The 144179-nt window shown below is 39.5% G+C and overlaps 3 protein-coding genes across 12 annotated transcripts; all 3 read right to left on the minus strand.

Annotated features, from left to right (window-relative positions):
• Positions 1-4547: 4547 nt before the first annotated feature.
• On the minus strand, positions 4548-33846 carry SLC17A6 (solute carrier family 17 member 6). Its single transcript, XM_038138888.1, has 12 exons — positions 33328-33846; positions 30101-30353; positions 29081-29199; positions 15805-15919; positions 14125-14212; positions 13938-14024; positions 12885-13027; positions 10712-10861; positions 9346-9478; positions 8579-8689; positions 7011-7138; positions 4548-6671 (listed from the first exon to the last, which is right to left on the minus strand). The coding sequence occupies exons 1-12, from the start codon at positions 33411-33413 to the stop codon at positions 6339-6341; spliced, it is 1746 nt and encodes a 581-aa protein (XP_037994816.1). The 5' UTR covers positions 33414-33846; the 3' UTR covers positions 4548-6338.
• Positions 33847-50462: 16616 nt separating this feature from the next.
• ANO5 (anoctamin 5) lies at positions 50463-109847 on the minus strand. 10 transcript variants are annotated; one of them, XM_038137756.1, is made up of 23 exons: positions 109624-109841; positions 99764-99808; positions 97435-97499; positions 90929-90976; positions 85345-85389; positions 84184-84297; positions 77953-78021; positions 76642-76926; positions 76172-76285; positions 74181-74296; positions 72690-72824; positions 71365-71470; positions 71216-71276; positions 68783-68934; positions 66014-66088; positions 65146-65368; positions 62503-62672; positions 61828-61925; positions 59084-59214; positions 57282-57487; positions 56226-56407; positions 55065-55170; positions 50463-54232 (listed from the first exon to the last, which is right to left on the minus strand). In XM_038137756.1, exons 1-23 carry the CDS (start codon positions 109751-109753, stop codon positions 54011-54013), a joined length of 2898 nt encoding a protein of 965 aa, XP_037993684.1. In that variant the 5' UTR covers positions 109754-109841; the 3' UTR covers positions 50463-54010. The 10 variants fall into 10 exon arrangements, with proteins under 10 accessions (XP_037993684.1, XP_037993685.1, XP_037993689.1 ...); XM_038137757.1 differs by having other exon boundaries at positions 53897-54232; positions 85345-85386; positions 109624-109847; XM_038137761.1 differs by lacking the exon at positions 90929-90976 and having other exon boundaries at positions 53897-54232; positions 109624-109840.
• Positions 109848-129277: 19430 nt separating this feature from the next.
• On the minus strand, positions 129278-130471 carry LOC119701341 (uncharacterized protein DKFZp434B061-like). Its single transcript, XM_038137901.1, has one exon. The coding sequence runs from the start codon at positions 130469-130471 to the stop codon at positions 129278-129280; it is 1194 nt and encodes a 397-aa protein (XP_037993829.1).
• Between the last annotated feature and the right edge of the window lie 13708 nt (positions 130472-144179).

Genomic DNA, 144179 nt, shown 5'->3' on the forward strand with positions numbered 1-144179 from the left:
CTTCACAACACATTGCCTCCATAGGGAGGAGAATGGATATTTCGATAGAGGAATAGCACTCGATTCTCCAAAGTGTCATAGTCTGTGCATTGAAATATCAGTCAGGGAATTGATCTTAAATGAGGGCCAGTGGTTGAATACTAAATAGTGCTGCTATTTCAACCCAACTAAAATTATTTGAGCTTGTATGCTTTCTGTTAAGTAGTTTTTGTGTCCTCTCAAATTAAATTAATACACAAGAACAAATAAGCCACTGATGGCCCAAAGGATTCTATTCTAAATAAAACGTGGAGTATTTATATTTAGTAATATAAACAGTAAATTACTGTTGCATAAGGCTGGCATTGTATGAGCAAGTTTCTAGGCTAAAAAAATATTCTAAGGCAAGAAAATGAATTAACTAGAAAGTGCTTTATAGAAAACGACCTTTTCTTTTTACTCATATGAAATACATACACGCACAAAAATGTCCTTTAAAATAATTTGCCTAAAAATTAAATTCTGATTTCTTAGATTTTCATTTCTGTCTTTTTCAAAACTGAATGTCTTCACTATAGAAAAATGAGAGAGAAGTGTCTTTAATTGGGCAAGTATGATTGAGACATATGGAAAAAAAAATCAAATGTAAGTTTTCTCAAACACATATTTGGAAAGGGCGTTTGATGTATATAATTTTTGAATGTATTTCATTTTCAGGTTATTTAAAATGAGCCCAAAAATTTTGGGGTTTTGTCTGAGATTTTATTATTATTATTATTATTATTATTATTATTATTATTATTATATTAAAAAGCATATGTCAACAGTGTTTTCATGTTCATGCAGTGGACAATACTGTCTCACAAAGCTCAGCCAATCCACTTCTTTGTAGTCCCATCACACTTGCAGTCAAGAAAAAGCCATTAAAAGCCATCACCTTCAGGATTCCTGGAGCAGAGGCAGACGGTCAGTGTTCACCTCGCAGTGCTGCCTTGTGGTTTTCTGGGTGAGACTTGTATGTGCCATGCAGCATCTTTCCTACATCCATACATCATGTCCATGTATATACACACACATTATATATATATTACACATCACAAGCATCACGGTTAATTGGGTGTTTCCTCTATGCAGGGTAAACTGTGCTTTATTGACTCTATGATCAGACATAATTCCACAGAAAAACACAACTGAGAAGAAAGCTGACCTTACCTGTATTTGATTCAATTTTAATTCCACAAAGCAAAGTTTACAAAAAGGATAAAAACATTGGAATTTTCTAGATTAAAAATAAAAAGAGTTTTGTTGGTTTTTCTGATGTTTACCTTGAAGAAAATTATCATGTTCTCCTCACAAACTCTTTTAGTGCAGGCCCATTGGTGGCATCTAGCCAGTATTGGCACATTCAATGGATTATACAATGCGAACTCTAATTAAATGGCAATCTTCCAATCTTAACAATGCAATACTTTATCTTTTATAAGCTTTCTCATAATTCATTTTCTGCTTCCAAGCATCGTTTTTGAAGAGGATGCAAGTGCAAAATGCTCAGGGCAGTCAAGGCCTGTAAGTGCCCCTGTGGCCCTGGCAGAGAAGCATGTTAGACATGAGGCTGGGTGCCACAGAATGTGGCAATCAGCTTCTGAGCCAACTTCTGACCCCACCTTAGTCTCAGGAGAGAATGACCAGATATTTAGGATTTATTTGTACTCAAGTTTTTTCTCCTCACTGTCCCTTCCATTTCAAACTGTTCTATGAGTCTCTGTGAAAAAGTGAGGAATTTTGTCAGCTCTTCTGTAAGCTTTTCCTCAAGTTTCCTACAATGCTTTATTTCCTGTAATTTCTAACTTATCCATGTGTTTCATGTCTGACTTTAACTCTGTTTCATACTTATTCTTTATCTACTTACTTATAGATAAGAGCCTGTCACAGGTTAAACCATTGCTAAAAATGTGATTTTGTATTGTTTTCTAACCTCTCACCTGTGGTGTTTGAAAGAAACTGTTTCACCTGAAACAAGAATTGCAAGGACTATGTGTTTCTAATGTGAAAATTTTACCAAGGAGACATTTGCCAGCAATCATTTTGAACATTAATTCCCAAACATGGCAGGTATTTTCTAAGCACTTGACCTCAGGATAACCAAGCACACAGGCTTCTGTAGTGGCTCATAAGTAAACAGAAAATTCATTTCATTCTTAGCTGTGCTTGGGGTTGCAGCTGAGTTAAGAGACATCAAGCAAAGCTAGAATAGCAACATAAGACACTAACTGGATAGAGAGGATATCCATAGATAACTAATTAAAATATCTGATTGTAGCTCTAGGTCCTTCGATTATTTACTCTTAAATCTCCCAGCTCAATGAAAATTATTAATGCAAAAGACACAGACAAATTTCAAATAAGTACAAAAGCAGCTGCTGTTAAGTAGTTAATCTAGACGTATACTAGCCTTTAAACTGCTTCACAGCTTATCATGAAAGGAACAAAGCATTTCATCTTTCAGAGGCAGCAACTGAGACTGTGATGTTATCTTTCTTATGGTACAGCTTTGAGCTGTGACATTTATTCTGACTTTCACCCTCATTCCTATTCCTAGCTTCATGCTGAAAGAGAATTTAATTTGTATTTGCAGATATTCTTTTATAAATTTTATTCAACCTTTACCTTGAGGCTTTCTTTTTCCCCTTAGACAAGTTTTTTTAAAATTTGATCAATTGAATTTCACGATCACTTTTGAAAGTAAAGAACACTTTATGATAGCTTTATCTCTGCAACAAAGAGTATGTGTTAACAGAAAGGATCCCACTGAGGGAGAGTCAAATATTTTAAGACTTGTCAATTTGACTGATACTGTCTATATGGAATCATTTGAGGACATGAAGATGAACATCTGAGGTGTTATTCTGGCTCATCTAAATGCCAAGTTTCCTAACAATTTAAATGGAGCCTGGATTACGCCCCTTTTTTTTACTTACCTCGTTGGAAAGATAACCAAGCAATAAATAAAAATGTGAGGGACAATTCCTTTTTATTTTCCCTCGACATAGGAAGTGACTGGGGAGTACCAGATGGGGAACAGAACAGAAATTGGTGACAAGACAAAACCATGAAGTGACTATGAACATGGTCTGATTGACAAACAGAAGCGATTCGAGCTTCTGAGACTTCCAAAAAGGGAGCACCACACCATGCATGTGCAACAGGCCTGCAGAGCAAGTCTTTGAACCTCTGCAGAAAACAAACCTCTGAGCAGAAAGAGCACAGCTCAGAGGAGGCTGAAGAGATATAGTTCATCAATGCTACTTTATAAAAAATGAAGTAGCAAGAGAAAAACATAAACCTATTTACCGAGAAGAAATGTAGTTTAGATGAAGGGTCCTGTCCCCTCAACTCTCCTTTTTCCTAAAGCAGAGAGAGCTGTTGATGCTTGTCCTTGAAGAACCCAATTATTTTCTTTATTTCCCCCTTCTTCCTTCTCTGTCATGTTCCTGATAATTGCTTCCTGTATTTTCACATGAATAGAAGTCTGTGAAGAAGTAAAAACCTTAAGACCTATCATGCTCCTTCTTCTTCCCAAAAGAATGGATTCTTCTGCTCTGCCATTGAAAGAGGAAGTGAAGAAGACAAAGGAGAAGCAGAGAGCTAAAAAAAGAATGTGGAGATTCCTTGAGTAATGTAGCATTCATAGGCAATTGTTAGGTCCTTATTGAGTTGTAGCTGGCTGAACAGTGCAGTGTCTAAAGCCCGGATTAAAGTCTCTCCTGTGTTCTACATAATTCAAGGGTCTCAAGCTAAGGAAAAAACCCACCTATATTTAATGAAAGGAAATTATTTAAATAATTCCAAGATAGACAACCTGTAAGATTCTGAAAATTAAGAAGAATTGATTTTTACTTAGTTTGTATTTTCTGAGCTGTGCATTTACCACAATAAATACAACAGTGATTTTGAAGCCCCTACTTATCCTGATTTTCAGTCTTTCAGGTGAAAAGCACTGGGCTTGTTACTGCTGTGGTTAGTGGTCTGAAGCCTTTTCCTCAGTTTGATGTTTCTGCATTATTCTACTTGGTGAAAGAAAATTATTGAAAAGTAAAAATTTTATTAGAAAACCACTTATTGTTTAATATAGGATTTCTTAAAGTTACGGATTGCTATGGGATTTTATCTAGAAAATGGATGGAAAGTAGTATGTTTCAGTTAAGGAGCCTTGTTGGATAATCAGGAGAAGGAAAAATTCCACAAACAATGTGTGCCTCTTAATTTTCTTTCATCTTTCCGAGGTTCACTGCATCTCTCACACTGATCCTCCTGCTTCTTTTTCTTCCACACCTATGCCAGCCATCCTTCTGAGAGGACAAACAATATTTGAGAGAGACAGGTGCCTCTCCCACCACAGGCGTGCACACGGTTGGAGGCAAGAACAGACAATGTCAAAGGTTGGGTGTGGAGCAGAGCTCCCAGCTGAGATACTCTCTCCATGTCAGTAGCAGAATTTTTTCTGCAGTGACTATAATTCTAGTAATCTATATTAAAACACATCTAAAAATTACAAGAAACTCTAGTGGTCCTTTTTATATAAAAGGATAAATAGAGCATTTTATTAACACTTTTTGCAGCAACAAAAGTGACACAGTCCACATCTTTTTCATTAAACACAGCAAAAGCTATGGTCACGTTTTACATCACTTTGAGGCACAAAGCAAAATACTTCTTTTTCTTAAGGTCAAGGTATGATTTGCATTAAAAAAAAAGGAGAAAAAACAATCCTCAAGTTGTATATTGCGGTAGCAGGGTTTCCAATCACTAGCACAATACAATGAACAGACCAAGAATCCAGAATGGATTATTACATACAATAATATTCATTTGATTGAATTAAGAAATGGATCATTGTTGTCATTTTAGAGTATTAAGAAGTGGTCTGGTGTTGCTAACTTCAGTTGGTTCAGTTTGGTTCAATCCCAACAACCCCAAGTATATACAACAAGCTAAATGTAGGTTAATATATCATCTAGAAGATTATGCACTTCATAATGCATTGCACTTATTGCTTGGTACACTAATGTTGCAGTCACTGTTGAGTTATGCTAAAAGGACAAGCGTGACGCTTGTTGGCTTCTTTCAACCCAACACTAGTTATTTACCACTTTGGTTTATTGTGAGATTTTATGTTAGTCATATTCAGTGTCCATTATTATTAGGTTTGATTGAAAGACAAATACATCTTTTATTTCAGGGATTTCTAAAATAACAGCATTTTCTATAATTACAGTATCTTCAATAAACATATCTATGTATACAACTGTGGCACAATGTGTAAAAATATGAAAGCTATTAAGGGAAGAATAAGGGTTAAATTATTCTCTGTTTCTTCTATTGGTTTCAAAATATCCTGCAAAACAAATGCATCCTTTTTATAGGGCTATTTGCTCATAGTAAACTTCTCTTTGGAATTTTGTAAAAGACTATATTCTTTTCTATGTTATATTGGGTTTTTTTTTTCTCTTTCTAAAGACATCAGTACAAATTCAGAATATAATGCAAAGAATAGAATAATAAAGCTTGTTTTTTGATAAAGGGATTTGCCAGGCTGCCTGAAAAGTCAGACTCAATATTTTATATTGTTTTTATATTAGTTGGTAAATGCAGGGAAGAACATGACGATGTCTATAATTTCATGAGATTCTGTAAAGGATAGAAATAAGGATTTGTGCCCAAACATTCAGTATAAAACTCCTAAATAATTCCTTTATTTATCACAGAGTAGCCTGCAGCATGTAATCACGATAAACATACAATATGCCCTATTCGTTCTTTAGGCTTGATACAATTACCATTGAGGGAACTGGATCAATCCTCGTACACGCCCAGGACTCAACCTTTCTTCTTTAAGAAAGTTCTTGTCCTAGACTAAACACACAACTCCTACATTGCACTGAGTAAATGTGTGTCTTTAACACAACCTCAATACAGTGTAACAAATATATAAGTGCATTTTTAATGGTCAAGTAATTTTGGCTTTCTAAAAAGAGCATTAGATGTGCCAACTTGGTTGCTTAGTTGTGCTTTAATCTGTAATTATGAGTTTTAGCTCTTGTATACTGTAAAGTATCTACTTGCCTCTATAGTTTTGACCAATAAACCCTTAAAACTCTAATGTTTATAGAACAAATATAACCTAATGAAAGTGATAACATCACAACTCATACAGATTGCACTTTGATGTATTTTTTTACAGTAAGACCTTCCTGTTTGATATGTGTTTACATGTTTATACCACATTTTATTTCTGTGTGCAAACAATCACAATGAATTTAATCACAAACACTACAAAATATACCAAATATTTAGGTTTGTTATGAATAATCTCTTTCCTTGTAGTTGTATGAGTCTTGTACTTCCTCTTGTACAAATTCCTCTTTTTTCTCCCAGCCATTAGGCCAGCCACCATTGACCTGGGTTGTAGCACCGTAAGACTTGGTGGTACCATAATTTACATAATTCTGAGTAATGTCCCCTGTCTCCTCAGCAAGTTCATCTTCATGAATAAAGCCACATTTCTCTTCGCTTGTCTGTTCAGGGTCTGCCCAGGGCTGTTTCTCTCCCGAAGCAAATATGCCATAGAAGATCACACCTCCATAATGCACTAAAGCAGCAATGAGGAAGACATACTGCCATTCTTCACGTGTCTGTAAAGAAGAAATTTGCTAAATCAGAGGAGCACATAGATTTACCTAATTCTTCTGCGCTGCAAGATTTAAATTAGGGATTGAGGTTGTGATAGCACAGCTAAAACATTCAAGTGTCTACTTCAGCAATATTTATATCCATCTTTCTTTGAAAGATTTATCAGCCCACAAAAGCATCAACCTAATGGGCATATAGTGAAGCATGCCTCAGATTTGCATGCCTGGATGCAAGTCCCAGACTCCAGTATGGATATCCTGGCAAGTTGCATTATAGAGAGGTCTTTCTCTTGAAACCAGTTGTACCAAACTGGAAGATTTGAAAATAGTATTTCCATTTACCTTGTTCTTTGTCATTGCTCCAACAATTATAGGGCAAACCATTCCAGACAAGGTCCCGACTCCATTAGAAATCCCCATTAAAATGCTAGCATACCTTGGGGCAATGTCTAAATGGTTGACATTGAATCCTGCAATAGAAAGGTCAGTGAGCGTTCACACCAAGAGCAGAGCAGTACTTCAGTTGAGAAAAGTGACATGACATTTTTACTATAACATATTTGGGCTGCTTAATTGCATTTCTTTATCCCTAAAAGACTTACAATGCTTAAATATTCCTAGTGAGACTCTGGGTTTTCATTTTCTTTTAATAAAATATTTTAAAGGGATACCAGGTTAATTTTCTCCAAAACTGCAGTTTAAGAAAATGCCAAAAGCTCTGAGCAGTGTCTGTGTGGAGTAGAGAACCCAGAAGATACTTAGGCAGGGAAAGAATTTGTATTTCACAGTTCTTTCCATGACCATTTCATGCTGTAAATAACACGTCTTTTCTTCTTCCAGTGTGTAACATGTTCTCTTCCTATTGCCCATTTTTCTTTTTGTCACATAGACCAGCAGAAGGGAATTATTTTCTATTCTTCAGTGTTAAATTGGAGAAAAATAACAGTATCTATAACTGAATTACTAATTAATATTGAAAGATATTTACTCATTCTTTTGCATTTTCAGCAGCACAATTCTGTTGAAAATGTATGCAGTGACTATTTAAATAATCCAAAGAGACAGAACAAATTGTTCCCAAAATTGTACTTAATCAAGTGAAAACAGAAACCAAACCTTTAGATACAGATAATATAATGGAGAGGGCAGGCAGTATGATATGGTCAACCTGGGGAAAGTGCAATGCACTTCCCAAATTGTACAAAACAAGAATGATACCTTGCAGAATGCACGAGATTAAGGACAGATTTGATTAGAAGAGATTTTAGGTGTTTGGCACAAAATGAAAGAGAGCCTGTTTGAGACATAAGGAACCAGCATGGGAGAGGATACTAAAATCACAGTGGGAAAACAAGGGGAGGCCAGGTGACTTATGTTTGGGAAGGGGAAAGGCAAAGGGCTGATGAATCAGCAGGAAAGGGGAATAGCTGAACTTTAATTCAGAAAAGAAATTCTAGTAGTTAGGCCCCAAAATAATATAATACTAACAAGCCCCAAATTAATAAAATAATACAATATTAACAAAAAAGTAACCAGTATACAGAGGAAAAAAAATTAAAACTTCTATTTAAACAAAGATGTGTAAATTTAGGCATCATTATGTAATACCAGTCCATTTGTCTTCTATGTTTGATTTCAAAAAAAATCTGTAATGTACATTAGCATCTTAATAAGAAGAGAGTCTCATTTGCTGCAATGAACATGGAAAAGATTGAATTATTTGAACAGAAATAATGTAATATAAAATCTGTTATACCAAATCTACTTTCCTCTATAACGATCATAAATAATGTCCCTTGGGAATTCCAAAGTGAGTGGGCTTTTTAATTATTACCCATGAATAAAAGCAAAGATACATGTTTTGTCTCCTAAGATAAAGTAGTTTAGTGTTAATAGTAATATAATCTTACCAGATATGGCAAATCCACTAAAGCCTACAGCAAGCACTAAGAATGAAATAGCCACTCCTTTGCTGTGTGAATACCCCACGACGAGAAGAAGAGTTGCTTCCATACCAAAACCTGGTGAAATAATAAATAAAACCAGACATTGAATTACATTTCCTCTCAAATACTGCAGGCCTTAGGATGCTGTGATATTTCATGGGAACACAAATAAAACACTGCCTCAGAGTGGGATACAATCAGGTACTTCTTTCATCTCTAAAAAACACATGTTCTTCCTTTCTCAAATAATATTTATTTTACTCTTTATATGCTAATTTATTGCCACTTTCTGTCGTTTGTAAGATGGGGTTAGGTCATTCCAGTCAACTGTCATGGGTAACCTGTTTGTGAATTTTCCAGCCCTTACCACAGCTAATGTGGCTTTAACACTCAGAAGTCAAGGAGGTAATCTCAGGTTGTTTGAAGGTGTTTAGATGAGGAACTAAGACTGAGTAAGTAACTAAGAGGAGGCAAATTCCCCTTCAAAACCTCATCTATTTCTTTAATAGTCTAAATGGTTTTCCAAATACCAGGTAATTATACAGACAAGGCCAATGAGAGCACCTGTGTTTTCTTTTGTTTAGTAACTATATCTGCATTGCATAGAAAATGCAGAAAGTATTGCCTCCTAAGAACATACAACCATGCAGTTTGTTTCTTTATTCTATACAGAACACAATATGAACATCAAATCTCTTCAAGAAACTTTTAAATAAAATAGAAAGACTTACCTCCACAGTTCATTATCTTTCTCACATTAGTCGTTGAAACAATCTGCCTGCTTCTTAAAAAGTCAGCAATTTGTCCCCCAATAGGAACAATAATTGTCATCACTAAATGTGGCACAGCAGATAAGATACCCACCTAAAATTAAAATTAGAATTAGCAAAGTATAAACCATAAGAAAATTTCAATTCTTCATTTTCTGAAGCATTCAGTAGCTAATTAATTATTTATTTTCAATGTCACACTCTGTATTAAAACTTAAAGTCTCGGGTTATGAAATGAACAAAACTAGTGATCTGAACTTTTTATTCTGTTGTATTTATTTTATTTTGTTTTATGAAGTACAGTGAGAATTTTTAAGAACTTCTGATGCCGTGACACTTGTTGTTTATAGATTGTTTTCATAGTTTATATGGAAGCTAAATCTTTTTTCTCCTCACTTGTAGTCCCCCATCAGAATTTTCAGAAAATTCACGCTCAAACGTGTAAAACTGAATTGCTGCATTTCTTTAGTGTTTAGTGCAGCTTTGTAGGAAGCTTCACATGCCCAGACAGATTCTCTGGGTATCATCATCACGTGCACAATAGCCATTTGTCTTTGATTTCTGACCAAGCTGCAAAGTGTATGCGGGCAAAAGATATGTCTGAAAAGCTTTGTATGTAGTGAAAGATAAAATACTAAATATCCATTGGTGGGATTCAAAGTGCTCTGCAGACGTGGCAAAATAAGAGGTAGTTCTTTTGTGGTGACTGCTCCAATAGATTATATGTGTGTGTGTTCATATTTACCTGACAGGTCTGATTCAAACTCCATATGAATCACATGGAACCTCGGATCACCCCCATAGCTCACACTTTGCCACTGTCTTTTCTGCTTTCTAAATGAGAAAGGGGGAGCAGTTCTCACCACATTAAAGGTGCTATAGAAATGTGACAAATTATACTATCCTTCCTAGAACTAGATGGCCTTTTTAAAAGGCACCTGCAAAAATGCATTTGTCCGTGTTTTCTTTAAGCTTTGGTGGGATTTTGCAAGCCCTGGGCATCAGGGACAGAGTGTAATGGGTCTGCTGACACCTTTCTAATACCAAGTATGATCTGTTTTGAGCACTTAACTTGCAATGTAGCCCCAAGTAAATCGTCACTAAATCTCACCCTGCTTCCACCTTTCCCTATCCCATCCTTTGTCATAGTTGTTACTTCACTTATTCATGCTGGTCGAGGAAACAGGAACTGGGATGAGTAAGATTTAAGATGTAAATCCATGATAAAGATGTGTAATACTTTTCTTTCCTATTCTTAATAAATACTACAAATACAGCTCTGATATTTACTTAGTTAAGATAAAAGCTTCACATTCTCTTTACATACCTTGCTTATTTCAAATCCAAACACTTCCTCAAAGTAAGCAGGCTGACTAATTAGCAGCAAGTAAAAAGTCCAGCTTCTACAGAAGTTTGCAACTATTATTGCATAGACTGGCATAGATGTAAAAAATTTTCTCCATGGTGTTTTGTATTTCTGAAACACAGAGAGCGGATCCAGTTACCGTGTTGATCATTATCGACTCTCCATCTTCCCTTTCCTTACCCTTTTCTTTAGCTGTGGTCCAGCAAGCACACATATGCACAGCATATAAATGTTACTACAAAATGCACAAACGGAGAAACTCAGCAATACTTAATTGTATCCCAACACTCAACGTACCAGTGCTTTTATCTCGGTCATATAAATATGTACATGGACATAAGACCAAAACAGCAATGTCTTTAAATAGAAATGTCTGTAAAAGACAATGTTGCTGTATGTAAGGAAACAGATTTGACACTGACTACATGACTTCTTTCAGATTTTCTGTGGACAGATATTTTAGCTTTTAAATCTTAACTGCAGTATTCTACCTTTCTTTTTTTTTTTTTTCATCAAGTCTCAGCTGAAACCGCTTAGTCAATATATTTTTTGTTTGTATTATTGTATTTTTAAAATAAATTGCAGAAAGAAAAAAAAAAAAAAAAAAAAGAAAGACAGATGGACAACCCTGCTGAGTCCCAGCACCTGTCCACAAGCCCAGGCTTCCACCCATCTGTGTTGATCCAAACACAGGACCCATGCCCAGATAAGTGCTTGAAAATTACTTCAGCAAGAATTCAGTCTGAATTCAGTCTACTATTGATTTGAATACTGGCTTTTCTTCAAAAAAAAAACCCAAAACCAAACAGCCTATAGATAGATATGTGCAACACCTTTTATGCCTATTAAATTACACTTAAGTCAGAGGTAAGGATTAAGTTACTTAATGAAGAGCCAGCCAGAAAATCTAACTTGATGGAATGGGAAGAATTTCAGCTTAAATATTTTAGAAGCAACTAAACTATTGATACAAGATAATCACTTTGAAAAAAATGTTTAAATAAAAAGCCACCTTAAAAAATAGAAATTGTACAGTCCAAATTGGAATTGTATGGACATCCTTCAAAGAAACACATTTCACACCAGATTTTCAAAACCATGAGCCCTACTGAATGCTGTTGAATATCAACTGAGACAGGCCCTTAATAGCACCTAAAAATTTAAGCTATCAAAAAATGGCTCTGTAATATTTCCCGTTCCTTTTTTAACAGTAAACCAAGTTTTTACTAAGTCAAAAATTGTTAATTCCTGATTTCAATCAAGAACCAGTGTTCTGACCAAATAGGAAATATAATGAGGGTCTCCTGGGGAATGGATGGTGTAAAAATTTAAGCAGATGAAGTGATGCTTAAACAATTTTTTTTAATTTTCCTGAGTGAGTGAGCAAACAAGGCAATAGTTTCTTTAAAACTTTTCAGCAGTCCCAGTAATAAAATGATTATTAGTTAGCACAATTGATATGTTAAGTGTCTGGAAAATTCAGAGTTATACATGGATTTTAGGTCATACATGATTCTTGAGAACTAAACCACTACAGAACTGAGATTATTAAAGGCTTGATAACATGTCTCCAGCAAAATGACTGCAATAATGGGAAATGTTCTTATGGATCTCAAAGCATGCTCTATTGCAACTTGCAGTTTTTCTGGCTGACAAAACATAAACTAATAAGAATGGGCGTTTTCTGATGTTCTGGGGACCTCAAGAGACACTGAGTAGTGCTTTTCCTGCAGTTTGCTTTTAGGAGGAGGAAATCATTCCAGAAATTACTATATAGGAAGGAAACTGACTTTTTCAGCTCAAGATATAAGAAAATTCTAAATAAAGTTGCAGTTTCAAATGTAGCTGTATCTCTTCTTTATAATTTGAAGTAGACAAAGAGGCATAAATTCCACGAGTCATCGCTGGAAGAACTGCGTTCCCTTAGTGCAGAAGCAGTATCCACCCAGAAATCCACCAGCAGATTTAAGATCTTCCCATCCCCCAGGAACACGTTTGTTCAAATTGTTTAAAATACACTTTTCAATATTAAGGGGAGTGTTTGATTTTTTTTGTTGTTGTCTTTATTTGGTTGCTGGGATGTTTATTTTTCTCACTATCTCATTGGAAACCAGTGTGTGGGTAATATTCTTACTTCCATTGCACCTAGGAGGTTGGCACTCTCTCCAATGCTTTCTTCTATGTATCTCCTTTCTTCATCTGTGATTGTAGGATGCTTTGCAGGACTCTCATATGAAACCAAAAGCCAAAACATGTACCAGACTATACCAAAGCTCCCTTTGGAATAGAAAGAAAGACTTTAAAAGAAATGCACAATAAAGCAGCAAACAAGGAAGAAAAATCTGTGAAGTATTACAACAAATTTAAATGACAATTGTTGTCAGTGCTTCTTTACTGAGTTGTCTCAGTAGGGATAACTCTACAACAGAGAGTTTGGTCCTGTGAATAATGCTTGTGCAAAATACATGCAGAGCTATAGCACAGTGAAGTAGTCTTTGTTTACAGAATTATTTCACTGTGAGTGAATATCCACTGATCTTAACATCAATTTGTACAAGGAAACAGCTTCCATTTTATTTCATCAAACTGTAAATGAAGGCCCATTCAGCTTGAAGATGCTGATGTTTGATTACAGCACTAAACTTTTTACCTGCAGAATAGAAGACTCTGGCAACTTTTTCGACATAGCAATGCACTTCCTGAGTAGTTTATTAAATCTCTATAATGCTTCCACTTAATTCACATAAATGCAGAATGAATTCTGTCGGGACATTCTTTTCTGTCATTGTAGGTTAACATAACTGGTGTGAATAAAGTTATGTAGGTCTTCAGATAAAAATCAGGACAACTTATTCAGGGCAGGTACTCTAAATTTGCAGTTTTATCAGTGTGAGAGATGTTAATGTGAGCAGAGATACTATAGATCTGCCCAGAAGTTTGCACTGCTTGTGCTAAAAGTAATGGAGGTTTCAACGTGAGCTAGCTTTTCTTATTTTATTATCTTGCTTTCTTACATACTCTTCTCTTTAAATTCTGTTCTCTCATTGTTCTTTTTTCTAGACTGTATTTTTAGATTAGAAGTCCCACTTCTCTGGGGTTTTTGTCCTCTTAACAGTAGCTTTTCCATTTTTAGGAAGGGTAGAGGGAGGTCATACAATACTGGAGTGAGGTGAGCAGAAATGCATACCATACACATAGAACACAGAAGACCACCCAGTATATTGCACTAGAATCCCAGCTAAAGGCATTGCAATGACAGCTCCTGCATAGGAACCTACAAAACAAGACATGTGGATGAACAGGGAGAAAAAAATCAGTTTCAAAACACTCATGCATTACGAATAGAAGGAAGACAAAAATACAGAGTTACTTACCACAAAAGGAAGTGGTTGCTAACCTACTTCTTTCTAATGGGGGGGCCCACTTGCTCCAAATACCGTGGCAGGCAGGGTAGGTGACCCCCTGGGGAATGGGTGTGCCACAAGTTAGCTAAAGCTGGTCAGTCACTCAGTTCATTGTCTTTGCATGAGTTTTTATTTTTAATTGCTATAAACAAGAGGTTGAGAATGCTTTGCACCTTTATAGCAAAATCTGAGCACAGCCACAGAAAAAGTCAATATCTATTCAAGTTGAAATGGGTTTTGTATATCACTCCAAATCATTAAAAAGATTGTATGAAACAAATATAAAACATGTTTCCTTTTGCTCCCCCTCCCCCTTCCAGGAAAGAATTCCAAATAATTAAAGAGTGTTAGCGCACAAGAATCAGAGTCAAAGGAAGGATGACAACACAGATTCACTGAAGTCTTTCTAATGCAGGACTTATCCAACCCTTATTTTTTTTACCTAACATTTAAAGCAAAATTTAGGAAATACTGATTAAAGTGACACTGCTCTAAACCTAGAAAATAAGATCTATAACCATTTAGAAATATACTCATAAGAAAAGTTTTTCCCTCTGTCTTTGCTGAACCTACTTGAGTATATAAAGTAAGTATTTGAATGATATTATTTGGCTTGATTTTAAACCAGCTACCTTTTAGGTTTCTCTTCAAAACCAACCTTTAACTTAGCAATAGAAAAATTAAGCCTGCAGTGTTAACATTTTAAAAGATGTTATATTAAATGTACAGTAATTCCTGATTAAGATGTATAAATGTGCACAAATTTGTGATTAAAAATTGTGGTATATGCATATACACCATATATATATTTTATATATAGGTTATATAAGATAACCTATATAAAGGTTATAAGGAAAGGAAAGGAAAGGAAAGGGAAGGAAAGGAAAGGAAAGGAAAAGGAAGGGAAGGAAAGGAAAGGAAGGGAAGGGAAGGAAAGGAAAGGAAAGGAAAGGAAAAGGAAAAGGGAAAGGAAAGGAAAAGGAAAAGGAAAGGAAGGGAAGGGAAGGGAAGGGAAGGGAAGGGAAGGGAAGGGAAGGGAAGGGAAGGGAAGGAAAGGAAAGGAAAGGAAAGGAAAGGAAAGGAAAGGAAAGGAAAGGAAAGGAAAGGAAAGGAAAGGAAAGGAAAGGAAAGGAAAGGAAAGGAAAGGAAAGGAAAGGAAAGGAAAGGAAAGGAAAGGAAAGGAAAGGGTAAAGAGGAAAGGGGAAAGGGGAAAGGGGAAAGGGGAAAGGGGAAAGGGGAAAGCCTCACTTATATTTTTTTCTCTTTTAAATTATGATAAATCTGTTATTCATTCTAACAAAAACATGGCATGGTCAGGACTTAAGATTTAACTTTAGGTTTTTGTTAAATATTTATTTTGTGATGCTGACCAACAAGTAACTGTTGAGAATTACACCAGTATAAGCCTTATGCAGTATAGGAGTTTAGTGAAACACCAGTGCTAAATGCATATCTCATTGGCTTCTCATTTTGCCATGACATTTTATAGCTGAAGGAAAATCAAATAGCAACAATTCATACATTGAAATCCTTTATACTCAAAATCAGTAATAAACTTAGAACCATTTCTATCTTCCTTCCAAAGCTACAGTTGCTAGTTAAAGGACAAGAAACACCTATTGCATTTACTAGTTTTACAATTTTCCATACCTCTACAAGGCCCTGCAAGATCCTAACGAAGATGACACATCCATAGTGCACCCTGGCTGCAGATGGGATTAGCATGTTGAGGGAAGATGTCAGCAGTATAGCAGCACCAAATACTCTGCAAAGGCAGCAAAAAGGGGGGAAAGTCAGTGACTTCGGTGTCCTCCCAATGACTTGTCCTACATATGCTCAGGTATCAATATAGATGTTCCCTACATGTCTTCTTTATATGGGGAATATACTGACTGCACTGGATAAGCATCTACTTAGTGTAATAATCTGTCTGGTAAGACCCAGACCAAACATGGATGTGTTCATCTATTTAGCATCATTTCCTGAGGAAATATATTTTATGGAACCACAGGTATAGATATAAATTTCCCTACAAACACCCACTTTAATTTTCACACTAATTTCAACCAAATCTGATTGAATTCTCCACCCTCTGGAAACAAAATTAGAATTTGTCTCCAAAGAGTGTGCTAAAACAGATGGTCAGTAAAAGAGTTTCTCACGTGCTTTAATTGTAAGAAAGTGACATCATACATTTGTTCCCTGTAAAGCAGAAGAGAATCCACTTTCATACAGGCCAAAAGCATCAGGAAGAATTTTAGAGCTGGGATTTTCTTAGACAGAAGGGATAATCAATCTGGAAACATATACCTGTAGAAACCAGAAAATTCTTACTGCTGTTTTTTCAGAGGCTACTCACTGAAGATTTCTCATTTTGATTCCACAGTACCCTAATTTGAAATAAAGCGCAAAGTCTAAATAAATGCATGAAGTGGTGATTCATTTTCAATTCCACTGATTTGACTGAATTTTTATTTTATTAGATTAATATCCACCTCTTGTAGGAGGAAACCTTTTCTCCAGCATTATTGTGTCTTTTTTTTTTGTCTAAAGCTATATAATGCAAATATAAATCTGATGACATACAACATCACAGTATCTGATGTGAAACTGATTTGACAGAAACCTTTGACCTTCACTTGTGTTCCTCAGAAACTGGTACAGTGCCATAAGTCATTGAGAAACAGTCCTTGGGCTAAAGACGCAGGATGAAAATTCTCCTCAAAGACACAATATTCCACATTCTGTATTTAGAATCACAGTCTGAAACAAATCTTCAAATAGCAAACTGAGTACATGCCGCTTTTATTTGGCACATATTAAAGGGCATGGTAAGGAATCTTCACTAAAGAGCCCTAAACTAAAGAATCTCCTCTCCTAATTGTGCTCCCTCTGATCTCTATCTCAAGTTAAACAACATTTAGCTGCCTGTACAGCATATTTGTGGCTTTGCTTGTCAGCGTGTTCAATACATTTGCTGGGACTGACTGACACGTGATTGTGAGGACTATTTTGACCTAAATTGTCTTCTACTCTTGATTTCCTAATGTGTAGGTTTCTACTCCAGAACTACATGCACTTCATTTCCTTACAATTTAATACCTCCTCATGTTCACATAACCTCCAGTGGTGTCTTGTCCTGTTAAAATCACGTGAAGATAGAATATAAAAAAATGGCATCTCTTTACAAGGATGAGATTTACAAATTGTTGCAATAGGTTTCTTCAAGGAAATTTACTCTAGTTTTTTAATCCTGTATCTGAAATCAGCTTCTACTTGCACACAACTGAAAGCTATGTTTCCCAGAATTGCCTCTGTTCTCATATTGACTGAAGAGAAGCTGTTTCCTTGAGTCTGCTCCTTCTAGAAGACAAAGGAAAATGTAACTGAAGGAATGATCAGAGACATGCTTCTTCCAGATTAAAATCTTGCCTGTATTTAGACACAGAAGTACTGGTGAATATTCGGTTACATCAAGGTGTAGATGATGAAATAATTCCACAGCATCACTTGTGAGTCAATTCTCTCTCTGAACTATGCTTTATAAGAATGATTTCCTCTCTCCCCCCAAAAATCTAGGGATTTAAAAGTAGAATAACTTCGAGTTAAATTATGATTCTTGCAAGAAATGGCTTTTTTATGCTTTTTGTGAGTCTCTATTAAAAGTGATGTCATGTGTGGCTATTTTAGTGAGTCCATTTCCTCTATAATTCATAATCAAGAGCAAATAAATCTTCCTATATTTGCTTTGTGTCACTCAGCACACAATCATAAATATCATAAGCATTTCTCCTTTGGGCTTTTTAATCTTCTTAAGTTTATTTCCATAAATACTAAATTCTACCTAACAAAATATTGTGATATAGTGCTGTTTTTTGTAAAAACTTACCGTTTCATTGCTCTAAATATCTCACTTAGCAATATCTATTATTATTTAGACCAAGTAAAAATTATTTTGAGCTACAGTCAACCAAAATATATTTGAATGCAGCCCACATTTTAATATATTTAGTTGGAAAATGGAACATTCTGATTGTTCCTAGGGCATTTCTAAACTATTTTGCTGATTCACACATCAAGCTCTCAAATTGTGCAATCCTTTTTTTTTTTTTTTGTTTTTGCTTACATTTTTTTTCTGTCCATTAAGCTAGTGATTCATGATCCTTTATGTTTAATTTCTGCACCTTGCTCAATTTTTCTACCACGCTACCTCCAGCAATGGGCTAGAAAGCTTAGTTTTCTTATGTTGTCATGGCAAATTAAATGTGTGTGTGGTTCCACTGTCGTATGCACTGATGGTTAATGTTCATTCTCAGACAGATATAGCTCCCTGAGAACATGGTTTCCAGCTTGTTCAGGAGTGTTCGTTCCTCTCCACACCCCACTGCATTTTTGTACAAGCGCCAGTTTGCCCCCTTGATGCTCTGATGTCACATTGAGTGAGGAGCTGTGGCCCTTGCTGGACACACATATTTAAAGCTGCTGTGCCCTGTGGTACCTCTCTTCAGTTGTGTTTCCACAGCTGGGCTCTGGAGTGAGCCCAGCCTTACTGCAGGATGTCCCTTGGGCTGAGCTCAGCCTTGGAAATCCATGTGGCTGCACTTTCATTGAGAGGTATCCTTGAAAATCCATTTCATTCTGAGCACACTCCAAACCCCACAAAAGGTTTTAACGCCGTTGCACAAAGAAAGAGCTTTAGCAGATTGAAGGTGAGCTCTGGGAAAAGGGAGTTATATCACAGAGATAAAGCAGGCGAGACCAATGGCTCTGCCATAATTCTTGGCCCTTGCATTAGGATGGAGTTAAAATGTCATGACATGTCTTCAGCAGCCCCTAGCCTTGCGAAAAAATTCCTTTCTGACTCAAAATCAGCAACTGTGCAACTATATCTGGAAGAAAATAAACATATACAGAAGACAATAAATGCAGCAGTAGTATGTAAAGGAGAGGGGGAAAACACCAATAAATTCTGGTCCTCATAACTGACCAGAAGCAGTCCTAAAACAAAAAAAATTATGCTTTATTTATCTATTTTTATTTCTATTTCTATTTCTATTTCTATTTCTGTTTCTGTTTCTGTTTCTATTTCTATTTCTATACTGAGTAGACTCAGTCCCTAAAGTCAGAATCTAACATTCATCTTGCGTTTTGCTGACACTGGCCTCAAAGGTCATGAACTGTGACTTAATCCTCCTGCAATATAAGTAGTAATAATAGCAAAATCATATTTGAATGAGAGACATTTGGGATAGGAGAAGAGAAAGAAAATTGCTTTGACAACTCAGGAGAAGTGCTTAGAACGGATTGAGGTTGCAAGGGGGATTAATCTGTTTGGGTTCCAAGTCAATTGGCTCATTTTTCTCTTTTAAGCAAAAGAAAAGTAAGTGTATTTATAGATTTCTAATCTCTGCATCTGTGCAGCAGCACTACTGTCATCTACCTTTGCCAGGCAATGCACGTTGCGTGCGCATTCTGCAGCGTGTTACAGATATCGTTACGCAGCTGGGAGCAGAGTCAGCTCAAAAACTGAGCTGAGCACAGAGCTCTCCAAGTGCTGAGTGCTAGACAGATGGATGGCATCTCGAGTTACATACAGGATATCTGAAAGCGAGGCGTCCTCCTTAGAGGCATCCTTTTACCCCAGTGGCTGGGAATGAAAATTGCTGCATTGAATTGCAAAGAATTCATCAAACTAAAGGCCCTTTTAGATGTGTATGTGGTGGAATCAATTCCTCATCTGAGCCCCCTGTATTTTTATTTATATCAATTTTTAATACATTTGATAAATTCCACAATTATTGATGCCTCTCTTCTCCAAATGAGCAAAGTCACCTTGAGAAAATGAAACTTATAGATATTGAATGAGTCTTTTCTAAAATATATGATGTACCTTAACTAAATTTGTCCTTTAAAAAAGATTGAAAAGTAACTCTGTATATTTAAAGCAGGTTTTAAAACATTTATTTAAACAAGAAAATGCTGTCGTTTTAAGATGTGTAAATATATGCTGTATCAGTGAGTTATTAACATAATTTATTTAAAATTCAAAATAATTAAAGAACAGTAAGTCTTGGTCACTTACTACAAAACACCATTGCATGTATTTAAGCAGATTTGCATTGAAAAGTACAAAAGTATAGAAAGTATTCGATGGCTTCCATAGAAAATTAATTCAGGACTGTAACTGAATAGTTTTTCCCTCCAAAGTGCCACTGATCATCATTTCATGGAAGATCTATCCATGGAATAGGAAAGTTTTATTATTTTGTTAGTTTTCTAGCAAATCATAGGGTGTGGGTGGGTGTGTGGGGATGTGTGTGAGAGCATTTTGCACCACTACAATAAATTAAATTAAAAATAATATAAATTGGTTTTTTCTGACTGTAAACAAGAACCCATGGAAAATGTAACCCATGGTGGTTTCTGAAAAACCTCTGATGTGACAATTTCACATGAATATTGATCATATTCTAGAGCATATTATTTTCATTGGATGAAGTATGTGTATTGATCAAATACTTGATTTGTAAACAGCGATAAAACATTTTCCCTGGTCATAGTTACAAATTCGTTAGGTAAAATTGTTAGGTAAATTTGTCGGATAAATAGGGTGGAAAATAAAGAGGATTGAAAACATGAGCTTTCTTCTGAAGTTTTCCCAACCTAGTTTAAAGATTAGATGAAAAAAAACTGCCATTATAACATGAATGAAATTTATATGGATTCAAGTTGGTGAGTTGGTTTGCCATTTTCCTTACAGAAATCACATTAAATATGTTGAAGACTTACTTTATGAAACATATATAAAAACTTAGGCTGGGTTTTGACTCTCCTTTGCTGTTCTGTCTTGAACAGTGCTTATTTGGGAGAGTCCTTGCGCAGCAGTAGCTCTGAGCAACAGAATATGTATCACATAATGTGACTTTTAAGACTGTTCTGTCAGCTCAAGTTTTCTAAAATGCATTCTTTTAATTTGACCCTACCTACTGTCTTTCATCAGTGACACACCTTCTCCCGCTAAGGGCAGCAACACAACATAGACATGGTTATGTTGTATTTTCATACAATCCAAATAATATTTTGGCTGAGAGGAGCTGCAAGGCTCAATGCTGTATTAAATGCTTCATTTTTTCCAGTAAAACACAATGTCTGGAAAGAAGCAAGACAGGACCTAACTGGAATGTCTGTGGGCTTATGCAGCTTTTCAGAATATTTTCTTCTGTAAATGTTGCTGGCAATGACAGTTTGTGATCAACTCCTTAACTTAGATTTTTCTTTGAGTATATAGAAATTTCAGGGCTTAACTGACACTTAACATTTCCCTCCTTACAAAGCACCTTTCTACCTGTATCAGGTGTGATGAGGCCCTTCTAAAACTTTGAGACACAACATGTGCATTTTGATAACCTGAATTTGCTATGGTTTGATCTGCCAGGCTGGAAGATAAAATAATCCCAAAATATTCGTGAGACTTCTAGCAAAACAGAGGATACAAGGGACTGGATCAAGTGCTGATGTGAAATGCCATGCAGATTAAATCCCAGTGTATCAGCAAGCCAGAAGAAGAAGTCTTTTACATTTCTGCCTTCTTCAAACCCCACTGATGCCCCTGACTCATACCAAGACCACAAACAATTTTCAGGCTGTACCTTCCATTGCTTGTTTGCAGACCTGTTTTTTGATATGTCAATGTGTATTTTATAAAAACTTGGGCACTGTTGGGTGACAGCACCATTGGAATGGATGCTAAATGTAATAGAATCCTGGGTCATTAAATTCAAACTGTTGTTCTTACTGGCGAGTGTGCGGCATTATCCTTTCATAAACAGATCAGTTTTCATCTGAGAAGTTAAAAGAATTTGCCCTACTTAGTAGTTTTTCTTTTCCAACTTTTTAATTCATATATCCAGTATAAGTCTTCTAACCATGTTGTTTTATTTTAAAGGGTTTTATCTCTTCAGTTTCCACAACCTCAATCCTATTTTCTTTCTTTTGCATCACTAAGCAAATCAGATTCTCTAGACCTTGTCTGGCTTTTTTTCTTCATTCATTTGCTCTCTCTAGCAATCCTCTCTTTCCTGTCTGAATTCAGCTGGGGAAATCTCTCAACCTGTGGTTTTGTTTTACAACTCATTATATCTATATATGTCTAGATAAAACTCTGACTCATTCCTTCCAGCTCATTAGCTTTGGGACAGCTTGCTCTTTAAATATGTAATCAGCTAAATAATGTTTCAAACCAGGACTGTCTCATTCAAATCACCTTGCCAACCTGCAGGGCTTAGGCTGTGGTTCCACTGTCTCTGCTGATTTAGAGATATATAACACACTTATCAAAGCAATCATCTGTAGGTTTAATTTTAAAATGTTTTGTGGAGTTGTTTGGGAGGATAACTACTGTGTGTTGGACTCAAAAGCTGGACATCTGTACTGCTTTTTGGAGTGTTTTCTGATTAATGGGGCACACGTTACGGCTGATTGTATCAGTACTGCTCAGAGCAAAGGCAGATTCCTTCAGAGCAAAATGGCAGTGACATTAAGTGTTTTTATGCAACCAACCTAAATAACATTTTGTTGCATCAAACCCAGTGTACAAATTGTCTTGGACTGAAGTAACAAAGCAGATAGAGGTGATTAAGGATGCCTGTTGCACAGAGCGCAATTAATGCTCAGAAGCATCCCTGGGTTTTGTTTCAGAGACAGTTTTATTTATTAGATAGCACTGTAAATGTAGTAAGGATTTCTGGAAACTCAGGACTAGAAGAGAACTGGGGGCAAAGTTATTTGACAGCATTGACATATCTGGATGATATAATCCAAATAAATAAGAAGTTTCTTTATCAGCTTGTTCTGGACAGGGTGTCATGACATGGGGGTTCAAATTGGGTGATCTTTAAGGTCCCTTCCAACCCAAACCATTCCAGGATTTTCTGAAAGTATCTGGTGTAATTTTATGACAACTGTGTAGTGGATTTTATACAGATAAGGATTTCAAAGGATTTTCATCAATGGAGGGTGGAATGCAAAAAATAATCTCAAATTTCAAACATAACCCTACTCCTGTAGTTATATACAAGGAGGGCTAAATTTTGGAAAATTTTAGATTTAGTCCTGAAAAAAAATAGTCAAGGATAAATTTGGTTCTCTGCATTTTGTGTCTTGAGGATTACTTCCCTTCTGTATTTAATTAGTTCCACAATTCCACATTTGTCAATGAAGTGTTATACAGCTGCTTCTCAGTACCAGAGAAAATAACATTTTAGCCTATAACAGTCTTGCATGAGGTGCCTTGAGAGCTAACAGTTAAGCACCATTAATGATGGTTTACCTGCTTCCAGTGTACATAAACATAAACTGTGCTCTTACGGACTCTGAAAAGATTATTTTTGCTTGATAATAGTGTGATTTTTGTTTTTCTTCAGCGGTTCCACATACATTTTCAGCTGTTCTTTGTATTCATCTCCTTGACTGCAAACTGTGAGTAGCCACTCATTTGGAAGACTTACACTACCTGTATTGATTTTTTTAATATTATATGCCTATCATCTCACTTGTTCATTTCCTTTGTAACCTAAATACTCCTGATAATATTTGTCTTAGTCTAGTTGTCTTTTTCAGTCTGTAATCACTCTGATAACCCTGTGGGAATCACACATCCTCTGAACAGAGAGAGACATAGGTGTCCCAGGATTTTCCTGGGAAGCTGTGAGAAGCTCTGAGAAAGCTCAGAGAAATAATTAAAAAACAATTATTATCTCTTCTTCTGTGACCATTGTTTTTAGATGTGGTTCTCTAGAGTGTGCTATTCATAGTTCACCAGTAGTGTCAGAGAAGATTCCTAAAGGCCAATCAGGTCCTAGGTTCACCATTGTTTCCATAAAAACTGTAGATTTCTAAGAATAAAGTGCCTTTTTCATGTCTTCTGATGATGGAGTGTCTGTATCACCTTTGGCTGTCCCAATACCCCTTCGGTGATAATAGCCCTGCTTCGGATGACTTTTCCTTATGTTTATGTATTTCAAATTAACTTTGACTTGTGTTTATGTATTTCAAATTAACTAAGTAGAACTGAAGCCATTATGGAGAGACGCTGCTTAGCTGTTCTGTGGCACATACAGTCATTCTGGCTTATGTCTAGTACAGTCTCATTTCCCAATGACTCTGTTGACCCCTCTACTGTAAACACATCCCTGTGAAATGCTCACCCTGACAATTTATGTTTTCCTAAATGATAGACAGAATGTAGTGTTCTATTCTGAATTGGGCCTTTAATTTACATAAAACAGCACAGGGCTAACAAAACTGGGATTGTGCCATGAATATTGGAGTGGTAGATGAACTCAGCCACCCAAAAAAACAGAGAGAATAATCTACCTTTGCCATTAGAGATGAGCACTTATTCCCAAGCACCAGCCCTTGGCTGAATATGCTTCATAGGAGAATTGCTTAAAACTGAACTTTTTTAAAAACAGTCTGTGGGCAGAAGCCATAGTATAACAGCTTTATTTGGCTTTCTTAAGTCAAGATAAACCAGGTTATTTTCATTCATACATGTATATGGGAGGAGGGGGATGTGTCTGTGCTCTTCACACTAAATCCTATTATCCTCCCTTCATGAAGCATTAATATGTAAAAGCCGACCTCCCGCCATCTAATCTGGTATAATAAGGGCTTGGATACATTATTAATTTTTGTCACACATCTGAGGCCCCCTTTTATCAAGCAAAACCCCCATCTAAATCCCTTGTTGCATCATTAAATTGTGAAAACAGCTTCATCATTCATGACAGAAAAATGGAAGGACCCTGAACCATATGGCAGAGGGAGCAGCAGTACCAGCCACCAGTTTCCCCAGTCTCCTTCTTGGAAAGACTGGCACTTAAAAGAATCTGCAGTGCAGCAGGGTGACAAAATCATCTTGGGGGCTTTTGTGCAATATTGGCTTCTTTGCCTGGAAACAGATGAGCCCCACTCCAGCGCCCGGGATCAGAGACCAGCTCAATCTGCAGGATTTTGGACTGAATATGAAAGGTGGGGTTAGCAAGTGCAGCTCTGGGGGGGTTTCCCTCACAATGCAAGGTCATCTTAAGTCCTCAGAAGTTCAGAAGCTGGCACTTGTTTAATCATCCCCTAATCCCCTGCTCATGCTGTGAATTAATCATTGTTTGTAAATCAGAAAACACACAATATGCCTACCTGCTAAAAGAATGGATCAATTTCTGTTTTTAAAATAGGGAAATGTAAAGATATGGACTTCTGGACAACTTTCTACTTGTATTTCTAAACCAATACTTTACCTTAAATTTTTATGCTTGTTGTAATTAAGGCAGAGTTAGAGAGATTCTGATTTCACTGACATGATAATGACAGTTTCAGTGAAAATCTGTGGGACTCTGAGACAAGATGCACTGACAGTTGTCTGAAATATCATTCATTTTATTCTTACAAGTAATCCTATCACATTACTTGCTGGGAAGAAGTATTTAGCCTTTAATAACAAAAAGAATGGCACTTCAGAAACAAAGATTAATTTGAAGTGAGATGTTAATTTGTATAATTTCATTCAGATTAGAATGACAATGATTTAGAGTTCAGCATAGATGAGAGATAGTTACATTGTAGAGAAATGTAGTATAGTCATGTAGTTACATTTTTTAATGTGAACACTGCCAGGATTTGAGCTGTGACAGATAATAGGAAATATGTGTCATTACCATAGGTGATTTTAATTTTTAAAATATTGGCGTTCTATTCTGCCTTTTGGGTCTCTTTGTGTCAGAAGGTTCCAATGTTGGAGTATACACAAATGAGCTAAAATGGCTACTCAGCTTCATTTCATAAAAAATAGCCCGTGATTATTGCAGATTTACTTTTGAAAAAATGCTTGGCACATACAGTCAAAACTGGTATTTCTATTTTAAATATGTAACTGCATTGGGAATTGATTCGCCATTGCATAATCTAACAATGCCCTATTAATTTCAAAGACTCTTTCCTGATTTACAGTAAATGTTTAAACAGTTCACTTAGAAAATCAGTGAGGAAATACTGCCACAGCATTTTAGTACTGCTTTTGGCAGGACAAGGGGTTTGTTACAGATTTCCAGCACAAAGGATATTTAAAGGATGTATCAGAAGTTTAAAATATAATGATACTCAAATTATCTTGAGATGAGGTGATAAAACTGAATACAGTTTCACACCTTTCCGTATGTGTGTGACAGCACAGCAGATGGTTTATTCATAGACAGCTGCAAGAGCATGAATGTGAAGTAGGGAATTTTAATTTCGATTTATTAAATTTCTAGGTTATAAACAAAACGTGTGCTTACTTATGGAACCATGTAACCTAAAACTCACTATGGCAACAGCCCTTAACACTTGTTCATCCCTTATATTTTGCTTATTTATCCCTCAACTGCAAACATTTCACAATAGCTAGAACATAACTTCCATTATAGGAATTTAAAACCCAATGAAAAAGACTACAACATAATTTCTCTGGTTGGACCAGTGGTGGGTATTCATTATTGTTACCATTAACGCTTTTTTTCATTTGTATGGCTGTCAATTGCTGATTCTTGTCATCTCTTTCCAGAGGACTAAAGCATACGCTTATACCAAGCAATTTTTCCAGTGGAATTTGTATTATGCATGCTTACAATCAGATTACCTCCTAGTAATCTTTTTATATACATGTATCCTGAATACATAGTTCTTGCTGTTTGTTTCACTAGGCATCACTTTATACTGTCATTTTTGAAGCAATTAAAGATCTCTAAAGCAATCTCTAATTTTTCAACACCCATACTGATAGCAGTGTGTCCAAATTACCCACAAATATCCAAGGTCAACGTCATTGACTTGAATGCACTCATGGCACTAAATAAAGAAAAATAAACATTCTGGGATTACACTGATTACTGTAGTCATGCTGGAAGCTTGTCATGTGTTTGTAGTCCCACATGGTTTAAGATCCCACTCAGTGAGACTCCTTTTCAGAGTGGTCCTTCCCTCTCTGGTGACACTTGAATACCTGCACTCAAGTGTCATATATTGAGCAGAATTCAGTCAACCAAAAGTTTAATATATCATCGCATCGACTGGATCCTTTGGTACCCACAAGTTTCTCAGCATTCATGCATATTCCCCAAATGGCTAATGAAATGTGAAGACCACAGCAAGTATCAGCAGTATCATAATGGTATCTGAATCATTGAAAGGTTCATAAACTCGAGACAGATAATCACCAGTCTCCCAACTTGAAAAACATCACTAGTCCAGTTACAGTCACTGACTTGGTTGTGAAAAACACAAAAAGGAAAGAAGGTGTTTCATGACACCACGTGGGGCAGATACCCCAGGTAACCCGGGCTCCCTACAGGAGCTGTGAGATGCCTGGCAATGACACAATACCCCTGAGTCGTAAAGTGCTTCCACAGGAGTAATACCTGACTAGATAAAATACACCTACCTTAACTGGAGTAGTCCTCAGTCATTGTCATAAATGTAAATGTTTGTGAGGAAGAGAAAAAATCTGATTGGACATGACAACTTGTGTGCTTCTACTACTGACTTTTCCTGGCAATGTCCCTGCCATTGTCTTGCAAATCTCTGTAGTTGCATCACTTCAAATCTGAATAGGTGCAAATGGCTTTTCCGATGTTGTTTGGGTGAATGAAGACGGCTTTTGATTCTCTGGGTCAGGTTCTGCAGCCTTTACTCAACCAAAACTCCAATTAATCCTGAGTAGTTACAGACGGTGTAAAGATGCAAAAATGATTAAAGGAGGAAGGAAAGGTAAATAATCCTTTAAACGGTTGTTAATGGCTATTTGAAAAAGTCTTTTAGATTGCTGAATCATTATCAGAAAGATGGCACTTGTAAACAGACAGACAATGGACACCCCAGTTAAAAAATTTTATGTTTTGATTGATTTGTTTTTAAGGGTTGGATATTAGTGTTTCCTCAGTTACAGAGCATCTCACTGTTTGTAAATACTCGTTTCTACTGTAGACCTGCCTAAAAGCTATTTATCTTGAGGAGACCATTTTTTGCCCTCTCCTTCCTCCCAGTCTCAAGCACACATAAGCCATTTTGTTCATCAGGCTAAGCCTCTCTGCCCATCCAGGCCTACCTTTCATGTTGCCCACTCCTGAGAAGAGTTAAAGGTACATATGACTGAGTTTAGCATCCGTTTGCTCTTAGTGAGGTACTGTTTTGAAGAGTGGCACTAGGACCTTTGCTGCTTCTGCAAACGATGAGCCTGTGGCATTAAGCAGGGATGTGAAAGCCTCATGTGTCTCGAATACTCAGTGGATCTAATTAACAGGTAGAATCGCACCCTGGGTGCTTGAAAAAATGCCAGACACCATAGAAACGAGTCCTTAAGTCCCCGGACCATCTGCACTTTCTTTTCATTGTGGAAGTCTCATTTAAACATGTTTTTCGACCATTCTAAATTCATTTATGCTTTAATGAAAAATTCCTGCTGACGGTTTTCCTTTTCATTAAAACAAAAATCATTAAATCCTTTAATTCAGTCACGGGAAAAAAACAAAAACAAAAACAAAACAAAACAAAACCTTTCAAGCTTTGATGAAATGATGAATCTTTGAATTTGCCTCTGAATACGTGTTTTTAGAATATCGTTGCCGTAACCTCCCTAAGTGACTGTCTAAAGGAAAAGCAAACCAGCATGAGATATCCCCCGCCAAACCGGGGGGTTGCCGGAGGGAGGGTGAGCAATACACCATCCCAGCCGAGTTCCCGGATCGCATGCAAGCGGTCCTTCCCTTCCCAAGGCCGAGCCTTCGCGCGGGGTTAAGGTGAGGGTGCGGGGGCCCGGCTGTGCGGGGCTCAGCCCCGCGCCCCCGCTCCGCAGCGCGGCCGCGCTGGGGCTCGCACGGCCCCTTGGCGCTGTTACCTGTTCGCTGCCAGCCGGGATGAGATGTACCCTCCGGGGATCTGCGTGATTATGTAGCCCCAGAAAAAAGAGCCGTGGATCATGCCAACCGTTTCAGGATCCCAATTAAACTTCGCTTTCTTCCAATGCGAGGGAGCGGGACAGAGAGAGAGAAAGACAAGAGGAAGGCTGTAATTGCGCCACTTGAGAGCTTCCACCCGCAGCGCGAGCCAAGGGGTCCCGGCGCCGGGCTCTGCCCCAGCCCCCCACGGCAAACGCTGGACTGCCCGCCGGATCAGCAAATCGAAGCCCGGAGCAGCGACGGCCCCAGCACTGCCCGTGCCTCCCGGGACGCGAGCGGGGCCGTGCGCCCCGAGCCGAGGCACGGCCGGGCAGGCGGGGCAGAGCCGGGCAGCGCCGGCACCTCGGGCTCGCAGACACAGCCCGCACTCACCTCCTGCCTGTGCGGGCAGCAAGCCGCGAGGGGCTGCTCTGGGGGTTTGGGTGTTAAAGGCTCGTCTGCGTTTGCCGCATCTTTCTCACCACGTCTTAACTCGCTTTAAAACGGCTCTCATCATTTAACGCCTTTTGTCAAAGCAAATTCACCCTGGTGTTTTCGAACATTCCTGCAAAACCTCCCAGCCTCCTTTACGACGACGTGCACCCGCTAACAGCCCCTTATTCGATGTCCTCCTTCTCCCATTCTCTAGGTTTATTTTAGGAGATATCCGCGTTTTTCAAGGCTGTGTGGGAAAGACGGCGGGGGGAGAATTGTCCGCACAAAAATACCACTAACTGGGGCTAGGAACCGAAATGAAAAAGTAGAAATATTCCGTAGAAATTGTTTCTGCGTCAAGAACGGGATTTCCGTCCTTCGAGGGGCAGCGGCGGGACCGGGCAGGGGGAGGGACCGGGGAGCATCGGGGCTCAGGCGGGGGGAAATGCCGCGAAACCATCCAGAGCCCGTCCCACCGGTGTTGAGGTGTTTGACTGCGAGTTGTACTGGGGAGGATGGGAGATTTACGAGGGAAAAGTTCCCACCTCTTTTATAATTTTTCCTCCTCGGTGTATGGTGCTGTTGTTAACCATATCCACGATGGCCACTCCCAAGTTACATCGGATCCCGAAGGAAATGCAGAATCCCAGTCCACTCATGATGGCAATGATGTACCTCCGGGGCAGCCCGAAGCAGGTACAGTCGCACAACGGGGCTTTCTTTTCGGGCACTTCCATGGGCTTTCCATCTTCAGTCAGCTCGATGGTGTCCCCGGGCTTCTGCCTCTTCTCTAGGACTCTGCCCGACACAAGAAGGGAAAGTCAAGGCCTGGCCGCCTGAAGGCACAACAATTTCGGGGAGCCGGAGGTTTAGAATTCACCGTTCCCCTCGCTCCTTTGGCTTGGAGATTGATTTGAGGATTTACTCCTTGCTTCCCATTCACCTTCAACTGTTCTTTAGCAGTGACCTGTGGGAGTCACGATTAGTCATCCCCAGCTCCCCCCGCCAGCCCTCCGCAGCAGCCTAGGGAGGAGCTCTAGCTGGGAATTGCTCATCTATCATTAAAGACTTCTGCTGAAATATGTAGGGCGCATCAAGAAGACATCATCTGTAACCACTGCAGAGGCGCCATGTTGGGCAGCCCCAGAGGCAGACACAGAAAGAGGCTCCTGGAGGTTTTGTTACCTCCTGGAGGTTTTGTTACCTCCTGGCTGTGCTAGAAACACCAAGGGGGGGGATCTCGGTGTGCACCTCGCTTCAGGTCTGCGAACAAAAGAAGTGTTAAGAGAGAAAGACGGGCGGGAGGAGAAAGGAGGAGAGGGCGATATTGCTATTTATTTTAGATTTGCAAAATGGCTGTCACACGCAGTGAAGGAAAACATGACCAGAGCTGGCATCACTGGAGAGGGCTTTCCCAAAAATCTCCGTGCTCAGCGGCACGCTGGGAGCGTGTGACCGCTTAGCAGGTTTAACCTTCCCAGAGCAGCTCTAAGCACTGTCTCCTTGCCCTCACTCCCTCGGTTTTGCTTGAAAATCGTGTCTCCTAGAGAACAATCTGAAGGAATCTGAAGGGAAATGGTTGTTTGCAGCTATTTCCAATCGGCTGGAAAACACCACGAAAGGTGATTTAGAACGTTCAGATTTTTTGAAAAATCTTTTTAGATGCTATGTCGGTAGCAAGAAAAATAAGGTTTATAGAGCAAGTGTCCCATACTGAATCCCTAAATCTTCTTCTGAAATCACTGAGGTATCTATAAACCAGAAAAGCTAACCAATTTTGTCGTCTTGAGAAGCAAATACGTGACCATTTGCCGACACTCAGGACTCTACAACCGCTGCCTCTCAACTCTGCTGTAGAAGCGTTTTCTCACTCGGAGGAGCATGTCTTTCAGGTTAACTCATCCGGCTGATAGGGCACTAACAATTAGGAGAATAAGGCTTATAAGGTTATCCGTGTTCGGGAGAAAATACAGGGATTTTTACCAAAAACCACTCAGCTGAAATTCTCCTGATTTTTCTTTTCTGGGCGTATTATTTCCATGCTTAAAGACCGCGGTATTAAAAAAAAAAAAAAAAAAGTGAAAGTTGTGAATAAAATAAACTACCGTGGGTTTCTGTTCAAAATTCGTTCGTGTGGATAAAGGACAGGAGTGTTTTCTCCCTGAATGGGCGTCTTGTCTTCGGAAATAGACTGGAAATCAATGTGTCAGAGGCAAGAAAATTGTTTCGATTCTAAGAAAAGTAAACAAAGTACTTAATTGCCGTGAGCTGGAAAAGATTAGCAAATCACGCGTTTGTTAGTCCAGGTGTGAATTCAAACGGAGTTTTGCTGGAAAATACAAACACCGTTTCTCCATTATTCACTGTGTGACTATAAGTAGTAGAGGTAATACTTTTATTTAAATGTTGTAGAGACTTTAAGAACGAAAAAAAGGTGTATTTCCTAAGGGATATTTTAAGCAGTTATTCTGGATTATCCTTTTTATTATTATTAATTTTCAACTATTGAAAATGACTTAAATATAACCAAAAAGCGTAGGAAATTAATTGCATTGTTGATGACTTTAATTTTGCTTTTGGCTTTTCCTAATGGTACACTTCCTATGAAAATGGAAGCCTTAATTTTGTCTATATCACTTCACTGATATGTCCCCTTCCCTTAAAATGGCAGCAGAAGTTGTGACTCATGCTGTGAAACAGCCTGGTGTCTGTGCCCAGCACTGCCGCATAGGTATGGAAAAAAGATTTTTACGTGACCTACCCTGGGCAGACAAATCCGCAGTTACCTTATAGCTGCAATTCGGAAAAAAAAAACCAAACCAACCCAAACCTAAAAACCAAACAAACACAAAAAACCCAAAACTAAACCAAAACAAAACAAAAAACCAAACAAGCAACCAAAAACCAAACCAAGCTAACAAAACACTCCAAGCCAAACCAAATATTTCGGGGCAATTTCTAGCAGACGGTACAATCGAAAATTGTTGGAATTTCACCGACTATTCTCAAACGTTGTGGAGGTCACTAAAGTCACCAGACTGGATGGAGAACGATGTGTGAACTTTAGTGCATGCACTTCACAGGCATGCAAGAATCTGGGTTTATTTATCTGTGTGCACAGGGCTCGAGGACGATAGAAATGTTCTTTACACACATAAATATACAGGAGTGATGCTTTTGAGTTTAGCAATTGCAGCTGTATATAATTTAGAGGACAAGCAGATGCTTCTAAAGGCAGATGGATAAATAATTAAACACATTCCTCTATATGTTTCAGCTTCAGCAGAAAAAAAATCGTTCGGATATCAATAATTTATACTTCTCCATGTTTATTTTCATTTGACGACGAATTACACAAAGGACAAGACTAATCAAAACCAGAATATTTTAAAAAATATATTTGTTAAGGACAGGGGGCAAGATCCTGTGAGTGCATTGGGAAATTAAGATGGAACAAAAATACAGGTTGCTGCTCTCTCCTGATTAGGATTTCAAGATGGGATCCTGGTTTTGTGGCAGAAAGGTGGGGTAATCTTTTGCTGCATCTTTACTGACACCATCTACGAGTCAGATAGGGAAGTTACGAGGGTGCCATATTGAGCAGCTTCAGCACTAGTTTCCAGGATCTAGATTATATCCAGCAGAATCGCAACAGCTCCCAGCCCTGCCACCGCTAACCTCAAAGCATTCCACCTCCTGCAGCAACGGGCGCTTACGAAAAGCTTCCAAATTTGTCTGGGAAGTAGAATCCTATAAGAGATATCAGTCTTACCTGTAGAGTTGACCAAGCGATTTTCCTGCAAAATTCTTCAATCCCTCTTTGCCGGGAGTCAAAATCCTTTGTTTTACCGACTCCATTCCTTTGGGGATGCTCGCTGGATAATGCTCTGCTCTGGATACGGCACTGCTACGAGCAACGATGGTTCATATTGGTTTGATCTCTTAACTTTTCGTCCTCATTCAATGGCTATCGGTTCACCTACGGGTAAAGGGAGAGTGAGAGGAAGAGTGCGCGCGTGTGTGTGTGAGCGAGGTGGAGACGGCGTGCGGAGTCGGGGGGGGCGAGGGCGAGGAGCGCGCCTGTGTGCGGCAGCCAGAGGGGCGTCGGAGCGCGCTGCAGGCAGCCCCCGGGCTTCCCGGCAGCGCAGAGTTGCCAGGCTCGGTCAGAACCTCTCCTCGGCCTGGCCGGGTTCAGCAGCGGCGGGCGGAGGCAGAGCCATGCCCGGCGCGGAGGGGCCGGAGCTCTCCGTGCGGGAGCGTTCGAGGCGGTGCGGGCTCTGCGTGCCCCCGGCTGCGGCGCTGGCGGGGGCGGGGTGCGCTCGCCGCCCTGGGCAGCGCTGCCAAGTCCCCGGAGCCGCGGGACGACCCCCCGGGCGGCGCGGAGCCGCGGCGTGCCCGCTGCCCCCGCCCGCGATCTCTCTCTCCCTCCCCCCGTCCGTCCCTCCGTCCGTCCCTCCTTCCGTCCCTCCGCGCGGCGCTGCCCCCGGCGCGGCCGCGGCTCCGCTCCCCGGGCGCTTCAGCCCTTCAGCACCGCGGCCAGCGCCGCGCCCCGCCCGCTCCGCTCCGCCGCTGCTCCCGCACAGCCCCGCTGCTCCCCGCACAGCGCGGTGCTCCCCGCACAGCCCCGCTGCTCCCCGCACAGCGCGGTGCTCCCCGCACAGCGCGGTGCTCCCCGCACAGCCCCGCTGCTCCCCGCACAGCCCCGCTGCTCCCCGCACAGCCCCGCTGCTCCCCGCACAGCGCGGTGCTCCCGCACAGCCCCGCTGCTCCCCGCACAGCCCCGCTGCTCCCCGCACAGCCCCGCTGCTCCCCGCACAGCGCGGTGCTCCCCGCACAGCCCCGCTGCTCCCCGCACAGCCCCGCTGCTCCCCGCACAGCCCCGCTGCTCCCCGCACAGCCCCGCTGCTCCCCGCACAGCGCGGTGCTCCCCGCACAGCGCGGTGCTCCCCGCACAGCCCCGCTGCTCCCCGCACAGCCCCGCTGCTCCCCGCACAGCCCCGCTGCTCCCCGCACAGCCCCGCTGCTCTCCGCACATCGCGGTGCTCCCGCACAGCGCGGTGCTCCCCGCACAGCGCGGTGCTCCCCGCACAGCCCCGCTGCTCCCCGCACAGCCCCGCTGCTCCCCGCACAGCGCGGTGCTCCCCGCACAGCGCGGTGCTCCCCGCACAGCCCCGCTGCTCCCCGCGCAGCGCGGTGCTCCCCGCACAGCACGGAAAAAACGTGGCCTTGGTGCAGCCAGCCCTACTCCTGGGCACACCGGGGCCAGCCGCAATGGTGCTGCTGTAGTGCTATAAACAGACAACACTCGTTCTCTGTTTCTGTAGATATAGGTTTATATAGGTATATAGATACAGGTTTATATGGGTATATTTACCTCTATACCCACGTTTACTCACGCAGCTTATTTTAGGTCATGTTAGGAATCCATTAGTGACTGCTTTCTCAAAAGCACTTAATATTTTCCACCTCTTTTTTGGTCCTCTGTTTTCATGCCTCTGAGTAGGCCACTGTCACACTCAATCTTGATTTGTGGTGTTTACAGCACTGGAATGAACTGAGCATATTCTGAAGAGAATTATTTTTCCTTTCAGAATCTAATAATAATAAATTTTTATTTCTTTGAAGAGAATGGAAGATGCAAAACTCGATATTTCTAAGTCATAGCCATTATATTTCTGTTATTTAATTTTAAAGTTTCTGTAATGTGCTACTTTAAAAAAAAAAAATTAAAAATTGTGTTTTAAGCAAGTCCTTCTAATATTATTAGGCTCCTTCACTTGTCCAGTGGGTAACGAAATGCAAACTATATTTTCAAAGGAAGATTCCCTGATGAAAACATGTGTTGTAGTTGCAATATGTGAAAAGAAGCTGCTCTTTGGGTTTATAGAAATATTTCTTTCAGATGTTGCCCTCTGCTGGAGGGTTAATGAAGTTTTACAGCTCCAAAGCACATTTATACAAGACCAATTATTTTAATATTGAAATTCCCATAATGGCTTATCCATGTAGAATTTAAATAATTCCTTTCAAAATTGTTAAAGAATTACAAAGTACTAGAATAGAAAATAAATTATAAATAAACCATATGAAATGGAAATGTTGCTAATTAGCATCACCCCACAGCCCTGATTCCTACATCGTGGTAGCTATTGGATGTAGTTTGCAGCATTGTCACTACCATTGCAAACCTGAAAGGTTTTTTTCCCAGAAGAGGAAAAGCTGCACAGTTACATAAGCCCGTCTTCCCAGTGTTTCATGGCTCCACTGTGCCATTGCAGATGCTCAAAGGAAACCCATATTAATAGATTTTTCTGAGAGGCAGCAGGAACAGAATATTGTTTTGCAGAGATGCATTAAATGGGATTGGACTCTGTAATTCAAGCCTTTCAGAAAGGTACTGAATCCTTTTCTGAGCTGGAATTTGAGGCTGTAAAGCCTGCTGGGCTTTGTTTATTTATGCTGTGCAAGGAGCTCTGGCCCTTTTTTTAGAAAGCTCATCTCAGGCATGGTTTTGATGCTATGGCTACTAAGTAGCAGCAATAAGTCTTAGCAAAATAATAGTATTTAATAAATAAATTATGATTGATTTGAGAAAGATAAATAATTTATCATATCACACCAAAATGGAGAAGAAAAGTCCAGATGGCACATTCCTGGTTGCTTCTCTTAGGAGAGGAGAATTAGATAGCCCTTAATTGCATAAAATATGTAAAATAGCAAGCAATCCTGGTACTGTGAAATCCTACAGTGACTAGGCTCTGCTGCTGTAGCTGTCTGAAACAGAATTTTTTTGTCTATCAGATGGTACATCCAGGTATTACTGAGTCATGTCCTGATCAATCTCAGCTGGTTTGGCTTCACATAAGAGCAGTAGACAGCTAATCTCATTAGTTCTACAAAGCTTGTACAGTCTTCTCAGCTTTTTAAACACAATATATTAAGTATTTAACCTTGGTAGAATAAGCCATTTCTAGAAGAAATAGCACAAAACATCAATCAAAATTGCTATTGATAGCTATTTTTATAACAAACACCTGTCATAGACAGACCACTCACAAAAGTGCACTCAAACTTCAGGGAAATCACAATGAGCTCTTCCCACTGGTGTCAGTGGTAAAGGGAAATAGGAAGTTATGCAGAATGTTCTAGTCCAGATGATCGCTGCTAAATGTTCACATATTGACCAGGAGGTAAGAGATTCAGCCAAAAGTTGCCAAGTAAAAACTGTGGCTCTGAAATGGCTCTAACAATATCTGTGGGATGATACGGTGTAATCCAAGATGCTGCAGATGTCTGTGTTTTTCACATAGAACAGAAAACTTATTGTTTTATCCTGAAATCCTGCAATTAAATACAATTTTCTTCATGTCACTGGATTGTCTTTAACTTTTGCTCATGTGAAGGCTAATGGATCAAATCCTTACATGTCTTTTTATTTCTATAAATAGTTCATTTCTACAAATTTTGAATGGAATTATTTCAAGAATTTAATCTCTTTCAGTAGTGAAGAATTACAGATGTGGATCTTAGCTCATTTTTTCTTATTGCTATGTATATAATATCAAAATTTTCTACAATAACCCTCAGAATAGTGCTTAAATATAGTATAGCTCTCTTAGAGAAGTTCAAAGTCAGTACTCCAATATAAATAAATCCCTTCTCTTAAAGTTTCAGTCTTTCTGAAGGAAATTACACAGTAAGCTAAAATTTTCATCATGGTACCTTACCAGTGATTTAAAAACAGTAATTATTTAAATTCTATTTTTGACCGTATCTTTGCTGTTGATTCACTGCAAAACAAATTTTCTCTTTCCCAAGCATCATGCAAGCAGAATTTATAAATGGACATATATTTTATGATTCATTTTGAAAAATAGGCAGAGATGTGTTACTTTAACTTCATATGACCGTACATACAAAGTCTAAGACATTTTGTTATTCCTGTTTACAGAAAGGTGACAAAACACTGCTCTCAATAATACAGTGTCACCTTCAGGAAAAAAATCATGTGCTCAAAATCTTAGTTGCACCGTTAAGCCCCTATGTGTAATACAGACTTCAGGTGCTGAGGATAGCATAAACACGCCTCAAAAACATGAATTATGACCTAATTATTACTCCTGCTTATGGGAGCTGTCCACTAAATCCAATGGAATTTGATGTCACCTGAAGAACAAAGCAATTTTTTACCTTCTTTGGGACTATGGAACTGCAAAATCCCACAGCAATGCCAAAATAATCATCATGCTTGCTGGGCCACCAGAAAGAAGGTTTTCTGGAAGACGCAAGAGCTTTGTAAACTCTTTTTTAGTAAAACTGTTTATTGAAAAAAAATCTATTAAAAGACAAGATTGAAATAAAATCTTCTGCCAAATCTTGACTTAAAAGGCAAAAAAATGTGTCCAAAAGATTGGTTTACATCAGGAATTTTCTCATTCTCCCTGAAAATTTGCAAAGATCACTTCCTGAACAACTTTGGTGGGCTTTTGTCCTATTCTCCTGAGCCATGATGATTCACTGCTGGACAATCCCTTGACAAACTGCACAATACATCATTGTGAGGCTCTAGACGTAGTGTCCACGAGCTGACATATTACAGATGTGTCTATGCTGAATTTTGCGTGCCAAGCTGTAACGATTCCTGAATCTAAGTTAAAACTATGTGAAGTTGGGTTGACAACACTTAATAGGTAATTTTGCCTTTTGGAGGCCTATCCATCAGTGTCTAAACCTGTATTTTATGCAGCGGGCTGTGCCTGTAGCTCCAGAGGCGGGCTGTGAGCGCAGTGTGGTTGTTCAGTCCTGTTGGGAAGTGTATTACACCACGGTGTCAAAAGGAAGAGCTGTCACCTGCTGCAATACTCACAGAACTTCCTTCTGCTTCCTCACAATCTGTGATATTTACATCTTGACAGGTACTTTAACTTCCTGAACTGCAGGCCAGATTGGTGATTTATGTGTCATACAACAAACATGGCAGAAGTTGAACTGTTGGATCAGATTTTGGCTCTGTATTTCTACAGCAAAACAATTATCCTTCTTTTTTTTGTGTCCAAAAGGGAACATGCTTGGATTGAAATATGCTGAAGAATGCATGTGTCTGGGCAGCACTCACACGTTCACATGGTCCCTCTCAACCGGGCTGTGCATTCTTGAAATAAAAATCTGAAACTTCAGGCCACCATTACAGGGAAAAATGGAAAAATCTAGCAGGAAGCTGGCCACAGAGGCAAAATGAAAGTGGCTGTGGACTTTGTCAAGCAAAGTAGCTTTTCCACTGCTTCAGCTATGTTTGATATTTGGCAGCTTAGTGCTTGCAAATTGGGCTACTCTTTCAAATGCTCTTATTCAGCTGCTAGAATATTAGATTGCTTTGCCAGTAGTCTAATAGGCACCAGAAATGAAACGTGATAGAGTACAGGAGTTTCCCACATTTTTTAGGGCAGTTTCTAGTTTTAAACCAAACTGGAGGTAATTTGCTCAGGGATCTCTGCACCAACATAGATGATGAAATATTCTAAAGATATGCTACAAACTCCAGGGTTTTGTTTGTTTTTTTGGTTTTTTACATTTAGGAATATCCTGTTTCTAAGCATGTAAATTCTTATTGTTCATTCCAATAGTGCCTAATTATCAGATATTCTAGCTCATTTTAAAGCTGTTCCTTCAGCCCTTTAGTGGTAAAAGGACTAGGTAAATGACTAGAATTGCAGTCAAATTGATGTTCTATTGGTATGGGTAATACCAATTTCACCGTGGGAATAAAAACACTAGATGATTTGCAGTTACTATATAGTACTACTCCACTGCTGGAAATTTTTCTGTTTTGTTACAAAAAGATTCATTTATTCATTTATTCCCTCCATCCTGCCTTTCCTGTCTAAAATCTAGTTCATTTTTAGTATCAGTAGATAGATTGTTAAAAACACCCCAACAAACTAACAAAAATCCACGCAACAGCAAATGCTTTTTAAATCATGAAAGCAACAATAATACTTTTCTTTTTCTTTTTTTTTTTTTTTTTCCCTGGTATATCTGTGGAGAAATTTAACAGCATTGAATACATTTATCTTAGAAGTAAATGGAGATGCTTATATTCTTCCCACATATTACAGGAACATCTGTTCCTCTGAATTCCAGTACTGCTCCATGAGTTACATGCAAAGGATCCCAAAGGACTGGAAGCCATCTGTCATGTTCCACAGACAGAGATGCACCTACCTCTGGGGCTCAGACACAGGAACAGTTCTCTCAGTACCCAAGACAACTATGCAACACTTGGTGAGTGGGATGCAATTACCCATAGCAGAATTTAGCCAAGGATTTGTGATTGCAGCACATTATCTTATCTTTTATTACCATGATGATTAATGATTAATATCATTGAGCTGCCATTACATTATTTCTCCAGGATAAACATCACTGGATTGTTTAACAGCTTAGAAAACGATTTTATGCAAGAGTCAGTTTGGTCTTAGTGACAGTCAGGTCTCTTTTTACTGCATGAGAAACCTTGTGAGAAATGTAGAAATTGCTGACTATTATTGTGGTATTTTAGTGCAAGAATTAGAAAATCAGAAGAAGATTTCATAAGGCTGGAGTAGTCCTTCATTTTCTGTTGACTTGTCTCTTAGCATTATTTTAAAATGTACTAAGAAAAGTTTGGGGAAGAATTTCCATTGATTCAGATCACAAGTTGCACTGATCTGAACAGGGCTTAAATCTACTATATTTTTTCATTTGTTAGAACACTTAAAGAGATACCAAAAGTAGCATCAGGTACATCATTTGATCAAGAAACTATTCCTGCTGGGGGAAAACAACCCAAGAAAACTCATAATAGATATTTGGAAAATAATTGTGCTTAGTACAACAGCAAAATGACATCTGAGGTGGTGGAGGAGGTTCTGAACTACCATGTTGGGTCTGAGACTGATATTGCAACCCAAATTTTCCACTCAGCTTTAATGTGCCTCAAGTTTTTTTGGGGGTTATTCTTCTTTAGGATAAATGTTGATTTTTTTCAAGAGACTAACACAAAATACAGTAAATGCTGTGTAGGAAGACTGTACTTAGATTCTTTTACATATAAAGCTGTTTCCCTAAGGAGAAAGACATACAGATTAGAATCTATATCCACAAAAATAATTTACTAGTGGACAATTGTGTATTTTAATGTGCTAAGCCATAACTTTTCTCTGTAGAAGGATATTGAGACAATGAGTAGAGCTCATTGTAGCAAAAAGTAAATAAGGAGGAAGTATGTGTTAAGTTGATGTTTGGGGTTAGTGGGGTCTGTAGAAAGTAATTGTCGTGCTTTCCCAGGAAAGCAATCTGAGGGAGACTTTCATTCATCCCATATTTTCTTCTTTGGTTTCATTTCTTGACAAGCTGACAGCCGTCGCACGAATGGAAGACTGAATGTAATTCATTTATTCTCTTGAATTTTCTTGGAATTAGTGTAAAATTATTGTCTCCAATATGGATCCAAAATAGGAGAATATGAAATCTGTGCAGATTTCTCATGTCATACTTTTGCATCTGCATTAGATAACACTAACCCACGTTATCAGTGCTAGCATGTCTTCAAATGACTAATACTTTAATAAAAAATACTCCCATCTTTGTATTCATAATATAAAATCAGATTTTGCTTGTTCTGCGAGCACAGAATCATAGAATCATTAAGGTTGGAAAGACCTCTAAGGTAATTGATTCCAACTGTTAATGAATGCATCTGACTCTCTGAGGCTTCCTGTCCTCAGCAACCCTGGTTTTCTACTGTCCTTTCCTCACATCAGGCCCTGGTCAGGATCTGTGAGACCCCAGTCCTCCCCTGCATGCTCTCCAATGCTTTCTTGTCAGCATACTTAATTTCTGTCATGTCATCAACCTGCCTTTTCCTTCTTCCTTATTGTGCCTCTTCTATTTTCCTTTAGAATACTGCTTTTGGTAATTTTTTTTTTTAATTGTGGGGAACTTGTAATGCTGGCATATTCATAGTTCTGTCAAATGGGACCAAAATGGGTTCAAAAGTGATTATGAAAGGAAATGAACACATACACACACACACAAAAAAAAAAAAAAAAAAGAAATGTAAGTCTCATTTTGTTAGAAAATAGGACTGAACCCATCAATGTTAGATGTTGTTGTGTTGATCTCATGTTTCATTAGTAGCGGAAGGTATCTTTGATACTGCTGTATCTTTTGAGGGAAAATGTGTGTGTGTTCTCTAAACCACAAGGTCTTTCCTCTTTCATAAATACTTCAGAAGTGCTAGATACCTTCTTTTGAGAACATGGCCATGGGTTTGAAGGAGAAATGTCAAGTGTTCTTGGTCTTGCAAAGGAAAACCAAAGACTGTAAAAGATTTTAAGGGAATCAAAAGACATAAATGCTATTCTTGTTGATATGTGGAATGCTTAAGATGTTCCTTCTCCCCCAGAAATATTAGAGCAGCACATAAATTAGGAGGACGGGAAAATATCTGCCTTATTTTAGGGCACTGCTAATGACCTCAAAGGCAGTTGCATTGTGCTCCACAGGGAAGATCAGGATGTCACACAGATAGATTACTTCAGGCCAAAGCACTCAACCTATCCATTTAAAAATACCTGTGGTCTCTAAATGTAACTAAAAATATCAAGTTCTTGATTCAGACACCTTTTCTAAATGTCAGCATTGAGCTCAGATTTCATACACATTTCATTTTATAATCTGGTGTTTAAGTGTAAATATTTTACATCTATTTTTTCTTCTTGTTTGTTATAAATAAATCATCACAGATCTGGTAGATCAACTAACTGATTCCCCTGGAGAAAGTCTGCTGATTTTTGTGTGACTCAGTCTCTGTGTGACCAGTTTAGATGTTTTTAGCTATTCCAGTGTTTCTTCTATGGGGGAGGTGAATTTTAATTACCTGTTCTGGGCCCTGCTTGCAGGACTTGGAAGTTCAAACAGTTCAAGAGACTTGTGCTGAGCCTTTGTCCCTTACCAGGCTCAAGGTTTCCTTGTCTGTCTCTTAAGCTGGTGTTTTCATCCTGAAAGCCAGGACAAGCATTTCTGTCTTTTGGTTTTCTTTCCGATAGCCCTCATCTTAAGAGTTGACATCTTCTGGGCCTTTACCGCAGACTTTTATTGAATTGTGTCTGATTATTACAACTCATTCTTAGTTGAGTCACTTTTTGACTCCTCTTGGGCCAAAGATTTGCCGTTGCTTCCCTTTTCTACCTATGGGCACTCTTTTATGGGCAGTTCTTCACTGGCTTTTTTTCTTTCCAGAGCTGGAGGAGTGATCAGTAGCACCTCTTGTGCCGTCCCTGTGTGCTGTGAGGAGTGATCAGAATTACTATTAGTGCTGTCTCTGTGTGCTGTGGTGTGTGATCTAGGGATCCCACTCTGTTTGCCAAAGCCAAATACTAAAGTGCAGATAGAAAGCCCTTACAAGACAATGCTATTTATTCTGTTTTAGTGCTACAGAAACTTCTCAATCTATTAGAAAAATAACAGCTGGAAGGAGGAAAGAGACAAATGCTAAAGTCTCTGCTTGGACTGTATTCCTACCTAGTAGAGCAAGAGGCATAACTCTGCATAATATTTAGAGGAATATGCAAAGGAAGTCAGGATCTGCCCATCTGTATGGAACTAATTTAAATGTGCCCATGGCATTCTACCAGCTGAGAAAGATTCCATAGAATTTTTACATCCTCTATGCTCTCCTTTCAGAAATAATGCAAATTTCTTAAAAAAACTGTCTTACCATTTGTTTGTTCTGAAGCCCTGTTGAGGTATTTCTTAGATATTAGGCCTGCTTTATCCATGAATAATGTCCATCATGCTACAGCCAAGCAAAGATCCAGACTGAGATATGAATAAAAATGTAAGAAAAGGGAGGTAGCCAGCACAGTTTTGTTGCTATTTGCCAGATGTCCAGAGCTCACACCCTGGGGGCTGCAGCCAGGTAATTAATGTCTGCAACATCTAAGTTGTTAAATTTAATTATTTTCTTGTTCTCTCAATATTTTCCTGTATTTCCACACTGTATGTCTTACTTTGTACATAATTCCAATAAATTCACTGTTGCTATTTCAGAAAAAAGGACCCAAATTTTACTACAGTGATTTGAATGTTTTTTTGTGCACATCATTTTTTTCTCCTTATCATGATAGACTGAATTTTAGGTACTAGTTTTCCCTAGTTTTGTTCTGTTTTGATGTGTCTAGTAATTGGTCTGAGACTGCCAATTCATCCACAATTCACACCTACCATGGTGTTATATATTCCTTTTTTATTTTTTTATGGATATGTTCTGGCTTCTGAAGTGCTGAACATATCAGAATAATTACAAAGGCCAGATTTAGTGCCTTTAAAACAACACGCTTAATATTTTTTGGCATTCAGTTAGGAATAATCATATAATAATCAATGCTCTGAAATAAATGCATATCCCCAAACTGAATGGCTGCAAAGCAGGTAGTCCCAAAAAATCCATTCTGTCAGTCATATCCTCTTCACTTCCAAGTCCTTTTTTATTATGAGGCCTCATTGGCTTATGAAAACACCTTTCCCTGGAGGAATCCTATCTTAAATAAAAACCTCCACTGAATCCATGTGTTAAATCAGTGTCATGTTACTGAATCACTCCTGGTGCATTGAGATGATCTTCTTCTTTCACCGACACATTTCCCTGGCAGGATGCCAGTTTCTTTCCATTTATGACAAGAATATTAATCACTCTCTGATCAGTTTGTGCTCCATCATGAGGACACATCATAAATCATTGAGAGGTACTTTGGCAGATGGTTAGCATTACACCTAAGTGCTTCACCCAGCACATGCTTTTCCCATCTACTTGAGCCTCTTTCCTTCACTCATGTCCGTACCTTGTGTAGTGTTCTCCGAAAGGTTTCATAAATTTTGTCTTTCAAAAGCTGCCCTGTACTCTCCAGCACTTCTAATAGATTTCAAAATGATCCTCATTAATCCTTCTTCACTGAAAGGATGGGTGACCAGTCACAAAGCCTGAAGGAGATGGGAAAATATGACCTGTGAGGGAAAGAGAGAGGAGGATCCTCTCTTAAATCTATCTGAGGCACAGAGGTGGTCAGATAGTACAACAAACCAGCCCAAGTTTCTGTTCTTGAACCCAATCTCAAGGAATATGACTTTAAATACAACAGGACTTTCTCCTGGGTGCCAGCATTTTGGCATGGAATCTCATGAATTATTCATGTTCAGGAATTCCTTTCCCATACCACAGGTAGGTTATCAGCCTGAGAGCAGACCCTTGCTAAGTTTTTTCGAGGGGGCTGAAGGCAATTTCTGTTTCACATATATATTACTGTTTTTTCAAAATGCTCCATGCTTCATCTACCCCATTTCCCTGCAGTAGGATAAAAAGCAGTTTACAGATCCCAGCATTTGAGGAATATCCCTTTCTCAGCACAAGTGGGGTGGCAGATGTACCTGTCTCCATGCTTTTTGGTATTTCATTCCTTGCTGTTTCACAAAAGGTTAGAGGGACGTAAATAGGACAACGTAATGTTCAAAATTAATGTGACTCTAAACAGTTGGTAATATTGCTAAACATTGGGGCCCTATTCTAATACCCTTAATAAATACTTGACCAAAGTGTAATTCCATTTTTTTGTCAGTAGCTGCTCTTTTGTTAGCAGACAAATCAGGTTCAGAAATTCTTTGCGCATCAGGAGGGAAGACTGAGCAAACTGAGCATGAGCAGTAATTTTTTCTTCTTGATAGTATTAAAATACCTGAAACTTCTCAGGATTTTATTTATTAATTAGTCTGAGTTTAATTTTCCAGCTAATCAGAATAGGTTATATTATATATATTATTACATGACTATGTTCACAATATAATCTGTCTGATACTATGGTCATACAACAACTCTCACATGTAAGTGTGTGAAGGGCAACTTGAGTGTGGTAACTGGTAACCCAGTCTTGCAGAACAAGATTGAAGACTGAGAATTGCAGGAAGTAGTAATCTTTTTGCCTTTTGATGATAACAAAAAACCAATTAAAACTCCCATTCTTAATATTTTAAAATATTCTCCAAACATATTTAATAAACCCATTAGAAAATTTCCAATTATTCAAAGCTTTTTCAGTTAAAAATCTGTTGATATAGATATTTGTTTTTAATGAAAAATTCTACTTTAGAAAGATTTTCTTAAAATAACAATGATCTGATGTCACTCTCTTCTTATGCTAAACAATATCAATCCTTTTTCAGGTTAGAGGCTTAATTATAAAGTTTCAAAATGACTGAATTTTGTGCATTTCTGCACCAAATATGCACCAAACAGCTGGCATTTATTGCAGAATGAAGAAGCTTGCCAATGTAGCCTTATGGGAAGTTTTGTTTGTTCTCACCACAAAGAAACTGAAGTTTCCTTGCTCAGCATTTGCCCCATCCTCATCAGACACCTAAGTTCTGCGGAAAAGCCTTGCTGCCAGGACTGTCCTTGTGCCCAGGAATGAGTTCAGCCCCTGACTGACAGATATGTGACAGTCAGGGATGAGTGGTGTGTGCACAGGAGAAAGGGGGGCTGCTCTGTGCACCATGAGGTGTCTGGCTACTCTGGGTAGACCTTTGAAGCAGAGTTTGTACAGCACTGAAAATGAAGGATTTCTTTGCAGTTATTTTCTTCCAGGTGCAAAAGCAAAGAAAATTCTGCTTTTCCCTTCTCAACAGAATCAACCTTTCAGATGTCCCCTTCCAGCTCCTGTATTTACTGCTAATACCTGGGCCTCTTCTCCTAAGCAGGGGACACCTGCTGACAGACTAGCATTTACACTTAAATGTTTCTTCTATACAGCTGAATATTAAAAATTTCTCTACAAGTGCTAGCTTCAAGCCTGTCTGGTGCCTCAGCTTTTCTGTCTTCTCCAGTTCATAAGGCCTTACACTTCTGTTTATTCACCTTCCTCCTTCTGAAGATAAAGTAATTAATAAAGACTTCATTGTTACTTCCTGTTTTCAGTGCCCTCCACATGTTCAGCACATAACCCCAGCACTCTGAATTTATAGCAAAAGTATGAAGCAGGCTCTTTTTCAGCTTTGATTTCCTCTAACCATGTCACCTCCCTCAGCTCTAATCACAGCAGTGACCCCATTAACTAGATAATAATCGTTTTACCAGTCCCACAGAGAGTACTTTTAGTTGATGAAAAAGTTGGATGTTGGTGACTCAGTATTTGGTGGCATCTTTTAATTAAAACACGAGTCATTGTGACAGGTGGGCTGCAGCCACAGAATCATTTACTATTTCCACCTAAATGCAAACAAAAACCCAATGAAAAAGCATTTATTGCTTACCATAAAACACACAGGATCATTCTCCCTTACTCAAAATATAAGACTTTTTTGCTATTGACTCCTGTGCTGCTTCTGAGAAAGCTAAAAAGCTGTCATTGACACTGAGGAAAGCAATCCTATCTGAAAGGAGAAAGCAGAGAATCCTTCCTGATTGCAATGCATTAGTGACTTGCTTAGAGCAGCAGGAACTTTAGATACCTTAAAATTAACAGATTGCTATGTCACCGTTGGGTGGGACGTGACATACATGTGATCAGGGTCCAAGAAAAAAGTTTTTATTCTGCGTGCTCTCCAGCTTACATACTCTTAACAAAGCGTGATCTTAAGTCATTAACTACATCACAATAACTCATTATATTCATTGGTGCAAAGCAATTAATGTCAATATAATTGGCAAAACTTTTACAGAAATGTAATAAGGCACATACACACATCTACTTATACACGTAGTCTAGCTTACAAAGATTTTCATGTATCTTTTCTAATCTGTTTCCATGCTGACGGCCTTGTCTTCTTCCTCACTATGGATACACTCAAAAATCATAGTTATTTCTTCTGTTAACTCAGTTTTGCTTGCAGGCCAGCTGTCAAGCCTCTCCATACCACTATTACTATATATAAATTTCTTGGCCTACCTATTTCATTTGTTTGGTTTTTTACCTGGATCTTTGTTACAGAGATTTTGAAATCTTGGCCACATCTGAAAATAATAGTACTTTATTTACATTGGAATAGATGGAGACTGAATTTTAGCTGAAGAATAATATACAGATGCCACCACCAGAGAACAGGCTTACCTGTAGCATTACTGTTTGCTAGCACTAGTAATGGGCTACTGTCAGCAGAAATGTTTATTTGAGATAACCTGACAGCAAAACTGTCTATTGTGAAGAGGTAACATGGCAGGGAATCTAGCCTTCCTATCAGTTTTCCCTGCTAAAACCTTCTGTCTGGGGTACTTCTATTCCTTTTTGAAAAACCTACTAAAAGAGCTACTGGGCAAGCAGTCCTGGAACATGCCAGCACTATTTGTATTACATTTCACCAAGCACTATCTGAGAAAAATAAGCAAAAGCCACCAGCATGGGAGATGGAAGGATCTAGGAGCCATCTGAGCCACAGCTTTTCTACCTTTGCAACTTCCCATTGCTGAGGATGGTGTGGGCCAGATAGACCCACAGCATCAAGGGTTTCAAACAGACTCTGGTTAAGCAAGGGCCAACATAACAACAAGGCTTATTTATTTAATGCCTCCGGATGACAGAAGCAGTCACTATGGCCTCTGCATCTTTCAGTACCAAAACTGAAATGCTGAACAGTGTTGGATGCTTTGAACATCCAGGGGCCAAGAAAGGTCAGTCAGTGAATTAAATACAAATGTTTCTGACAAGCTAACGGCACTGGTTTGTTAGGGAGTCAAAAAGAATTATTAAAAAAAAAAATCCTACCCTTATCAAATGGTTCAGACTGACTCATTTCTGACTGAGAAAGCATAGTCACTAATTATTGCAGGGGAATGTGCGTATGCACCTTCCAAAAATTGATATGGCTGCTGAATTTCACATCCTACTCATCATCTCCCAGCAGATTTCTCAGTACTTGCTTAAAAAAAAAACCCTTCCTGAGTTGCATCTGAATGATGTAAGTGTTGTGTTAAGACAATGATTATTTAAAACCAGAATGAGATTTAATTTAGCTACTCCTTTTTAAGGACGCCAAGGCAAAAATTGTTATGACCATCCTTAAGAAGGCAGACAGACAAGAAAAAGTAGGTGTGGCTTAATGAGGTTGCACAGCAATTCATACAAGTCTGGAAATAATTTTGTTATCCTTCATATGGCAATGATCATCCTTTTCCCCCCTTTACTTCTTTCCATCTTTTAGGGAACGAAGTTTTTTTAAAGAAGTTCTTTGTGAAGGCTCTCTTAACCCTCTCTGGATACAATCTCTTGCCACATCAGATGTTAGGACTCATGACCCCTCCCCTGTGCCTCCCAGCAGTGTGTCCCAAACATTTAAGGCAGTAATTTCAGAAACACTTTTTTTATAATTAATTTTGAACATTTTGAGGAATTTTAGACAAGATTTTATTTGTTTCCCAGCCTACACATCTCAAACAAATTGCAGGCTTCAGATGCTGGCATATTGTTTCTCCCACATCTTGCTGTTTTTTCCCACTAATTCACTGATTATGGAATGGGCTACTTATTTTTCTACTCCTGTAAGACAACATATTTTACACCATTTGAGATGCAAATGTTGGAAAAATGTCTTCTATTCCAGGGCTCCCTGCAATTTTTTTCTTTGTATAGAGTAAACACGGACTTATTTTTTAGAAATACTTTTTAAGCTGGATAGATCATATAGATGCCTTACCTAGTTTTCTGATTCAGAAAGCAAAACCATTGAATTAAGATGCACAAGTTAAATGAAGGAATTAAGACTTTTGAAGGGTAGTTACAATTTCTAAGCATGTGGAGAGCCAGGTTTGTACCAGAATTTGTGAATGTCTTCTCACAAGCTACCATGCCACTCTCTTTTATAAAATATACTTGACTTTGGCTGACATTGTATCCCAAATTAAACTTTAAATTTAAATTACCCGTTTACTACAGCCCTCGGCGGAGGCAAGGTTTAACTTCCAAGAGCAAAGCATGCATCTGAAAACTCACAACTTAATATATAAATGTGCCCTATATCCTGCATATCAACAGCACCTTCCTTCATCTTTTTTTTTCTCCCTCCTTTCTTTTGCTACCATTTTCTTCTTCTTTTAATGTCTTTTTCATTTTCATACTTAATTAAGTACCCTATCTCACCCCAGTAATGAGCACAGTAGTGGTACCATACAATATAATCGCTTGTTTTGGTCTTTTCTTCTTTTATCCTTTTTTAATACAGAGAAGATTCTTTTATTAATCTTATACCTTTCTTTCATTTGCTTAAATTGCATGCATCTTAGTTTGTAATTTCAAAGTTACAAAGGAAATGACCTACCAAGTCTGGCAGGTGACCCTGTTCCCAGAATCCTGACAAGGTGATACAACAGGAGAGGTGACATGCTGAGATAAAAACATCTACGGAGAGCAAGTCAGAAACTTCAAGCCAGATTCCCTGTGATTTAATCCAAAGCCCTTCACTGGTCCCAGTGAATCTTTTCCTTAAGAAAAGATTAAAATAAGATAAGAAAGATTAAAATATGTATTGTAAGACTTGCCCAGTCCCTTGGGAAAGCTTCAGCCCTGCCATCTTTTCCAGTATATGTACTCAAAGCTATTTAAAGTGCATGGATGTGAACCACTTGAGCTGCGTGTGGAAACTGCGTGTGGGACTGAGAACTTGAGAAGTCACCTCAGGTCCTGGCATTGCAAGAATAAAAACTGTATCCAGATAAGGCAGGGAAAAGCAGCCTGGCTGAAAATGGATCTGTATGAACACAACATACAATGTGAGTTGCAGAAATCTGTATGAATATTCTCTTCCAGGAGGTGCTCCAGGTATTTGAGGTCTTGCACTTCTGCTCCTCTCTCAATTCTTGGAATTTTCACACACAACTTGACAGCACAATAAAAATGAACACAGCTTTATTTGCTAGATTTAGATCTTATTAAATGTGCATATTAAATGTTAGCAGAATGTTTAAAAAATTTATTCTGACATTAGTGTATCATATATATCAGCAACATACATAGCAGACAAAAATGCCACTCAGATTACAAAACAGTACAAGTCAAACAAGTGGTACATGTAGAACAGTCAGAAACTCCATCTACTTTTATTTCCATTCTGTTGCCTCAAACTGACAGCACTACATAAAAAAGTAAAAGCACAGTAAAAAAATTTTCTAGAAAAAAACTGATAGTGTCTCATAGTAGCACTCTTCTTTTGCAGTCCTTTGCTTAGAACATACCACGTTAAACCTTCCCAAGGTAAACAACCTAAATTTTAATTGCAAAAAAAAAAAAAATCCCTGATTGTATTACACCTGAAAGGTCAATTTTGTTTTGTGTAACTAATTATAACAAGGCAATCTATTGTTGCTTAAATTACAGTAATTGCGACACAAAACTTTATTCATTTCAGTTAAAGGACACTTTTAGATACTGAATCGCATCAAAATAAATTATTTTGACAGTAAGAATCAGCACATCTCCAAACTGACCAGGCCTTCCTTACTTTTCTCACTTTTTAAGAACACTTCAGGAAACTTATGTGAACCTTATAAACCCAACCATATGGATACCTTTAGTCAAAATATTGCTTAATGGCAAGTAAAGGCAAACTATTATGTAAAAAGGTGTCAAGACTAATTTTTAATGTGATATTACCTTTCAGTATGACAACAGATTCTCTTTTCAACAGTTTCTGTATATGAAGAAGTAATGCTACGAAGTGTAATGACTTGTTTTTAAGATACATATTTCTTTCTAAATAAGCTGATTCCAAGGGTTTTTCCACTTTCTATTGCATCATACAACATATACAAAACATCTGTACTGCATTAAACAGCAAATGATCTTAAAAAATAAGTTTGTAAGAAGCACAAAGTAGGAGTCAAAAAATCAATTCAAATTCAGGGTCTGCGTATCAATGCTGTATCCCAAACACATGTATTTCCTTATCTTCCTCCATCTTGCTCTTAAATAGCATTGTTCATTCACAACACACCTATTTTGCTGATATCATTTTAAGGGTAGCATATTAGGACATGTTATTACTTGAAGAAATTAATCTTCCATAAGCAAAAATAGCGCATCTAACGCTGAATTTCCAAATCTGTTTTCAGCTTCAGTCAGGTTGTACATTTTGCACAGAAATATCCTTTTGCATCTCATCACCTCTCTGTTTGAAGCATCTGTCTGCACTGCAAACAGTAACAAACCCACAACATCTAAATTGAACAGTTTAACTAACAGTATATGTGCAAGATGCAGCACAGTGCTTTCACTGTGCAAATTGAGGTGTTTGATATGTGATTACGACTGATGGCTGATATTCTTCTTTGGCTTACACATTAAGCAGCAGAGCTAATTTATTTACACATGCATTCCTCCAACAGATCCATCACTTCAAATATATATGAATATTCCAAGAACATGATCAATTCATCATGAACATAAATTGCCAACATGCTTGATTGATCAAGCAACCTAAGAGAATGAAGGTGAATAACTTACAGTAACGAGAAATGTACATCGGCATCAACTCCTTGACTGGCAGCCAAACTGTGTGATGTGTGCTCGAGGTAGGCACTTCATCCTTTTGCTAAGAACAACAGCTCCACTCAAGACATGGATTTAAAACCATTACAACATTAAGGTTACTCGCCAAGTCCTCCAAGACACAGGCGAGGTTTGCTAAAACTAAAACCCTAAGTTGTGGTACCAGTAAACAGTACACCATTCAGCTGACATGGAATACAAATCTCCATTTTTATGTGTATACTTGCAAGGAAGTATAACTTTCAAAGTGCAAATAGAGCAAAATTTTTTAATCTTGTCTACCTTGTATATTCAGCATGAGAGAACTCAATAATCTGGTGTTACAAGAGTCTGCAGTCTAGGCATGAACTGCTCTCCAACAGTCCACATGGCACTGAAACAGAAGTGTGGCAAGGCAGGCATAGTTTCCCAACACTGAACAGCTCTGTCTGCAGGTTCACAGTATGCTAGTGCCTGCAAGCACATTTTGGAAAAAAGGCACTGCCCTGCAGAGATCATTTTCACACCTCTTGCCAAATGCAAAGAAACAAGGCACTGAGCATGGAAGCGTTGATATGTTTTAAATATACAGCAAAATCACAAAAATGCCTACCTGCTTCAAACTAGAAAATGAGGGCACATTCTTAAACAGCTGGAAGCTACTTTGCACAACAGTTATTACATATTTATAAACTCAGTAACTTTGCAGAAAAGCCTCCTAACAAAAAAAAAGAAAAAAAAAAAAGAAAAAGAAAAAAATCCTTCCCAAAGATTCAAAGGGAGAAAAAAAAATCCCAACAGAACAACCCCCAAGCCTCAGGATACTATGTATAAGGAAAATAACAGCATAAACATACATTATTTGGCATGCTTAAAATCTTTTGGATAAAAATCCAAGACCAAACCACTCAGTTAAATCAACTGATATGATGGTCCAGCTCCCAGTCCATTGCCATGGAGTGCAGGCACACTCCATAGTATGCATTGAGGACAGATTGAGGACAGACACACAGCTTTAGCCCTTTGCTGGCATTCACTGAGAATCCAAACAGAAAATAAATAAACAAGCAGCTTTGGCCAAAAAAAAGTTAAACATAAACTTCCAATGATAGTTTTTGAGAATGAGAAATTAAATAACCGTTATTCTCCAAATCGTATACATATTTTCAAAACCCACTGCAATTAGATGGTTCCACAATATCTGCATTTAGAGAGTAAACTCTTCCATAAATTGTATCTTTATGAAAATAAATGATGGCTTTTTTTTTCCCTTCACTATTTTTTTACTCCCTTCACTATTGTATTAATTGAATTTTGTGCCTATAAATAATTCCAAATGGAATTAAGCCAATATATCTTTAAAAAACCAATTTCTTCTATAAAATGTATAGAAGTTCAAACCAATGCTTCATAAGACACAGTGAATATAAAAAAAAGCCCCGGACCTTAATCCTTGTATCAGGAGTGTTGTATTTAAATTACCACATAATAAAAATAATTTTCAGCATTTTCCACAGCAGTGGTCCTCTGTGGTACCCTTTTCAGCCAGCTGGGATACAGCCTGGAATGTTGCAATTAGCAACAGGGAGAGGGCTTGGTGGTAAATGACCTTATCATGTCCTGTGAGCCCTTTGAGGTTAACAGTCCCTACACCAGGAGTCCAAATTCTAGGATTACAAGATTACATTTACTATTCAAAGTCATGGGTAAAGAAAAACCAGTGCCGAAATCATACAGTTAAGTAGATTTCCTAAACTTTGAAAGCTCAGCGAAACTTTTAAAGAAAACTCTAAAATCTTTGGACTGAAAGAGAAGAATTGAACTCTCCCACAGTTTTCAACATGATGCATACTGAGCAAACCACAGATAAAAAAAGCTAGAAGAAGCTAAATCCCAAAACGGCTGGGTTTTTGGTTACATTGCTCTGGATAGCTCCATTCTCCCTTCTGTGGCAATGAACTCTTTTTCAGTGGCTCGTTTATCACCTTGGCACAGTCTCTCCTTCAGTTTTTCAAGTTCATACTCATGTAGGATTTTTTGTGTTAAATACTTTTCACGTTTTATTTTGGCTTTCACATCTGCAGGAACATCAGGGATCATCCATGCTACAAAGAATTTGACGATGAATACAACATGCTAAAAAACAAAAAAAAATCATTCATTACCAAAAGAAGCACCTCTTGTTTAATCTGACAGCAAATAGGTCACTTTTTTAAAATGCATTTCATTTGGCTGTCCTGGAGCAATACACACCTAATTAATGTGTATCTAAGATGTGCACGAAGATTAAAACTCAGCTTCTTACACAGAAATTTTAATTCCAAACCATTAATGACTTAGCAAACCCAAGAGGAAAGTGTCAGGGCCCGAATCTCAACCATACCTCTTTAACTCCTCTGTGTGGTTTGTTAGAAAGTTCACACAGCTGTGCTGATAACACTTAGCTATTGAGAGCTGATGAAATACAGTAGGAAAAGTGATGAGATTAGCACTTGAACTACTCACTCCCTCTTCCCTTCATAACTTGCAAAGCAGTGGCTTAACACTGATGTGCCAGTTATCCAAACTATTGATTTAGCTGTTTTTAATCAATATACACCACTGCAAAATGTTGTCTGGATTTTGAACGCAGTCATCTCACATACAGCTCCTCAATGAAAGCAAGAGGAGTAGAAGTGCTAGTCCTAGTGGCTTTCATCTCCTACACTGACATAAAGACCTTTTTTTTTCTGGTTATTTTGATCAACATTTGCAGTCTCCTCAGCCCTTTTCACTTTTCCTACTCTGAGATCAGCTCACTGACGTTAAAAGGCCCAGTAACAGTAATCTTTTAAGCCATGAGTACTTGGTATAATCTAGGGAACAAATTATCTTATACTCCCAGCAATTCTATTTTCTGTAACATTAGTAACTATCTAGACAAATCACAAGGTACCAATGTCAGAAGGAAATTTTGTAGGGAACATACCTCCATAATAATTATAAAGGCCAATTTTGCAGCAAGAATGTGCCAGAACTGCATAGTGTGTAAGTACTTCCTCTCATGATCTGGAGGATATCGATAGTCTCTGTACCTGTAGGAATGACAGACATGCAAAGGTGAAATGTCACATTCAGCCTGGGACAGATAACAAGCTTAGTGACACTTACAAGCAAGTACAGCTGTCACTTAAGAAACCTTTTCTTGTTTTAAATGGTCTGTTTCCTTTTGCAGAAAAAGGTTGCCTCTCAATTTGTTTCTATCTTGTGTTTGCTTAAACACCCTCACACACACAGCACCAGAGCAGAGATGAGGATGCGTGATGTGAAATTTGGTACACAGGTTACTTGTTTTTCAGGCAATGATCAAGTAATACAGGACAGGGTTTTGGGATGTATCACAGGGTAATGGACATGTATTGAATAAATGTGACACACATGAGCAGATTATGGCCTGGACAGATGCAAGGCTTCATGAAAGGACAGACTTGAGCGCATGTTCTACACCACCAAACAAATGTAGCTGTTTCCAGAAGTGCTGGGGTGGTTGGTTTGGGGTTTTTTTGTTTGCTTTGAGATTTTTTCATCCAATCAATACTTTTGTTTTACCATTTCCAAAGTTCTTTTGCAATTATTCTAAAATCTCCAATGCTTCCGCTAGCAAGAAAGGACTACTTTTTAAATGAAAGCAGGCTAGGTCTGATTTTTGGTCTGACCAAGCAAAATAAGGACTGATTTTAAACACCATATCTCATTTTCAGCTTTGGGATCTAAACATCTTCTTTATTCTGCTTTCTTGTCCACTTATTCAGCCTAAAAATCTTTGAACAGATAGGCTGAAGTTTGCAACTTTAGGGGCATAAATCTGCTTCCTCACTCAAAAATCAATAGTGTAATTAAGTAAACAAAAAATCCAATGAAGAAAAAGCAAAATGCAAGTTAGCAATGAGACTTTTAGCGGTGATTTTTTTTGAGGTGATTGTTTTTGTTATTGGACTGATCTCTTACCACCTCAACCATTACCTTATCAATAGTCTAAATATGACCTCTCACACTTTAGAATGATGAGAATGACATAATTTATTTTCTAATCGACAACTTAGATCTTAATTGATTTTTTATGCTGTATTCTATACAAAGTGACACCAACCTGCATATGACGAAGTTTTCTGGATTCTCTTTAGGTTCATTTCTCTCAGGAAAATCTGAGATTAGAAACACTGACAAACTGTTGTTTATGTATCCAGACATTGGTGAGTCTTCATTTTCAGAATAAGCATAGTAGTAAACTAAACGAGGAATCATATCTGATGTGAATGCAACAATGAAAGCCTGAAAAGAAATTGGAAAAAGAAATAAGGCAAGCGGCACACAAAATTTGTGAGCAGATTTATAAAAGTGTTGTGGCTCTGTGACTGTGGCATTACCCAGAATCTTTTAAGAAAGGGTGAGAAGCATGATTGGGGCACTTCACCTTGGTAAAAGATGCTGAATGCAGTTTCAGCACATTTTTCCTGGAACCCTGAGATACTTAAGGTGCTGAGGTATCATGCTACTATGGCAGTACCTGCAAGTGGGTTTGTTGCCCGAGACACACTAAAAAGAGGCATCTCTCAGCTCAGTAGGCTGCTTTACAGTATGTTTCCCATGAAATACTGGCATAGCATTTAGTTACCAGTTTATAAAAAATACTTTGAGCCCCTGGTCTCACAGGAGCATCCAGAAGCAGAGCAGAATTCCCATTGAACAGGCCTCATAGCAAGAAGGACAAAAATGCATCTGACCCACAGGATTCATCCACCTTTCTTGTCCCCTACAGTTCCCTCTGGGCAATCAGAGTGCTTCCTCACACTAAGCTTCATACTGGCTTATGCCATTCCAAAAGGCTGGAAAACACAGACAACTGAATGAAAGTTGTCTTTCATTCAACTTTATTTATGGCAAATAAAATGTAGATTAGGAGCTGCACACTGCCAACATATGGACAAGCCAAACCACTTAAATGGCTTGATAGTAACTTTGTAGGTTAACATGATACAGTGTTGATGAAGGAGAAAAAGCATCAGCTGGTTTTTAATTCTTCACATTTTGAGCACATGGAAGAATCAGTGTTGATGTAGCACAGCCCCGTGGTTTTGGTTCTCCAACTTGAGATTTCCCAGCTAATGCATCACATACCTAAGTAAGTAAGTATTAACATACTTACATTGGTGACAACAGACAGAATGGCCATCCCATTGAGGATTTCCTGCCATACTCCTATGCTATGTGCTTTTGCAGCCACAGGTCTTCTGTACTGGGTGGTCAATTTCCAGGAGTCTACACGAATCTCCAGGATATTATTCATCAGAGCAAGAAGAGGAGCCAGGGGAAAGGATGCCACAAAGAGAGTAATGAATCCAAACTGAATGACTGCAAGAGAGAAAAACAATGTGTCAAAATCCGCCCTTCCAGAAGTATCCTCAGAGGGACAGGGGTCTACCACTAGCAGACAAATGGCGAACTTCTGCCATGCTGCACAAGTCATCTTCAGCCCTGGCCTGAGCTAAGTGACAATCAGCCCCAGTCCCAAGGCTTCTCCAGTCCCTTCGGGTTACTATTCAGCAGCATCCATAGAAATGAGCATTTGGATCCTGTGAAATGATGCTGCCAGCAGTGCTGGATACCAATCCTTTCAGGATGCTGCAGTTCTCATATGAATGGTGTGTAACTGTACAGGATTTGGGATGTATTCATCCACCAAATTTCTCAATTGTTATCAGGCCAGTTTTGTTCTCTTGCAGTTTGTACCATCTTGTTCTTCTTTTACTTATCAACTACACACCTCACAACCTTATCTCCATCTATTGTTACTGATTTAATCAAAACATTCATAACAATTCTATATGCAATAGTTCCATTGGGGAGTGTTGACATTAGTTTAAGAATTGTGAATAGAACATACAAATGATCCTTTCAGTTGTTACCAAAATTAAGTATCTCAGTACAGAATGTGATAATCCTCAGTACACAGCCAATATTGCCACTATGTTTCAAATAAAGGAAATAGAATATTTTTTTCTGGTTTAGTTAGTATATAAAATAAATTCCCATATACCAGTCATTCATTCTTCCATGATTTCAGTGGTAAGTTCTTCACCTCAGATAAGCAACAAAATTTCTGCTAGCTTAGTAGCCCTCAGACAATGCTGGAGCATAGTTCTAATTCTGGAAGAGCAAGGACTTGGCTGGCAACAGTGTATTCTGAGTGTATCAGTTTCACAAGACCACAACCCTGCATCAAATTAAAGTGATACTAACACTAGGTATCTCTAGAACACTTCAAACTATTTCTGCAGAAATAAAACAATACAAAGGTTCATTTTTCAACAGAATGTATCCTTGTAACAACCAAATATTAACTCATTTAAAGTATCTTTTAGATTTAACTTGGCTTCAGTCCTGGTTTCAGTTTCTCAGGTTTTGTAAACTACTGTTATAAGCTGACATGCTCACGTTACCTTTGAAAACCCATATTCCCTTGCCCACACTCCCTCTGCTGGTCTAACAGACTGAAGGCAAGCACTGATCAGTGCAAGACTAAAGCTGAAGGGATTCTCCCCTAGCCAGTTCATAGATCTCATGTCTGCAGCACCCACCCTTACAGCACATTTGGCACGCATCCCATATTTAAAATTTCCACTGACATCAGCTAAGAATATGCTTTGGAACAAGAAAAGAAAAGACACAGAGGCAGCTGGCTGCACTGAGAATAATGTTCCCTATTCAAATGAGGAAAACAAAAAGTCTTTGCAGTGTTTCTGTGAAATTCCCAGCAGTTCAAGATGCAAAGACAGTTTTTTTTTAAATTGGGCTGACCTATTTAATGATTCCCAGCAGCTAATAGTCCTGTTATGCAGACGAAAGTGGCGGCATCAACCCACAACAATTAATCGAGAAAATGTTCTTTTGGAAGTGTCAGTACAAGGTGTCCCATCCTCAATTCCAAATGTGTAATTTTAAACTTACCCATTTCTAAATATTCATAGAACAGGCCTAAGGCTCCAAATGTCTGCAGATCATGGTCCTGCTCCCAGCGACTGTATAAATTTTCAGGATTATTTCTGGCTTTCCGACGACCCCACCAGTTACAAATCCAGCTGTATATGCAGAAAAATGTTAACAATGAGAGAAGCAGATCAGATTGGTTTGCTTGGTTGAGCACGGTGCTAATAATACCAAGCTTGTGGGTTTAGTCCCTGTCCAGGCCATTCATTTAAGAGCTGGACTCAATCCTCGTGGGTCCCTTCCAACTCAGAATATTCTGTGAAGTCAGAATCACAGAATGACTGGGTTGGAAGAGACCTTCAAGATCATCGAGTCCACCCATGTCCTAACACCTCAACTAAACCATGGCACCCAGTGCCACATCCAGCATCCAGGGATGGTGACTCCACCACCTTCCTGGGCAGGCCACTCCAGAACTTTATCACCCTTTCTGTAAAAAACTTTTTCCTAATATCCAACCTATATTTGCCTTGGTGCAGCTTGAGACTGTGTCCTCTTGTTCTGTCAGCTGCTGCCTGAGAAAGAGACCGACCCCCACCTGACTACAACCACCTTTCAGGAGCTGTAGAGAGTGGTAAGGTCACCTCTGAGTCTCCTTTCCTCCAGGCTGAACACCCCCAGCTCCCTCAGTCATTCCTCACAGTGTTCCCAGCCCCTCACCAGCCTCGTTGCCTCCTCTGAAAACGCGCTCCAGCGTCTCAATGTCCTTCCCAAACTGAGGGGCCAGAACTGGACACAGCACTCCAGGTGTGGCCTCACCAGTGCTGAGTACAGGGGAAGAATGACCTCCCTGCTCCTGCTGGCCACTCCATTCCTGATACAGGCCAGGAGCTGTTGGCCTTCTTGGCCACCAGGGCACACTGCTGGCTCATGTTCAGCTCTCGACCAGCACCCCCAGGTCCCTTTCTGCCTGGGCACTGTCCTTCCTGAGCACCATCCCCAGCCTAGAGCACTGCAGGGGGTTATTGTAGCCAAAATGCAGGACTTGGCACTTGGACTCATTACACTTCATCCTATTGGACTCCGCCCATCCATCCAAGTGCTCCAGGTATCTCTGCAGAGCCCTCCTACCTTCCAACAGATGGACACACGCTCCCAGCTTAGTACTGTCTGCAAATTTACTAAAGAAAGCCTCAATCCCCTCATCCATGCCATCAATAAAGATACTGAACAGAGCTGGCCCCAGCACAGAGCCCTGAGGGACACCACTGGTGCCTGGCTGCCAGCTGGATGCAGCACCGCTCACCAGCACTCTCTGGGCCGGCCATGCAGCCAGTTCTGAACTCAGCAAAGTGTGCTGTGCGAGACAGTGCCAAAGGCCTTGCTGAAATCCAGGTACTCAACATCCACAGGTACACAGCCTTTCCCACATCCACTGGTTATAAAAAGAGATCGGGTTGGTCAGACATGACCTACCCCTCCTAAACCCCTGCTGGCTGGGTCTGATACCCTGGCCATCCTGTGAGTGCTGCGTGATGACACTCAGGATAAACTGCTCCAGGACCTTACTGGGTACTGAGGTCAGGCTAACTGGCCTAGAATTACCAGGATCCTCCTTCCCACCCTGTTTGTGAATGGGCGTCACACTGGCCAGCTTCCAGCCGTCTGGAACATCACCAGTGAGCCAGGACTGCTGGTAAATGATGGAGAGTGGCTTCCCAAGCTCATCTGCCAGCTCCCTCATCACCCTGGGATGGATCTCATCCGGTCCCCTGGATTTATGAATATCCAAGCATCTCAGCAGGTCTCTGACTGCCTCCTCTTGGATAATGGGGGGACCATTCTGCTCCCTGACACCATCTACCAACCCAGGAGGTCAGCTGTCCTGAAGGCGAGTCATCTTCCCACTAAAGACTGAGGCAAAGAAGGCGTTAAGCACCTCTGCTTCTCCTCATCTGCAGTTATTAAGTTCCCTCCTGCATCCAATAGAGAAGAAAGGTTGTTCTTACCATTCCTTTTACCATTAATATATTTGTAAAAACATTTTTTATTATCCTTTACAAATGTTGCCCAATTTATTTCAAATTGAGCTTTGGCCTCCTTAATTTTTTTCCTACAACCCCCATGCCCTAGCAACCCCCCTAATTACTTCCTGAGAGATGTGACCCTCCTTCCAAAGATGATACATCCTCCTTTCATTCCTAAGTTCCTTCAAAAACCTCGTTGCCCATCCAGGCTGGATTTTTGCCTTTTTGACTCATCTTTCAGCACACAGGAACAGTCTGTTCCTGTGCCCTCATGATCTCTGTTTTGAAGCACACCCACCTTTCCTGGACTCCTTTGTTTTTAAGGACCGCTTCCCAAGGAACTCTGAATAAGTCTCCTAAATAGGCCAAAGTCTGCCTTCCGTAAGTCTAATGTATAAGTCATATTGATGTTCCTCCGGATTTCCCCAAATATTGAGAACTCTATAATTTCATGATCACTATGCCCCAAGCAGCCTCAAACCACCACATCTCCCACCAGCCCATCTCTACTTACCAACAACAGGTCTAACACAGACCCTCCCCTTATCTGAGCTTCTTAATACAACATGCTTTTACAAACACGGCTTTCTCAAAAGAGACTAAAAACCTTTATGAAATAAGTGTCAGAATTTGTGCTTAATTTACAGAATTATTCTTATCTTCCTCACATGGCAATCACTCCTCCCAAGAATTTCCTCTGGCTATAAGATGGGCAGCTCAGTGTCAGAGAGAACTTACGGAACAATAGCCTCTTGGATATTTCCCCAGATCTGTTTGCCAGCCATGACTATGGTGAGCTGTGTCGTCAGTTCTATCAAGCAGCCTGCAGGATCACACTGGTAGAGACAAACTGAGTGTCAATGGACATGAATAATGGCTATCACCCAGATAAACTATATTCTACTACTGTATAAACGCAAGAAAGGAGATCTTAAAACTTGTAAGGACAATACTTAATTTCCACATGGACTGCCAGCTAAGCCAGTCTTTTGGAAGGGCTTTAAGTGTTTCAAGTGTGAGACACACACCAAAACATAGCAACCATATGAAGACAGAGTAATTCAGAGATGCTTCAGCAGGATCTGTGTGCAGCACACACCCCACAGGCAAGGAGAATCTTTTGCACTCAATGAGCTCTCAGCACCAGATTTTTTTTTTTTTAAGACCCGTGGTGAGACCCACTGGTATTTCAGGAGAACTGGGACCAAGAAAACCTTTATGATTTTTCACTCTTGTGACTGACAGATTTTTACTGCTGATGTTGCCCTAACTAGCAACAGCAGGAAGAGTCATTGCAAGCATCTAGCTTTAGGATAGCCAGCTGAGGTCCAGCTCAGTTCAGAACAAGCCTGCAGCTGGAAATTTACAACTGTGCAGACTGAAGAGAACAATTCACCTTAATTAACATCTTACCTCTTCATTTCGCCAGCGATTAAACATGTATGTGTAGGCACCTGGGTAACCAACAAACTTCCCTTTGAAGAAGGCCACATAGAAGCAGGATGAATAGTAGTTGACAAACTGGAACAAAAACATTTTCATAGTGAGCCTGTTCTCATACTCCATATGAGTTCTGGGGATCTCTGTGAAACCAGAAAACAGTAATTTTATGTTCCTTTATTCCCTTTAAAAGGATACAGATTCACAAATACTAATCATGCACAGTGACCTTAAAGGAAAAAAAAAAAACAGAAAAGAAGAACACCTACAAACACTTCAGCAGATGGAGTTCCTGCTCTCAGACACCCTACTTTTACTTTACAATGCAACATTTGATGCAGGCAGGCAAAGGAAATTAACATTCAAAACCTCTATAAAATTCACTTTCTCCTTCTTTGTTCTGTACATTACCACTTGTCCAATCCTAAATGTTACACTATTTTAGGAGATCTGAGATGATTCTCAAACACTAACTAGAAGGATCTCCTGTAGTATGAAGATTTCACTGTTGGCAACACATGATTATTTTTTTCCTTTGCTGTAGAGAAGTATGTTACAATACTTTTTCCCCAACATACCGTATGTGCATATCATTAAAATCAGCAGAAACAGCATGGCCCATGTGCCTCTGAAATACAAGGCTCATAAAGGGCAGAAGAACAGGGCATCTTGCAGCTACTGTAATTCACCAAACCTCTGCTTAGGGTTTAGCTGCCTTTTGCTGCTCATTGTCTATCACATTTATATTTTTGAAGGCAGGAGGAAGCCCTAAGCATATTATTGTCAAATGCCCTTCTTAAATAATAACATATAACCAATTCAAGTTGGAAAGTAGCATAAGAAAATACGCCACAAACATCCAAGTTCTTCTGAATTGGTGAGGAGCTGGCAGATGTGTTGAACTCATCTGCCTTATTGTATATATCTATATATCCAATATATATATATTTATAGAGAGAGTATATATATCTATATATATCTATATCTCTATATCTCTATATATATCTATATATATAAAACAGAGTAAACTGCTTCCAAGCTTGGTGTAAATTTGCCTGCCAGAAGAACATGAGGTATTCACTGGGAACCTGAGTGTAGGACAGAGGAGGCAGCTCTCAGGTGAGGCAGTCTGCCTAACTTGCAGCTCCCTAAAATATTTTTATTTTCAGTGGGATGTTAAAATATTGATGAGAGGCACACAACGTTCAGAGCACCAGAGGCAGGTTATACCTGCTTTTCTGAACACCAAATCTGGCCTAACCATTTCAAGGAGTTCAAGAGTGAATAAAGTCTAGGCAGACACTTCTGACAGCCCAGGCCACCCAAGGAGGGCAGCAGTCCTCCCCACACCAGTGAACTGTTATGCTTCCCCTGTAACCCACAGACCCAGGTAGTGCTTCCACTTGAGAAAATAATTACCTACACTTGCAAACCAGCAAAATAACACTGCTGAGCCTTCACACTCACAATTCTTGCTCCTCAAGAAAGAAAGATTTAAAAAGTTATGATTTTCTGTTTGTTTCTGTGTTTGTTAGGGGCAATTTTAGTTACTACTTGCTCTGTTTCAGTTTGGTCTGATTTGGCCAAGAGAGATAAACAATACAGATCACAGAGATGGTCTATGGTAAATGAAAATAAACCAAATGCAACATCTCTTTACGATTCTGCAAGGAATACCTTTCAATTCTTGACTCAACTTGAAAGATCTCACAAAAAAAAGATCAACCAACTGTTTTTATGAGAAGTTCACAAACTGCAAGCACCTAATATTTTCAGCTCCCCTCCCCAAACGGAATATATTCTGCAATTATTTCTTTCTATGAAACACCTTCAGGGACTTCTATCTCTAAATCATTAACAAATAAAATGAATTTTTTTTTAAATGTCTAAGAAGGGTTTTCAGGAATGTTATTTCCAGCATGCAAGAAGAAGTCAAACATAAAATACACTACAAAAGTGTAGACACTCTTTCTGGGCCTCCAGCTCTGCAGCAGGGGTACTGCTATCAATAGCTACTGCCACAATAACACATCTTGGGCACAGTTTCTCATCCTGCTCAACCTCTGCCTTACATCTGTGTAACTCCAAATCTGTACAGCCAGAACTAAAGGAAACAATGGAAAAATGGAAAATGTACTACCCTATCCCATCAGAAAAACATGGAAAATGTACTACCCTATCCCATCTTTTCCCCCGGACTAAGAGTCATGATTATTTAGTCTTTTCTTCTTGTAAAGATAGCTGTGATTTATTTTTTCAAATATAAATATATTTGCAGGATTTCTAATTGAAATACTGCTAGCTCAAGACAGTCTGATCTTGCTTTGGTGATTCAAGATGATGTTTAATTATGTTCAGGTCTGTGACTGTCTCTGTAAACTAGCTCTATTATAAACAAGCACTATATAAGGACAAACTAGGTTATGAGAATACTGAAATGCAGGGAAAATGTTCAGTATGGCTGTGGATACTCCTGAGTTATTGCTGCAAGCTACAACAAGCTATAGAGCTCCCACTGTGCCTGAGTTGAGAACAACAGCATGGAACACCTTGATGGTGCGCAATGGAATTTTCAATGATTCCTTCCAAGTTTTGCCTTCAAGTACCCCTGCTTACCCATATCAGTAATCCAGATGGCTATTCTCTCATAAAAGAAATTCAGTATCATGATGATGACAAAATTGAGGCAGGAGGCTGTGACTGAGGTTGCCAGCTGAGGGGTCAGTAAGCCGCTGATGGGCTGCAGCGTCTGCGTGTTCTCCATGAGGCTGGCGAAGGCAGCATACACCGCGAGGCGATACACGATCACAGCTATCATGCTGGCTATGATCAAGGACACCTGCAGAAAGGAGGGAGATTTGAAATACACTTGCAGCTTAGCATAGCTATATACTATAGCTAGATGCACACAGCTTTAAAAACAAGATGTAAACCATTATGCTTTTCATTTTTTTAGATTTTATTCTTTGTGGGTATGAGTTCAGCAGCACTGAAATGCAAAGTACACAGGCAAAAATACTTTGTTATGATATACATTAAAACCAACAAAATTATTTTGTTAACGTAAGAAAAGCCGACAATCTAATACCAATATCTGAGAAAGTGCAAGAAAGTATAGACAGGAGATGGAAAGTACAAGTTAGATTAAACTGTCTGCTCTGAAACTCACTCTGCATTCATTGTTGTGAACTCTTTTTTGTCTTACCACAATTTTTTCACTATGTCTGTTAACATCAAATAAGTCACAGAGAAAGTTATCCCCATTCTAAAATGTCCAATCAAATTACTAATTAATGACAGATTTCCAGTGCCCTTTTTTTAAAAAACAGTTCATCAGAATTGAAGTGCACTTCAAATGACAGCATGAACAGTAATAAAAGCATGTGTTATCATCATGATTAAAATAAAATTGTGTTAATGTGATGATTAGTAATGAACAGCATCTCTGATACATGCCAAAATGAGGATTCAAAAAGATGCTCACCCAGAACAACACTGTGGCTCCTGAGATGCAGAATCGCACAGCCTGGCTAGTTAAAGGCAAATAAGGCTCCATCTCCTGAAACAGTCAAGTACAGCACAGATCATGTTATTCCCACATCTTACTCTAACATCAAGCAGCACACAGAGCTCTCACCAGCTGTGTGATAAATGCTCACATCCAAGGGAAACCCTCCAGAACCCTGCCCCTCTCAAATGGCAGACAGAACATAATTTTGAGTGTGCCAGGGGCAGGGGGGTGGGGTGGGGCAGGGCAAAAAGATGAGGACAGAAGCAGCCATCAAACTGCTACAAGACAGTACCTGGAAGGAATGGTTAAACTTTTGCAAAATCAAACAGCAGCTAAAGGAAAAAGACCAACTTCCTGAGATAAACAGGCCACAATTATTACTGTAATGCTAAGTTAGCTGTCAAACAGCTCTGAGTCCACAACAGGACTCCAGTTGTATCAACTCTTCATGCCGAGATCACTTAAAACTTGTCATTTGGATGTGCGAGTCAGACAGTGCTTTTCTCCACTCCTTCAATTCTATTTGTTTCTTTAGTTGAAGTAATGGATATGAATGTAGTTGCCAAGCTCTGCTGCAGCACCAGGCAACTGGGTCATGCCAGTATCCCCAGACAACACATGAACAATCTTCAATGCTCACGTAGCTTGTGCAACCAATTCTAGCTCCTAAAATACCAGAGTACATGTTCTATGAAAGAATCTTCTCTTTGAGAACTAATGCCAGTGGAAGAAGATATAGTGAAAAATAACCTGAATTTGATAAATCTGTGGGACAAGGCACTGTAGAATACTTAGGCTCCTCTTGAGCAAAGTGGCATTGAGTACTACAGAAACTGCAATCCCAAATGTAATACAGGCAGTGATGTGCAATGACAGAGACTAAGTCTGAATCAAATGCTTCATTATTTATGTAGATTACAATTCTATTGTGATCAGCAAACCCAGATTTTGTTTAGTTAGACAGTTTAGCACCATAAACAAGTATGTTAATGACAGCTTCAAGATCAGCAATTTTGGTTTCAGTGCACTTTGAATCATGAATAATGATGAAATAATTTTCTGAGTCAAGCAAAACCAGCTGTGGGACACAAAGTCACTGTCCTGTACCCACATAACTTTATTGGTTCCTGCAGAATTAACTTATTTGAAAGCACTGGCCTTTCGCGTGTTCACTATAGGACATGCTGTAACAGAAGGAAACTACTATTACCTGTACAGGTTAGCCGATAATTAATTGGGTACTGATAAGGATCACTGATAAACCCTGCTGCAAAAAAGCCTCTGAAAAATCACTGAGACAGTAAATTGAAATGTCACAATATAAAGGCTTGTACAGTCATTGAATTTTTATGGCAATAGTTAATGCATACTTAGAAAGTACAGAGGAGAGCAGTATCTCATACTGAGATAAGAGAAGTATATTACAGTCCATTTCTACTTCCTAAATAAAGTTCACAAAGCCCTATTTCACCTAAGGGATTTGGATCAATTTAGAGAGAGAACAATCTTCTCCCTCAGGACAGTATACAGGCACACCTAAGCCTTTGGCAGTGCTCTGGCACAGCTGATTCACCTCATCAGGTTACAGGTTTTGGTCCATGCTGCGTACAACCACAGCTAACCAGTCAGCTCACTGCTGCCTGTCCTAACATGATCACCCTCTCTTGCAGAGCACAAAAGGGCCAGCACCTGCCTGCACGACAGAGCTCCCCCTGCTCTTTCCCTCAGCTGCAGCACAACCACTGCAGTGTGGCAGGGCTTGGGCCCTACGTAGCCATGGAAGGGTGGGGGTTTGAGCCTGAGCATACACAGGGATGCAAACCAGCAAATAATACATAACTGGCAGGCATGTGTTTTCAATTAGTAGAGCTAACTAATGAAAATTGATTTACCTGAACCTGTTTTCCTGAACACGCAGAAAGTAATGCTTCACAGAGCTACACTCTTAAACCTAGTGCACTGTTATCAAAGAGCTCTGTGCAAGGTTACAACAGCAGAATGAATGCTGTGTATGTGGAGGGGGAAAAATTCTCTCTCATGAGAAATAAGATTAGTATATGTATTTCCTAATGATTAAGGAAACGAGCCCTGAAAGACAAGGCTGTTGTTTTTAGAACAGACTCTTCCCACATTCTGGCTAAGCTTCTGGTTTTTTTCTGAAGACTGTGTTATCTAAGTATACTTAGGACTAGTGACAATAAGCTATTTATAGGCAATTCTGTGAAAGGGAAAAGATTATTTTAAAATATATCAAATGGGTGTGGTAGATACTGTGCTGGAATCCAACCAGCTGATCCTGAAATTTGTCAAATAACTTCTACCTAAAATAAATTTAAATGAAAACAATTAACATCTAATAATATAGAGTGTTTAACAGAGTTAAGTAGGGTCACTAATTGTATCTCAATCACATTCAAGAGAAAGGACTTTAGCCACCTTCATCCCTCCAGAGTTCCCCAAACAAAGTGGTTGTGTATCAGAAGCTAAACCACAGCTAAACCAACTGATCACTTTAGATCACAGTGACCTGTTCTTCACATGTTGTATAGAGATAAGAATGAGTGGTTTTAAAGGCATGAAAGTTGCAGAGACTGCTACCCTGAATTGTGAAAGATGCAGTAAAAAGACATAAAAGCTATAAACTTTGTCCTTATTTTCCTGATTTAATATATCAATTTCCACATTACAAAACTTTCAGCATACAACTCAATTTGCACACACGTCAACACAGCATGTTCATACCTGAGTTACAGGATTTTTCTTCTTTTGGGTACATTTTGCCTCGTACTCAGGCCTCAGCTGAAGTTGTTGCTGTTCCTCTTCAAAATCAACCAAATCCCATTCATATTTCAGTCTTGCTTGCCGCCTCTTCCAGAACTCCAAGAAAAGTGTAACTGCAATTTGCAAATGTTAAAATAGAGTCAAGGAAGAAGTGAAAAAGTTCATGAACCAAGTTAAACATTTGCACTGGCTTCTTTTCTGTGGTTTATTATTACAGTGTGACTCACTTATTTTTACTGACTACCAACTATAGTTCACAGATAAGACCACAATATAGATCCAGTGATTTATTAGCTAATTGAATTCCAGAAGTGGATGACAAGGAAGATGCCAAGACAAGATATGGGTATTTCCATGGTTATGGTGATCGTGTTCAATTAACTACTCTGTCTATGCAAAAAGCAACATGGAATTAAGAAAAGAACCCGATAATTCAACTAATTACTGAGTATAAACCTGTAACACATAAATATTACACCAAATAAGCAGAACAGCTTTCAAGTAATATGGTCAAACACTTTTGTTGCTTTTTGATGCTTATTTGATATCATGGTGTCCGAGGGTGACTATATGATACTGAAAATTGTATCCCCATTCATCTGCTTAGCCTAGAAATAAGTTTTGTGCCTTTAAAGCTAGATCCAAGAGCAAAGGAGGGGAGAAGGAAAACGGGTGGAAATTTTTATGGCTGTATTCAAAACATAGAGACACGAGCTTCAGCTCTCTCTCTGTCTCACAGACTGTGCTGTCTGCAGCACGGACAGGAAGCAGAGAAAACTCTACTTTTAGTGAGTTTTTTTAGCTAGCTGAGGCAGAAAAGCTCCCCAGACTGTGGCTTTTCTTTTTCTTGGAACTGTTTGAACCTGCTCTGGACCGAAAACCCAGAAAAACAACCGGAGCTCATGCCTGTGGCCCACTGGGGCCTGGGATGCAGCATTTCCAGCACAGGAGGGACTGATAAGAGACAGAGCGAGCCGAGCTACAGCCCCTGAAAAGGACTTTCTGAATTTACCACCTCTTCAAACAAGAGCTTCCATTGTTTAATATTATTCAATTTTTATGCTTGTGAATACTTTGTTTGTTAAATAGTTTTTTTCCAATTTTCTCAAGGAAGATTTAAGTCTCCTGAACTAGTGGGGAGAGGGGCCACTTAAATTTGCTTTCTAGAGGGACCCCTTTGAGGGTTTCCTCCCAAACTTGCCTTAAACCAGGATACATACTCAAAGACAGTGAATATCTGATGATTTTTATATAATCGAGAGTTGGGCTAGCCTAAGAATTTTTTAAGACATTACAGGGAATTGATTTCATATATAAACAACTATAAAATTTATAATACTATATAACATCTTTAGAACCCTTAATAAATTACTTTAAAATGTAAACATTTTGTAATCTGATTGTTCTTATCTGAACTGCGGAAGTTTTATGGCTTGGACAAACACAGGAAAGCTTATCTTCTGCAGTTCTAAACTCTTTGGCTGACACTTCCTGAATGACTAATCCATGTCACGCAAATGCTAGTGCTTAGAAACCAAGAAAAGTTTAGTAAAACAGCCATACAACAAAAACCTTATTAGATTTTAAATAACAATTCTATATAAAAGAAGTGAGTGATCAGATCCTCTGATAAAAAATACACAGGTTTTCTATTAGCACACAAGAATCTTTGTGAGTTAATGAAATATCTATACACAAGTTGAACATTTAATGATGACATTTCATACAAACAGTATGAAACAAGAGAATTGTATTTAAGGAAATAAGAAGCAGTAACTATGCTATCCAGAATTTACAGACCTTCATAGAGTTGAAGAAAAGAACATGTATTCAACACAATGTTCTTAAAAGTCTGAAGAGGTATCATTGGTGTGAAATTAGGATTGTAGAGGTCAGAAATCCACCTATTTCTATGCCATCAAAACATACTACAGTGCATGCAGTTCACTGGAGTAGATCCCAACGAATTTCCTCATCCCAAAAGTACAGCTAATACAGCAGCAGTGATGGACCAGCATCCATCCAGTGAAAGGGCACAAAACTCCCCACTCCCTCCCTGGGACACTGCTGATGTGAAGGGCTGAGCAGAGAGGATTCTTATATGGGCTGCATAAGGTTGGACCCCTCTGGTTACTAAGGAAAGAATCAAACGTTAGCAGTTAAGAGTACACAATTATTATGTTATTCTTATGGTATCCTAGATGCCTGCTTAGGTTTTTTTAAGTCTCAGTTGCTCCGTAACTTTAAATTATTTTCACTCATTCATCACTTCTGCATCTGAGACAGGATACTAAGATGAAGCCATTATTCCCCTTCTTCCCACTTCCAGTGTCTCTCAACAGCTTGGCCAAGATCTCCTTATTGCTTGACATATAACTTATCAAATGTACTCACCCCATATACCCATGAAAATAGCAAAAAAAAGAGTTGCCACGTTGTCAAACAAATGGGAATACTGCAAGAGAATACCCAGGAACAGGTCAGTACCAAGACAGTTTTCAGGATGAACAAAATGACCAGTGGCTGCAGAACCAGATACAGACCTGTGAGGACTCGCAGGTGGTGTTTAGTCTCCAGTATTCACAGTCTCGGTCACAAAGTGGGCACATGATGATCTCTCCTCCAATTGTAGGGTCACAGATTTCTTTGCTAAGCAGGAAAACATTGTAAAGTATCTGTTTCCACAGCATCTTAAAAGCTGTTATATGAAATTTAATTAAAAAATGAATAGGAGCTTCATTTGTTCAAAGCTCAGCATTTGCAGCTCCACAGCAAAGATGCCACATCTTGTCACATTCACTGGTATTAACCAGTGGCAGGTCAGGGCAACCCAAGAATGAAGCAGCTGCTGCAAGGAGTAGAATTCCCTTGATATGGGCTTTTTTGCTCTACTAGTAATGAATCAGGAGTCTGTCAGGAGCTGTACTGTACATGCACTGCTTTCAGGCAAGATATAAACCATGTTATTTCTCATCAGGTTAGCAATGACATCAAAACACCTTTTCTAAAAGCAGCGAGACCACTTCAGCTTTGATATCTGCAGTAAAATTTGCTACTTCAATTTAATGACAGTGGGTAAAATTTAGAATTCTATGATAGTCCTTCAGTATCCAGAGAAATCTCAAAATGTATAACAGTATTCCCAGATTAATTCTTAACCTAGCTAAAATACAAGTCTCAAAATTGCATTATTCAACAGAACAGATGAGAATTTTAACTTGCTAGTCATCTTTTATAGTTAAAAGTCAAAATTTCATAGAAACCTTCTTACAGAAAACAGTAAGCAATAAGAAGTCAACCCTCTTTTCCTCTCCCCACCCCCAATCCCTGAATTCAATAAATCTTTGGACTTCTGATAAAAGAAATACTATGCTTACTTAAAAATCCCACCAAATTGTGGCTTCTAAGATACTGGATCACTCTTTGACAGGAGAACACTGCTGATCTGTTTTACTCATGCTTTTGCTTAGTACAAATGATGACCTACGCAAAAAAAGTCAGACTGCTCTGCAAGACAGATTAAATAGACGAGCTTAAGGCAACAATAAACACTCAATTTTGGCAGATATAAGGGGTACTCTCAGGACTTCATATATTGCAGCTTCTCCAATACAGAAAGCTATGGCCAACAAAACATTGCTTTTCACCTACAAGTTGAGTCTTACTAATTGATAGTCACAAGTTCTGCATTAGTGGTCCACCACCTTTACAGTCAATAAAGACTGCTGAAGAACAAATTTGTCTGCTCTGACAAGCTTTAAAAGCTTGTTACCTGATGAGTAACAACAAGAGTATTTTTTTTTTTGCAAGTAATAAAATTTTCACATTGCTTAGCTTTTGCCCAGGAGATTTTCAATGTTATATTTACCTGCTCATATTTTCATCCATTGTAAACAAGCCATAAAGAAAACAGATTAGGCCAACAACTGCTGCAAGGAATAACATCTCGGTGTAAAATCCTAGCCAGGCAAAATAGATTCCAATCTTCTCACCATAGTACTTTCTGAATACAAAAAAAAAAAAAAAAACAATTAACAGGAACACAGAGCAAAATTTAAAACTGTAGTAGAACAAACTGGCCAGAGTAAAAGTTAAATACTTGGCAAAATTATCTTTTAACAGAAGAGTAAATGCATTGAGGTACTGTGGAAAATGAGGGTGGAAACTGGCCATGAGAGGTTACTCAAGCTGTACAGACAAGGTGAATGATCAGGAAACATGGCCTCTCTTGTCCTTTTTTCCTCCTAGCAGAAACTAACATTAAAATCGCTCTTTTCTCTTTTCTACAGAATAGTGTAGGTGAAGATTTACTTTCTGATTTTTCCAAGGAGTTACACAAATGAAACAGCACAACAGTTCTGACTGTATGGTTAAAAGAAATAGGTAATCCACAGAAATACAATCACTTGTGTTACAAACAAGGAACTGTAATCTGTGAACAAAGCAGCATTCTGTTGTAGCACATCAGCTGAATCAAAGCGATCTTAAGTCAGTTTAAATTTGGGGTTAGAACTAAGAATCAAGCCTCCAAACTGATTTCATCAGTACTTTTTCAGGTCTGTGTTGTAATTTCAACATTTCAAATAAACCTTTAACATTTTTTTTTGCAGAGATTGATTAAAAAATTTGAGCTATTCTATGTGTCTGTTTCTTTAACAGCTGAACTATCTGTAATACACCTAACCCCAGGAGAACTGGCTAGTTGGAAAGAGGCTTGATTTGAGATAAAGCATTTTGCCACTTGTCAGTAGAAAGCTCTGTCATGTCTTCCCAGGACATAGTGCCCGATTAATATCCAGCTCTCACTGAATCTTAAAACAGGCAAAGATTTCCTGATGTTATAATTTTTAGCTTTTATATTTTTCAGATTCTGTGCTGTTTTAGTGTGTAGCTCTGAGCTTCATATAAAGCGCTCTTCACAGAGTAGGTAGCTAAAACAATCCTTTTCTAGCTAGGGACCAAGGACAGCCTATACAAGTTTCAGGCCCAAGAGCATAAACAACATGGACTGAAGAGTGAAAACAAAAAGGACGGGACTTCATACGCTAAAGCTGTAATTGGACAATTAACTCCAATATGCTAACGGACCTGAACTTACAAAAGTGTGGGACCTCGTGACCAGTCGTCCATTTTGTGACCATTTTGGTTCATCTTGGGTGTAGCCCTGGCTGGGCTCTTGTGCTGCCCAAGGTGTATCCATAAAGGCTTTTTAATAAACACCTACTTTAACTCTGTGTAGCCTCTGTTCTAGGTCAGCCTTCTCAAGGCATCACTCCTTGCAGGATCAAGCTACAGATGAATATACACCATATGACAGTGAAAAGCAAGGCCACATAACAAGCCCCAGGCAGTATCTCACCTGATAAGGACCAAAGGCTGCTCTTTGTAGAAGCGCAGGAAGCGAGCCCACTCCATGTAGAGCGTGTACCTCTCGCTGTCACAGTTGGGGTCGCTTGCCTTCTTCCAGTACTGGCACTGAGAGCAAATCAGAGCAAGGGGAAAACACCTCATTGTCACTCTTGCACCAAGAATGACACAGGAACAGGTGGGAGGCGGAGGCAGTATTGTAGAAAGAGCAAAAGAAGGCTTCAAGAGAAGCCTTCAAGAGAACCACGCCGTTTTTATAGAGTGACACAATACATTCTGTTTGATTGGCTAGTTAGCAAAAACACCTTCCTCGAGAAGACCAGAAAGGCAAAGTAGAAAAACACCACCTGCAGATTGTTAATACTTAACAAGTTATCACATCCTTACAACTCCCTAAAAATTCTCACAAGCCACTGTGAGAAACACTTGCAGTTTCTCCCTCTCTGTCCCATGGCATCCACACCTCATCGACAGGCCCAAATACCACACTGAAAGAGGCAAACAGCAATGATGATGCAACCCTCTTCAGACTGTGGTGTTGGTCATTACCAGGTATCTTAACTGTCAATTATGACAAAAATTGTGTAATGTCAGCACTCTCCTAGAAATTAAAGAGTGTAAAATAACCACAGTTTCTGACAGCTTTTGCAATTTTTTTTTGTGCCACAGAACTCCACTTCTAGAAATTTTTGGCTTTGTCAATTATTCATTTCGTGATCTTGGTTTTCCTTTTCTCTGAATGTCTCTCAACCACAAAGTATGAAAATTGGTTTCTAAACAGGAGGCAACCAATAGAAGTTTAAGCAACCTAAAGTTTTCATTTTGAAAATATTCTGAAAGATTAAATAATTATTTTCAGACAAAGATTTTTGAGTCTATCTCACAAGTTTTAGAATTTTTGCATAAGATTTCTTAGCATTTTAAGTTAGTTGTAGTTGTATAGAAGAGATTCTTGCTCTTTACTATCTGTGGTTTTGGTAATCCCAACAGGATAAAGTGCCTCCCAGCCTAGACTATCATTTTAGATCCTAATCAGCCAAACTTTCTTCCTGAAAACTTAAGGAATGTCCATTCACTCAACTATTTTTTTTTTCTAAGAAAAATAAAATATTTTTAGACATTTTAAAATATAAATCTATATACAGTATTTAAAAACGTCTTTTGGTAGTATTCAGAGTAAGTTCACTAAGGCAAAGTGACACCTGAATTAACCTTTAAAAACACATAGAGAATTTAAGATTTAAGCAAAAAAATTAAACACAACATTTAGGAGGAAAAAATTTTAAAGCAAAAAACCCCATGGAAAACACTGTAACCCATCTCTCTCTTGTTTTCTCCATGGAATTTCAGAACTAAATCCACACACACCATATTAAAAACTGACCTTCCAGCAAAACTAAACATAGTACTTAGTACCCTTACCACATTTCCAGTATTACAGTATTTGTACCCCAAGGTCACTGGGAGATGGACAAGTCCACCACCCCACACTGAACTGGCAGGGTTCAGGCAACTTATCTGACTTCAGTCCCAAAATAGTATGATGCCAAGAGTCCTTCTCTAACTGCAGGTAGTGTGCACTGCTGTGTAACTACAGTATGTGTGTGTGCACACCCTATGCACGCACACTGCTGCATGTATACATCTGCAGTAGAAATTCAATCCTTGTAATAATCTAAGGTACGGCTGCATGGTCCCTGCCATCAGCATTGCAGGAATATGATGGAGTAAGTCTCTAAAGAAATGATGTGACTGACACATATTCTAAAAACTCATCTGTAGGAAGAAACATTTCAGCACATAAAAAGCCAAATAGTAGGGTTGATAGCTATGTCTTGTGTGTTATAAAACAGAATCAATTACTGGGACAAATTGAAAGGTTTGAGTATATTTTTGCATCTCCTGGAACAGCAAATGTCACAGTAGGTAAAAGAGTGCAAACACTGGGAAATGCTCAAGGGAGCAGAAAGCTGAAATACTTACATCATGAAGAGGATATGCAGCTGTATAGGTGCCATTGTTTAGCAGTCTCTTAATCCCAAATTTTTTCTTCCCTTCTTCTGTTCCGTATGGGCAACGTGTAAGAATATAATTAACCTGAGATTCAAGAATGAGAATTTCAGACCTTTCCTATTCTAAGGCCATTAAAGAGAAACCTATAATAGATGTGCACTACGTATAATCTGCAGGAACAACATGCAAAAGCAAAAGGTATCTCTTCAGAAGGCCTTATATAAGAATACTGAGGCCACAGTTGCATTGTAGACATCCAGAAGATCAGTTCCAACAATTATTCTATATTTCTAAGCAAGATGCACAGGTACCCAGGCATCTCTGTATTTACCTCAGTGACCATGGTTTCTATACGCACTCCTTCCTTACATGAATATTCCGACGGGGATGTGTAAATTATATCTACCTGCAAACACAAGTAGCCAAATTCACATACGTACTATTCTGTTTCTCATGGATGGTGAGAAGAAAGTGCTCTCATCATTAATGAGGTACAGCTCCTGCTTGTCCTTGCTGAATGGTGCTGTGAAATAATCCGGTTCAGGGTGCATCACCTTCTCGGGCAGCCTCAGTGGGAAAAGCACACAGTCCAGGGGGTTCTCCACCATGGGGGGAATGTCATTTTCCCTGATGGGAACTTTAATGTTCAGCACTTCTGCATATGTGATCAGAACCTCCCATGGCGCATGGATCTTCACAAAAAAAATCTTGCCATCTTCAGATTCCTGTTCCAGAAAAGTTACATTAGACATTAGACCAAACTGTGTTTTATTGAAAGATTTATGGGAATATTTTTGATATAAAATGTACTGCCTTTCATATATTTTTAAAGGACTTAAAGGTGAAGTAGGAGGTAATAGAAGGACTTTCTGTGCGTGTGTATATATATATATGTGTGTGTGTGTGTGTATATATATATGTATGTATTATTATATATATACTGAAAAGCTTATCCGAGTGGTTGGTTGTTCATAAAAATAACCTTTGCACTACTACAAGCTCACAAAGGCTTTTCAAACTATATTAATCTCATACACTGAGGCCTGAAAATTCTCATTACACTGGAAACACGAAGAATAATCTCGTCATAGGCCTGACGTAACATGTATGTTCTTCTAGTGCTGCTCTGCATCCACAGTGGAAGATGGCAATCAGAAGGGTTTTTAATATTGCTCCATGAATTCCCTACCTATGGATGTTACAGAGCCTGAACTTCATCAAGAGTTACTTTACTCACTCAGCCGCTAGCATGCTGACTCCATCAGCCAAAATCGCACATCCTCCGGTTATTACAGCAAACAGTACCACTAAGCACACATCTTCAAGGTTACAGGGTCCTTCCTCGTAATTGCAACATCCAGTGGGTGTAACTAATTCATTCACTGCCTTCCAAACTTGTTACACATTGTTAGGTAGAATTAAAATCAGCTGTAAGCACACTTCCCATTTATGTGGATATAAACCAAATCACAGGTATTTTGCCTTCTTGATATGAAAGCAAAGGCTTTGTTTTTGTTATGAAAGCAAAACCAAAAGCTTCTTCTTGAATCAAAATTATTCTGCTTCCACAATTCTTATCAGTGTATCTGGAAAAAGTGCTCAAATAAACATATTAACCTTGTTTCCCCTAAGTCAGTTGCACTCCACTGAAATCCGCGAGTATAATTTATAATTTTTCTCAGAGAAAGAAAGTGGTTTGTTGATTTCCAAATCCTATTCTTTTTGGTCCTAATTTTTCTCTTTTTTTTTACCTTCTTGTCCTCTGTTTCTAGCTCCAAACCAGCCTTTTGCAGGTTGCTCTCAAATTCTTTTCTCCTTTCCTGAAGAGAAACAAAGACACTTTAGTAACTGATATGAAGTTAGCAATTGATCACTCACTAAAGACTCACTGGGTTTCACTTCTCTCAGCTACCCTGATGACAACCCCTTAAGGCTACATGACCTTCTCAAAGCAAGCAGACAAAAACCAGGCCACTTTCTAGTGAGGGCCAGCTTTGTGATGGGAACCCACGAGGAAGTGCACTGGCTAGCCACAGGGCACCCACTGGCTAGGAAAAGGCTTGTTCTGGGCTATCTGGCTCATCAGAGAAGCAACTGATGTCTTGCGTCTTGAGCACTTCTGACTTCAGAAAGCTGATGTGTGGGGTGTGTTCAAGTTTAGCTGTATTTTCAAGAGAAAGATGAAAAGAAAAATTCTGGAAGCACGTGGAAGACTGAGTGCTTGCAGCTTCATCTATTTACCTCATCTATTTATTTTGTATATTTAGTTATACAATGAGGCCCGATACAGACATTCAAGTACTGATTACAGACAATTCAAACAGTATTTCACAAACATCACTGATAAGACCAACAAATCACAGCATGTGCTTAGCTTGCATAGAGTCAGCATGGACTTCATGCAGAGATAACAAACCTGCCCATGGTGGTGTGTGGTGGCTGCATGACCTCTGTGAGCTTGATATTCTTCTTGAACTCTTTTTTTGTTTTGTAAAGTAATTCCTAAGTCCTGTCTTTGGGTAAGAATATTTTCTTCCTCTCCTTCTCTGTATAATTTTTGCTCCTATTGAGAGACTGTATTAATTTCCCCTTAATTATATAAAATTTGCTGAAGAACTGCCAGAATAACAATAAATTAAGTCAAATACTGAGCCCTACCCTCTTTAAAATGCACAAGCTAGACCACAAATTTATTTCTAGCTAAACCCCACCATGCTGTCTAATGTTTCTTCTATTGAGAAGTCTTAAATTACAGTTTTCAAACGTACTTAAAAAACCCCAAAACACGATATTTTTCAGCCAGTTTTTTTTTTCCTGCATGTCAGTGAGGAGTAGGCTGCCATTTTTGCATTTCAGTTTGCATAACTTACTCAGACAAATGAATGCAGACTGAAGAATAGCTTTCATAGCCCTCAGATGTTTTCCTGTGTTAGTGGCCTCTCATTTTATGTGTCACATCTGATTTTGCCAAATATTACTAGATATTAAATTAGACACTGGACTATATAAACTTGTGAAAATGATAACTCCTGAGTTCTGATATAATGATAACCCCCCACCCCACATGCTGGGGGCAAAAGCAATTCCATGCACTATTTTTCCTACAAACCTTCCTAAATGCACCTGTATAAACACGTCAGAGAACCCTGGTTTGCTGACGTGATAATCAGATAGAGAACAACACAACTAAAAGGTGATTTAAGAAGGTATGTTAAGATGCTATAGAAAAGCTGACATTCAAGCCTATTATCCAAAGCTATATGCTACTCTGGATTACCTTTTCTCCTAACAAAGCACGCTGGTGTATATTCTTTCTCCAGCAAACACTGGAAGAGAGCCAAGCAAGTCAGCTCAGAGCCTTCTCTGCCACCAGACACCAGCCAGCTCCTCTCCAGCTGTGCAGCTCAGGAGCAGACAGAGCCAAAGAGTCTGGCCCCATCTTACTTATCTTTCTTTACAATACACTTAGTGTGACAAACTGCAGTGCTCTAATAGAAATTGTGATCTTTTTACCACCTTGCTCTTCTCCCACAAGCCCCCTCCTGAAACCTATGCAACGTACTATACTTTCCAGTTAATGGGAAAAACATTTTTAAAAGGAAATCAATCTGCTGGGGAAAAAAAACCATCCTCCCCCTTTTCTTGCCAAATACTGGATTTCTTCATTTCTTCATGTCACCATCAAAGGCTTAAAATGGACAAAATGTATCCTTGGACCAGAGCTGGCTGTTTTTAATCTGTACTTAGAATTTTAAGCTTACTGCCCTAAACCTGATAAACTATCCCTGGTGCATATATTTCTGACTCTGTTGTAGATGCCAATCTACAGTCAAAGAGGCGTGAGGGAAACTCTGTAAGTCATCACATCCACCATATTATGTGGATATCCCACATAATGTGGGATAAGCACAGACTAACTTTATCACCTAACATGTGCCGGGCTGTAATGAACCATCCCACTAAGATTAACAAAGCAAGATCCAAAGTCCAGCAATACTATTATGCCCAAAGCAAATGCAACACTGCATAACCAGGTAGCTAGGGAAGAGAGAGAACTTCTATAAACCCGACTGTGATAACAATGCTGGTACAACAACAGGTAACAATGCAGGTCCAACTCCTGGTGGGTCCCTTCTGACTCAGCATATTCTGTGATTCTTTAACTCTGTGAATTCCTGGCCCGCACAAGACACTCCAGGAGTCACACTGGTGCCTAGAAGTGTTGTGTAAATGCTTCTTGAACTCTGCCAGGCTTGGTGCTGTGACTACTGCCCTGGGGAGCCTGTTCCAGTGCCCAACCACTCTCTGGGTAAAAAACCTTTAGTTCATAATACCCAACCTAAACCTTCCCTGACTCAGCTTCATGCCATTCCTTTGAGTCCTGTCACTCACTGGTCTCAGAGAGAAGAGACTGGTACTTCTCCCTGCTCTTCCCCTCACAGGAAAATTGTACACTGTGATGAGGTTTTCCCTCAGTCTCCTCTTCTCAAGGCTGAACAAACCAAGTGCCCTCAGCCACTGCTCATAAGGCTTCCCATCAAGGCCCCTCCAGCCCCGTGGCCCTCTTTTGGACAGTCTCTCAATCTCTGTCTTTTTTATATGGTGGTACCCAAAATCAGACACAGAGCTCAAGGTGAGACTGCCCCAGCTCAGAGCAGAGCAGGACAATCCCTCCCTTGCCTGGCTGGTGATGCTGTGCCTGATGCCCCGCTAGGACATTGTTGGCCCTCCTGGCTGCCAGGCACTGCTGACTCACTGAACTTTGTTGTGGGTCCCTTTCAATGCAGGATATGCTGTGATTCCTTCTGCAACTACCAGCCAAACCTCTGCAAAGCTGCATGGTGTGCTCCGAGGTTCAGACTGAGCCCAGATTTCAGCCACTGCTGCAGACCTGGGGGTGCAGCTGCTAACAGCAGCAACAAGCATCTGACACTTGCTGCTCCTGGCTCCCTAACTCTGGCCCAGCTGATACCTCTAAGGAAGCAGAAGTTTCTGTCTGAGATAATGAAAACTGGGAAAGGAACTCAATGAAATTTCCTTCTGTATCTCTGTACCCCACTGGGGACAGAGGGTCTTTGCTTCTAGTCAACATACAAGTGGAGTTACTTTGCACAGAGATCTATGAGTCCTAAGGCTCTGTAGCTCTTGTGAAGAAATATGCTTATGGGCAATAAAGACTATGTCATGGTCATACATCAATACTTTGAAAGATATTTTTATAAATTCTGTTTATTTTTTCATGTCCACATACATTTCATATGGTGGTGAAATATTTCCATGAGTGCTGGAGGCTTTAAGGAATAATACTGTCTCAAAAAATTGTAATTCTAATTTTTGTTCAGAGGCCTTTGTGGTTTGGATTTATTCATGTAGCTTATAGAAGGCAAGTTCAAAACAGCTGAAGGCAAGTTCAAAACAGCATTCTAGTTGAAGCTGGAACGTATCTGGGAATATCACAAAAGATAAAAGTTGTTCTGCATGAAACTAAGGGAGAAAATGAACAAACTGTCTCTTACATCTGTATCAGGGATATGTTGAAACACACAAAGAAGTTATTTATCCCATTCTTAGAAACGCAGAATAAAGCTGTTTCCTTGAGACTAGGAAACAAAATCCTTTGTCACAACTGTTAATCTCCTCGTATAAACACTTCTATTCTGAGCTGTTCCATTTTACTGCATCATTGTGCTCCCACAAAAGAAACATTTCTTTCTATGATAACTGTACAATAGCAGGCACAGTGTATGTCAGACAAATTCCGGAGGCTGCAGTTCATCAATATTTAAATCTTGTTACCACAAAGACAACAGCACAGTATTTGTATGCTAAGAAGTCTGCACTAATTTATGGACATACTAATTGCATAAAGATCTATGGTGAACATAACTGTAGGGCATATGCAGATGCCCCACGAACTGTGTAAAAGAAAAATTGGTATCTCCTTGACAGTTTGTCCAGTGACCACAGAGCTTATCTACAGGGCCACTGACCTTTTGAAAGACAGATATATTCTCCTAGGAAGTGCATTTTTATGTCAAAGAGGAAGGACAATATTAGCTACTAACTCTTGGGCTTTTTCTGGCAAAGATGCCTACTGTCCCCTAATAAGCCATAAATCAATGAGAAGGGAACTGCTGCACACAACATGACATGAGTGACTAGACTGGCCATCTGACTCATTTTCCTTTGCACCTGAACATAACCTAAATAGTATTCATTTCTTTCCTAATTTTAAATAATTAAAGTATGACTAATGGAAAAGTTTAAGAGTTGCTTTGACAAATTTTGCATGGGTATCTTTCTTCTTTCTACATCGTATGTAGAAAGTGTATAGTGTTCTCCTCCTTATTTCTGAAATGCATTTTGCTTCAGGGGAGAAGAAAGCATCTAGCTAGGAGTACAGCCTAACAAAGAGTCAGGGTGAGCTTGAAAAAGTATGCTTGTACATAAACCTATGGTATCATAGCTATCAAATAACCTGGTCTCCCAAGAAAATCTTTGGAATGTGGCTAGCTGAGCAAAGCTGACTGAGATGCTTAATCTGGGAAAAGCATCCAACAGAGACATGAGAAATTTTTGGATTTTTTAACATAATAAGAGTAGGATAGAGGGGCTGTGTTCTACACTAGATTGTATTTGGATGCAAGGACAGGCAGCAGAAGTTCTTAATGAAAACAGTGTTTTCTTCATAAAAGAATGAAAGCAATATGCAATTTTTAAAACAGCCTAATCCTGCAGAATTTTTCCAAAGGAAATATGAATTTTTAATTACTAAATACTTCAATATGACAAGATAAAGATTGTAACTGTTCTTTGCTTCAAAGACTAATTGTTTTGATCATGATTTTGTCATAAGCATTTGTAATTAGAATTAGTTTTTTTCAGATACCCTTATCTTTCAGAAAAATATGATTACTTGAGAATGTAATTTTTTAGTGTCTGTCTCCTTTTAAAATTTTTTTGATCATGAATAAACTGTGGAATTATATTTTTGAGAGACTAGTTTGTCAATGTAACCTCTCCTGACTCTGAAAGAAGGTAGTGAATACAGAGAAAACACAAATTTAAATACTCATTTTTAAAAAAATATTGTGCTTTATACAAAATTTGTTGTCTTGACTGCCTCTCATTATACTAGATTTTTTATATAACTTGAATTTATGTTAGCCAAGTGAGATCTCATGTGTCAGTGTGAGCATGTAAGAAACAGGTGCCATTAACTGATTCCATCTGACCTATTATTACCATTCAGGCAACTGGGCCTTGCTGGCAAGTTCAAGAATAATCACTAACTGGCATTTTAGAGAAAGTTTGTTTTTGAGCTCTGTTACATAGGAGGGCTCTTATCAAAGCCACTTTAAATATTCTTCTAGAAGAATGAACACACATATGTAGACAGTAGGTCAAACACAGGTAAAGACTCCAGGAGGCCATGCTGTGTTGTGTTACTCAGAGTATATTTTAAGAAAAGAGTCTCAAAAGTATAAAAGAAAAACTGCATTGAGTCTCGGAGCTAAGAATCTATTCATCCTCTAACTACAGTCCAAGGGTATGAAAAACTAGTCATTGTTAAATCTTGTTTGGATGACCTTTGCTTATTTAGAAGAATAATCCGTCTTCATTTGAAAGTATTTACAGGTGCAAGTATTTACAAATATTTCTCCAAAGTCTTAGCTAGACTGTTAAATGAAGAAGCAAAATAATTTGGATTACTTTGCTCCATTGTATAATATATTGCTCAGCCTAAGTAATGAAGAGTGATCAATTCAATAAACATAGACACAAGAACCTAATAAAACAGGTCCTGACAAACAACAGTAAATTACACAGAAATGTTCATACATGGGATTGCTTTTCACATAGATATAGATTTTTTTAGGTAAATTCTATTCCAGATGAGTCTAGTGATCCAAAAGTGTTAGTAACTGATATTCATCTTATTATAAATAAAAATTAAGAGGACTTCAAAAAGACAAACTTACCAACTTTTTTTCCCATTCCTTATTAAGATCATCCACATAGGAGAGAACAAAATCAATTCTCCTGACACCATCCCTGAAGAAAATAGAATCTTTGCTTTGATGTCTTTTATCAATCTGCAGAAGATACAGGCATATGAATTAAAAAAATAAGCACTGCTGTTTCTCTAAAATACCAAAGAATGCAAAGAAACTCCCCCATATTGCTGCAGTTCTTCAGTTTCTTTACAGCTGAAGATATGTCTGGGCAAGTTTTAACAAGGGCTACAGCAAGTTTAAGTAATTTCAAAATTAACCGCATATGTCCGCAAGCATTACATGTAAATAACTGGCACAGGAAAAATAAATAAATATATATATATATATATGTTAGTGTAGCAATACTTGTGAATACTTGAAGCAGGTAGCAAAATGTAAATTCCATGCATTTTCCTCTACATAACAACATTCACTAAATCAACCATCACAGAGACATATAGTCCCAGCAATGACCACACATAGAAATAGCTCACAAAAATACAGGGGTGATGTTTCAACATTAAGTATTTACTTTCATGGGAAAAAAAAAAATACACCAAATAAAAGATATCAATGTAACAGGGTAATTAGTATTCCAATTGATCTATTAAAGGTCATATTTTAATTTATCAACATGCCAGAATGTCTTAGTAACAACATCCACCTTTTTCACTCTTAGGCCACAGTAATTAATGTTAGGCAAATAAAAGACTGTAACCGCACTCTCCTAGGGAAGTTAACTCATTAGGTAATATTGTTTATTATCACATCAATATTCAGCTCTATCAAATCACATACAAGACATACAGCAAAGTGCTTTCCATAGAAGTGAATATTCTAGTTTAAATGTAACTCTGTGCTGAGGAAGGCTGCTGTTAATTTTTCAACCACACCTATCAGTGAAAGTGTATTTGCATAGGGCAGAACTGGGGTTTTATTTTATTAGAGTAGGAACAAAACAGAGTATTATGTCTCTGTCTTTTCCCTCTCATACCATGCAAGGATGCACGTGTTCCCTGAGAAAGCACAGAATATTTATTTGTAACTGTGAAACTTGCTCCCCAGTTAACAGAAGGTGCCACACAGTGAAGCATGTTATTACTGCAGCATCCAAGCCACTTGCAATAGCACTGATCACTGCTTTACCCTGAGACGTCGCTTCAGGAACAGATTATACTTCCTTCCACTCTGCTGGAATAACCAACAAGTAGTTAGTAGGGCCACTGTTTCACTGTTTTGCTTCAAGAACCAACTGCTTCAAGCACATACACTCCAACTACAGTGAGCAAGAAATCCATGTCCTTTAAAGCTAGGAAAAGCCTCCAAACATCAGAAAAACACAAGTGCCTGCAAATAATATGACTATCATGTCTTTTTTATTAAAGGCAAAGCTGGGCTGGAAGCCGTTTGGACAGTAAAAATGTTTTAAGACAATGACTTCTGTAATACTGCTTGCTATCATTTGCATACTTCAACAGATTTAAAAAATAGCTAAGTAAGAAAGTGGTTTTGAGTGTAGAGCAAAGGTTCCAAAACACTGGCTCGTGCATAGTGCATGCATGTTTCTGTAATGCTCATGTTTGGTCAGACCCACTGGGACATAAAATGACAAATGGCAATGATGTAATTCCAGAGCTAACAAAACTACAAGTAATAATAGCCACACAATTCATGTGTTTATCTTTAAATAGGCTGAAATTAAATAAAAATAATTGAAAATCCTATTGTTCCACAGCGTTCCACAACTTTATGCATCTTCATTAGACACACTAGTAACTGCTGAAATTAGACGCTTGAAGCAGCCATCCATTATCGAGAACTCCTGTGTTCCCATCCTAGCCCTTGGGGAGCTACAAAACACTGTTGGAAATCAATGCAGCACAAAAAAAAAGCTAAAAGAAATAACTTCCTGAAAATGCTACCATCCGTTCTTTGCCCTTCCTCTTCAGGAATTCTTGTTTATCAACAACAATTTTTGTTGTTTTACCTTCTTGAGAAATATTTACAGCAGATCAATTAGACCACTTTGGCTGAAATCAGGACAGCTACTTCAGAAATGCTTTTGCTTCCAAATGCAGCACATCATCTTTCGTGATTAAATGGTTCACAAAAATCATGGAATACAAGAGCAGAAAAGAAAAAGCATTTTTCTATTCTGTTTTGTACTTACAGGTTTAGGTCTTTCTTTGCAAATATAATTGTGACTACATGCAAACAGCAAGTTCAGATACTAAGTGAATCAAGTTAAAACAGTGCATAGAATCACACTAACATCTGTATAGAATCAACAGTACTGTAATTATTGAGCATTACAGTAAGTAAACCCCAAAGTGCATTCTAACAACTTACAATGTTAGCAATTGCCCCAACCACTGATTAAAAAAAGACACTGACTTCACAAGCACAGAAACTGTTCTAGTGCACTAAATTCATATATACAAAGAAGAAATAAAACAATAAGCAATACTTACTTCAAAAAAAAGCTTGTCCTGAAGGAGCACGCAAAATTATTTGGGTTGCATAATTATAATTAGATTATTCAATACAACTGAAGAAGTATTTTATCTTTACTGCCATCAAAATTTGGTCGTTTTCTAAGATGTATCAGAATCCTCAGTAATTAAAGGTCTGACTATCAATTTAAGAAGATGCAGTAGTCATTGCCAGATCTGCTATTAGAAGGAAAATATTTATCACTTCTTTCTCCTTCTGGAGATTTTCCTTTGAGACACAGGATTATTCACTGTGGATAGTGACAGGCCTGCTTATTAAACCCATAAATTATTCCTTTCCATTTTGCTGCATTTGGATTTCACAAGGAGAACAAGATCAGTCTTGCACATTCATGAAGGTTTGTGCATACATGTGCGCCTACAAGTTTAATGTATATAAAAAGTTTGTAATTTGCATTGATTCTATCAGTGAATCATTAAACATTTGTGCATCCTATTTCTTAACAGCTCCTTCCTGAACTGCATAAATGCAGTTAGTGATCCTTGACAACCTGCAGTTACTAAATGAAGGTACACCTCATCACAAAAAATATTCTGAAACATCTTCTTCCAGCAATACAAGTAACCAAATTATAACTTCCCAACACAGTATAGATAGCAAGCTGAAGCTTTTTAGTAATTAAGTTACACCCAATGAGGAACTACAGAAGAGATGCAGCCCTGAGGCATATGGTGAAAACTCAAGAAGCAACAACCACAAGTCACAACCAGAGAAATTCCTGATGAGAGGCTGTGTTTGAGTGGGAACGGGTACAACAGATTGCCCAGAGTGACTGCATAATCTCCATCCTCAGAGATAACACAGCTAGCTAGGCCAGGACAGATCTGCGCTGACTGTGCAATCTGCTCTATGTTTGAAGCCAGCACTGCCTTGAGGAGGAGGTCAGCCATCCACAGGTCCCTTCCAATCCAAGTTCACTGTAGGACTCTATGCAATCACATTACTGCAAACATTCAGCATTTACCACGGCTTTCAAAACATCAAATAAATCCATCAACCACAAAGCAAGTTACAAAACCCACCTGTTGAAAACAAAAATAATGCCCTCCTGTTATCCTGTAATAGCTTTCCAGACTCATTAGTCTAGTTATCTCTCTAAGAACTGTGACCATCAGCTTGCAGACAGATGTGCTAATTGAATGCTTTCATGAAGAGATAAATTTCCTTTTCATGTGGCATAAGTGCAAACTAACAGGATTCATACGGTATTATATCAATAGTTATAGTTATTCTATACTTGATAATTTCTCTCTAGACACCCAGCAGAGGCTGGGTATTGGACCATGTCCAACCAAACAACCCTCCAAGTACCTAGGCTTTCAATCCTCACCTCAGACACAATCCAAAGCCCCGCAGTAGGAAACCCTGACTCAACAGGACAGGTGACAGGAGAGACCAAGATGTCAGCAAGGAAACAAAGCACAGCTCAAGATGAAGTAAGGCTGTAAGAGCCCATGGGCTGTTCTGCCCAGACTGGCTTGGTCACGGTGTGTAAATGCTGGCTGGCAGCCGCACACAGACACAGATCCACCCAGACTCGCCATTCAGCACTGCTGAATGCTTGCTGAGGAGTCCTCGGCTCCACAGGTGCCTCTGAGACACTTCTCAGGGCCAAGGCAAACAGTCGGGCACAGGGAGCTGGAGAGGCAAAGCAGCTGCTGGAAGTGGCAGCAACCACCAACACTGGCACTGAGAGTGCTTCAGAGGAACGACTGCGGGCTGAAGCTGAGCCACAGGCACCGTGCTAAATGGCTCTGTGGCCTCACCTGCCCCCCTGGCACACTGACAGTGGGCCTTGGGCAGTGTGGGCAGCTACCCCATGATGGGTTAGTGGTATCACAGTACCCAAAACACAAATATGCTTTGCACATTATATTTTAATTATTTAATCCCCTATGTTTTTATGGGACTCTGAGGGACTTCTATTTCTGGTTATCCACCCAACAGGAAATGTATCCTATCAGGTCACTTAGCACAGCTCTCACCTTGGCATTGAGCTTCCTCCAAATACACTCTGCTACTAAATATCCCAGCCCTCTCTATGTCCACACCTCAAAGACAGGGAAACTTGTCCTAGAGCAATACTTTTCAGATTATTATTCAGTCAGAAAACTGCAAGTTCTTTATGTTCAGAAACACCCTTCCCAAATTCAGTGCCTCGGACCTCAAGGTTTCCCAAGTGTCCAACCCCACAGAGCGGGGACTGCAGGTTCACACTTGAGCACCCTTCCACTTCTGCTTTTGTAGCTTTTATCTTTTTTGTGGGAAGGTGGTTTAGAGCAGCATTTTCAGTAACAAAGCAGTAACCAATACCAAGCAGAGATGGAGGAATCCATTAGCTTCATTAATTACAGCATAGGGCAGCACGTCTGGCTGTGACTAACAAGAAAGACTAGATGTTACATTAATACCATGGAATGGTTTTTACGATCCCCCATAAGCACATCAAGGAATTACATTATCATAGTCGTAAATTACCAAGCAAAAAAACTATCTGAAACTACAACACTAAACTGATTTATAACATTTTGCTGGCTTAAAAGATACAGTCTGCAAACAAAATATTTATTTTATTAACTGCATACCTTTGATACTCACACAGCAAGTTAGATATAAAACAGACACTGTAAAGACCCCAAAGAACTACATTAAAACATAACTAGGTAACTTAAGAATTAGCAATCTACAGCAGAAAAACTTTCAGAGTACAAAAATGGACAAAAATATAAGGTTTGAAAGCTGAATCAAAATACAAGAAAAGTCTCCACAACTGAAAGGGTAGGAAACATTCAATGGCTTAAAAACAAAGTTATCACCTTCACTTAGATCCCCAGTTTGCATGAAATATTTCTATAGTCCTCCTTTTCACTGAATTAAAACATGCTACAGGAAAAACACATGGCTTTAAGTGCTGCTACACAAAATATTAATATATGTATTTATACATATGTATGAACTTAAACATAACTTTATAAATACATATCTAAATTATATAAATTTATTTCCAAAAGTAAAATGTTCCTGGGAATACATTTACAGAACATACAAAAATATACAGGTAACTCTCCTGAAAATCAAAATGGCTATTTCTGGTTCATGCATTCAGTTCCCCCTTTACCAGAGAACCTTTCCATGAAGTTCTCATCATTCTTCTTCCTTGAAGGAATCCACACAACTGAAGAGTTTACTCACTTTAAAGATGTGTATTCACAACACTCTTAACACCATCCATCCCAATTTCCAGTTATACTTCATGCAGGCTATAAGGTTGCATACAAAACTATAACCTTTCCCATTCAAGGAAACACAAAATCCCATGTATTTCTTTTGCTAAAACTTGCAAGCTGCTTTTTTCACCTTCACTCATGTTTCAATTCTGAACCCCATTAAAATCTGAAAGCCTGAAAACATGCATTTCAAAGCAGTTTAAGACACCAAGATATTTGCACTGAAATATAAATGCACATAAAAAGCCTCTCAGGATAAAAGAATACATTAAACAAGAACAGAACCAAGAAAAATAAAAAGTAAGCTAGGAGAGCGTACGTGTTAATGGAAGACACCAGAGACCAAAGTAAGCAAGCAGACAGTTTTAATACACCTCAGCATGTACTTCTTCAGTTATTTTAAATGACTTTTTGTACTTTTTCTACATAAAACAATAATGATTATTTTAAGTTTTCTGATATATTTGAGAATTTATATAGTTATCGTGTCTGTGAATTTCAGTAAGTGGCTATCCCAAGCCTTTCCTTATTATTTACTACAATAAAAAAAAAGAGGCAACATATTTCAAATTATGTGTTTGTTTCGCACTCTTTAAAACATTTTAAAGTATCATGCTGACTCACAGAACCCTCAGGCCATCATGATAAAAAGGAATCCCACATTTGTTAATAACACCAAAGTCAGAATACATCCTATATCCCATCAAACCAAAACAATGATAAAAAAGCAAACTTTCCAGTTTTCTCCACCAATCTCAACTTTTCAATTTTGTCTTTTATCCTTTTGATTTATTTCAATTTATCTCTTAAGGCATCTCTAGGAATAAATGGAAAACCACATTCTTTTTTATCAACTAGAAAAAAATGGTTTTAGAATGATGGCATCCTTGAAACTGGAAAATTTTCTGGTGAGGGACATTTTGGCATACTGTAATAGAAGACGCCACACAAATTCATGCAAGGAAGCATGAATACTTCTTACTGCTTACCACTTGATGTTCAGGGATGAGTAAAGTAGTCTCAGTGCTGTTTAGGCCCTGCCAGTGGCATCACGGGAAAAACAATGTTGTTAGCAATGATGCAAAGGCTAATTCAGATTTAAAAGTAAAGGCTAAAAAATTCAGAAGAAACAGTGTAGTTCCTGGTGTAAGTTGCTGAAAAGCTCTTCTGAGTGATACATGGATTTTCAGTTGAGATATTCAGAGTTTAAACCAACCTCTATTCTGCAGAGCAGGTTGGTCTCTAGACTACAGCACCAACTTTTACGTGGTCCATACTGATTTTTAAGCAGTAATAATTACAATTTTTGATAAGAGTTAAACGGTATTCCTTATAATTTCCATTAGAAAAAAATACAGTCTAAACAAGTCGGTGCAGATTACCATTTATGAACTGGTGAAGTACAACTGTTCATAGTACTCTTATTTATTTTGATCCCAAAGAGAGAAAACGTACACAGCATAGATGACTGGGCATTCAGAACCAATATGCTGCCCCTTACTTGGCTATTTTTTAATGATACATTGTACACTGAACGAAAACAAATGCATTGAGCCAAATCCTTAATCTCACAGTGTATACAACGTATATTGTTGTATAAATTGTAAATTGTACCAGTAATTGCATTATACCTAATGAGACTAATGAGGGCTTCCCAGATTCCTGTTCTGATCCACACCCAGGGAGGCCCCACCCTGATTTTAACTGTACAAGATCTGGGTGCTCATTGTTTTTCTGTATGCTGGTGTGGGGGCTGCTGCAACATCCTCAGGCCAGACTCCACACAGGTATGACAGGAGCACCAAGAGCAGATCCTCTGCAGAGCACAGCCATCCCACACACATGGCCATCAGCACTCTGGGGTCCTGGCCCACCAGGTGCCGCTATTGGAATGAGGAATGGCTTACTATTCCTCAGCAGTTTCTCAGTATCTAATTCCGTTAGCCAGTATCTTACCACACTTCTGTTTTGTCTTGCTATTGTGTGCTTTGAACACAAACCACAGACTAATTTAAACAGTGCAACCAAACAGTGCAAGTCCATTATGAAATGCAATAGCTCTCTGTGGAACTAAATTAACTTTCAAAAGAAGCAGAAAACTAACAGCATTTTATTATTATTGTCTCATTTACTGGTTTAGAGTTGTAAAATTACAGAAAGTTTATTGCCCCAAATGCAATTTTCATAAAGTACTGTTGATTATTTTTTAAATAATATTTTTCACTTTTATTACAATTTTTCTTGAGAGAAATCACTAAGGTCCATTCCTGTCCTGGTTACACATCAAGTAATACACACATCTTTACATTCTTTTTGAATGATGCCATGTCTGAGTATTTGCTTATCTAAGTAAGTCCAAAATGTCCTTTTAAGAATGCAGTAAAATAAACAGAAAGATCGATCTGTTTTTTGGCAGGAATTCCCCTGAGAAACAGTGCAAATATAAATAGCTGCACTGTGCTCTTACCATAAGATAGTCTGAACTGGGTTTAGAGGTCTAATCCTCCTGGCACTGATGCTACTGGAAAAATTTGCACTTTAGTAGAGAACTAAGGGCTGAGACACTTAAGTGGGAAGTTTTTCTCCAATTATACACAGTAAATACTTGCCATGGAAAGTACTGTACAAACTTAACACCGCTGAAAGCACCGCCCTGCTTTTCAACGCTGCCCTGTGGCTCCTGACCTCTCCATTGCACACATTCCCCCCTCATCCACTCTGGTACCCTTCCATTGCTTTCATCCAGCCTCTCCATCTCCTACTCCTCCCCCCACTGCTCACCACCCCCTCCATGGTTAGATGGATATACAGGCTTTAGCCACCCACTGGTCTTTACTGCCCACACTGCTCACTCAGAGACATAATTTTACTACATCTAGTGAAACACATAGCTGTGAGGTGAAGACACACAGCTGGCAAAGGCCTTTGTATTTTCCTATGCATTCTGTTAAATGCTCTCCTGCTAGTCATGGGATCTTACCCTGCTCAGTATAACTGTCAGAAATTAACTAGCTCAAGTCACTAGGATTAACTATTTTTAAACTGGTGCTCATACCTTCTCCTGTGCATTTCAAGCACTCTGATAGAAACACACTGCTTTTTCATGAGATGCCAAAGGCTATGTACAGCACAAAGGAGCTCCATCGTTGGTAACACATGACATGCAAAACAAGAATCAACTCAAACAATCCATCCAACTTTGTTGAGACAAAAACTGAGAAGGTTGGCAGTGGTGGCAGCAGAGTTGGGCTGGTCCCTCTCACTCTGGAATCCACCCTCTTAAGTCTTTAATGCACTCTAGCTCTCTTCAAAATAGCCCTCATGTGTTCTTGTTACTTGGAAGGAGTATCATTTTACTTCTTCCTAGATTTTGAAACCAATTTGGTCCATCTTTGCAACATTAACAATGATATTTTATGTTTCTCTACTTGAAGATCCACCAGTCTAAATTGAAAAATGAACAAGTATGAAAAGTAATGCACAATATGATGGTGTTTCTTCATTAAAAAATCCCCAACCAATTAATTTGGAATGCCTGCAGCACCTGCTACTCTGAAAAAAAAGACAACCTACGAGTCAAAGAGTAATTGTGGTAAAAATGCATTGCTTTAATAAATTTGCCAATTTACTTCTGCTAACCTGGCTTAATTAAAGACAGCTTGTTCACAGGTTTTATCATCAAGTTACATTATGGAAAATCCTGATTAATTTTTAGTAAGCATTTTCTTGGTGTGAAATTAATAGAAAGGTAAAAATTTAATGTATAACTGTGCAAAATCAATTCCTATGTCCTTACAGGTATAATAGGGCACAGCTCCTGCAGTCTTACGCAGACAGCAGTGTGATCACCTGCCTTCTATGAGGTGGAGTCCACATACACACCAAGCAAACATCTCAAATTACTTTGTGTTCTTCATTGAAATAACAAAGAGTCCTCTGTATGGATGGACCTCTACAGATGTTGATAAACTACAAACCGGTGATTCTATTTTGCACAAAAGCTGTACTAATTTTACATTTATCCCATCTGAATGGCCTGAACTTTTACTACTAGAAAATGTAATACAAATTCAAATTTTTAACCTTTCCTCCAATCTTGAAATAACCGAGTGATCTTTCCTCTTAGGCACAGGAATTCTGTTTTGTCAGTGTGTTTCATCTTCATTTACTTATTAACCTGAACAACTAAGTACAATCCCTTAGCAGACACACCATCATATATTTTTCTAGTGTGCTTTCTGCACAAATAGAAAGCACAGAAGAAAAAAAGTTTCTCAGGTTTTATTTCATTCATTTTCCAATTTGCATGAAAGGACTTTCACAGGCATTTATGTATTTCTTGGAAAAGGAACTCCATAAAGACTGATTCAGGTAGATTCTGTACAGGGATTCACTGAAGACAGTTGCCCATCCCTAGCAGAAGTGGCTGTCTATGTATTACTGATTTAACAAGAACATAATTTGAAGCAGTCTCCACTGCAGCACTTACTTGAAAATATACCCCATTACATCCCTTTTTCTTCCCCTTCTCCAGTCTGCTGTTTGTGGAAAATATCTCCTTGCCTCCCTGCATGACAAAGCATCTAGAAATTATTTATGCTATAAGTCTTGGAATATGAAAAGCTGATGAAGTCCAAGTGATCTTATTTCTTTTGGTCCTGTGGGAGATTTAAGAATAAGAAAAATGAGACTCAGGAAGAAGCAGTTTAAAAAAAAACGAAAAAATCCAGGGTGAAATAGGAAAGAATGCAAAATCATGAAGGACAAAATGCACTACTGATTGGTGCTCCAATGCTTTTTGAGTCCTGGACTTCATCCAACTTTTGTATAAAGGCTGGCAGGCTTCACTACAAACTGTTCTTCACTTTTCATTTTACCTGCATCGTTCCTTATATCCAAATCACATATTCCTTTGCAGATCACAAAAGAAAGAAAGAAAAAAAAACAGCTGACCACTGAATTATGGGTGGGTAATGTTTCTGCTCTCCATATTAAATCTAGATTTATTTTTTTCCCTCCTCTATTGCTAAATCAACAATAAGGCCTTAGCTTTTTCTCTGTGCTGCTGAACAGAAGCATACTGTTGCAGGATGTTATGTCTTTTCTCTTCTAAAAGAAAAAACAGCCTGAGCATAATGAAGTAGTGACCTGAATGGAAGTTCGTTTAGCTCTTTCCCAATGTTTTTTTTTTTTTTAATTAATTCTAATTCTATTTTAAAATTACTTGACTTAAATTGATTTAGGAACTCCAAATGTTCATATATTTTAACTGCAGAAACATTGTTAAGTGGCAAGAAAATTACCAGCCTATCACAGAGGTAAAATCATTTAATAGAGAAATGTGCTACCTGTCAAGCCAAGAACAAAGCATATTGACCTGAGCTCAGAAGGGCCTTGGTGAAAGGAGGAGAAACCATTCTGGGATAGAAGATCCTGCTGAATTCCTACAGGAATGCATCAAGGATGTTAAAGGCAGCCTAGCAAAAAACTGACTGAAAAGAAATTCTTCCAGTTTATACAGAAGACAACTGAAGCCGTGACAACACATGGAGACAGAAGACTAGCATTATATGAAAAAAAAATCCATAAATATTAGGGGCTATCTTACTATTGCAAATAATTAATAGTTGAACTTTTAAATATAGACTTAACCTGAATTCTAGAACATTAATCATCAAGAACTAAGCCTGTCATGGCTGATAAGAGTGTGAAACTGGGCAAGAAGACCAAGAGTAACTCTGTAACTTTATATCTGGCTAATGCACAGAAAGCAAAAATTGGATAAATGACAATGTGTTAGGGTTCCTTGGGCAGGACAGGGCAAAGCACAGGAAAGTACTAACTTAAATGTAAGAAAACATCAGACAACCACCTGATCTGAAGAAACAAACTAAGGCCAAACAAGCTGTCTCAGAGGGAACATGAAAACAATAAAAAAAAACCCCAAGTCATCAACTACTTACTGATATTGCTGATTTCACAATCACAATACTTTGTGATATTTAATAACAAAGTATAAAGAAAATAATTATGTATGGAAACAGGTAAGTAGAGAACAAGAGAAAAGGCTGCATGAAGTTACCAAGGAGAGATTTTTGAGAGGATAACCAGATAAATTTTTCCCAGACATGAATGAGCTGAAGATCAAAGCCTCCTCCTTTCCCACCTCATCATGAATCTTTCATCCTTCAAACAAGGTTCAAATCCCATTTCCCTACACATATGACACATGTTGCACTCTTTCTCCCATGCTTCCTGCCTTTTCATATGTCCTGAGTCATAAACTGCCTTCTTCCAAGCTTTGGTGAAATAGGTCATCTCCATCCACTCAGATGTCAGTAGCTCAGAATCAGCTTAAGATGGTATGATGGCCATTGCTCAGTAAAGCATTTGATATGGCGGTTCACTGAAAATTTTCCTGGGGAAAAAGATGATTACAACTCCTACAACAGATTCAGAAGGGAATAGGGTGAACATATGAACAAGTTTTTAAATGGAACTGGTAAATTTATTAAAATATTGGGATGATATAGCTGACTGTTCTAAAAAGACAAAGATCTGTGTAATGTAGGAAGCCCTTCCGAGTTCTGTCTTCATGTGGTCCTCTCCAGATTTGGTCCTCAGAAGATGCTGAGCACATGTTTTACTTTTAAGAAGCCCAGCAGAACAGCTGCAGTTTTTCAACACTCAATTCAACATACATCATTTTTAATCAGTGCTCACGGCCAGTATGAGACGACAGAACAGCTGCTTCTTTTCCTATCTAAAACCTCCTATCTTCCTCTAAGCATGTAACAACAATAAAGAAATCAGACAATAGGAATGAATATAAAATACCAATGTAAAGATGACATCTTTTCAATGACAGTTTCTCAACTGAATACTGGCCACACACTGCTACCTCTTCAAGACAATGGCTACTGCACATATCAAGCAACGAGGTGCCTTGAAAAACTTTACAGCTGATGATGCTTTTCCTGTTGCACATGAGGTACTCTCGTAACTCAAATCTTCATTTTCTTTCTCATGAATCTTGCTGCACTGTCACAAGGTTCCTAGAGCCGTAGAACTCTAGTGTGCCTTGACTTCCCCAGCAAGCCAGCAATATGATATGCAGCACGAAACAAAGTACCTGGTTTGTGCAGAAACAGTATGTTTTTCCAACATACTGTCGAAACATTTAAAGATTGTGCGATTCTCATTTCAAGACTGATACAGGAAACACCATTAAGCTCATACTGTTTTCTACCACTACTGTGTAGTAGCACTAACACTGCTAAGTCTCTTCTGAGACTCAGTGAGTGTCATGTCATATTCAAGGCTTTGCTCTTTCAAAACAATACAGGAAGAAAAGTTTTAAATGGATAAAAAGGAGGTATAAGACAATCCAAAAGAAATACTAGTTTTGAAAATGAATTGTCTTTTTCACAACAACCGTTCTTCTTCCCTCTTACCAAACAGTATATTAACTAACACCATTCATACTGTACCTTACCTCAGAGCTGCTTGGGATTTCTGATCCTGCAGTTGAAATAGTTTCAGGTCCATTGCATTCTTCCCCTAAGGAACATTGAAAAAGAGATTCACATAAACACATCCCTTTTTTTTAAAATATTATTGTATGTGAAAATGATGTGGACCTTGAAGGCACGGAACTATGAACAAGTAAAGCATGGAAAATAATACTCATAATACATAAAATCTTCAAGAATGGTTCTTTGGAGGAGAAAAAATGCTGCAAGACATGATATACTCAGTCTGTACTACCTTGGTGTCACCCTGCATTCACAGAAACATATTTTTAACTGTGACAGAAAAAAAAAATCTGTTGTCATCACCTAGCTTTCTTGTCTCAAATATCTGCTAGATCTAAGAGGCTTTCAACTCAGAGCTTTGCTGCCTCGGTTACGGAAGTTCAATTACCTGTGGAAGTGCTTGCTAGGGATCAAATTAGGGTGTGGTTTTTTTTGCTAAGGAGTCAATGATGCGTAACCTCAAGGTTACAAATGCCCATGCAATAGAGGTATGACAACAAGATCAAAAATACTAATATGAATTTAATTACTTAGCTTCTTGTTCAAAAAACAAACCCCAAAAAACTAGCTCCAAAACACCTGATAAAACAAACCAAACAAAAAACCTGCCATCATTTTAACGACAGTAGTGAACCCCAACATGATCCTACAAATACAGTAATTTCACCAAAGACACTGCTAAAAAATGTTAATGCTAAAGGAAAAATCCTATTCAGTACCTTCATAATCTTAAATTGGATCAAGACACTGGCTGGGTTTGTGCCTGTGAATTTACAGTGTCACCAGTTTCCTACAGAGAACAACTCTGAGCCCATAAGCTAGGCTCCTGCTCCAAGAAGATTTTTGTAAACAACCATCTCTGCTGATTAGGCAGACCAGTCTCTTCAATCAGGCATCTAAATCACTCCATCAGAAAAGGATAAGCAGTTTTAAAAATAGCTGATCAAAATCTAGACTGGGCACTGAACAATGGTGTCTCTTTCAGAAAAGAGGATTCATTTTCTTTCTTCATTAAGGAAACATTGCAGAATATAGCTTAGACCGGACAGACTTACACTGGACCACTCTCAAGACAACTACAGTTACATTATTTCTGTCACTAAAACAAGCCAACTTTTCTTTTTGTAATCTGCAAATATTTGATGTCAAAATTGCATCCAGGCAGGATATGAAGTGGTTCTAAAAAAATACATAATAAGCTACTTAAGTACAGCTTGAGAGCATTTTGTTTCCTACAATTTTTTTCTCATTCAAAGTTCACTTACAGAAAATGGTCTCTGTAATTTTTAACTATACATATAATATGATGAGAAACCAAGCAATAGTATGTAAAATACAACAAATAAGTTTCTGAATGCCAAGACAGTAAACACTGTTGCATGCTATTCTGCTAAAGCAAATTACACCTGGAAAATCTGTATCAGGAGATACAATCTGAACACCAGGGTAAAGAATCCCTACCACACTCTACTACCTGTGCTGCCTAAAGCCCTGGGAGGCAGGCGGCTACTGCAGACTTGGCCAAAGGTACCAGCCCAGGGCCCAGGAGCAGAAACACAAATATTTTGAAACACAACCCTCCTTTCCAGGCCAGAAACAGTCTGGCATCTTGTCCCTGCAGCAGGAACATTCTATTTTCTATACTGCTGAGGGAACTTGAACTGATTCAATGACCTATAACAGCCTTTGGCGGGGGGGGGGGGGGGGGGGGGTGTTCTGGATTTTATCCTCTCTGTAACTGTGAAAGTCTTCTAACCTCGGATTCAGAGTTCCACATTTTAAGTGCTTTCCCAGTACCATAGCTGATTACTTATGCAACTTGTGGAAGGAAACCCTCTTGGTATGTCTGTTCCACTGGAATAAACCTGAATAACCCTAGAGCAGCACATGAGAAGGTAAAAAGAGAACGCAAAACATGTATTAACTGAAAAGCACAACATACTCAGTATGTCCACTCCTTGTAAAACATGTAATCAGATTCCTGAACATGAGCAGCACAAGCAATGCACACCCAAATCATGTAGGAAGGTGTAAAGAGGCCCCAGCCCAGAACTGCACCAAGCACCATGAATGCAAATGCACACTTAGATCTTAACCAGGAGAGCTGCCAACAGATAGCCAACAACTGACTGGCAAATCACGTTGCAAAAGGCCTGGCTCATATGTGATACCAATGACTCACATTAACTGAAGTCTGATTTGCAAGAGGCTCCCAGCAGGAAAAAAAAAAAAAAAGGACAGAGGAAACAGACAAAAGCGAGGAAGGTAAAACATGGGTTAGTACAATACCTTCTGACTGTGATGGCTTGAACTTGGTGAGAATCGCAATGTCATCTTTGAAAGGAAAAACACTTCAGTAAGAACCAGAAGTAAAATTCACTTTAACACGAACCCATTTCATAATTCTCCTCTATCCTTTACAATACAGCCACCATAAAGCAAAAGAATAAGCCCTGGACACCAGAGACTGTGACCTAGACAGAAAGCACGGCACAAGCTCCTCTTGGAACAACAACATTCACATTTGTGTCCAGGCACCTTATTCAAAAACACAAACAAGGATGCCACTTTTCCTTATCAGCAGCAGGGAGGACCATAATAGTTTCTACTAGTCAAGAAAATGCTTTTAAAATCCTTCATGAAATTACTGCTTCATATCTAAAGATGGGAGTAAAACAACAATATTCTGATAAAATTCCGTATTTAAGGGTATGTCCTTGTTCTTCAACGCTACATGCTTTTATGTATATAAATAGACCTAGAAATATCTGCACACCAAGAACAACAAACAAGGACAATTACTAAACTAAGTGGCTCTTTATTATAAAATTTGTATTAATAGCAGAAACTCTTTGTAATGTTTTTTGTTCAAAACTAACTCCAGTACAACTCCACAACTATTTAAGCCCACTAAACTATTTCAGAAATGTATCATTTTAGTATCTGTTCAAATCACTGGCCTTCATGGGAGTGCACATATCCTACCTGAAAGAAATGCCTCTTTCCCGATGTAACTGGTGTCTTCAACAGCCTTACAACTCTTCACACAGCTATTATTGTAACTCCTTAAACACATGTGCCTTGGCAGTGTGCACATTACTGTAAATAAGCAACCTATATATATGGCCTATAATTCTGCAGTATAAGGCAACACATGCTGTCCCAAACTACACCCAACCGCAGGACAACCTACTTAGAAACTTTTGGTATGCCGCCTCCAAGAATTACAGATCATTTCTACTTCAATTACAGACTGGAATGATGAGAACAGAAGCCCACAACACAAAATAACGTTCAGTACTGAAGACTGAAGAACATAATCAAGATTGATTTCATCTCTTAAAATATAAGTAGTTTACTCACAAAACAGGTACTTTCATTACTATAATCTTACGATTTCTGTAACAAGCATAAAAAAATGGCTTCTTGTGTAATTAAACAATCAGAAATTCTACAATACTTCAAATTTGTTCACAGGGCTGGAATCACTTTATTTTTCTTCACGGCAAAACCGATGAGTTAGGAAAAGGCAAAAGTGCATGTGTTCAGTGCTATTGCAAAAAGGTAACGATGGCATCGTAGGTCAAGGCCTGCCATAGACCCTATTTTCTGATAATAGCCGCAGCAAGGCAAGCGGCGCCAAAAAAGGAACTGCACGTTCTCCAGGAGAAATGCAACCTGCCACAGGTCATGTCCTTGCCACAACAGCAGTGCCCCGACTAGGCACGTCAAATCTCAGGACAGACCTAACCACAGGACTTCTCACTCAACTATTGATGCTCTTTGAAGAGTGGTTTCAGCTTTGAAGAACGTTTTCAGCTTCCAGCACTCTCCTAGATAGAGAAGAAGCACACTCTGGAGGACACTGGAGTCTGGTCACCAAAACAGTATTACAGAGAAATTGGCCTTGCTAGGGAGAAAAGGGATTTTAGCCATGTGTGGCTGGACTGTGCTACTCATCTTCAAAAGCCAATGAAAAAATCCTTGGCTTTTATAATAACTAGCACAGTCACAGCCATGGGTGCTCCAGCTCCTTTAACTGTACCTAACCTGCAATTTCCCTGGAAGATGACAATTCTTTTACTTTAGCACCCTCAGTATGTCCAAGTCTGCTGGGAGATGGCAAAGAAAAAAGCTTGTCTGATGATGCTGCACTCGAGGTACAGCTGGGCATGGTGCAGCTGGTGCGCAGATGCTGCAGTCTGGCACAGCTCAGAGCAACTCTGCATCAGAAAAGAGAGCAAGAGAAGGCTTTTAAGTTTTCCTTTCTTCCAACCTCCATAACCCTGATTCATCTGCACCAAGTACAGCTCTTGATAGATCGTTTATACCACTAAAAACATTTACATATTAAGTGCTTCCAAAATCAGGTGGCAGATGAAGAGGTATTTTTAGGGATCAAAATCTGTTTTACTACTAAGACGAGAAAATCATCGGCATTTGCACACCTAGGATCTGTGATAGAGCTATTGCAAAGGAAAAGCCACAGACAGGATTCTCATGCGGGTGTTAAAATAAACTGCATTGTTTAGCAGCAGTAAGACAGTATTACTATTGATTCTGCTATTTCGGTATTGTTTCCAAAATTCTGCTTTCAATTATTTCCACAATTTTCTTAGACACAATAACAGCACCCTTTTCAGCCAACAAAACCAAGCAAGGAGCTTTCAGACCATTGACACTGTTCTACATCTGTCTGACACATCAGCATTTTAGTTTATATACATGCCTATCCCTAGAGCAAAATTTTGATGGTCCAGTTAAAATAAAAACAAACAAATAACCCAATCCTAACAAATCCTGAAACTTACACAGCAGTTGTTACGAAGTAGCTACTATGTACTACAAAGAAAATTCCCAATATTCATCTTTAAGATGCTATGAAAGAAAACATTATTCCTAGATGTCTTGAAGTTACCATCTGAATAAACCCCCAGACATTATTCCATGACTGGGCCTGGTCAACAGGAAAGAGAAATGAGTCACTCCCTTCAAGTGAGCATCATAATGATTATTGCAAGTGCTTCCATATCTAAGGAAAGCAGTTTTACAATGACTTATCAACTAAACTCATGCACATCCTCCAGAGCTGAATGGAGTTGCCACTGGGAACTGGAAACCCACCCAGCTGACTAGTAAGAAAGCAAGACAAAGTCATTACTCCAGCTGGTATTATCTGAAGAGTAGTAACTGTGCCGCTGAGCCAAAGGTTCAATCCTAAAATGATGTAGTGATTCATGCACACAGAGATGCTCCTAAAAATTTAAAACTATTTAACAATGAAAACATTCTCAGTGAATCCAAGAAAATCTATTTGGAATATTTTACAAGAATCTTATAAATCTCTTAAAAAGAAGAAGATTGCATTCAAGTATAGGCTGCTTCACTGACATATTAAATTTCTCCATTATTAAACAAGTACTTCCAGAGAACAGTATTTATCAACACATTAGACATAAAAGAAAAATAACTATTTTACATAGGCATAAATACTTGGAAATCTTTTCCTAACAGTAAGAAAATCTCATTTAGCATTTGGAAAAGACACGTAGTCCTAGTCCTAATCTCTAGTATAGTCACTGGGTATTTTAAATCAAAATGGGACGTTTACCTTCAGCTGCATCCCTTTTAAAGAACCACAAAACCACCTTCCCTTTTGATTAAAAGCCACTGGGATACCAAAAAAGGGAATACATTAAAAAAAAAGAGAAGTTATGCAAATCTGTTTTTAGCAAAAAAACCCACAAACACAGTGTTGTAATAGACAACTTGAATGGTATTTTAATGCAATTCATGTAACAACCATCACTGTATTTTATGTACCAGCACAGGCAAGACTCAAAGCATGCTGTGAGCATTCAGACCTCCCAGGTATCATTGTTCTGCAGAATGACACACACAAACTGATTAATAGGTTCAAATGCAGTTAAAGAGAAAGCCCAGACTAGGAATAGTTGGATAAAGTCAGGTATTTTTAAACTGCACGGCATTTACATGCATGGCATTTAGAGGGACTGGAATGACAAATAAATCTCAGCAGAACAGGGTGGTAGAAACACCAGACTGCAGGAGTTCTGACAAATCATGAAGCACTACTAGGGCTGTGCTTGTTTGCCCTTAAGAGAATTTATATATTCGGGGCCAGATTTCATCAGCACTGACTGCAGAGGCAAGCAAACAGCTCCAGCAATGGCCTTGCACATTCATGAAAATGCCAAGTGCTCTTGCCTCTCCTTCAAGGTACGATGAAGAAAGAGGAACTGCGGGAATGTTTTTCATCACAGCCCAATGGAACCACGAGCACTTCAAGAAGTGTTAGGCACAGACTTGCTTTCCTAGTGTGTCCAGAGATACGCTGAACACCTCACAGCATCATTCATTAATGCATTTCTCCAGCTTCCACTGAAATCAGTGATGGAAACTCCTGGGCAACAGTCTCCAGTTTCTTTCCATGTTCGCAATATACAAGTGTCCAGAAGTAGTGGAGGGCCCAATGAACTATTCATTCTGTGCACACACATTACATTCCTACCCTTGTATGAGAGATGTTGCAAATGAAAAGGGAAACATAAACTAGGAAACTAATGTCGCAAATATAGCAATGTATTTTTTTTAAAAATCACCTCAAATTTACTGTCTTCTGGTGGTATTCCTCAATTTCATGTTATCCAGATGTTAATTTCAGATGGCCAATTTAAATGGCAAATTTTTGTTCCTTCTGTTCTTTATGCTCTACCTCACTCAGTACATTTCTGGTTATGCCTCCAATGAAAGGCATAATTGTAAATTTTGCTACTGTATTCACCAAGTATTTAATTTTCTCACATTACACAACATAAAAATATACCAGTATAGGAAGATGTTTTATAAACAAATGCAAGATTTGCAAGACTTACAAGAATTGCAAGATTTGGCACTTTTGTCCAAATTACTTTAAAAATGATGGAACATCTTTGGAATTCCTATACTCATCCCAAAGAGAAACTGCTCCTATCAATCAAGAAAATGATCAGGGCAATGGGCCATGGCTTCCATTGCCTGAACTTTTTTTATGTAAGCACCAGTCAATTAACAGAATTGAGGTAGGCAAAGTAGTTGGAAGAACCAAGTGGCCTGAAATCCACATCTGCTAGCCATTACTTGCTGGCATGGTATATTTCTAGCACACTATAAATTGTGCAAACATAGACTTTCTGATATCCTACCCAACAGTTAAGACAACTCCTTTGAGTAACAAAACCACAGGGCCCTTTCTAATTTAGGGCTACTACAGCAAATGAAAGGACAACCATCTGCATCATGAGTCCTATCCACATGGTTTGCTGGGGTTCTGCTATCTTGCCAAAGGCCTCAAATTTCATATTTACCCTTTTGAGCCTAGTAAAGAAGACAAGAATCCCTTGGGATTTCCAGTTAGAAGACTGCCCTTCATGCAAAGATGCATTCACTTCCAAAACTTCATCACGTCTACTGGTCCTCACTGAGAGCCACTGGTGAACAAAGGCATGAACACCACAGCTTTACAGCTTTAGGTTTCAATGAAAAACATACATCTATGCAGTGAAATCCAAGTAAACAAATCCCAACAGACTCAGCTCCTCCCCCACACAGTTTTTAATCTAACACAAAATGTTATAGTGGTTACAACAAAATACACAATGTTACACAATGTGTAACTACACACAAAGTTTAATCTACAAATAATTTCTGACATGTTATTCACCTTTAGTACCAACAAATAACTGTAAATCCCTCCATAACTATGTTATAACTGCAAGAACTATCCCTAGCCAAACAACACAAGAACCTTCCTTCCCTTTTCTGCATTTACACACCTATGCACATGGAAAGCTATCACCAAATATAATAAAATTACTGCTAGATAAGAAAATACAACCTGGTAACTACACTGCTCTTTAGTTCAATCCCCAGATCACAATAAAAACTAGTGCAAAAGTTCACTGCATTATTACCTCGCTTCTTAACATCTGATCACGTTTCCACATTACCTGTACCTTCCCGATGACATGTTTAGGTTAGATGACTATTTCTCTCCTCCATGTGCACATGCAACTCATTGGTTTAAAGATACAAAATATGAAGACATGGTATTTGGTTTCTTGGTGGTTTTGTTTGTTTTTCTGTTTGGGGTTTTTCTTACAAATTATATGCCAACAGTTCTCAAGCATGATTTTTGAAGGACATTTTCATCAATGCCCTTTTATCTTGTCCTAGTGTTTCATCATATCACAGTAATTATTAAGTCTTTGTACATAAAGGTTAAAGTGTACTTCCATTTTATAATACAGTTATCAGTTTATTTCTGTAGGGAACACCTCAGAACAGCACAGCACACCAGGCAATGCCTTAGCAGCAAACTGATGGAGAGGGAATCACTGAGAGAACAACACTCTGCCTTACACCAGAAGGGATGTTGGTGGCTTTCTTGGTGTTTATTTGGCATTCACTATACAGAATATCTGCCCCACTGCTGAGCCAAATCATTCCTCCAGGAACTACTGTAAGGGAGAGACAGCTGCAGAGCATTTTCTTTCATATTCTGAGTGAGAAAGTGAAATTGTATGCCCCTTGTTACAAACAGACTAAAATGCATTCACCTGTGATGGCAAGACCATCACTAAGTTCAGCACCTGAGGGAGCTTAGAGGTCTTTTTCAACTTTAATGATTCTATGAATCCACCTTTATTTCCCAGCTTCCCAAAATGTGGCCTGAATATCCCACATAATTGCTACTGGATTTAAATGGTATGCAGGGTACTTAATCCTTCCTTTGCTGCTCGCTGAACTGCAGACATTTAGTTTAATGTCATATGCAGGGTGCTCACCTAAAATGAAAATGCTGTCCAAAAGCAATTTTTTTTTTAAACTGACACAATCTTTGGAGAAAAATCTGTATTTAACAGCTGCAGTGGAATGGGCTTGACGTTTTCATCTTCACATTAAAAGTGTCACAGCTATACAGTGATATAAATTGTTGGGATGAGCTCCCAAAAGCAGATTTTCCTACTACAAACACGGGTTTTCTGTTACAAAGAGGTTTAAGTTCCAATAACCAACCTGTATTTACACTGTGCCCCTGCAGTGACTCATGGCAGTCAGTAAAGAAATTCCACTCAGAAATCAGACATTGGCTGGGCTAAGAGAGTATTTTCTCCCCTGCCTTTTATATTATGAACTATGTATAAATTTCTTGGAGCTTTTATTTCATTACCTAGGAATAAACTATCAAACAGTTTCCTCTTAACCAACTCTTTGGTTTAGGCCTGTGGGAACATGATATCCCATTCAAGGTTTCCACAAATAGATCAGAAATTACTACATACACTGTGACAGTAATGAGTGACAGATGTAGTTTTGAAAGGAGGCCTGTATTTTATGTTACTGGTATTAGTTCTGATCAAATAAGTTCAGTATCATTTTATTTAACAGCAGCAGGATTTGGCCCTGAATGCTAAGGTATTGCAAGATGCCAACACACTGGTACAAGCAGCACTGTGGCACAAGCAGCACTGCGGCACAAGCACCGCTGGCCTTCACCAATGTTTTTCCACCTTTCTCGGAGGGAAACAAGCAAGATGACAACCAACCTAGGTAAGCATTTGAATTTACATCACATAGAGCATTTTGAGCGCAAACCAGGCTCCTGGAAGTTCTGGTAGAGGAGCCACATGTATAAAGGCAGCATACTTCAAATCATGGCATGGAGCCAACAGCAAGCTTCCAGAAAACTGGCAGGCTTGGGATTTATCCCACAACACAGCTACTGCAGCATCAACATGCTGGGGAAAAAAAAAGCTACTGAAAGTGAACATGGACACAATCCTAGCAACACATTGCAGTCTTCTTCCTCTGATATTTACATTCCAATTTTGCAAGTTCAGTTTTCTTAGACTTTCATATTTGAGGTAAATGACACACACCTTCCAACAGAAAGCAAAATCATACACACAAAATTGGAATTTTTTACCTCACACAGATGTAATTCAGCAGGAAGCCAGGAAGCTTCTTCAAGGTAAAAGTTTTGGCACATAGGCTCTAAACAAGCAAGTTAAACTTTCTGTTGTTGGTAGACAGTTTTGCACCACATAACCTGTTCCCCAGCATTCAAGTTTAATGAAAAGCAGTAGTAAACCAGAATTAAATACGCACATACTATCCGAATACAAACATGTCTTTAAAGAAAATAAGCAGCAGATGTTTTCTCTCCTGCCTTGTTCCTATTGACTTACACAGGCCCTGCCTGTACACATCAGACATCTAGAGCCTTAGGAGGCTTTTCCTAAAAGGCACAAAGCATATGTTTAGATCTATAAGAAGTCCTGCTGGCAGCATATGTATACCTTTAACTTTTCTAAACAATAATTTAAGGACTCTTCTGGGGGTTTTTTTAACCTTGAGGGACTTTCAGGCAACAAATTAAAATAACTTTTAAAAAGCCTACTCACTTCAGCCCATATTCAATTTGTTTCTGCTTAAGAGAAGTGGTTAATTAACAAAATTGAACTGAATTAGAATATGATTTTGTATGGAGAGTTATGTGGTACTATACAGCAAATCCTTCTTAACCATCCTTGAACGCTCAAACCCCTCAAATCTCCTTATATTGACTATTTACGACTATAAAAATCCCACAAGGCTCATGGGAAAACTGAATAATGTGGAATGAAGTTTACAAATCTGACTTCATAGAATCATTCCCTAAATAGGAATATTTTGTGTGTTCTCTAAATATTTTTTAGTCTCAAAGTACTTCAGGAGAATAACCCATGGAGAGAGCAGCTCAGTCCTAGCACTTTTCATCGCTCCCAGGCAGTGGGATGGGCGATGACTCAGGTCTCTCACATCCCCTTTGGAACAGGATTGCTGGCCAAGAGGCTGTAATGTCCATCTGCTCGGGTTCCTGAGAAGCCTGCCAGCTCATCAGGCCTTCCCAGAGAGGGCAAACCTTCGTCTGACACTTGCTGCGGACGCCTGCCTCCCCGCAGCTCGACACCCCTCTTTGCTGTCACTACAAAGAGCTTCTTTCGGATAATTTCACAGTCAATATTGCCATGATACCTCTCTGAAACAAGACTGCCAAATATTTTGAAAATCATGATTTGCTGCTAGTGCTCGAGGTGTTTAAAATACCACTATATATGTTTCTCTAAAAGAGACAGTGCAGTCAAATCGTGAAGGAGAACAGATAACCCAAGAAACCAACACAGGGACTTAGTGGTTCTTTCCTACTTTAAGATTTTCACTTCTAGGACTGATGGCAAAGCATTATTCCCAAAAAAGAAATTTTTCTAGGTCAGCATTTTCCTTTTTTAAAAAAAAAACCTATAGTCTCATTCCAAAAATATCAACATGCTCTCTTGCTTCTGATTGTTGATTCACGTTGCCAGGGGAGGTGCTGATAAACACACACTTGCGTCATGTTATTTCACAAAATCTTAATATGACCACATTTATTATAAGTAATGACATACCACACTGACATGAAGTGGAAACTGTAATATGGCTACAGAAAAAAGCAAGGCCTCCACACAAATCAACTGGCTGCACATGCCCTGCCGCAGGGTCTATCCGAAGCTGAGGGGTGCCAGCACACCTGGGATGGGGCGAGGGAGAAGAAGGCTGCTCACACCTCGCCAGGTGAGGTGAGGTCTGCTCGGAGCCCCCTTGCAAGGGCAACCTCAGCTCCTTGGAGCCGGCGCCCATCCCAGCTGGGGCTTCGGGGCCGGCTCAAAGTTTGCTGTCCGGCAGAGGGACCCTTGTATCTGCTGCGTCTTTTCAGATAAAAATCAAGCGGATTCTCTAGTTTTTTTTGTTCTTGGCAGGGTGCTGATAAGAGAACCTTCGTTTCCAAGATTTATTTGAGGATTATAAAGATCGAATCATAGCTGGAACTTGCTCATGGAAAAGTGGCTTTGTTCTTCTCAAGCGAAAGCCGAAGGATTCAAAGCTCGATGCGGGAGAGGTCAGGATTCACCCGGGATCAGCCCCACCTCACAGACACCGGCTGCAGACCCCGGGGAGGAACCAGAGCCCCCCAGACCCCCCACACTGCGCTCGCCTCCGCTCCCCGTCCGCCGGGGGGCAAGGGCGGAACAGAACCACGCTGCCCCCTCCCCGCCCTCTCCTACCGTCCGCCGACAGAGCCATCTCGATGAGGGTCTCGTTTGCTTTCTTCCCCAAGCGGTTCATGGTGGCCGCCTTTCCGCTGCTGCTGCCGGGGAGCGGCGCGGAGCGGAGCGGTGACTCAGGCCGCCTCATGCATGCGCACTGCCCGCGGGGCGGAGCGCTCCGCGCCGGGCCGGGCGGCGGGGCAGCCGTGGCAGCCCGGCCCTGCGGGGCCCTGCCCCACGGGAGGGCGGCGGGGCCAGGGCTGTCCTGGCCTGGACGGGGCAACCCCCAAAATGAGACAGTGTGCCTGAGAGCGGGGTCCGTGGTCTGTGTGATGTGGGTTCAGCTGTCCCGGCTGTGTCCCCTCCCAAGCTGCTTGTGCCCCCATGGGAGCAGAACGCACCTGGACGCAGCACAAGCGTTTCTTGCTCAGCGGCATCTAAAACAGCCCTCTGTTAGCAACACTGTTCTTATCACAAACCCAAAACTTAGACCCATGTGAAAAATGCGTATTATATGACTGGCTTTTCGCAAATACTAAAATGAATATTATATGTGTTGTTAGAAAGTTATGCTGTATTAATTTTCTTAAGTAGTGTGTTAAATATAGTTTTAGGTTATAACATAATGTTAAAATAGAAACTATGCCATGTAAGATAGTTTTTTTAAGGAGAGGACTCGCATCGAGATAGCAGCCACAGGACACCTAAATCTTTCAGAGAAAAAGAATTTATTGCTCCTTTATCAGAAGAAACTACTTCCTGCCTCACTCAGCCCCGAAGACGCCGTCAGCATTCAGAGGAAGAAGTTGACACTGCCCAGACAGAATTCTTTGTTTAAATGGAATTTATGCATCATGTATGAGGTGTGTGAATATGCAACAGGCTATTGTTTTTAAGGGTTAATCCTCTGTTAATGTGTGTCCTTTTTCGGGCTTATTTTGCCCAGAAAGAGGTACCCAGACTGTCTGTAACTCTTTGTTTTTATTGTCTCATATTGTCCTAATCCCAATTGTTCAAATTTTTATTACTGTAATTATATTACTATTTTTATAACCATTTTATTACTATTAAACTTTTAAAATTTTAAAACCAAGTGATTGGCATTTTTCACACCCATAAAAGCTGCGATGAAGAAATTTAACTCTTCACTCATGCGGCTCCGTTCACAGCTGCTGTCCCTGCTCCTGGAGCTGCTACCTTTGCCATGTCTAACAGCCCTAGCTTCTTGTTGCTTCCCTCAATCATCTGAGACAGTTTCCAACATTCTTTGTTCAGTATATGTATTTAATATTTTTTTTGTTCATTAATATAAGCTCAGGCCTTCTTTCAAATAAACTTTTTATATATTCATCTTCTACTACCTGAGTAACCGTTTTACACACCAAACTGACAGGGAGTTTTGTTACTTAGGCAACTGTAACCCAACAGCACTTTCATGACCAATAAGAATTAAAGGAATTCTTAATAAAAAGTTAATCAAGTCAGTCAGTTGAGTTGATGGGCTTGTTTTCAGATCTATATACAGTACTAAGCCTTTATTTGTGCAACATAACTGCTTCAAAGAGTATATTTTTAATCAGGAGCAAGACCTAAAAATGTGTCTGGTTGCTCTCCAATGCCTAAGATGTCTAGTCGGGGTTTTAATGTTCCAGTGCAGGATGGTGGTAACAAAGAGGATGGGCTCGGTGCACCAAAGGGTGCCCTGAAACAGCTTGTGACTGCATACAGTGCACCAGATCACAAGGCTCTGTTTAAGAGCTGTACTTCTAAGCCTTTAATTTCCTCCTAGCACTACATATATTGGATAAATGCGTTTATGCCCACAGAAGATGCAATAAGAGTTGCTATTCAAGGAGAGCCAGCAACAGCAAGAAGTGCCAGAGGTCATTGGTCAGTTTTCCTCCTAATTGCACGCTCGCCATTCCCAGCTCCACCCAGCAGCAAACCCAACCATACCTAAAGCTGTGTAAGTGCCTCAGCCAGAATGCCAAAGAGGATTTCAATGACCCTTGTAATTGCACAAGCTGATAGTGTGTTGAGCACTGACTGTGCAAATTACACAGTGGCCTGTGGTAGGGATGGGACAGAAGGATGCTCCTCCAGAATGAGGAATCTGCGGAGGCGCACAGGAGGTCAATGCAATTCCCAACGTTGAATTTTCTTGCATGTTCAGAGTTGAACCAGCCATTGTCTTACTCAGTGGTTTCACAGTTTGCCCAAGTGATCTAGGACCACACTTCCTTCCAGGGGCACACACCTTTTTTCCCTCCCACCTTCCAGGTTCAATCTGAATAAGGAATGCTGATAAGGTGATGCATGACTTATGTCAACCTATTAAACCAAATAATCATGTTATTGGTTTGGGGTTTTTGGGGGCTTTCAGTTCCACAAATCACTGCAAGCAACAGGTAAGGCCAAAATAAAGGAAGAGATGGTGAACCACAGAATTTTATTCCTAAAATATTAATACAGTAGCCAGGCACACCATAATATTTCTGCTTTTGGAGTTCAAACACTATTTCTAATACAGTGCGTACATAAACCAAAAAATAATAAAATACCTAGAAAGCTGTGGGTAAAGGTAGCAAGCCTCACCAAAATTGCTGGCAGTATTTTCAGTGGCAAAGGGTAATCCTTTGTTTGTGCTAAAGGAGAACAGGTAGTTTGTATCTCTTATAAGTCTTCCATTTCCTTGATTGGCCTTTTCCAAACCTTGCAACTGACTTTTAGGCCTTCACATTAAAAAAAAAAACAAACAAACAAACATAAAATTGGTGGGATTGGAGGACAAGATTTCAAAGATATTTCAGTGCCTATTGTTGTCTCAGGTAGATAGCCCAAGACTGTTCAAAAGAAATCCGAACATATAACCTGAGATGCCAACTTTAAAAATTCTACTTAGAGGATTATCTAAAACTTTTGGCACTGAAACATCTCTGAAAATACAACCTGAGTCTTTTTGTGAGAGGTAGTGGAATCGATGCTCATGTTCTTCACCAAAAAACTCTAATGGTTCGATGCTGGCCAAATGCCAGGAACCCACAAAAGTTGCTCACTTGCCCTCCCCTGCCATAACTGGGCAGAGGAGCGAAAAAAATGTAATAAAGGCTTCATGAGTTGAGGTAAGGACCAGAAGAAAACACTCCAAGGGCAAAACAGCCTCAACTTAGAGGTACAAAATGCATTTATTATTAACAGAATCAGAGGAGGATAATGAGAAGTAAAAGAAGCCCTTAAAACACCTTTTCTTCCCTCCCAGCCCCTCCCTCCTTCCCACTGACAGCACAGGGACACAGGGCATGGGGGATTTGGTAGTTCATCACCAAGATTTTCTTCCAGTTCTCAGGGAGAGGAGTCCTTTCCCTGTGAGGCCGTGCAGTCCCTCCCATGGGAGACAGTTCTCCAGGAACTTCTCCAGCGTGGGTCCACTCTCACGAGCAGCAGCCCTGCCGCACCTGCTGCAACCTGAATTCCCCCCACAGGCACACAGTCCTCCCAAATCTGCTGTGACATGGGTCACTCTTCCATGGGGTGCAGTCCTCCAAGGACAGGCTGCTCCAGCCTGGAAGCAGGGCCCCCTCTCTCCACTGGGTCTCCTACTGGATCGCAGCCTCCTCCAGGCATCCACCAGCTCTGGCATGGGCACCTTCCCCACAGGCTGTGGGTGGATCTCTGCATCCCCTGTGGATCCCCATGGGCTGTGGGTGGATCTCTGCATCTCCCTGTGGATCCCCACAGGCTGTGGGTGGATCTCTGCATCCCCCATGGATCCCCACAGGCTGTAGGGACACAGCTGCTTCACCATAGCCATCACCACGGCCTGCAGCTCTGGCACCTGGAGAACCTCCTCCTCCTTCTCCACTGACCTTTGTGTCTCCGTGTTGTTTCCCTCACATGTTCTCACCTGCTCCTCTGGCTAGAAAAACACTGTGCATGCCCCACTTTGTTGTAATTTGCTTCTCAAATAAGTCATCACAGAGATGTTACCAGCCTCTCTCATTGTCCCAGTTTCGGCCAGTAGCATGTCCATTTTTAGAGCCATCAGCCATTGTCTCTACTGGACATGATGGAAGCTTCCAGCAGCTTCTCACAGGAGCCACCTCTGTGGCCCCCGTGCTACCAAAAGCCAGGCTGTGCAAACCAACACACCTAGGCAATAACATCTCTCTGAAGTGTGGGAGGCCACAGGACAGCTACTGGGAGTGCAGGGGATCAGCCTCTCCTGGTGCCAGGCTGCCACACCAGCCAGGGCTGCTGTCAGTGTGGAGAGGGAGCAGCCAACTAGGCAGGAGGCAGGGATGGATGAGGTACCCTGTGGTCCCTTGGAGCTTGCCGCTGCAAAGGAAAGGTTGTAATTTTTTGAAAGGGAAAGCCCAAGGGAATTCGCAGTCTGTCAGTGTTTCCGTCTGTGTTCTGCAAACTCTTCCTGCACATTACTCAGGGGCTGCTTGAGATCTGACTATTGTTTCCCGTTACACGCAGCTCCTCAGGGAAACCCAGCTGCTTGAACACCACGGTCAGGATCTCAGAAACACAGCAAGGCTTGCTGACGGGGATGTGAATCTGTGTATCGAGAGACAGCTGATTCTTTGTGCCTGCTACCGCACAGCCCTAAATCCATCAGGAAACGGAAAGGGAGTGTCATAAAGAGCTGTGGTGAGACGCGGCAGAGTGCCAACGCTTCTCAAGGGAAGTAAAAACTTTACAAAGTATGCAAAAAGTTCATCATTAGTCACCGCATTTTTTCTACGTCATCACTTTTCAGTCAGCTGAAATTGCAGAATGCAGCGCTGACAGCCATAAACACTTATAGAGTCTAAACAAACAGATTACTACAGAACCGTGTTTTTCTTGGCCAGAGTTACTACACACGGACAATAGCAGAAGTGAAAGCGAGCGCTCGGTTTGCAGTGTCCCCGGGGGAAGGAAAGCGCACGGGCGTGGTCCCAGGGCAGCCCAGCCGCGCTGACCGCGGGCAGCGCTCTGCGCCCTCTGCGTGAGCAGCAGCGGCTCGGAGGGGGCTGCTGGAGGTCAGGAGACCTGAACGGCAGCCTGGATCCCCTTTCGGGACCACACAGACGTTTTGGTTCTGTAATCTCGCAGTTACACCCCCTTAACTGGATTGCCCGGTTTACGGCTGCCATCAAAGCCTTCTTAAAGCGATAGTTCAAAGAAACCGTCTCATCCTCCACACCCCAAAACCCCCACCACCCCGAACCCCCCCCAGCTCAAAAAAACCCCCAACAACAACAACAAAAAAAACCCCAACCCAAACCCAAAACCTAACAACCCTCTGAAAAAACCGCACAACTCCCCCAAAAAACCAAACCTCAAAAACAAAAACCAAACCAACCCTCCAAAACCCCAAAAACCCCGCAAAACATAACAAACCAAACCAAACAAAACCAAACTAAACCCCCCCAAAACTCCCAAACAAACAAACCCCAAACTCCCAAACAAACAAGCAATAAAACAAACAACCCCCCCAAAAAAAACAAAACAAACTAGAAAACACCAACCCTACAAGAATAAAATTGCTTTGATGTGTTTTGGGGAGTCAAGAGAATGAATCTCTTTGTTGCTGGTAGAGAGATTCTTAAGGATGGTTGAATATGTACAAAATCAGCTCAGTAAAAAGTATCAAGTGTGAGGCTTGTCACTTCGCTCTCGTCATTTTGCCATGGACGTAGTTCATTGATTTTGCTAAACTGCTCCTAAACAATATAAGTGAAGTTCGATGTTTAATTGTGATGGGTTGTGCACTGATGTAGGTACACCCACAGAACAGATAACCGAATAGGGTGGGGTTGGGAGAAGGCCACTCCATCAGTTCAGTCTCTTAAACTGCAATGCTAAGATAAGAAATTGCATCATCTTACTAAATTCCTGTGTCGTTCTGGTGAAATCATGAATATTTTCGCTCGTCCTTTTATAGTCATTTTGGTTTCTCAGGGTTTAGGGCCCTCTGGTGGTGACAGTCTTTTCTCCCGTGACAACAGGGATGCTGGCACCTAATGCTTTGTTTTGGTTTTTTATCTGTTGTCTGTCGATTATCCCAACCTGATAACTAGTTTGAATAAAGTCAAATTACAGTATTTTTTAACACAGAGGATTATAGAGTGAGTCACTGAGTCCAACGTGTGAAAGTCAGAGCATTGAAAGGATGCAGGGAGCACAGTAGCTCTAGCAAAAATATTAACAAAATCAGTTTAGTTCGGTGTGCATTAATACCTTAGATAGTAAAGCAGAACTGAATGATAAAGATTCCATAAAAGCAAAAAGAATTAAAAACCTACAGTTACATAAGAGATACACAAAAAATTCTGTTGTAACAAGTAAATTTTTTTAACCACAATTTCTTGTACGCAGCTTTTAATGACTTATACATCTCTCATAAATGCCCACTTTAAACTTTCCTTGATTACATATTTTATTACAAACTGTATTAAATGATATCAAGAGATCAGCTTTTTGGTAAAAAATTCTTGAAAAAGGTAAACCCTTCAGTATACATGTTAGTAAGTTACTTTTTGCAATATTCAAGCACAACTTATGTAGCTGCCAGGCTGGTGATAACAATAAAAATAACTGTACACATGATTGTCTATTCATAAGGACAGTATTGAGTATTGATCCTGTTCTTCTCTGCTGTTTTTAACATTCTCCAAGAGGAGACGATAGTTATAACAATAGTTGTAATATGAGCTTTAAGAACATATTTCACATTTGCTGTTATAAATGACTGTTAAATTCTGTGTGTTTGATAGGCCTATATTTGGTCTTCAAAGCTTCCACTTGTTGCAGTGCACATATGTAGCACTCCTGTAAACAACATAAAAGAAGGAAGCATCCTTCCCTTGTTGGCTTCTTGGATATCCAATTATCAAGCTACATATCTCTTTTCAGCTCACTCTCTTGAGTAGACTTTGCAGTTTAGCTCCAATGCCTTGGCTGAAGGTTTTCATCCTTTAAAACATCATGCAGCTTCCAAATTTGACCTTTTTTTTGCCATCAGTCCCATTCTCCTTGTCCCATGTGAAATTAGAGACATGAAGCTGCAAAGGCCTCTATCTTATGGAGGGGTCTGGTCATAGGTTTACAGGTAACACTTCTATCTGAAACTAGTGAAGATAGATGAGCCAGGGAAAAAAAAAGTGCAGTTTTCTATGGAGATCAGAGACAAGGAGCATTTCTAAGAGCAAGCAGGATGAAGGTGTGTAGGGCTGTCTGTCTCAGGGAAGCCTGTTGGATGGTCATAGAGAAAAAGGAAGGTGACTAAGGTGTTTGTGCAATGACCTACCCTACCCAAACACACAGGTTTTCCCAGTGCCTTGGGGCTGTGCACTGGCTGATTCCATCTCCTGACACAGCTGCATGCTTTAAGGAGCTGTTGTCTGGCCTGTGCTGGCCTGTACCCCAGTGGATGTCAAAATGCTGATATATGCTGGAACACAGCATAGGAGGTAAATTAATTATGATGATGGATGATGTCAGCCTTGATCCAGCACTACTCAATACATGTCTTGTTTCTCATTGCAATAAAACTGAGGAGTGGAAGCTCTTGCTTGCTGCAGCCCTTCAGTTTCCTTCTCATTTTCGCAATTTCTCCACACAGCTGTGTGAGGTACAGTGCCTGCATGGTTCCCAGCCTTTCCCCAGTCCCTAGCCAGAGCTGAAACCTATCCCAGATCCTGTCTGAGTAATGCAGCATTTATTTCCCCACCCAGGGGGACCCTTAGGCAGAGTTGTCAGGGCTGCCCCAGCTGGCCTGTCCATCCTGTACAGAGCTGTGCCTGGGCATACAGATCAGTTGTGTGAGCTCTGCAAACATGATAAGCATCCTGGAGCAGCAGGAGTCATTAAACACACAGGCACCCTCAGCCACATCAAACAGAATTGGAAGCATTGAGCAAAAAGTAAGGTGGCAAATAAAAAAAAAATCTAAAAATCAGTACTTTAAGATCAGAAATATGAATAGTAGGATAAAATCAATATAACCTAATAATTTATGTATGGATTTTAAAAGAAAAAAGCAGAGTCTGTGAGGAATGGAGTGAAAAAGAATAGAAGCAGTAAATAAGAAAAATGTAATATTAAGTTAAAATGTTAATTTAAAATTTCAGGGGAATACCTAAAAGCCCTCAAAATGCAAGGTGTTAATCTCCTTTCAAAGAGGCCTACCAATGCCATCAATAACATTTCTTTTTTTGCTGTTTACCTCTGACTTCAGGTAAGAAAGCCAAAGTGTAACACAAACAGGCCAGCACATAATTCTGTAGTATCTGTAGAGCCAATTTGCCATTTGAACATTTTTTTCAGTGACTACCTCTCAGAATCTTAATTCTCCTTTACTGTCAGCTGGGTGAATACATTACAGGAGCTATGTGTCTCTAATAAGAGTCAAATCTCTTTTCTTGAGATCATTGCTAATGTCCGCAATACAGTTCTTTTAATGAATTGTAAATTGTACTGTTTAGCAGAAGACAAACTAGTTGGGCCTTCTAACTATTCCCTCTCGGATATCCATTCAATTGTGTAATATATGAGGAAGATTCCCATTTGTAATTTTTTGTTTCTTTCATTTTAAAAGTTCTACTGTTTCACACCAGTTCAAATGTGAAAAGAGGCAAAAAGATACCATGTAGTTACTAAGTGGATAATTTCCAAAATTCTGAAATCCTTGAGTCTTACTCTGTTAATTGTTGAAGATTTTTCCTGATTGCTGAATTTGTTACTTATCCTGTACTTTGGGATGACTTCCTTCGAGTTATATCTTCAGGTAAGTCAGTCTGCTAAAATAACTGGTATTGGTGTACCTGTCAAATGCTTGAGATTACTGGGCTTATCCTTATCTTTGAACATAAAAGAAGAACAGGCAGGTACTTGTTGATAGCCCGATGTATTGTAAAGAAGAGAAAGTGATATTTGTATGATCTGCTAAACAAACTGCGGTTTGTTAGCGTACTGCAAGTATGTTAGTAGGCATCTTTTTCAAGAGCTCCTGTTGTTTTTTTTCCCCAATCTAGGACTTTAAATCTAGTCTTCATTTTTTTTTTTGGATCAAACCTCAGTTTTCTCACCATTCTCCAGCACAATCATATACAGCTTCTCAGAGACATAGTCTGGGCTTCACACGTTTAAACTGAGCATGGATCAAGAAATGAGCTAGTGTAAAACAGACAGCACTTTTTGGCTGGGGTTTTAAAACCAGTCAGTTGCACAAGGAGTCAGTGATCATATTTTCCTCCATGATATTCTGTGGGTTACTGAAGAAGCGAAAGTATCAAGTTTTGCCAGTATAGTGGGCTGATTCTGGCTCTGAATTCCCTCATCCCCTGCCCCATCTGTTCCAAAGGGTGCGTTAGAGGAGTCAATGTGACATTACATAGGAGGGGTAACACTGGCTTTCTGTGGGGTTTCACCCCTGGATTGGGATGACCCCGAAAGATGGAAAAGTCCCTCCTCCAACCCGTGCCTTCGAAGAAAGACTCAGTAGTCTTCTGTTGTCTGCTCTCAAGGTTGTTTATTGCTGGTTATCTACAAGATTCTTCTCCCTGAACTGCTGTGGCCCGTTCAGCAGCTCAGACAAAGGCACACTGCCTTCCCAGGAGGCTGGTGCTATCTTTTATATCATATATTACGTACTACATGTTTATGCTTTTTCTCCAATACCTACTATCTATATTGAATGGTGACTTTCTACTCTAAACCAATCTGTGAGTGCCAACATCACCAAAGACATGGAGGCTAGGAAGGAGAAAGAAAGAGGACAGGGCACACCCAAGTCCCTCCATCTTAGAACTCCTGACCCCCATGTACAAAACTTGGACCCCTGCGTACAAGGCTCAAACCCCCCTGTACAGCACTCAAAAATCCTTCCTTTCACTTCGTGACTACTTCTACTATGCTATCTAAACTTGTGTGTGTGTGGCTTGTAATTCTTCATACAGAGTTAGTAATTTGCTCCATGGGCTAAGATCAAAACCCCACGTGTGTCTTTGGCTGCATGCCAGGGTCTCAGAGCCCCCTGCCAGCGGCTCTGGCCATCCAGGGCACCCAGAGGGATGTTCTGGATTCCGACAGCTTTCCTGAACCATTCCTGCATGAATTTAGGCAAATGATGCTACTTCATTTTTCAGTTTAAAGCACATCTACTTTTTTTGATAAAAGTCTTGAATTATATTAATATTTACATTTTGATTTCCAAGCGATCTTTGGAAATAGAGGCAAAGCCTTATGTCTCTAAGTGTCTCTCAGTGCAATAGTTCTTAGCCCATTTGATGTTCCCCTAAAACTTGTCTCAACTTAATGGAGTAGGTTTATTTAATCTCTTCACTAAAACTTTTGAGGAAAAGTTTCATAAAAGTTGACCTTTCAGTAATAAGTCTGTGGCTTCTGATGTGATTTAATTTTCCTGAGTCTGACACATTGAGAACTAAAATGGAATGACATTTTTTAGAACTGTCAGTAATTGCTGCTGTTATCAATCATTAATCAGCAAGGCACCATCTTCATCAGCTAACTTTGCCTTGGCCTGCCTAATTTTGCCTTTTTTTCCTCATTTCCTTTGTACTGACAAAGTAATGACATTCTTAAGCTTCATCCTTCTGTTTCTATTTGTAAAATTGATATCCTCCCAACACATTTCCTGTCATGCTCAAATGAAAGCTGAAATAGGAAGAGTATTTCTCTTTTACCTTGTATTTATGATCATCCATGTTATTTTAAAATAATATTTCTGACTCTGTTTTAGTGTCTCCATACTACAGCCCTTATTAAATGCCAATGGTCTGTGAATCCATCATTGTTTTTCTATCTGCATGCCCCAGAACTTATGTTTAAAATATTTTTTCCTTCCTCTGCTATAATGCCTTTTGTAGACATCTGATAATCTTTGTTCTGAATTAATTTTCAAGATCCTGCTTTGCTGCTAAATTGAGGCTCATATTCTCTAATACAGTGCAACTCCGTATGTTTTCAGGGTTAACCGCAGTTGCAGCATGTGCTTTAATCAATCTTTCTTAACACTGATCCTTTTGGCAGTCTTATCAGGTAGTGGAGAATTGATTATTACTATTGTTTTACTGTGGTACGTCTTACTGAACCATACAAAAGAGCTTCCTCCTCCAAAGACCAGCAACTTTAATACAGTCCTTTCCTGAAGCATGGTCAGTCTCCTATGCTGCTTCATGGGCACTTTTTTTACATTTTGAGAAACCCATTTCACATGTCTCCTGTATTCTTCCACTAATTTTTTTCTTGTTAGTGTCATGCACTGTTTTTAGAGCTTGGGAATTTATAATCCTTTCTATTGCTTTTCTCACAAGAGACTCTTGACACAAAGTTATGGTCCTCACTGTGTTAATATGTTGAATCAAGTGCAGTGACCATGACTGCATGCTGTGTGAGCAGCTGGATTTGAAACTTTACCTGTGTGGATTCCAAACACTGGCTGGTTTTAAAGCAAATTAAAAAACCAGGCCCAGACAGTGATAAGATAAGCATTGTCATCAACTACTCTTCCAGAACAGTTCCCCTTGTCAATACTCATAATTAATTTGATTGAAACAGTCGAGTAATAATCTATCGATTCAGGTTTCAGTGATAAAATTATTAACAACAGGAATATTACTCTGTGTTTTTACACTATACACCTCAGCAGTTGTTTATCTGGCAGGCAAGGACTGTCATGAAATGGGGTCTGGGGTGAGTTGTATGAAAAATGTGCAGACTATCCTCAGTTTTATTACGTGTTGTGAACTTGGCCAAGTGGACTTGGCTTTGTGTAACAAATTGTCTCCAGTGATACATTTCAAGATGCCATCATTTTGCCAGGGAAATAAGTTGGGTGTTCAGCAGGGTGTAGACGTATCTGAGCCAAATCCAAACAAATGGCTTGGCTAGGACCTTGGCTGTTTCAAAATGCAAAATAATCAGCAGGAACCATGAACAGGAAGGGGATCACAATTGCCTTAATGCTACAGTCCCTAATAGTGATGTATTAACTCCTGTCAGAGTAACCTGACCTTAACTTAGTTTTTTCTTCTCTACCTTATTTTGTACTTTCTTATCCTAAAACCTGAACTACCTCCTGTACAATTTAATGTTACCCAGTTATAAAAACCTAATCTGTTCTCCTGCTAATTCCTTTCTATATTTTCACTCTTGTGCATTCAAAAGGCACTGCTTTGATGTGGTCTAGTCAGCCTTGGTCTTTAGCAGCTTTTCTTCTAGACTATCTTCCAGCTGTCCTGCTGTGTTGTTGACGTGACAAGAAGATGATGCAAGATGATGATGCAAGATGATTTCTTCTGATGGCAAGAGGCTTAAATAAAAATATCTTCCAGTACAGAGCCTGAACAAGACTTAGATACCAGGGCTGGCAAGGTAGTGATTCTTATATGTGATGGGCACACTCAATAGCTAGGGCTTGTTAGACATATATGTCTAAAATACACATTTAGATGTTGAAAGTGTAGCTGGAACAAGGAAAGGGACAGAAGAGACAGGCCACAGAACAGAACAAAATATTAATCCAAAAGTTTCCTTTAATTGAGACTTTTTTTTTCTTAATTGTTTTTCTTAATATTTCAGAATGAAAATGTTTTCCTCTCTGTATGTAAAAATATGATATGAGAAAAACAAGTTCTCTCTCTATTTTCCTTCATGCTTTACAGCTTTTATTTTGTTCATTTCCTGTTACAGTCTCACACTTCTACATAGAGTGAAATCATCTATAATCCCAATAATGATGCATGTAGGTTTGCTACCATATCATGTACAGTGTTTTATGTCAGTGAATCCCAAACATTTTTTTAACAAGAATTCCTCTGGCATGTAAGTCAACTTCCCAGAGCCTTCTTTTTATCTGTTCTCTCATTTTATCCCACTGGTGCTGCCTAGCTCTTCTTACCCACCTCCAGATCCCTTCCCCTTCCACTGGATCCTGATATCACCCTTCTTTCCATTCCTTCCTGAACAGACCTTCCCTCCTACCCTTATGTTTGTTTATCACTCTCTTCCCAGACAGCTCAGAATATATTTTCCTATTGGAATTTCAGTGCTTTTGCCTTAAGGAGGTGAAGGCATGGTAACAGTAAAGGGTTTTTCCTGCTTCTGGCCTTCTGCTTTTTGCAGAAAAGCAGACACATATTCTCCCTTTTCCATCCTAGCAAAACTAGATTTCCTGCTTTCTGAAACAGAGATTGATGGTCAGGGGATAGGTGCTGTCACAGCAGTCTCCTGGTGTCCAGCATTTACCACTGGGGAGGAGGAAGCACTTTATGTCACCTTTGAATGCACCTCTGTCTCTGTCTGCAAATATTTTAAATTTAATGTTGGTTATATAAAAAGTTTCACATCAGACTGCTGTGGGTTGTTGCTGATACTGTCATCCTTTGGTCCCAACACGTTTGCTTTGGAAGTAATTACGATATCATTCAGAGGGAAAAAATATTTATACATTTCTACCTAATGGTTGTGCAAATTCTAAGGACCTAATCCTAATATGTTCAGTTTGCCCATTTTCACACAAAATTTGTATTGAAGTTAATGGCTCAAAGCTGTTATACTGCCATTGAAAAAGAGAAAAAAACTTGTCAGAAGCATTCCTTTTTAGATAGCAATGCATTTCTTTCTTAGATGAGGAGAATCAACTGGAAAACAAATGTAATTGAGAAGATCTTTAGGCATTACACAATGAATAGAGATGCTTTTCTGTAAGGGTTTGATATGACAAATTAGAAATAATTTTCATTGCTTTTAAATTAGCTTCTGACATTTTCAGAGGTTTTGTCTTATGTTTAAAAAGCAGAAAGAAAAATACTGTCCCTAGAATAAGATGCTATCCTATGTAATTTTTTGTTCTTTGCTTGCAATCAATCATTCTTTCAGTGATGTTCATCTTTGGTGCTGCTCCTTGGCTGCTGGATACTTCTTGCCATATGATACCCATGGCTGTAATCACCATAAAATGATCATCCAATTTGCTAGGTGCAGTCGTCTGTGGATAGGGTCTGGAACATGGTATTTTGATTTGATTTAATGTGAAGAAGTGTGTTCTTCCTTTCCTCCATGGTTAAATGCTTTCCAGGAAGTATTGGTGCCTTGTTTCTGGCTTTCCCAGCGCACAGCAGTGTAGAAGGGATGGAGTTGCACAGCAGTACCTCATGGAGCTCCTTGCATTGCTCCTCCTGGACACAGACTAGTTAGAAAGATGCACAAAGCTCTCATTTGGGGAACACCCAGCTATATTTTTTGTGTGTATTTTTCTACCATTTAGACATTCACAGTCACTGACTTTTTTTGGATTCAGACCTGAAATAACAGATATCTCATTCAAACTGAGAGCCCAGCTTTATTTTCAAGGGCTAATGTCAATCACTTGAAATTGATTCTTTTAGTAAGAAGTTTGCTATTCTTGAGACCTTTTTGTTCCATAAAAACAATTGCTTATATTCTGACCAAAACAAGAGAGAATTGGCAGAAGGTTAATTATGTAATGCAGTGACAAAGATATTAACTTGGCAACAGAGAAATGCCAGATCAGCAGAAATTATGTGTTAGAGCTATTGCTTGAGAATATCTCCTACCCCATGGAATCTCTTGCTGTTAACCATGTTTTGTTCTACATACTTGTTAACAGAGTCAAGATTAAGGAAAGTGACTCTAATCCACTGGTTTGGGCATTCATCTGGTGTGTTCGAAAACCAGCTGTGTTTTTCAGCCTCACAGGCATAAAGGTTTCTGTTAAAATGGCAGGAGTGAATTATGGATGACTACAACACACTACCAAAAGTTACATTACCATATGTAATACAGAGAGGGATAAGTATAATTGTAATAGCTGTACACAGCAAAGTGTGGGTGAGTCAAAAAATAGTGAGACAAATGCTATTCCTGCTGCATAATCTTTGTGTGCTTGGAGAAAGAGATTTCAGTCTTCCTTTGACTTGTATAATCTTAATATTTGCCTGGCATAATTTTTTGCCAAAACCCACAATGTAGCACAGATGTGGGATTAATGATAAATTCACATTAAGCCACAGGTGAAATCTGGGATTCAACAATTCAGATTTTATATGCCCTGAAATGCTTACAGACTGAATAAAAACTCTTTGCTTCTTTCACATGGTAATATATTAGGTTCCCAATGATTGCAGGTTAGAATAGTAAAGATGATCAACAAGGTTGCCACGACTATATGACTGTCAGGGAACTAGGGAGTGCAAAATAAACACATGAGAAGGGGGGATTTTTGAACCATCGTAGAGAAGTATCTTAGTGCAGTTCTCAGTCTAGAATACGTATAACTGCTGCCCTGCCAACAGAGAGAGTTTCATCTGAATTGAAATAACTCTGACTTTTTTAGGCTTTTATTTAGGACGTACTTAAGTCCTTCTAAAAAGAAATCTTCAGTTTTTAATTTAGCTTTAGATAAGTTGATTGCAAGCACCTCTGGGTACATAATTTCCCTTTGTTACCTGTTTCTTGGTGTAACAGGAATATTCAACAACAATATCCCTTTGGAAAGGGAAAGCCATTTGTCAGCAGCAATACAACTTTTGAATACTGACTACATCTAAATGAGAGACTCAGGGGTTATGGCAATTAACAAATGCTGCTGCTGATATAATCCTGTAAAACTTGATGCACTTTTGCTTTTCTAAAATTTCTGTTTCTTGGCATATTAAAGGAAGCTGATGTCTATACATAGCTCTATAAATGCTCTAGTGTCTGGGTCAGTTTATTAAACTTATGGTCTTTCCTGTCTCCATTGTCCTAGCCTCTTTTTGTTTTTCTCAGCAAAAAAGAAAAAAATAGATTCAGTCTTATCAGTGCTTAGCTTTCTGTTCAGTTACTTGTTAGCTGGCCTTGTGTTTTGTATTTTAATACCAAGACTACCACTTAGATTGCATAACTACCTGACTCTAATTCACCCTGTTTTTATATTTGCCAGAATGCTTCTATTGTTTTTACATCCTGCTTATGCAGAAATGTTCCCTGGTTTCTTTGAGCTGGAAGAAGGTTATTAATGAGCTTAAAGGTGATAGAAATCTTCTTTTTCATCTTTCCTTCTCTCCTCACCTCACAGCCAGTGTGATATATTAGTAGAGTGATTCTGTGAATATCAATGTAGAAGTTGTGGGGTTCAGCCCTAGTGTTTCCTTCTCAGAGTAATCCAGCTGGACATAGTAATCTTGATGAAATTAACTGCTTACTAGAGCAAGAGCTGTGTGCAGTGCAGGGCTCTAGGTTGTGTCGCAGCACTACAGTTACTACTCATTCTGTAAATGAATCTGCTGTATTCTTTTAACAATGGAAACTAAATGCATCATGCTAAAATCAAATCAATGCCATCCAGATCAGTCACCAGGGGTCTCTTGATCTCTTTCTATCAAGGCTTTTGTTATTCAGACATTCCCTACAAGCTGTCAAATGGTTCTACTCAATAACAACCAATAAAGTAATCACCCCTTAAAAATTTCCCCAGGGAATCTTTTTAAATTGAACAGGGAGTAATATATCTTGAAGTGTCAATAATGCTGAAAATGTTAATTTGGTTGGTGCTACTATGTGCCTCCTCAAGTCATATTCCAAGTGCTGTCCTGGGAAGATGACTTCTACTGGAATTCACTCTGTTCTCTGCCTGCAGTACCAGTTTCAAGTCTGTGGCAAGGGCTATCTGAGATAGGCTGTATAACAATAGAGTGTTCTGGTGACCTGACTGCTTTCTCAACCTTTTAAATCTAAATACTGATAGTGATGCTCTTGAATTAAAATCAGATGGCAAGGATGAATGTGCTGATAAGATGTTCTCAGATGGCTGACTGATAGAGTCCCTACATGCAGCAGAAATGTGTCCATCTGCTGAACATAGCATGAGTTTGATTTACTAACCAAAGCTGGTGGAACACCAGTATCAATAACGTAATTTTCTTTAATATTTAAACTGGGTACAAAAAGATTTTACAATGCAAATTTAGTCCATTAAGGACATTTCTGTGAATAAATTATAATAGATGTTCTTTTAATTCTTGTTAATAAAGTCGGTTTTTTTTCACAGATGTCATTTTTGGGCATTAGAAAATATTTTTTTCTCCTGCTGTTGTGAAAGAAGAACTGCAAGTACTGACATTAAACATATTGAGAAATTTGTTCTGTTCTTTTTATAATAAGGGAAAGCAGTCCTGCCAAAATTAAAATCTTCCAGTGACTTAAATACTTTTTTTACTGTATTATTTCTTAGGTACCTGATATCATCCTATATAAACTAATTAAAGGACTATTTCTGAAATTCCAATTGCATAGTTATACTCTCTAATCATGTTTTTATTTGTTAATTTGTTAAAAAATTTCTATATACAGTGGACACAAACTGATGGCTTTATGTGTGACTACTAAAATGTGTTTTCAATATAAATTTGTGGATGAGAACAAATGCTAAAAACTTCTGATTATGAGATGTTGATTTTAGGGTTTGGTTGGCCAGAAGAGCAGACTGGAATTAGTGCATTTTTTTACTATGAAGGTGATGAAACCCTGGCACAAGTTCTCCAGAGGAGTTGTGGATGCTCCATACCTAGAAGTGCCCAAGGCAAGGTTGAATGAGGCTTGGAGCAACCTGGTCTAGTGGAAGATGTCCCTGCCCGTGGCAGGGCATTGGAATGAGATGAGTTTTAACATATCCAACCCAAGCTATTCTATGATTCTATGTCCCAGGCTGGCCTCAGCCCATCCCCATCCCCATGGAGGTGCCCAGTGCCCAAGGCTGGGGCTGCCCCCATGCCCTGCTTCTGGCTGGGATGGTAGGGCTGGGCCAGCTTCCAAGGATCCCCATCAGGCACCTTGCAGACAGAACAGGTGTTAGTTAAACTCCTCTCCTCCCAAGCAAAACTCTGGAGCAAGGAGCAAACACCATTTGCAGGAGTGTATGTGAGCGTGGTGCCAGCTCTCCCGCAGCTGGGTGAACACTGCCATGGTTGGCAGAGTCACCTGTGGTCATGCACGTGGGGATGGACACGCTGCTCTGGGAGCCACTGGAAAACACAGAGTGGGCACAGACATAGCAAACCGTGCACAGATGTCGTGGCGTAACTCCAGCTGGTGACAAAGTACCACAGAGCTCTGACTCACTTCTCCCTCGAAACCTGTTTAAATGAGGAGAACTAGGAAAAAAGAAGTGAAACTGGTGGGTTCAGTTTAATAACTGAAACAAAGTAAAATATAATGTATAATGTAATAATAATAATAATAATAGTAAAAATAGTGATTAAAGGGGGATGGGGAAAAGAGAGATAAAACTCAAGAAAGACAAGTGATACACAATAGCATCACTCATCACCTGCTGATCGATGCCAAAGTCATCCCCAAACCAAGCCAGCCCCACTCCCAGGAAACTCTCCAGTTTACATAGTGGGCATGGTGTGAAGTATCCACATGGCTAGTTCAGGTCAGCTGTCCTGGCCATGCTCCCTCCCTACCGGCTGATTGGGAAAAGATGAGACGCTGAGAAGTCCTTGACTTACGTTAAGCCCTACTTAGCCACCATAACAGCATCGCGTGTTATTAGCATTACCCTCACACTGAATCCAAACCACAGCCCTCTACAGCTACTAGGAAGAAAATTAAGTCTATCCCGGCCGAAAGCAGCACAATAAATGAAGCGAAAGCCCCGAAAGCGCCTCGGTGAGTTTACTGCGGTTTGACGGTGGGGGAGCCGTGGTGAGCGCTGAGCCGGCAGGGAGCGCTGTCAGCCCGCAATCCGTGCGGGGGACAGGCCTCGCGCTGAGGCGGTGGGAGCGCTGTGGGACCCCCTGAGGGGCTGTTCCTGTGGGACACTGTCCGTGGGACCCCGTGAGGGGCTGTTCCTGTGGGACACTGTCCGTGGGACACCGTGAGGGGCTGTTCCTGTGGGACACTGTCTGTGGGACCCCGTGAGGGGCTGTTCCTGTGGAGCACTGTCCGTGGGACTCCGTGAGGGGCTGTTCCTGTGGAGCACTGTCCGTGGGACACAGCGAGGGGCTGTTCCTGTGGGACACTGTCCGTGGGACACCGTGAGGGACTGTTCCTGTGGGACACTGTCCGTGGGACCCCGTGAGGGGCTGTTCCTGTGGGACACTGTCCGTGGGACCCCGCGAGGGGCTGTTCCTGTGGGACACTGTCCGTGGGACCCCGCGAGGGGCTGTTCCTGTGGGACACTGTCCGTGGGACCCCCTGAGGGGCTGTTCCTGTTGGACACTGTCCGTGGGACACAGCGAGGGGCTGTTCCTGTGGGACACTGTCCGTGGGACCCCGTGAGGGGCTGTTCCTGTGGGACAATGTCCGTGGGACCCCCTGAGGGGCTGTTCCTGTGGGACAATGTCCATGGGAACACCATGAGGGACTGTTCCTGTGGGACACTGTCCGTGGGACTCCCTGAGGGGCTGTTCCTGTGGGACACTGTCCATGGGAACACCATGAGGGACTGTTCCTGTGGGACACTGTCCGTGGGACCCACTGAGGGGCTGTTCCTGTGGGACACTGTCCGTGGGACCCCCTGAGGGGCTGTTCCTATGGGACAATGTCCGTGGGACACCGTGTGGGGCTGTTCCTGTGGGACACTGTCCATGGGAACACCATGAGGGACTGTTCCTGTGGGACACTGTCCGTGGGACCCCCTGAGGGGCTGTTCCTATGGGACAATGTCCGTGGGACACCGTGTGGGGCTGTTCCTGTGGGACACTGTCCATGGGAACACCATGAGGGACTGTTCCTGTGGGACACTGTCCGTGGGACACCGTGAGGGGCTGTTCCTGTGGGACACTGTCTGTGGGACCCCGTGAGGGGCTGTTCCTGTGGAGCACTGTCCGTGGGACTCCGTGAGGGGCTGTTCCTGTGGAGCACTGTCCGTGGGACACAGCGAGGGGCTGTTCCTGTGGGACACTGTCCGTGGGACACCGTGAGGGACTGTTCCTGTGGGACACTGTCCGTGGGACCCCGTGAGGGGCTGTTCCTGTGGGACACTGTCCGTGGGACCCCGCGAGGGGCTGTTCCTGTGGGACACTGTCCGTGGGACCCCGCGAGGGGCTGTTCCTGTGGGACACTGTCCGTGGGACCCCCTGAGGGGCTGTTCCTGTTGGACACTGTCCGTGGGACACAGCGAGGGGCTGTTCCTGTGGGACACTGTCCGTGGGACCCCGTGAGGGGCTGTTCCTGTGGGACAATGTCCGTGGGACCCCCTGAGGGGCTGTTCCTGTGGGACAATGTCCATGGGAACACCATGAGGGACTGTTCCTGTGGGACACTGTCCGTGGGACTCCCTGAGGGGCTGTTCCTGTGGGACACTGTCCATGGGAACACCATGAGGGACTGTTCCTGTGGGACACTGTCCGTGGGACCCACTGAGGGGCTGTTCCTGTGGGACACTGTCCGTGGGACCCCCTGAGGGGCTGTTCCTATGGGACAATGTCCGTGGGACACCGTGTGGGGCTGTTCCTGTGGGACACTGTCCATGGGAACACCATGAGGGACTGTTCCTGTGGGACACTGTCCGTGGGACCCCCTGAGGGGCTGTTCCTATGGGACAATGTCCGTGGGACACCGTGTGGGGCTGTTCCTGTGGGACACTGTCCATGGGAACACCATGAGGGACTGTTCCTGTGGGACACTGTCCGTGGGACTCCCTGAGGGGCTGTTCCTGTGGGACACTGTCCGTGGGACACCGTGTGGGGCTGTTCCTGTGGGACACTGTCTGTGGGACCCCCTGAGGGGCTGTTCCTATGGGACAATGTCCGTGGGACACCGTGTGGGGCTGTTCCTGTGGGACACTGTCCGTGGGACACCGTGAGGGTGGTGTTCCTGTGGGACACTGTCGCTTGGACACCATGGCGAGGCGTGTTCTTATGGGACACGTCTGGCTTGGGCTGGCACTGCCACGGAGTACTTCAGCTTAGAAAGTCCTCTGAAAACATCCAGTCCAGCTATTAGCCCGATATATACCTCCAGGGTTGCTGACTCTACTGGTTCCCTGGGCAGCCTGTGCTTCACAATGGTTTCTGAGAATTTTTTTCCTTAATTAAATACCCTTTGCAGGGTAAAAGTAAACATTCCTTTTTGTTTTAAAATATTTTAAAGGCCTGAGGTGGCTCAAGGATGATGAATAATTCTAATTCTAATTCTAATTCTAATTCTAATTCTAATTCTAATAGAAACCCTCTAATCTTGTCACATTTCTCAGATGAGAAGGGAGATGGTTCTACCTGAAGAGTGAACACTGACCACCATTTATGGAGCTTGTGCTGTTTCCAGGGGAGCTGAGAGCAGTGCTGCCAGTAGCATTTGTTATTTATAGTTGCACCAGGGATTGCCAGTGCCTTGGCTATGAGGTGAGATTGCTTTGTGCTTAGTGTTATAATAAACAATCCTACTGTGAGGGACTGGGGGGTGCTAGTGCACAAGAGGCTGGTCGTGACCATCCATCTGCCCTTGCAGCCCCCCAAAACAGCCATGTCCTGGGCTGCATCCAAAGCAGCGTGGGCAGCAGGGTGAGGGAGGGGAATCCCCTCATCTGCCCCAGCTCTTGTGACACCCAGCTGGAGTCCTGCATCCAGCTCTGCGATGAGGGTCACAAGGCTTGAAACTTCAAGCTTCTTTTGTTTAAGTAAATATAAAAATAAGTAAAACATGTGAATCCTTCCTTTACAGGAAGCAGGAATTTATCACCAGGAATGCAGGCCTACATCATTGGTTCCAGCTATCTGCTGTCGCAGTAGGTTTGTTTCATCATCTCTCTTCCAAGGTTGTAGTGATTGCTACATACTGGCAGAAACCTTTTACATGTGCGGCAAAAGCAGAAAGAGGGAAAAAAATTCTAGAGCACTATCCTTGGCAAGAAAGTTCCATATATAGCAAAGGAGAGGTTTATGTTTCTGCTCCATTTTTTCCTGTTACCTATAAATGAAATCAGCTTTCATTAGGATTGCTTTTCATTACAGGCTTTGTAGTGCAATGCTCCGTCTGTTGCATGAAGGGTATTCACAGAAATCTCATCAATAATAAAATATCAGCAAAACCTTGTGGGAAAGAATTTCTTAATTTTCTGGTATCATGATGCTACAGAGAACTTCTTGTTTGTCTCCTTGCCATGAAATCACCAGTCTGAAACCATCATCAATTTGTTACTCCAACCTTCAGCCTTTCATCTGGGACAGAAAAACTTTGATGTGGACTTTCACCAAGTGATTTTCTGCAAATAATGTAATACCTGTTTCTCCTAATGTAGACCATGGCAAAGAACCATGGTTAGTTGTCCAGCCATTGTATAAGCTTGATACACATTAGGGGGACTAAAACAATAAAGGAAAAATACTCTTAATTGAGGGAACCATATGTGTGTATGGACTCTAGTCTGTACTTGATTTTGCCCTCCATTTTAACCCTATCTGAGCATTTCCCAGATGTCAAAGTACATTTACCCTTGTAATGCATGGAGTTTTCTCTTGGTTTTGGTTCTGTAGGAAAGTTCTCTCTAAGTTTTGTTGGTTCATTTTTGAGAAATCCTGCTATGTATTTCAAATATGTATGTCCAGTCTGCCTCAGGCTGTTTCATCAGCAGCCTGAAATGTTGCAACAGCAAAGATTACAGACTCTCATCAAGGAAAGCACACACAGGCAAGCACTTAGTTGTCAGAAAGGGCACAAACATCATCAAATTCCAATACTGTAACAGCTCATTGATTTAAAATACTCTATTGACAACCATTTCTGGTTTTTTCCCATACTTGCTATCAGGAGCATTCTTCAACAACATTTATTTAGGAGTGTAGATTCCCATACTGTGAGGGTTTTTCTTCCTGGAGTAACTTAGTACTTTGAATCATCCTGTTGAATTTGCAACTATTGTATCCTAACTTTCCATCTTCCAAATTCAGGTCACTAATGACTGTATCACTAAATATAACTATACCAGAATGCTGGTATTAGTTTATCACAGTGTATGTGTGATAAATGTATGTGTAGGTTAGATGAGTGCAGTTCTTCTAGACAAGGTATCAGACGCTGTCTGGAAACAAAATGAGAATTCATAGAACCAGATTGGTTTCTGTGAGCCAAAGTATTTGTCATTGACTCAAGAAGATCCTTAGAGATCTGCTAGATCCATAAATGTTGTGCTTTAGCCTATTGGTTTTTTCTTTTAGAATAATAAGTTCTTAGAGACTTGGCACAGATGGAGATGCCCAGGTCTCTTACAGACTTTAGAGGCAGAGGACAATTAATATAATTAGGCTCCTATTGTGCAAAGCACTCTGCAAAAATTAAGAGAAAGGAAAATCTCTGCTCAAATAAATAATCATCTCCAAAACTCAGCAGTTTGCTGAATGTTAGAAAATATCTGGGTAATTTTTAAAAAATACTTATTTAATGGCAAGTCTTTTTGCTACATTAAGGCACTGAAGGTATTTCTGGATGCAAGGAAAAAAGCAAAATTGAAAGGCAAGTCCCCAACAGGCAGCTCCATGTTGAGGCTGAGGAAGCTGCAAACTGCACCTTTATAACCCAGGAGAGCAAGGGTAGGAAATACGGGTTTGGGTGCACGGTTTCCCTTGCAGCCCCCTTAGCTGGCAGCAGGGGAATGGGGCTTTTGTGGTAAGATTTTGGCAGATTACCTTGAATGAGTCTGTAGAAGGTAACTAAAATTTTCTTTCTGTTTCCCAGCTAGCAAGAGGTGCAAGCACATGTATTGCCACTGTCTCTCTTTTCTGGTAATCCCTTCTGGTGCAAATAACTATTTAAATTATTTCCTTAAAATATTTATTAATATAAACATTTCCACCACAAGCAGTTGTATTTTCTAGTTTGGTTTTGGTGCTCTTTGAGAAGTCTGCTATGAACTGCACACAGCTATGGAAGCCATCTTGCTTAAATTGGAAGATTGACAAAAATGCCCTTAATATTCCTTCAAGATGGAATAATTTAGATTCAGACATAAAAAAATAGATTCTGGAGATGGTATACATAGTCTATTTATTTGCTTGAATTTCAGTAGAAGAAAAGTAGTTGCCATTTGCAATAATTCTGTGCCTTGAAAGATAAAAAGCTAATTTCACATTGGATATATGCATGAGAATTAAGGAATTATGGTGTTGAGTCACTTACATTTTTAGAACAGTTGAGCTTGTCAGTGCCTACCTCACTTTCAAAAGGGGAACTTAGGTTCCTAAGTAATCAATGTGCTTATTAAATTTTTATTATGAATGGCTTTTTCAAGCACTCTGCCTTTGGAGTGTGACATCTCTATGTTACATCCATACTTCTGAAATTCCTAGAAAGAGTAAAGATGTCATCTAAGTGGACCAGCTGCTTATCTTTTCCTTCAGGAAGTTCCAATGAATTGTTTTTTGTTAGACTAGATTTGATTTTGGCCTTGAAAAATTTGCTGCATAATCTGCTAAGCATTTCTTAAAAGCATTTTGTACAAAAATACCTCATTTGTTTTTCAAGGAATTTTCTAATGTAGATTTATGGTTGTCTTGAAATCTATTCTGGAAACATTCTGGAAAAAATATGTCCTTCTAAAAAAGTGTGCCATATTAATAAGACACAAGCTTTTCAGTCTTCTCAAAGTCAGAAAAAGGAGACAGTAAGTCATGTTTTTAGATGTGAGATCAGTTAGTCACTACCACTCCTTAATACACTGACCTGGGAAGCATACTTGTGTCTGACAACCTGCAATTAGAGAGTACAATTTGCTTCTTGACTCAGGCAGTGGTGATTTATGTGGCAAAAAAAAAGAGATTGTTTTTCTTATGCTTTGTTCTGTAGAATAACCTGACCATTGCCCTTCTTCAGGCAACACAGGACTGAGGCATTGAGGGTAGATCCTCAAGGGGATTTCTGTTGCTGCAGTACTAACCTACATAATTCCTAGCTTTGCATACCCAGAGGGCTAGATGAGTTCACAATGCAGAAAAAAGTCTGTGAATTCTGTCACCCAGTCCTTGCATCTCATATTTTATATTTATCTTACACTGCATCTAAAAATGGGTTTGTAATTCAGCATGTGGAAATGGCAAAACCTCTAGGAGATGGGGAAAAGCTACCAGGGGGGCAGCCCTAAGGTCAGTGCCTTTGGGGAGCTCCCTGTCTCCCATGGCCCTTCCCAGCTTCTTGCTACTTTGAAGAAACAAATGTTAATTTCCTCTAGGACTTAGATTAATTTTTGAATTCCAAGGATCCATATCAACCTGATGGCAAATGGTTTTTAATTTTTCTATGCGAAGAAGAAGTTCACAAGGGAAGATTGAGGAAAACTTGTCTTGCTGTTTCCAGTGGGATACTGTCCTGCTGAAAGGTTTCATAGGTCCAAGTTTTATAATGTGGTTAAACTTTTGATCTGTATTTTCCAGTTCCTAAATAAATATTCTGATGACTTTATGGGGATTTCCTATAATCTCTTGCATGGGGTTGAAATAGAGTATATTGTTAGCTGCTGTCTGTGAGAAATGTGTAACAGGAGTTTTTAAGAAGGAAGTGTCCACAGACTTTCACTAAAATATGGAGAAAGGGATATGTGAAGGAATTCCAGCCTCAGAGTGGTCAGAAAAGCCTTTATCCAGTATTCCTTAATGAAGTCTAAATAAAACCCTATAGATAGCACCTATTTTTCAGGTTGGGGTTTGAAGTGATAGAAGAGGGAACAAAACATGAAGACCAAAAGGCTCTTGCAAATAAGAGAAGAATAGCAAATATTGTTGTTTTCAGAAGTGTCTTGCTAACTGTTACTTGAAGCCTTGCTATTTCTAAAATAACTGAAACCTGGTATTTTGTTCAGTCAGGGAAATGTCATATGTAATTTCTTCCTTCTTAATGTTATATGTAATTTCTTCCTTCTTACTGTGTGAAATCTTACTGTGATTGTTTTTACTCCCTGGTAGTTCATATTGCTAATTTAGTGTTATTTAAGTCTGAACTACATCTGAATTACCTCAGTTAAGGATTTGCTTAGAAACTTAAAATTAATTTGCACATCTTAATCCATTAACTATAACTTAATTTCCATGTCATTAATGTAAGGGGGGGGAACCCCACTGCATGCCATATATACTTTGTACCAGATTTATATTATATGCCTTATATTCCTCCCATATATACTTTGTACCAGATTTAAGTGTTGGTGAGTTCTCATTTTTTTGTAGATAAAGTGGAAAATATGGATCAGATTGGTATCCTACCCTCATATTTTTAGGATCTGAGATTATTGTATTTGCAGGGTGCCTGACGAAGGCAGGAATGATGAATCTGACTCCATGTTCTCAAAAGGCTAATTTATTACTTGATCATACTATATTATATTAAAGAATACTATACTACACTATAGTAAAGAATAGAGAAAAGATACTTACTGAATGCTAAAAAGATAATAATAAAAAACTCATGACTCTTTCCAGAGTCCTGACACAGCTTGGCCGCAATTGGCCATTGAGTCAAAACAATTCACACCAGAATCCAATGAAACAATCACCTTTGGTAAACAATCTCCAAACACGTTCCAGACGAGCAAAACACAGGAGAACCAAATGAGATAAGAATTGTTTCCCTTTTCTCTGAGGCTTCTCAGCTTCCCAGGAGAAAAATCCTGGGTGAAGGAATTTTTTCAGAGAATGCGAATGCCACATGAGATCTAGAATAAAATTAAAGTACTGACTATTTAAATAATGCCCTGTCTAATTTTGCATTAAATTTGTTGAAGAGAAAGGCTATCCTTTGGATATGCTGGACATTGCTGCAGTGGATATGTTTTCTGTGCTGTCTGTGGTGATTCCAGTGAAATGCTATTAACGGTGAGAGATTACTCTGTACAGTTTATGATGGTAACCTTGCTGACAGAAGCAGATGCTTTCTATTACATTAATGTTCCATTTAAGTAGCAGATTGCCAGACACAAACTTTATATAATCTCATTCCCCATACATGCAATATATGTGTCTCTGAGTATGGCTTTGTAGATTCATTTAACACCTAATGCACTTTTAATGAAAGATGGTTTTTAGCATCTCTTTGTAAAGCTTGTGATGCAATGATTTTTCATAGTGCTTCATAGAAGAGGCATTTATAATTTTCAACAGAGTTATGCAAGTCTGGTATTTGGTTTACTGGAGGGAGAGGGGAGAAGAAGCAAAAATGAAAGTGAATTAGGTCAGAAACCTCCCATACAATCCAGTACAGCCTCATGACATTTCATTGTGCTCTTTCTGCTGAAAAGTATAAGTTAAACTGATGAGCTGCTTCTGCGGAAGAGCTCAGATGCAGAACTAGTAAAATATCCATCCACCAATGTATCTCATCAAAACCTATTTGACAAAATACCTAATCAAGGCCATTGATTATTCACAATTCCAAAATAATGGAAATAAGTGTGGAAAGAAATTAGTTTTCCCACACAATAACTAATGTTGAACAGGATCCAGAAACCATTTTTGTATCTGTCTTTGTTGGGCCAACCAGTATGAAGACCTACTGCTTGTATTGCAAATTCATGCTTAATTTCTGGTTTAGGGAACATAAGGGGGTGGTGGTCATGGGGAAATTTATCTGAGCAGAACAATCAAGAAGAATGGAGGCAGTATGAGGGGCTTGCATATGACTTTAGAAATTTAAACCAAATTAGACAGAGAGCTGTAAAACAGAAAACTAATGAATGTCTTGCTCTTCAAATACAGAAAGTAGTTATGGTGGTTGAAAATATTAGACCAGACTGTGAGCCAAAATAAAGTTAACTGGAAAAAATTGTGCTAATAGTTCTCTAGCACTATTTTAAAAAAACTTGTTAAAGCTGGGGATCTAATTAATGCTTTAGATCACATTTGTTGGTAGCAGATGGAGAACAGACTGTTTCTCAATTGGTTTAACTCATGTTGGTGAACTAGTATAAAGCAGTACAGGAGTGAAATATTGTATAGGAATATATGAGTTGAAAGGGTTCACTACTATCCAATTACCAGAACTAAAATTGGAAAACCTGACAAATATTAATGGGATAGAATATTTAAATTACTATAAATCATTATATTTCAGGTGGTATTAATCCTGAGCTTCAGCGAGTATTTTCTTATTGACCCTGCTATTCTGAATTTTTAGTCAGAATTGCTTGTACCTCTTCTATCTATCCTGTTCTGTGTCAGGTAACTCATATTGACTACCACCCAGAACAGAACATAAAATTACATGAACCTTTGGTTTGGTTCAGTAAATAATATATTTTTCCTCTCTGGCAGCAAATGCTTCCAGAGTGTATGGAATGAAATGGCAAAAAAGACAAGTGGGAAAAAATTCAGCCAAAAATCTGTAGCAGTTCTTCCTTTTTGGAGAGATAAATTTATCATGGAAAATTCTCTTGTCTGTTTCAGTAGACCATGAGACAGCCGGTAGGTATTATTAAGATGAAATATTTAATAGCTTGTTCCTCTATTAAGATACTTCTTAACTATCTACAGTAGGGGACAGTACCTAATGAGTATTGTTCCCAGTGGAATTTTGAACCAAGAATTTACTTAATGTATTCACTAGTGAACCCACACTTCAGATCCTTGCTTTGGTGGACCCCACTTATTTAATAAGAAACCTAAAAAATTGTACCACTTGTGACATTTTTATTATGTAATTTCCATATTTCAGGGCAGGGGTTTTTTGGTTGGTTGGGGTTTTTTTTGGTGAGCTTAAATATGCCATGAACTTATGCTTTTCCTTCTACATGCCAGGATCTGGACTGCTGTTGGCTTTTGGAGAGTCACTGTGACTGATTATCCTTCAGTAGCTTTCTTTTGCCTCTATCCAGAGTTCAGCATTACTCACCCTTGTCTAGATACCAAGCTAAAGTAACAGTGAATTCTCAACTTGAGTTTCATGGGCTTCACTTTCTAGATCCACTAATTAGATTATCCTGTAATTAAATCTCAAAAGTGATTCCTGCTAGTGAAATGCCTTGTGAACTGGAAAGACTGATACTTTCAAAATGCAGTATGATGTGTCAGTTTCCTTTAGAAGGAAGATAAGTTTCACCTTTCCATTTCCTTTATATGTCATAGCCTGTAACTGAAAAAAAACTATGTTAATCTTTCTTTCCTGTCTTACAGAGTTGAAACCCACATGCCCCATTCCCTTGCCAAGTTTGGGCGTCCATGGTCACCAGGGTACATACATGGGGAGTGCTCATCAGCCATCCTGTTGAGTTTAGATTGTTGTGTAGCAATGAACTCAGGATTCACTAGGCCAGTAAGAGAATAGAGTAGGACATGGCTTCATGGGTAGGACACTGTGTGATAGATGGATAGCTTCAGTTCTGCTCCAAGGATTCATATTTTATTCAATGCTGTTTCATCATGTCCCCTTTCAACTGTGTTTTAAAAGGAAAAGAATAGTTCCTGCTTAGCTATTTCAAAGACGGGTCAGAGACCCCTCCTTTCAGGAAAGAGCTAAAAGCTGTGAATCTGCAACAGATAAAAGCATTTTCCTGCAAAATGTGAAGCACAGAGTAGGTCATGGTCACATTTCAAATGCATCCTTGTGCTTACTGTTTCCTAAAACAGCTGCTTTCTTGCCCTCCTTCCCCCACAGCAGAAAATGAATTCTGGAAATACTTCTCTCAGGAGCAAAGAGAGGCCTAAGGGAAGATTACTGACTCTACCTTTTTCTTTATCCTCTGTCTTTCTCTCTGGTAATCTTGTGAAAAGTGTACACTTGTTACTGTAAGCTAAGCGTGCTGGAGGAAGGCATGAGCAAGGCTCAAGGTTCCAGTGTGTCTTATCCTCCTGGCAGCTGCTGGGTGAGGATGTTTAGTCTCTCCTGCCCCTCTTCAGCCTGCCTGGCTCTGGCCTGGCTGTACCACCACCTGTGGCAGATCTCTTCTTACCTGATGGGGTAAGGTAGCAGTGAACCCTGACTGTAAGAAAAAGGCCATTTCTCAGTGAATGTCTTTGTGAATGGGGAAACAAGGCCTTAGGTTACTAAGCCAACAAATCCTCTTTAGAGCAAGTTTGGCAACAGCTGACCTCTCTTTATCTCTTGACAATAGGAGTCTCAGATGAGTCCCCTTCTGCTGGAGCTTGGGCAATTAAGAATTTCAGTGCAGGATAGAAACAGTCTGGATGTTTTATGCTAGAGGAGCATCAGTGAAGTGGAAGATGAGGTGAATAGCTAGAGCAATCCTCAGAAGGGAAGAGTGTGAATTTGTGAAAGAGTGAACACAGAAATCAAGAAGCTGGAGACAGGAAGAAGGCCAGAATTATCTTAGACCAACAATAATACCAGTGTCTATCTTTAGTACCACATATTAATGTCTCTTTGGATGTGTTTTTAATCCTCCCTTGTGGAGCAGTGGTGCCTTGAGGAGGTATCTGGAGGCCTTTCAGAGAGGTGGATGCTGGAAAGTGCAAGTTTGACTATGGAATGCCTGACTTGCAAGTGCTCACTCTCCTTGTTAGCATTGGCTTTGATACCATGGCAGAGGAGAAAAAAGCTGAAGGTGAAAGGGAAAAAAACAGCACAATTTAGCAGCAGACATTTTCATTGTTGGCGTCCTGTCTAGTGCTGGCTGCTGCTTATTTTTTTCAGATTTTTATTTTCCCTAAAAATGCCCAGTGATCATTCTCCAGCCTTACAAAACTGGGTCATGGTATTTGTGATGGAAAGCAATCCTTTATTTCCTACAGTTTTTTGCAAGCCAGCCCTCCCTAAATTAGATATTATTCCAGCTAGTAGTGAAGACAAGACTAATGCGTCATCTTCAACCTGGTAGCTGACCTTCATCTTACAAGTAAGAAAAGGATATTTCTTTAGTTTATTCTTTTGGTGTGGTGGTGGCGGGCTGTGGCTTGACTGCAAAGCTGTCTAAGCAATCTGAGAAAATTAGTTGAATGTTTCAGCTGACATGCATGTGTAACTCCAGGCCATCAGGATATTCAAATGAAAACTGGGTGACTTGAAGTGTGATAAATCAGAAAAGGTTTTTTCATTGAGGAAATTCTAACTTCACTGTGCTGTGATTTAGACTTTAAATAGTTACAGTAGGAAAAAGTGCATGGTAACAGACAAAGGCAAACTGCAGATTTTTTCTAATTTACTTTGTGTTCCAAAATTATCACATTAAACAATGCAAGGGGATATGATGACCCTGTAAAATTTTTATGATATTAAATACAAAATATTTTCTTAGAAATTAAGGTCCTCTGACAGAAACATAAATATATACATTCAAGTTCAAACGTTGATATAGAACAAGTGTAATAATGAAAGTTGTCAGGGCTACACTGGTCTTGAAAGGTGATGGAACTGTGGGAAGATATTTTGGTGATGACAAACGAATCCCATGTGTCTTTCTGCATAGGGCTGGGGAACAATCTGAAGTGATATAATTTATCTAGTTATATCATTAGAGAATAATGATATAACAGAGGGTGTTGGAATATGCTACATCTTGTTCTTGCTTATTCTTCAGTATTGCTTCGTCATAAGCAAACCTTCCTTTCCCACTGTCCTTCCTCTTTCCCAACTTCCAATACAAGAGGAAGAGGATATAAGACATTAACTTCTTAGAATCAGTGCATGATAAAAGCAACATACAATATATAGAAACTTACTAGTCTTGATTTGATTGATATTGATATATTGATTTATTAAGCTTTAAATTACATCTGAGTCTCTTGTAGTCCAGTTTCCACACAGCCATGTCTTTCAGCCTTCACTTGATAGAGATTGCTTCATGAGTATAAGCAAAAGAAGGTAAAATAAAATAATGTAAAATGCGCTGTCCTGTTACGCATAGTGTGGGAATAATGACTTGAATGAGACTATATTAGCACTGAAATTTGCTGTGCCTGGTCTCTGAATTTCTTTTGTCAGGGTTTTACTTTTTGGGACAGCTTTTCCTGTATTTCAAGTAATCAGTGAAGTGTCATACAGTGACTCCTTTTCAGTTTTAGTTTTGCATTTTTCTTCACTTGCTTTCCTTCTATCTATCTCTATTTAGGTTTTTATCAGAAAAGCAAATGTTTGACCTCTTTACTTACCTTAATTTCAAATCAGTTTTGATACTGATAGGATATTTCATGAGTATTTGGCTTGCAACTTTGATAACAGTGGCAAGATCAAAATCCAGTTTTAATAAATTTCCAATATATTTTCAGTGTGTCCTTGATCCTGTCATCTGATATTACAGTTGTCTCCAATGAGCAGAAGCACATCATGTCATAGTTCAAAAAATATATTGCCCATTCTTCTATTTCGTGTCTTTTCTGTACATGGACAAGGTCTCTGAACACTAAATGCTAGTTTAGGCTTTCAGAGGCATTCTAGGACCTCTAGTACCACTGCACCTCAGGTAATGAAATCTTATCTGACTCATAGAATTGGCAGAAGAAAAGATCTCTCAGGGTCTGGGCTTTCTTGCAGTGAATGCATTATTGTCTTCTGCTTTTGAAGAAATTTTATCTTTCAGTGTTTCAACGGCCAAACAAAAATACGCCTAAGCTTGCCTTTCTGAGATTGTTCTGTAAATTCATGCAGTTTACAATCAGGACTTTTTCTCATATTGGTCCCTACTTTTTTTTCCCATTCCAACTGCATACCTTTATGATGCAAAGTTTTACTTTTTCTTTTGAGAAAATAAAAATCCATCCATATATTAAAAGTGATTTCCCTGTTCACTTCCTTACTATTTTCCTGAATCTGATGAAATGGCAACATTTTGAGGTATCTTTTTGGTCTGCCCTAGTACCAATTTCATCCTGAGAACTCCTTTGGCCTCTCTTAGGACTTGCGGTTCAACTCAAGCCAGACAGACACTTGTTTTGCACAGTTTTATTTTATGCTTTTGAAACTGAGTCCAGCCCAGGTCTTAATTAGCAATGACATATTCCCTGAACTCTGGGTTGGTAAGGGAAGATAAACAACTCCAGGTTGGTAAGCAGAAGATAAACAGCAGTTGCAGCATTCTTGGCTAGGAATCATGCCCTCAATGCCTATGCTTGATATGCAGGCACAGTCCCTAAGCTGCTTATGCTCATGTCCATCTGCTGAGATGGCAGAGTGCCTTGTCGCAAGTTATTTGGACTCCTGCCTTGAGCACAGAGGTGCCAGGCAATGTTCAGCAGCCTGCATGACAATGCAAGCATCATTTCTTCTAAAAGAACAGCTCCTTTAAGCAATTAGTGTATTACAGGCTGCTACCATGGGCCTCTTAGAGCATGGCTACACCTGTTGGTAATTGTGTGCCAAGAAGAGAATCCATGAACCGTCCCAGAGAGCAGCCCAACCAGCGCTGTGTCACTTTTAGCTGCCAAGGAGACAGGTTGCACTGCCGCAGGGGTACAAAAACTCATCAGTAGTTCTCAAGAGCGTCAAAAAAGGATCTCAGCAGGCCAAAACTTCCTGGAGGCACATCCAAAACAGTCACTACAATGGCCCCGCAGTAGCAACTAAAACAAAGTAACAGTAGCAGAACCGGTGACAGCTTTCCTCCTAAAATCAGCAATTAAATCAAGATAAAACGGGATAGCTTGGTGCTACCTTCGGCAAATTAAAATAGAAGACTCTAACCTTATTCTTTCCACTGAATAAACTCCTGTGGTATGAAAAAGAAGGTAAAATTCTTTTTTTGTGGGCCTAATTAAGTAACCCTACAGAGTGGTGGGACTCAACATACCAGTACTTAATCACTTTGCTAGCAGAAAAAAAAAAAAGGCAAGGAGGAAATTCTGGATAATGCTCCATGCAACTGCAATAGAGGGGAATGCCCTGATGTGCAAGTCCTTTTTCAGTATCTGTTTTGTCTCAGGAGTCCTGTACCCTCAGTTTAGGGTACAGTAGCTGCCTGACAGCAGGAGCAATTTTATCAGCTGAGGTTACTAGAAGTATTTCATCTTGAGATGTTTTTAGATCACCACAAGCTGCTTCTTTTGCAGATGAGTCCAGAAGCAGCTTCTAACCCATTCTGCAAGGCTCATGCTATCCAGAAGTCAAATCTACAAAAAATAAGCCAGGATTTTTTTTAAAAAACCCTTTTTTTTGGGAAGTTTTAACAGCTTTTATATACATTGTCCCAGTTAGCTCATTTCAAAGATGATAAACTGTTACATATATATTTATATATATATATACACATATATATATGATTTTTAATTAAACATTTCTGTTTAACTGAAAAAGAATGTTTTTCTTTATTTTTAAACTGCATTGCAAAAGATTTAAAATTGAGCAGATTTTGACCATGCTAGTAATTTTTAGAATTTTAGTAGTCTATAAAGTTAATGAAATATTAATCTAAGGGAATCTTGAAACAATATTTCATTTTATTTTTCTTATACAGCAGAGCACTGAAATCAGTTGTAGCTTTACTTCCCAGCAATATCCTTGGGGTAATTTAAAATCTTTGAGTTGCTGGAGTGGACAAAAGGACTTGTGAAAGCCTCTGTGTGTTTCCAAGGGTGTACAATGAGCTGAAGGGCTGTTACCAGTCTGCTCTGGCTTACACGCAGCTGTCACAGTCTGTGTCAGGTCTCACTGCAATCAGTGGGACTTCTGCCATTAACTTCATTAGGACC

Source organism: Motacilla alba, chromosome 5 (assembly GCF_015832195.1).
Source record: "Motacilla alba alba isolate MOTALB_02 chromosome 5, Motacilla_alba_V1.0_pri, whole genome shotgun sequence".
Lineage (NCBI taxonomy): Eukaryota > Metazoa > Chordata > Aves > Passeriformes > Motacillidae > Motacilla > Motacilla alba.

Bases quoted from the DNA above. Each gene is read 5' to 3' on its own strand.
- SLC17A6 (XM_038138888.1), bottom strand. From the start codon at position 33,413: ATGGAGTCGGTAAAACAAAGGATTTTGACTCCCGGCAAAGAGGGATTG. The intron at 29,200-30,100 runs GTGGGAACTTTT...TCGCATTGGAAG, and splicing joins GAGGAAAAATTATAAAAGAG to AAAGCGAAGTTTAATTGGGA. The intron at 8,690-9,345 runs GTAAGTCTTTCT...TTATTTCACCAG, and splicing joins AAAGATAATGAACTGTGGAG to GTTTTGGTATGGAAGCAACT.
- ANO5 (XM_038137756.1), bottom strand. From the start codon at position 109,753: ATGAGGCGGCCTGAGTCACCGCTCCGCTCCGCGCCGCTCCCCGGCAGC. The intron at 97,500-99,763 runs GTATTGTACTAA...AATGTTCCTTAG, and splicing joins CAAGCCATCACAGTCAGAAG to GGGAAGAATGCAATGGACCT. The intron at 65,369-66,013 runs GTGAGCATCTTT...TCCTTTCTGCAG, and splicing joins GAGCCACAGTGTTGTTCTGG to GTGTCCTTGATCATAGCCAG.
- LOC119701341 (XM_038137901.1), bottom strand. From the start codon at position 130,471: ATGGTGTCCAAGCGACAGTGTCCCACAGGAACACCACCCTCACGGTGT.